This window comes from Arachis ipaensis, chromosome B1, assembly GCF_059453495.1.
Source record: "Arachis ipaensis isolate K30076 ecotype BB chromosome B1, ASM5945349v1, whole genome shotgun sequence".
Taxonomy (NCBI): Eukaryota; Viridiplantae; Streptophyta; class Magnoliopsida; order Fabales; family Fabaceae; genus Arachis; species Arachis ipaensis.
The window spans coordinates 145,619,862-145,729,866 of NC_142436.1; the positions used below are offsets into that span (position 1 = coordinate 145,619,862).

General features: G+C 35.8%; 11 protein-coding genes across 11 annotated transcripts; 5 read left to right on the plus strand and 6 right to left on the minus strand.

Annotated features, from left to right (window-relative positions):
- Positions 1-1,187: 1,187 nt before the first annotated feature.
- Positions 1,188-3,767, plus strand: LOC107638858 (putative polygalacturonase). Its single transcript, XM_016342261.3, has 6 exons — positions 1,188-1,345; positions 1,797-2,114; positions 2,206-2,326; positions 2,417-2,591; positions 2,687-2,757; positions 2,840-3,767. The coding sequence occupies exons 1-6, from the start codon at positions 1,340-1,342 to the stop codon at positions 3,526-3,528; spliced, it is 1,380 nt and encodes a 459-aa protein (XP_016197747.1). The 5' UTR covers positions 1,188-1,339; the 3' UTR covers positions 3,529-3,767.
- Positions 3,768-4,532: 765 nt separating this feature from the next.
- LOC107638869 (transducin family protein / WD-40 repeat family protein) lies at positions 4,533-9,765 on the plus strand. The gene is made up of 13 exons (XM_016342271.3): positions 4,533-4,767; positions 5,263-5,406; positions 5,500-5,615; positions 5,824-5,978; positions 6,458-6,546; positions 6,705-7,251; positions 7,518-7,676; positions 7,815-7,972; positions 8,140-8,219; positions 8,370-8,481; positions 8,810-8,884; positions 8,970-9,128; positions 9,428-9,765. The coding sequence occupies exons 1-12, from the start codon at positions 4,678-4,680 to the stop codon at positions 9,108-9,110; spliced, it is 1,866 nt and encodes a 621-aa protein (XP_016197757.1). The 5' UTR covers positions 4,533-4,677; the 3' UTR covers positions 9,111-9,128; positions 9,428-9,765.
- A 307-nt stretch (positions 9,766-10,072) lies between these two features.
- Positions 10,073-10,966, minus strand: LOC107614527 (uncharacterized). Its single transcript, XM_016316720.2, has one exon. The coding sequence runs from the start codon at positions 10,841-10,843 to the stop codon at positions 10,196-10,198; it is 648 nt and encodes a 215-aa protein (XP_016172206.1). The 5' UTR covers positions 10,844-10,966; the 3' UTR covers positions 10,073-10,195.
- Positions 10,967-11,264: 298 nt separating this feature from the next.
- Positions 11,265-12,555, minus strand: LOC107638893 (pathogenesis-related protein STH-2). The gene is made up of 2 exons (XM_016342296.3): positions 12,176-12,555; positions 11,265-11,837 (listed from the first exon to the last, which is right to left on the minus strand). The coding sequence occupies exons 1-2, from the start codon at positions 12,357-12,359 to the stop codon at positions 11,539-11,541; spliced, it is 483 nt and encodes a 160-aa protein (XP_016197782.1). The 5' UTR covers positions 12,360-12,555; the 3' UTR covers positions 11,265-11,538.
- A 5,925-nt stretch (positions 12,556-18,480) lies between these two features.
- LOC107638903 (pathogenesis-related protein 2) lies at positions 18,481-20,012 on the minus strand. Its single transcript, XM_088502072.1, has 2 exons — positions 19,655-20,012; positions 18,481-19,079 (listed from the first exon to the last, which is right to left on the minus strand). The coding sequence occupies exons 1-2, from the start codon at positions 19,830-19,832 to the stop codon at positions 18,784-18,786; spliced, it is 474 nt and encodes a 157-aa protein (XP_088358198.1). The 5' UTR covers positions 19,833-20,012; the 3' UTR covers positions 18,481-18,783.
- Positions 20,013-34,723: 14,711 nt separating this feature from the next.
- Positions 34,724-35,194, plus strand: LOC148578764 (uncharacterized). The gene has a single exon (XM_088503188.1). It carries the CDS (start codon positions 34,724-34,726, stop codon positions 35,192-35,194), a length of 471 nt encoding a protein of 156 aa, XP_088359314.1.
- A 7,220-nt stretch (positions 35,195-42,414) lies between these two features.
- On the plus strand, positions 42,415-43,059 carry LOC107614546 (uncharacterized). Its single transcript, XM_016316740.1, has one exon. The coding sequence runs from the start codon at positions 42,415-42,417 to the stop codon at positions 43,057-43,059; it is 645 nt and encodes a 214-aa protein (XP_016172226.1).
- An 8,629-nt stretch (positions 43,060-51,688) lies between these two features.
- On the minus strand, positions 51,689-52,669 carry LOC107638913 (pathogenesis-related protein 2-like). The gene is made up of 2 exons (XM_016342314.3): positions 52,436-52,669; positions 51,689-52,354 (listed from the first exon to the last, which is right to left on the minus strand). The coding sequence occupies exons 1-2, from the start codon at positions 52,611-52,613 to the stop codon at positions 52,059-52,061; spliced, it is 474 nt and encodes a 157-aa protein (XP_016197800.1). The 5' UTR covers positions 52,614-52,669; the 3' UTR covers positions 51,689-52,058.
- Positions 52,670-65,931: 13,262 nt separating this feature from the next.
- On the minus strand, positions 65,932-67,575 carry LOC107614603 (uncharacterized). Its single transcript, XM_016316751.2, has one exon. It carries the CDS (start codon positions 67,573-67,575, stop codon positions 65,932-65,934), a length of 1,644 nt encoding a protein of 547 aa, XP_016172237.2.
- Positions 67,576-72,343: 4,768 nt separating this feature from the next.
- On the minus strand, positions 72,344-73,390 carry LOC107638927 (pathogenesis-related protein 2). Its single transcript, XM_016342323.3, has 2 exons — positions 73,036-73,390; positions 72,344-72,839 (listed from the first exon to the last, which is right to left on the minus strand). Exons 1-2 carry the CDS (start codon positions 73,211-73,213, stop codon positions 72,544-72,546), a joined length of 474 nt encoding a protein of 157 aa, XP_016197809.1. The 5' UTR covers positions 73,214-73,390; the 3' UTR covers positions 72,344-72,543.
- A 3,329-nt stretch (positions 73,391-76,719) lies between these two features.
- Positions 76,720-78,431, plus strand: LOC148578765 (uncharacterized). Its single transcript, XM_088503189.1, has 4 exons — positions 76,720-77,074; positions 77,147-77,429; positions 77,645-77,984; positions 78,135-78,431. The coding sequence occupies exons 1-4, from the start codon at positions 76,720-76,722 to the stop codon at positions 78,429-78,431; spliced, it is 1,275 nt and encodes a 424-aa protein (XP_088359315.1).
- The last annotated feature ends 31,574 nt before the right edge of the window (positions 78,432-110,005 follow it).

A 110,005-nucleotide genomic window follows, 5' to 3' on the forward strand; every position in this document is an offset into this window, starting at 1 on the left:
AAAAAATTAATGAGTAAAGTATGTTTTTGTCTCCAACTTTTGGGTAAATTCTATTTGTATTTCTAACGTTTAAATCGTTTTATTTGTATCCCTAACGTTTGTAAAAGTAATTCAATGTTATCCTGCCATCAATTACACATCATGAGTACTTTAGTTTGAGTTTTAAAAATATATTCTTGAAGTTAGAATACAAATGTCTGGGATAGAATCGATGATTTACTTCGAAAAATAGCTCATCAAATGTTGAAACTAATTCTTACAACATTTACATAATTCACTTTTAGAAGGATATAATTGAATCTAAACACAAATAGTGGGTATAATATTAAAATCGAACACATTCAAGTGAGACCTAATTTGGAATGAATACATCCAAGCGAGAATAATTGAAAAATATAATCTGATTTGTTAATATAATTGATAGTAGGATAACATTGAGTCACTTTTATAAACGTTAAGGATACAAATAGGACGATTTAAACGTTAGATACACAAATAAGACTTACCCCAAACGTTCGGGATAAAAACGATACTTTACTCAAAATTAATTTATTGTTGATTGAAGTTTTATTTAAAAATTTGTTATTTACTAATAAATTATTACATCTTAATTCTTAAGTGGTCTCTTAAATTAATTGTATATACTAAAATAATTTTTAAAATTTTAATCATATTCATTAGATCCTATAAAATAAATTATATAAATCTTTAACGGCATAACAAGTGGCTTAACAGAAAAAAATGAACGAATTAACATAGTATATTTTTAATTTTTTATTTGTCTAAAAGAAGAAATTTTTACAATTAATATATTGCAAATTATTTTAATGCATGCAGTCAATATAAAACACTACTTTGACATTTAACTCAAATGTATTTATACGAAAATGTTATTGAAATATAAAAATTTTGTTCTTATATGATATTCTGCGTTTTTGACTTTATATATATGTATACATCTAACTGAATTTGGTATGTATTTATCAATGGAGATTTCTTACTCTGTATAGTCACAATTTCTTTTCCTCATTTGTATATTTTTTTTCACAGACATGCAAGGAAGAAAGAAATATAATCTGTCATGAAAATTTCTTACCATATCTACATAGATGTATGCGGGTACATTATTAATGCTTATAATATAATATAATAAATAAATAAAAATAAATATGCTCTAAATTGTCCTGTCTCTGCTTCTTGTTCTGCTGCTGCTGGTGTTGTTGCTGCTTCTTCTTCTTTTTCTTCTCTCTCTGCGCTCAAAGCTTATTTGTTATTTGTGTTGGTGCTTGGCCACTGTCTCTTCCTTTTGTCTCCTTTACTCCGCTTTGACCAACACAACATGCTAGTAAGTACGTTTCTATGCTTTCATTTATTTTGTTTTGTTTGTTTTGTATTCAGAATTGGTGTAGGATTTTTCCTCGTTTCAAGATTGAATCTTTGTTTGGATTGTTTAGGTAGAGTCAATGCATGTTTTGATTTCTTTTTTGTTTTTACATCAATATGAAACATCTAATTATACATGTCTTTGATTCTGTTTGGGTGTGTCCAATGGTAGTTGGTTGGTTCAGCTTCAATCAAAATCAATTTGATCCAATAAATTTGCAAACTTTATTTTTTCACTAGGCACTCTTTGATGTTCTTCTTTGCCTTGTAAATTTTGTTGAATCCCTTGATTCATATGGTTATGGATAAAGACATATATATGCATTGCCCTATGATTGTTGCCTTATTGGAGAAAATGAAAATTCTTAATCTAGGAGAAATTCAATGAATCTGTAATTGATATACTGTTTTAGGTGGCACTGGTGTTGCTGCTGGCATTGAGCAATGAAGTAAGAGTTAATGGTTATGGTGGTTCTGAGCAATGTGAATATAGTCAAGAACTAGCTCCAAGACCACACAGTGTCTCTATTTTGGAGTTTGGTGCTGTTGGGGATGGAAAGACACTGAATACCATTGCATTCCAGAATGCAATATTCTATCTCAAGTCATTCGCCGATAAGGGTGGCGCTCAGCTTTATGTACCGCCTGGACAATGGCTCACCGGAAGCTTCAACCTCACTAGCCATCTTACCCTCTTTCTAGAAAGAGGTGCTGTCATTATTGGATCTCAGGTATTTTTTCCCCTTTTGTGCTTCTTTGATTCCTCTATTTTCACTAACTTGTTAGAGATGACATGTTGCTATATGATTCATCTTTGTTTAGGATCCGTTTCATTGGGAAGTTATTGATCCTTTACCTTCTTATGGACGAGGAATCGAAGCTCCCGGCGGAAGATACCTTAGCTTGATAAATGGATACATGTTAAATGATGTGGTCATTACAGGTTTTTGTTTAGGATCTTTGTTTTCTTCTCAATTAATTGGTCTGTTTCTTTTCTCACTTAAGCTCTCATATATCTATGTTACATAATCAGGCAACAATGGCACCATAGATGGTGTTGGATCGATTTGGTGGCAATCCTTTACTTCTCATTCCTTGAACTATAGCCGACCTCATCTAATCGAATTAGTCGCATCTAACTCGGTGGTAGTTTCAAATATCACATTCCTGAATACCCCTGCATATGGCATCCACCCAGTTTATTGCAGGTAACATTTTATGCTCCTTCTAAAGCATTGAGTACATTGTTACTTACTGATCTGGTGTAATGTAATGTAATGTAATGTACTGTATTTTAATGCAGCAATGTACATATTCACAATATTTCAATATCAGCTCCTTCAGAATCCCCTTTCACTGTTGGCATAGTACCAGGTTTGAAACTTGTTATCATGCCTTAATCATGTGTTTCTTAATCAACTTGTCGTATAATGTGTTTTTCTATTTGTTTTTTCAGATTCTTCTGATAAAGTGTGTATAGAAGATTGTACAATTAGCATGGGGTTTGATGCAATTGCACTCAAAAGTGGCTGGGATGAGTATGGCATTGCCTATGGCAGGCCTACAAAAAATGTGCACATCAGAAGGGTGAATCTCCAATCTTCTTCCGGCTCTACTCTTGCGTTTGGCAGTGACATGTCCGGCGGCATTTCGAATGTCCTAGTGGAGCATGTTCATCTCTACAACTCAAAAACCGGCATTGTGTTCAGAACCACCAGGGGAAGAGGTGGTTACATGAAGGAGATAGTTATATCAGACATAGAAATGGAGAACATATACCGAGCGATCGCGGCCACAGGCCACTGTGGATCTCATCCTGATGACAAGTTTGATCCTAATGCTCTCCCACACTTGGATCAAATTATATTGAAGAACATGACTGGGACAAACATCACTATTGCTGGAACCTTTTCTGGACTAGAAGAATCTCCTTTTACTAACATATGCCTTTCAAATCTAAACTTCTCTCTCAATTCTATGTCTCCCTTTACATGGGAATGCTCAAATGTCTCTGGATTCTCTGAATCTGTTGTCCCAAAACCTTGTCTTGATCTTGAGACCCCTTCAGTTTCTTACACAGCATGTTCCTCCATGCTAAGCAATAGAGCAAAGGCAACAACACAAGCTTCATATTCTTCTGCTTGATGTCCATGAAAAAAAACAAAAGAGTGCCAAGACACATTCTTTCCAATAAGACGGTGGGGTTATTTGGTTCTTTCTTTTTCTTCTATTTTTTATCCTTAAATCTTCTCAATAAGACAAAATCTGAGAGAAAAAAAAAAATGAAACAACCAACATATTATTTGTACAGTTTAATTTATTTGATTCATAGTGTAATGAAATTTTGGTAGTTTATATAACTTCATTTGATAGTTTTCTTGTTACATTATATCACAGATTCTTCTAGATTTCTAGTCCATTTGTGATTACACTGCGAAAGAAAGTTAACTCCGAGCATCATATATTAAAACATGGTTATGAATGATAATTATATAACTTTCGAATGGTACATAGTTGTTGAGTACTTATAAATAAAACACAAGGAACTTGTACCTTATCCGAAAAAAAACACTATAAATAAAATAAAAAAGTCATAATCAAATAAAATAAAATGCTTTTTGTGACATTCTTTAACCTTTTTCCCCCTGCCAGTAGGTGTTTAGTCCCTATCATTTTAACGGAAAAATGTTCTTTTTTATTGAAAGTCAAAAGACATAAAAAAAAAAAAAAAAAACTAATAAGAAATAAACTCAGTAATCTACTAATCTTAGCTTTCTCTTTGGTGATCTTGTAATAAAACATAGGTTCAGAATACCAAAAAAAAAAAGGTTCAAAATGCTGTAATTTTATTTTAATTTTTACAATTTATTTTGGTAACTGTGATGGTTTTGGATTCTCATATTTTCTCTCAAATATTAATATTGAAGTAGAACATGAGACTATTCTAGAAAGTAAAACCACTTTTAAAAATCTTCAAAGCACCTAAGTTTAATTAAAACAAACAACTAATAGATACTTAAGGAGAATGGAGAAAACCATGTAATATTTCCTTTTGGGCTTGAAAACCCATCATCTTGGATCACAGATTGGGCCTTAAAGTAAGGCTTTAAAGCCCAATAATAAAAGAGTGGCCCATAACCCGAAGATCCAGTTTAGCCAACCCGACCTAGTTTGTTCGAGTTTCGGTTTCAGTTTTGGGTTTAGGCATAGCTCGCTCTGCTCCTCCTTCATTCTCTTCTCTCTGCTTTCGTGTTCCTTCTTCCCTGGGTTTTTGGGAGCTTCAACTCTTTGGTTATGGCTTCAACGGACATCAGAGACATTCTCACAGCTTTTAGTCCTTCTTTGGACTACTTCGCCATCAGCACCGGCGATGGCCGCGTTAAGGTTTCCATTCTTTTCATCTTCCTTATGCTTTTTTCATTCAGCTTCTAGTCATAGGTCACACCGTTGCTTCCTTTTTTCAGTTTATTCAACCATGAAATCAACTTTGTTTTGCTAATGATGCATGCTAACGTTTCTCTTTTGGCGGCTATTGTTTCCTGCTTAGCTAACAAAACATTCCATTAACTATATAGCTGAGTTTTCAGTTAGCTATCTTGACTTGTGAATTGTGATGATGGAGCAAGAAGTTGAATGTAGTTGCGAGCACTTCTTTAGCGTTCTCTTCACTTGCCTTATGGTGAATATGGTTTTTGTTGTCAAAATATAGGTTATAGGAAGGTTTATTCAGATTCAGTCATGCTGTTAGATAAATAGTGTGCTTTTATGTATGAGTGTGGATATTTTGCAGTGATTGAAGAAGCATATTTATTCATTAAAATAAATTTATTTGTTGGTTAATTTTGTTTTCTAAGACGTATCTGCAATTTCATTGTATAGATATGGGATACATTGAAGGGTCAGGTACAGACTGAGTTTGCAGATATGACATCAAATGACACAAGAAGTATATATGATAGATCCACGAATGGACATCTCTCAATAGACTATACGTGCATGAAGTGGTTGTCGTTGGAAAGAAAGGTAGATTGTTTTATTGGATGTACTTCTTTCCTTTTGTCTTTCTTTTATTTCTTTATTCAATAATATTCTCAATGGTACTGTGACATGTTGCAGAAAAAAAGAAAGCATGCATCCTCATTGTTAGTGCTTGGGACTGGTGGTGGTGATGTTTTAGCATTTGACGTGTCTGCTGGTCAATTGAATTGGAGAATTAGCAACTGTCATCCAGGGTATGATATGAGTTCTTTTGTAATTAACTATAACGTATGAGGAATCGATTCTCTGCAGTTATTGTATCCTGTAACTTCATAATAATTGTAACTATTGACTCTAAGATTAATGTTATTTCAGTGGCTGTGATGGTTTAAATCCATATTATTAGGAAAGAATTATTAATGCTTTTTTCTGTGTTTCTTGCTCCCTCAACTCTATTTGCAGAGGTGTGAGAGCCATTTCATCGTCAGCAAATGGATCATGTATCTATACTGCAGGGGCAGATGGGATGATATGTAGAATTGATTCCGTCACGGGAAACCTGTTGGAGAAATTTAAAGCTTCTACAAAGGCTGTATCCTGTATGACTATTTCCTCAGGTATGTCTCCTTCATAGATTTTGCAGAAATATTTTGACTTTTGTGGTAGGAATGCAGTCAATGCATCGGTGTTTGGATGCTAGCTGGTTAATCTGAAGTTGAGCTCTACACTTGACAAGTTGTATAACCTGAATGAGTTTCCTAGGAATTCTTTGAGCTTTGTCCCATTTTGATTGCCAGTAAAACATTCCAAATAGAAAGCACAAATTTCTTTATGTATGATTCATTGATTCAAATTTTAATAATTCGAGGCCATCCATTCAAGTTATGAGTTAATTTCTTTATGTATTATGATTCATTGCATTTTAGCTTCATATGCCTGATTGAGTGATTCTAAAGTATTAACACCATTGCATGAGCTGCAGTCAGTCAGGTGTTCAGCGAATTAGCTAAGATGACTTTGCAATTTCCAAGTATTATTATTTTATTTAAAAAAAAAAACATCTGATTTTGATACTTGGATTCTTTACTTCCATCAGATGGGAAGACTTTAGCTACTGCAGCATCACAATTGAAGATCTTTAACAGTTCTAATCACAAAAAGATTCAAAAGTTCTCTGGTCATCCTGTGAGTTTCACATAATTTTATCTTTGTTCATGTATATATATATATATATATATAGGTGGGTTGATACGTGTCCTAAAGACAGGAATGCATTTTTCCCCTATCATCTTTTTTTGCGATTTTGTCATTTGTATAACTATAATTTATTACTTAATTAATAGGGATCTGTTAGATGCTTGGTCTTCACTGAAGATGGCAAGTATATCCTTTCATCTGCCGTTGGTGAAAGATATGTTGCTCTGTGGAGGATAGATGGTGCCAGAAAACAGTCAGTTAGTTGTGTTCTTGCAATGGACCATCCTGCTGTCTTTCTTGATAGCAGGTGCATTGATAGCGGGGAACATGATGAGAACGGCATATGTGTTTTGGCCATCTCAGAAGTTGGTGTTTGTTATTTCTGGTTTGGAAATAGTATTGAAGAACTACGTAATGCCAAACCCACAAAAATATCATTATCTTCGGAAGATATATTCTCAAGAAAATACAAGGGTGCATTGCCAACAATATATGCTGCAAAGTTACAAGGCATACAGAAGCCTGCATCTGGGCATGTTTTTCTTGTTTCTGGGTTGCTTGTAAAACCATCATTTCAAAAACTTTTAGTGCATTCTGGTACAGATGTACAGTTGAATGTCTCCCATGATGGTATTCTTCTTCCAATGAGTCAATCTCTTGTTAAATCTAAGAAGCGGTCAGATGAACGAAGAGGTGAGATTTTCTGTGCCTTTGAGCTACTCTTTCTCATAAGCATTTTCTTATTTGATATTTTTTTTTTTCGGTCAAGGATTGATTGTCCCAATGAGTTATTAAGGGAAACCAAGAATTTTTCTATATATATATATATATATTAGGGTTTAACTTTCTGCTTGGTTTTGGTTATCATACTCTTGTTATTGAGCTTTATCATTATGCCTTAGTAATTCTCTTCTTGATCTTGGTGTATGTCTCTAACTGCTGGTGCAATGTTTTGACAGTAACTGCACTAGACCGTGCTAATGCAGAAGATGCCTTGCTTCCGATTCCTAAGGTTTTTTATTCTTCTGAGAAAGAGAAAGCATTCCAAGACTCTTCAGACAGAAATGCAACAGATGGTTTGTTTAGAATTAATAAAGCTGATTCTATCAAGAAACAAGGTACTTGTGTCAGTCTTTCATCCTGATGAAATATAACCATATAATGCATCGAATTATTAAGTAGATAACAAAGGAAGGGAAGCTACTTTTTCTGCTTGTTCTAATCTGTTATTCTGTTAACTTTACCACATGGTGTAGATGAAATGATCCAAGATGAGATCAATGCAGTTTGTATGGAGGACCAGCTGAGATCACTAGGGATACTTAAAAGTGAAAAAGAGTGTTCATCAAACCTTGAAAAATACTATCCATTATTGAAGGGTATTAATCTTGAAGCTGTTACTCCAACGAAAAAGGTTAGCTGTGAATTGGCATGATTGTCTTTTGGTATTATTCTTTAGTTTCATTGATTCAATTTTTATGATTTTTTTTATTTTATTGTCAAGAATTCTTGTTTTTCTGTTTTCTTTTTAAATTGTTGTATGTGTTTATGTGACTGAATTTGAGATCCACTCTCCATCAGATTAGAGCAACTGTTTTGTCAATGGAGCCAAGTGAAGCAGTCAAGCTACTTGAACCGTTACTGGCTGCTTGGCAGTCAAGGTCTGTTTTATTGCTCCGTCTTGAGTTGTCTGGGCAGTAAACAAACTTATAAGTTCATTTGTGATATCTTCAAGCAAATATTTCCTTTTCTGTACATGGCTATACTGATTCATTCAGTAATATTAACGTTTGTAAATCTGTACTCAACAGGTCATCTAGTGGAAAGTATGTTCTTCCCTGGATATATAACATATTAGTAAATCATGGTCGCAATTTCACTGCTGAAGAATTTGCAACATGTATGCTTGATTCCTTGTATAAGGTATTGTGGTTTGAAGTTTTTCATTTACATGCTTTGTCTCCACGGTCTCGACTTCATTTGTCAAACATTATTTATGAGATACTATAAAATTCAACTACACTTATACTACTTCTAATTTAGTTCTTGCGGCATGTTTCTTCCGCAACTTTTTGTATGATCTAAAATTACAGCAGGAATATGCACAATATTGCTGTGTAACTATTTTTTTCAACTTTGCTTCTTCTAGGCATTCTGATTTTCCAGTGGTTCATATTCAGATTAAGTAATTTAGCTTGATTGTGACAAACATACTGTTAGGAAAATTGAATTGACGTCTGCCACTTTTCAGATTACCAATTCTAGAGGGCCTACGTTTCAGTCTTTATTACAATTATCAGGTCGCCTGCAACTAATGACATCACAGGTTTGGTTGACATTTGCTTATAATTAATTTGGCTTTCTGGGGAATGTTATTTGTGGGCAGTAGCCTAATTCAGGCTTTCTTTCAGATTGACAAGGCATCTCAGACCGTAAGTCATCCAGTACATGATCTCCAAATGGATGAAAGTGGAGACGAGGATGAAGAGGATGAATATTTTCATGATGAAGGAGATGATGACTCTGAAATAAGCAGTGATGATGAAAGCTAGTCTTTCTTTTAATGAGAAGTAATTAAAAATTCTCCCGGGTTATTCATTGATTCTTACAAAAATTGGATAAGTAGATAAATGCAATTTGGTTATGACATAATGTATAAATTTGGTATACGCTACGCCTTTGCATTATAAAGTGCCAAAATATTTATTTGATCGCTTTTTTTAATTCCCTATTTTACATGTGTTTCATCCTAGAAAATTCGAGTCTCATGATGTACTGGATAGTAGATTGTAGTAGCTTTTTTTTATATGATATTTTGTATGCTCAGTGACTGGATTATATAATTAATTATTTATGTTCTACTTTACAGATTAGGAGTTACCAGCCTCTCTGCAGCGGAAAGAGGTTTAAAGGCATAACATGCTGGCTGGACCTGAGCCAACTTTTCCATGCACGACTTGTGGCCATATAGATAGTTGCTTTCTTGGAGAAAGAAATTTTGTTAGCATCTAGATTTGTTAAAAATGGTACCGTCTCATTATGTACTGACATTTTCACTGATAAGTTAAAATACAAGATAGCCAAGGAAAATCGTATCTTATAGGATTTTTGTCCTCGAGAGTAATAGCTTTGTATTCTTCATACATTTTTTGCATACTCATATTCTACTGCTATAAAATTTGTATAATTTAAATTCATTTCATGGCAGTTGGCGTGCGTAACATTGAATTTTTATTCATGGATTCTTCTTTCATTTGCATTTGTGGTGATTTAATTATTTAATATGGTATAAACATGCATTTTATGCACTGACATGGTGCTCTGCAATCTGATGATATGCAGACTCAAACAGAGAATGTAAACATAGTGTTAAAAGGATTTCGGGAAAAAGGGCTTGTTCCAGTTACAATCTACAGTGCCTTTTTCTTTAAAATAAAAGAACAAGAAAACCTCTTTCAGGAAAGGAATCCAGAATAACTTACGTAGGACCTGAGAAGCTAAGAATATAATAATTATTGTTCTCATTCCTTTCACCCCTAAGCTATTTCATTACTTCTTCCCTCATTCAATTTCCTTTCAAATTATCTTCTACCATGAAAACTTGCTCATCAAGACTTTAGAGAGCAATGACAAGAAACTATACTATACAACATGCATTCGGATTATCATCGCTGAACATGGATGTGATGATACCGTTTCCGCCGTAATTTTCTAGAAGATTGTAATGTGTGTGCACTGGTGGTGGCATGACATATTCATATTCACTGACAGAATGTGAAAGCATGTAAGAATCATAACTGTGTGTCACAAACACTGGACTAGAATTTACTCTGTTGAGGTAGTTTGGCAGATGGTGGTGAATCACATGAACCTCTCTTACATCTTTCCTTCCTGGGTATCTCTCCCACTGCTGGCTTGAATTGTTCTCTGTAGATGTGGGTGGCCATGGTGGTGTTGCTTCAGGCGGTGGTGGAGAGGCTTCTGGTGGCAGTTGTGTTGCATCGTCGACTGTTGCATGATTAGCTTTCGGCTTTGACTCTGTTGGTTGAGACGGAGGAGGGGACAGTTCGATATCAGCGCAGATGATGGCTTTCTTCCTTGTCTTCTTAATTGCATTGACAATAGTTTCTGGTTCTGCCCACCCAGTGATTGTTAGCTTTTGCTGATTGAAATCGATATGAAGATCATGTATACCAAGAATGCCTTTAAGAGCTTTCTTGATCTTCTGCACACATCCATTACAGTCCACTCGGACCTGTATCTGCGTGACGTGAGTTTTCTGCATTTTATGGATTAGCCACTCTTGCAAAGATTGCTTGCCATGGATCTCTGAAGTTGGAGAAATCAGAGATGTTTTTTGGTTTAAGGAAGTGGATTATGGATAAAGAATATGTGAATGGAATCTCTATTTGTACATGCCTTGCACACGGGCAAGGAATATGTAAAAGACTAGGAATGTCAGAAATGCAAGGAATTGTTTTTCTCAGGGGTAAAAATATGCAAGGAATTGATTAGAGGTTAAGCGCCAACAATTATGCTACATGTACACGAAAAATCAGCTACCAAATCAGTCACTCGTATAAAATATATATTGACATACAAAATATACATTGAAAATGTGTAAAACAATATATATATTTATACACAAATATATAGCGACTGAACTTTATCATAAGGAATATACAAGATTATTATTTAGCTTAAGATTAGGCAGAAATAACATCATCAAAGTATGATTAAAAATGTGATTCAAATCCTCAATTCTGTTACTACCAAAACCAAAGTACAAATATTCTGCAAAACCACAACCCTTTATGGCAATACATGCTAATGCCTTATTGAGTAGTTCAAATCTTTGCAACCATTCTAATTGTGGCTATGGATGCACACTATCAAATGTATAAAATAATTTGAATAACTTTGTATATCAAATCTATGACACATGTAACAATAATTGAATAATAATAACAATAATAGCAATTAAGCATAGACATTTGGATTCTCCTTCAGGTAAGACTCCACAACTTTGTAAATTCCAATTGTGCTTTCTCTTCCTTCCTTCACCTCTTCCTCTGTCACTTGATACTCACCCATGGTGTTGTAATTGCTACTCATTTTACAGAGGCAACCTCCATCATCAGTGGCCTCAAATCTCACCTCATAAGCAACAGACTCGAGCTTGTCGCCTAACGGATCGCCTTCGATCAGAGTGTATTTGCAAACCAAGTTCTCCTTGTCAAGCTCATCAATCCTGTGTTTCAGATATTTGAATGGACCAGCTGCATAACAACAATCATAAGAAAATATTACCACTAAGTTAGAGTAAATATAAAACAATTTTACACGTACATTCAATCAGGTCAGTAAATAACTACTTTCATATTGATATTGACAACAGTAAAAATTGATGTAATCGAACGATTATAAAAACGTTTTACATTATCAGTGCATTAAAATTAAACTCTAAAAGTTATAGTTATCCTATAGTTCCTTAGAACTAGCAACAGTGTTTGCCAATTGCAATCATTACACAACATAAATTATTAATTTCACTGATTATCAAAAATGCTACTTGTCCTTTAAAATTCAGATTGTCTATGTTTGATTGCTTAATTACCTTCACTGAAGTTAACTTGTTCAATGCTACCAGCTTCCCCGTTTCCTTGGATGAGGTTGACTTCTTTTACAAACTGTGGCAACAGCTTTGGAATCAAAGTTCTGGAGTCTATGATCAAAGCCTGGAACATACGTGATGGTGCAACAGAAGATGAATACTCCTGCTTAAAGGTTGTGACTCCCATGGTGAATTTTGTAGGATGTAGAAATCACAGAGAATCCAAGTTATGATTATGAAATGATGTACAACCTCAGGGACAAGCTTTGGTGTTTTATAGGTCCCCAATAAATGAATGAAGTTTCATAGAAATGACTCCTCTGATTAAATAAATATTTTATTTTGGAATTTAGCAATGATAAATATGACTTTTCTTATTTGATGACTTCCAATGCTAAAGGCTGCTGGGTATATATATATATATATATATTTTAAATTATTATTTATTAAAAAAGGATATATAATTATAAATAATTAAATTTTGGAAATTATAACCGACAACTACACAAAATCAAGAAAGAAGCGTATTATAATTCTTCTTATCTAACAAACTCAAAAAACACATATTTCCGTGTTTTGATATAACTATTACATATAATTGTGAAAATAAGTTGTTTACATACAACTTTTGTATATTTAAAAATGATGATTACTTATATGAAAATATTTTATGTAAAGATAATATTTAAGATGTGAATACGTGTTACATCAAATAATTTAATTAAAAATATTAAATTATCTAACGATTTACCTAGGTTATTTTTATATGAAAATATCTCTAGATAAATAGTTACATTTAGAAATAATAAGCATATTATTGAGACTAATGGTCCCAGAGAGGGATGACTATTGGTAGAATGTGATCATGTGGCTACTGGCTACCTTGGAGGCTCGCATGAGTTGCATTCATACATAAACAAATTGAATTCAAACTTCATTGTTCCGTTTTTTTTTTATTCGACAAACATTTTTTATCGTTACCTACCTCTACTGTGACTTTGAGAACCTGAGGTTATATATGACAAACTTGAAGCAGGTTTTCCCCCCCAATAATTAGGTAGGTATAAAGGTCATCAGGTACTTAATTAACGTTAGTTTTTTTTTTTTGTCATACACCCTAACTGACATATACTTTTTCTCTCTATGAATTTCATTTAACCACTTCTTAATCATAGCTAAAATTATTTAAACTTTGATACACTTCTAGCAAGACAGGCATAAATGCCACTAGACCAAGCCTTACAATATTGTTTCGTCAGTAGTTAAATCATCAATTCTTGGTATATAAAATATATAAATATTAACAAAAAAATTTTAAAAATGTTAACAATAATTTTTTTTGAATAATTTTAAAATTTGACAAACATATTCATCACCTCGTTGGCCTATATTTTCGATGAACATAATATTAAAGTAACTACTGAAATTAGATAATATAATTTACTCTATAAGTAAGTTATTGATAGGGGTGTTCGCGGTGCGGTTTGGTTCGGTTTTAAGGAAAAAAGTCATCCGATCCGAACGTTTAATTTATGTGCGGTGCGGTTTGGATTGGATGAAATTTTTTTGGAAATCCGATCCGATCCGATCCGATTACAAGCAGTTTGGATCGGTTTGGATTTGCGGTTTTTTAAATAAAAAAATTAAATACATATAACAAGTCTCAATATCAAATTTTAAATAATCAACAATGACATAACAAATTTTAACAATATCTTAAAAAGCTAACGATAACATAACAATAGAAATAAAATTATAGGTTAGTTAAAATAAATAAATAAATAATATTTTGAATATAAAATATTTATTAAATAATAATAATACATAATAATAGAAAAATGTATAACAAATTGAACATGTTATAAATATAATTGTAAATATAATAATAAAATAATAATATTATATCACATTGTGCGGTTTGGATTGGATTGGATCGGTTATGAAAAGTAGATCCGAAATCCGATCCAATCCAGCGATTTGCAAAAAATACAATCCAATCAAATCCGAATTAGTGCGGTTTTAATCGGTTTTCGGTTTGGATCGAATTGGATGAACGGTTTAATTTAGATCGGTTTAGATTTGAACACCCCTAATTATTGATGTGATATTTTAAATCAATTTAATCATCATCCAAGTTCAAAATTAAATTCCCAAATCAATATACTCTTATCTTAATTTCAGGATCTAGTGTTAAATTATATATGCATGTTATTTAATTTATTTTTAATATATTTTTTATATTTTAATATATATTTTATATTGATAATTAATATTTGATATATATGTACACTACCAGAAACAGTGGTAGTTTACCATGGGAAAATACTCACGAACAAGAAACAGTGATAAATCTCTATGATCGTTGTAATTACTTGCAACGTTTTGCTTTTTTGTGGCTAAATTATGCGAAAATTTTGCACGTTCTTGTTTGTCTGTGGCCAATTTGAACTGGACTCTCTCAATTACCACAGATCTAATGCTCACCGTGGCAAAGTCAAACGATGTCTACTTTCAAATTACGCGCTTTTAATGTTTCTTTCCATCCTTTTCAAAAATTTTATATGCAATTTCTACTTTTTTCCAAATTTAAACCTTAATAATAAATTTTAATTTTTAAGGGTGTAGACTTATCTAATTTGTTGATGATTTTTTTTTCTCTCCTTCTCAACCATTTTCAATTAATAAGATATGCATTAGTTGGAATAATATAAAAAGAATACATATTTATAATTCTAATTAATTGAGAATGAATGTTAAAAGTATAAAATTCATGATAAAAAAAAGTACATTTTTTTATCCCTAATTGACAATATATAATTTTTTTATATTTTTTATTAATTTAATAAAAAAAATCCAACATAAGTTAACTTAGGTTTATTTTTGAAATAGTTACAAAATTTTAATATTTTTTTCTCCGGCAATCTTTTTTTTATTTTTTTAAATGCGAGTCAAAATTCATAATCCTAATTAGTATGTACTGTCTTTGAAATATGCAAGTCAAATAAACGTTTATAATAACACAAGTAAAATTTTGGGTGAAAAAAAAACTTTCATGTAGCATCAAAGTAAATCTCACTCACCAGAAAATTGGAAGAATTCTCTTACAGGTTCAAATTATTGTTCAATTTCTCAGTATCCTTAGTAAATTCAGCATTGAGTAACCGAGGATGCATGAGTTGAAATAGTATAAAAAGAGTACATACTTATTGCTTTAATTAATTGAGAATGAATGTTAAAAGTATATATAAAATTCACGATAAAAAAGAGTACATTTTTTTGTCTCTAATTCACAATATGCATTAGTTTTCCTAATTTTTTTATTTTTTATTATCTTTTTATTAATTTAGTAAAAAAAATATCCAACATAAATTAAAAGTAGGTTTATTTTTGAAACAGTAATTAGTATGCACCGTCTTTGAAATATGGTATATATTATAATTGTATATTTTTTTCATTATAGTTAACTATTAATTTAAATTAAAAATCTTAATTACTTGACTGAAATAAATTTAAATGAACTTTTACAATAATACAAGTGAAATTTTGGGCGAAAAATTTAAAAGTAATTTTCACTTGGCACCAAAGTAAAGCCCACTCTAAAAAATCGGAAGAACTCCCTCACAGGTTTAGATTATTGTTCAGTTTCTCTGTATCCTTAATAAATTCAACGTTGAGTCGTCAAAGAAGGTCCCAAAATAGCGGAAATCAAGATTTTACAGACAATCCTGAATCACAAAGAAGATTAGAAGAAACCCTAAGCAGGCTATTTTTATATTTATCTAATATTCTCTCTTTGCTGGATCTTTACTTTTTTTTTTATTTAAAAGACTATTTTTTTTATCATTCACTAACTCTTCTCTAATATTCCTGTGTAGGAACTAGATCTGCGTGTATCATCAATGCTGCAATTTTGGCTCTTGTCGATGCTGGGATTTCCATGCATGTTTGTGTTTTCTTTTAAACTGTTAAACTTTTGATTTAGCTTTGTGGCTTTGTAATTATTGAAACTTGTATGAATATGGATAAATTTGAACTAGGTAGAAGACAATGCTGGAAGTCCTGATGCCAACGTTGAATAAAGTTGTACTTTTTCATGTTAATTCTTTTTTGGCATCATTTTGTTTTTTATATTTCTTTTTTGGCATCATTTTGTTCTTCATGGCCTATTAATTTCTTAGCTTGATTCCTGATCTCTATCTTTCTTAGCAAATTTTATTGGAGCACACAAAACAATTGGAGTATCGACAGGATGTATAATTCAGTGGATGAAGTTATATCTTTTGCATGTGGGTTATATGTGTAACAAGAAATGTAGAGATTAATAAATTCATTTTGTCTTGGTACTTTTAGGCTTTTAGTTTTTTTTGTATCATTTTAACAAAGTCTGATATTTATTTTGTAACAGTTATATTTGAATATTTTTTTAACATTAAACTCCCAGATATTTGCTTTTCAATACTAAGTATTAGTTAATTTCATATTTTTATACTATGGATAATACATATAGGAATGTTATTATTATTTTTTTTAATCATATCTGATAAAATTTTATATTAAGGAGCATTTTTATTATGATGTTTTTTTTAATTTAACTTTTATTGTTAGCCACGGAAAAAAGTGTGGCAAAAAAGTCCGGTCTAATCAATTTTGCCACGGGTAAAGTGTGGCAGAAACAATTATTTCGTTATGTATTTTTTCATTTTGCCACGGAAAAGAGCGTGTTTAAACGTACTAAAGTTGTGACTAACAAAATGTCTCCACGGGTATTAAGACTGTGGCTAATGGAGTAAAAAGCGGGGCTAATTAAAAACGCATCGCCCTCTTTAGTCACAAATGTTTATTTGTTGTCAAAGCATAATTGCCACAATTTTTTTAGAGTTTAGCCACGAATTTTTTCGTGCTAAATCCCTTATTTTTGGTAGTGGTAATATGGTTGTTTCAAAATATAGAATTGTATAGTTATATTTAATATCTTGATTTTAAGTAATACAATGAATATTAATGGAGCTTTTATTTTTTTATTTGAAAAAAAAAAAAAAGAGAGAAAAGTTTAATTTTCTCTCATCTCAATCCTTTTATGGTAATACAATTTAGATAGGATCTTTGGACTATAAATTATCAAGTGTTAAATACTTAAAATATATTGGTCAATTTTATCACGGATGTTATTTAGTATTTAATTTAATTTTTATAATCAATTTTAAATATTTAAAAATTATTTATTTTTATATTTTTAAATTAAATATTAATTTTTAATTATTTTTAATAAATTAGATATTATTTTTTAAATATCATAAGAATCACCAAATATATTGCCCAATGCGTTACGCAGCTGATCCTATTTAATATAAATTCTTCTATGCCATTAGTCTGATTCAAAACCAATGATCTCAAAGACTCAAACCGTGTGGGGCAGATGGATGAAAACCCCATCAATATTAAATGAAGAGTATATATATCCGGAAATGTTTGGTAACAAAAGAAAATTAGTCAAGAACAGTTATAATTTGTTTTATTTAATATTCATTAATTGTTGCGATAATTAATGAATGCTAAATAAGGCAAGTTCTGACTTTTTTTTTGTCTTCCTAGCATTATCCATATATATGATCCTCAGTCACCCAAAAAAAATGGATAATGTTAGATAGAAAAAAAAAACAGCTAAAACTTACCTTATTTAGTATTAATTAATTGTCACAACAATTAATAAATATTAAATAAGGTAAATTATGGCTGTTTTTTTCTGATTTTCTTTAGTTACCAAACATTTCCAAAAAAAAAATGATCGTCAAAATATAAGAATATATTTTATGCTTTTTTTTTAATTATCAATAATTTTTAAAATTTTTAATTTTTTTTAAAACTCTATTATAATACTATTTAAATGTGTCCTTAAGATACAAAATAATTTAATCTATATATAAATTGCGTTTACGTATTTTTGTATATATATGTAGAAACCTTGAATTTGGAGAAATTTTAGAGCTAAATTACTTATTTATGACCCTTTACCCTTAGTTATCAGTTAAGAGATTTTTTTTAAGCGTGACTTTAGTTTGGTCAAAATATGTCTGACATCTTTTGAATAAAAGATGCAACGCAAAAGCAAGAGCTTCATTCAGCTGAGATCAATTAAGATATATCCACCAAATTAAGAAAACCAACTATGAAATTGTTGAATTAGGTTAGATTAATTATATGAGATAAGATTGTTATTAGAGGTTAACTTCTCCCCTCTTAGAACTGATCTCAAACTTGACTAACATCACTTTTGAAATGAGTAAGACTCGAGAGCAAAACAATAATAATTATTCAAATTTCTTTTGTATTAAATTTTATTGATATGAAGCTCACACAAAGACAAAGCTGCAGCAGATAGAAGGCAACACTTATTACAGAGTAGAAAACCAATTACTTGAAGCACAAGCGCACACCACACAAACATGCCCAACAGAAAATGAAAATTCCCAACTAGTCTTCTCCGTGTGAAAATGACATATTGTTTAGTCAAACATGTGAAATTATTTAACTATTATTTTCACACGAAAAAAACTGTATAGAAATAATACTAAAAAGAAACTTGTGTATGAAGATTGAGCAAAGTATGTGTTCTAATATTGAGAAGGGTTGGCCAAGGCGTAACCCTCAATAGCCCTGAAGAGACCTTCACCCTTGGCCTTACCCTTCTTCAACTCTTCCTCATCTGGCTTTGCATCTCCTTTGGTGTGGTACTTGAGAGTAAGCTTCCCAATGGATCCTCCGTTGGGTCCTTCAACCAGCTTTGTCTCAAATGTTATCTTCTCCGCCGTGGGAGGCAGAGCCACTCCTCCAACAACGCTGTAGTTGTATGCATAGTTGGCCTCATCTATTGACTCCACCTTGTGCAAGATAAACTTGGTTTCTCCATCTGCATATATATCATCATTATTATTATTACAATTCACAACCCATATTTATTTCATGTACATACTTGTGTTTAGCTTTTAAAAGTTAAAAATATTTTTGAAAATATCTAAAAAAAAATTTTAAATTTAATTTATATTTATCAAAATTAAAAAGTATAATATAATTTTATTTAAATTTAATTTTTATATTAATATCTGTTATAATATTTTTAAATTTTAAAAATTATTTTATTAATATACTTGTTGTTTATATTTATTAAAAATTATTTTTAATTTAATTTTTAAATATAGAAATATACAATTTTTAAAAGTTAATTTTTATAAATTACAAACAACAACAAAGTCTTGTCCCACTAAATAGGGTCGGCTACATGAATCAAACGACGCCATTGTGCTCTGTTATGTATATGTCTACAGATAGACCGAGATCGTTTACATGGAGATCTTAATTTTTATAAATTATTTTAAAAAAATAAAAATTTAAAAAAGTCTATAAAACGAGTACTTTTATTAAAATGTTACTAGTACTTAAAACAAAAGAAAAGTGATCATTTTGACTGAATTAATAGTTACTGACCCTCGACAATGGTGAGTTTCTTGATGGTTCCAGGACCACCGTTTCCCTCAACGATTTCAACACTCTTGACGTCATCAATAATCTTAGGGGTGATGGTATCGGCATCCTTCAGAGCGTTGTAAAGCTTAGCAGGGGGCAGGGTGGAGGTGATTTCATCCTCAAAAGTGAAGACGCCCATGACTGAGTTAAGAAGCTAAGGGAAGGAATGAAAGGAATGAGAAGTAGATAGTAATAAGTGAGGTTAGATTTGTAGTGTGTGGTTGATGAGCAGAGGAGTGGCTTCTATTTATAGGCATATAATGGGGTCAAGGGAATTGCAGATGGAATGGTGTGTATGCGAATTATGAACGTGCTCACTGCTGACTTATTGTTAATAATTCATGCTTCATATAAATTAAAATATAAAATATATATTAAATATAAATTAAATAATATATATATAAATACATAGCAACCGATTTTAATAAGAAGAGTATTAGGAGCCAGCAAATTTTATAATTTGTAACCATCAATTAGCTATTATTGATGTTTTTAATGATGTGAGATTACTCATTTTTCTTTTGTTGGTTAAGTGCTAGCCAAATTTTAATGAGAAAGTTTAGGGGCAGCAACTTTTGTATTTTGTAGCCAACACTTAACCATAAAAAAAAGTGAGTAATATCCCACCATTAGATGTAATCTCACATAATTAAAAATACTATTGATAGTCAATTGATGGTTACAAACCATAAAAATGACTGACCCTTAACACTCCTCTTAATGAAAATATTGGTTCTCTAGACTTTTTCTTTAATATATAAATAGTATTTTTGTTGTTAATTTATTGTGTCTGCCATGTTGGGTATTTTTAATGTTATTTTTTATTTTTTTAGAGTTTGTTAATTTTTATTTTTATTTTTAATATTTTTGTTTTTAAAATCTTTAAAAAAAAATTTAGAAACAGAAAATAGTTATTATTTTTACCTAAAATAATTTAAAAATAAAAAATAAAAATATTAACCAAACATATCTTTAATTTTATTCTAAATACTATTCTACTCATCGGTCAGTGTCACCTTATACCAATTGTGAATTTTATATATATAAAATAGCTAAGCAGATAGATATATTAAAAACTAATTTTTCTTAACTAACAATTACTCAGCAATAAAAGAAAATATAAATAAGGATTAAGATTCGAATTGTTATTAATAAAAAAATGTTGATTGATAGTTGACTAAAAAAATTAATTTTTATAATATTTTTTTAGACACTATACATTATCATTAGAAGTAATTTAATATCAAGCATTATTTTATCCCATTTTCGAAGTTAAGATATTCGGGTGGAAGAATATTATTAGTGGAGACTAATTCAAGCTTTAAATTGTCAAATATTGCAATTGGAAGCAATCAAATTCAACAAAGTTAACATTAAATTGAACACATCACTTTCAAGTTTCAAATAAGGCGTTCTCCTCAGTCGTATTCAATGTTTACCCATATTTGATGCAATAAATAAAGGTGAGTTCTACAGTGTTTTTTACTACCATGTCTAAATTATCTAACTTGCTTTTAAAAATAAAAAATAAAATATTTAAAATAAAAAGTAAAATATTTAAAATTTATTAAATATTATCTATTTGACTTTTTTAATAAATTAGACACAATTTTAAAGACAACATAGAATTCAACATAAATAAATTACTACTGAAGTATATTGAACACACAACCAGAAACAAAATGAATGTAGACATGTAGTGGCATTTAAAGTGGATGAAAATTTCTAGACGCCCTTCTAGAACTCCCAATTTTTCATATTTTGTATATCGTTTTCTTTCTATGCATCGTATACTACACTCTTTTGTTTTTTCTTTAAAGTATAAAGCGTGCCTATCACTAGGAAGGAAAAAGAGAAAAAAAATTATAAACTTGACTTTAATATAAGAAAGAAAAAAAACATACACTTAAGTCTTAAGGTATTTAAAAGAAAAATATTATATTAAATCAATATATATATATCGTTTAAATATTTTTTATATATTTTTTAGGGCAAAAAACCATATTAAGCCACATGCAGAAAAGTTTAACCAAAATACGCCAAACAGAAATTTGTTTTAGCAATAAGCCAAGAGGCATTTTTATATAAATCGAACCAGCATGGTTCGAACTGTATTAACTAGTAATTCGAACCAACATGGTTCGAACTACTACTGAAAAAGTCTGAATAATTCGAACCAGATTGGTTCGAACCAAGAAAGCATGTAATTCGAACCTGGTTGGTTCGAATTATGGGGAGAGAGCTTGGTTGTAGTAATTCGAACCAGGCTGGTTCGAATTACATGCTTTCTTGGTTCGAACCAAACTGGTTCGAACCAAAGAGAGGTTGGTTGTAGTAATTCGAACCGGCTTGGTTCGAATTACATGTATGATGGTTCGAACCAGGTTAGTTCGAATTAGTAGGAATCAGAGCTCTATATAAACGCTGTAAACGTGAATTGCTCTCATTAGAGGACGTAACATGGCTAGTGAGGAGGAGAGTTTTGCTGTTTTGGTACACCACAAAGGATCCATCAAGAGGAAAACTCGGTCCGGAGTGAAGTTCACAGATAAGAATCCTCTCTATATTGTGGTGAATCGAACGACAAGCTATGATGACCTGGTTAGAGCTGTGCTGATGAAACTTGGCCTGGAAGGTGCGAAGCGGATTAAGAAGTTTTTCTATCGCATTCCAGTCACGATCCTGCACGATACGGTGAAGTATGATTGTCTGACGATTGGTAGTGATGAGGACCTCCAAGTCATGTTTCTTTGTCGGAGGCAGTTTCCGGAGGTCCGCACACCAGAGTTGCTGGCAAAGCTGGTTGATGTGGTATCCAGCTCAGGGGGTTCGAACCGGAATACCACCAATGTAGCCACGGCAGCTGGCTCCAGTTCGATGGCTGCTGTGGCCTCTTCCTCCGTACCAGTTTACGAGCCAGCGGCCCAACTTGTCGCCTCTCCGTCATTTGCTGTTGATTTGAATGACGGCGTCCGCGACGAGGTAGGATCCTTTGATGTTCTGGCAAACGCTTTACAGGGCGTTCCACCGGTTGGCGTCGGAGACGGAGAATTGGGTGATCCTGATGAGGACGACGTTGAGCCCGAAACGATTGAGGATGATAGCGGGGACGAGGTTCAAGCGGCTGGGCCTGCATTGGCTGGCGGTGGTTCTAGCTCTGGCACACAGCAGTATCCACCATATTTTTCTTCTCTGGACCTGGACGCCATGACGCATGAGGGTGCGCTAGGTCACCCTGTTGGATTCGGAGCTAGAGATGCGGAAGGAAATGCTGGTCTCACAGAGTTCCAGGTTGGTCAGCAATTCCAGGATAAAGATGAGGCCCTGTTAAGTGTGAAGACTTACAGCATCCGGCGAGGGGTACAGTACAAGGTGGTGGAGTCCGATCACCGCCGGTATGTGGGCAAGTGTTCGGAGTTCGGGAATGGGTGCACATGGTTGATTCGGCTCAGTCTCCGGAAGCGCAAGGGCATTTGGGAGGTCAAACGGTACAATGGCCCTCACACTTGCCTGGCCACATCCATATCAAGTGATCACAGAAGTTTGGATCATTCTGTGATTTCGGCGTTCATTATGCCAATGGTTAGGGCTGACGCATCGGTTAGCATAAAGGTGCTCCTGAACGCCACGGCAGCGCATTTTGGTTTTAGGCCGACTTACAGGAGGGTTTGGATGGCGAAGCAGAAGGCCGTTGGCCTCATCTACGGTGACTGGGATGAGTCATACAGCGAGATACCTAGGTGGGTGTTGGGTGTCCAGCTGACGATGCCTGGTTCTGTTGCGGTCCTTAGAACGAGCCCGGTTCTAGTTGGAGGACAGGTGGACGAGTCTCAAGCTTATTTCCACAGACTTTTCTGGACTTTCCCTCCATGCATCGAGGCATTCCGGCATTGCAAGCCGCTAGTCAGCATTGACGGCACACATCTATATGGTAAGTATGGGGGAACGTTGCTAATTGCGATTGCACAGGACGGGAACTCCAACATTCTACCTGTCGCATTCGCACTAGTAGAGGGTGAGAATGCGGAGTCGTGGACATTCTTTCTCTCGCACCTTCGGCAGCACGTGACCCCGCTTCCCGGTCTGCTGGTTATATCGGATAGGCACAACGGCATCAAGTCTGCGCTTGAGGCCCCGGACGGAGGTTGGTTACCACCTTCTGCGTACCGTGCATTCTGCATACGACACGTAGCGGCCAATTTCGCCCTTACCTTCAAGGGTAAAGACGCTAGGAGGCTTCTCGTGAATGCAGCGTACGCGAAGACTGAGGTTGAGTTTGATTACTGGTTTGATATATTGAGGTCTGAAGACCCGGCGATGTGTGAGTGGGCGAACCGTATTGATTACTCCTTGTGGACGCAGCATCGCGATGAGGGGAGGAGATTCGGTCACATGACGACGAATATCTCCGAGTGTGTAAACTCAATCCTCAAGGGTGTAAGAAATCTTCCTGTAGCATCCCTGGTGAAGGCAACATATGGTAGGCTGGCCGAACTCTTTGTTCGCAAGGGGCGAGAGGCTGAGGCCCAGATGGGCACCGGACAGCAGTTCAGTCAGCATTTGGTGAAGTGTATTGAGGCCAACTTGAAGACGGCCAGGTGCTTCACGGTGACGTTGTATGACCGTGATAACTCCGAGTTCACCGTAGCGGAGACCACTCCGACTGGTACTTTCTCATTGGGTACTTACCGAGTATCGCTTGCCTCCCGGACATGTGACTGCGGGTACTTTCAGGCTCTTCATTTCCCGTGTCAGCATGCACTTGCATGCTGTGCCTACGCACGTGTGAGCTGGAGCTCCTATGTTCATAGCGTCTATCAGATTAGCTCGGTGTTCAATGTCTATCGGATGGGATTCACACCTCCAATCCCGGAGGGCTTCTGGCCACCCTACGATGGACCCACGGTGATTCCGGACCCAAACAGAAGGCGTGCGAGAGAGGGGAGGCCTAGATCCACAAGGATACGGACGAATATGGATGAGGCAGATCCAAACAGGCCAAAACGGTGTGGCCTTTGTCGCCAACCCGGTCACACTAGGCGTAGGTGCCCACAGGTAGTAGGATCGTCTCAGACAGGGCGAAATTAGTTTCCATGATGTTATTGTTAGTGTTATTTACATTTAAGTTGTCTTGTTATATGCATTGCTTGAGCACGAATGTAACTTGTTGAGATTAATTCTTTGAACTTTGGTATTTGTGAGTAGTAATGAATATGTTGTCTTTCATTTGAAGTTATGCTACAGGAATCGTTGATTCTCATTTTAATAACTAAAGGAAAACGTTATACCTTATCATGTTTCATTTAATACAAATAGTCAACGTCCCGGAACACAAGTTACGAACAACATACATAAACACAGCACTACATAACAAGAAAACTACACCTAACTATCATACATGACTGAGATACATAAACACAGGCACCCGCTCACGTAACGGCCATCGACTGGCAAACCCAGCTGGTATGCCACGTCCTGGAGTGTGATCGTGCACTCTCCGAACGGCATATGAAAAGTGTGCGTCTCGGGACGCCATCTCTCAACGAATGCACTGACGAGCGCCTCGTCTAGCCGGAACCACCGGTCGTTCAGCCGTGCAAGATGGTATAGCCCTGCCATCTGCAAGTATGGAACGTATCTATCATCAAGACGCATGCCCTGCTGCCGCCTCATGCTCCTAATGCATCGCTCGGGCTGCGCATGAAAAGAACCCCATACTGAGATATATAACTACACAGGTTTTACAGTAAACCGGTTCACATATACCGGTTCACAGTAAACCGGTCTACGTAAACGGGTTTACATAAAACGGTTTCCATAAACAGGTTTACATTAACCATTTTTCTAAATTAAACAGCATAACATTACATGAAAGATAACTAACTGGAAAACAAACCCTAAACCACACAACTAAACCGCTAGCATATACCACAATTAACGAGACCCATTAACAAGAAACAAATTCAATAAACCGGCTTACTTAAACCACCTACCATTAAACAACTACCATAAACCACATAAAAAAACCGCTTGCGAAAACCGCTAACAAAAACCGCTAACATAAACCACCAACATAAACCACTACCAAAAACCACTGACTTAAACCACTAACAAAAACCACTACCCTAAACCACCACCCTAAACCACTTACATAAACCACTAACTTATACCGCTAGCTTAAACCACTATCATAAACCACCTACATAATCCCCTCACCTAAACCACCTACATAAACCACTAACATAAATTCCCGTCTAACCAAGATACAAAACCACTAAGGCACAACTAACGCTTGAATCAAAAAAAATTTCCGTACTAACCTCGTCGTTGATGACCCCGGCTATATGAGCGACTCCGTCCAACCGATATAACCGTGCCGGATCGTCCCCCATCAGCAGAGTAGTCCGTTCAGGTCTTTCTCGGAGAGAATCTGGGTCGTTTTCTCTGAGATTTTGTGGGGTAGGGGGGAGGGATAATGGTTCGAATGAGGGTGATTCGAACTCCTTATATAGTCGAATCACACATAATTCGAACCAGCCTGGTTCGAATTATGAAGGAGTGCATTAGGAGTAATTCGAACCAACCTGGTTCGAATTACATGGACTCGAATACAAAGCATAATTCGAACCACCCTGGTTCGAATTATGCATGAGAGAAGTTCGAACCTTATTGGTTCGAATTATGTGTTGGAGAAGTTCGAACCATCTTGGTTCGAATTATTCAAAAACGTGGAACACTAAATCGAACCATCTTGGTTCGAATTATGAAGGAGTGCAATTCGAACCAGCTTAGTTCGAATTGTATTAAAATACATTTTGGCTCATTGCTGAAACGAAATTGGATTTGGCGCATTTTGGTTATAAGTTTCTTGCTCTGGCTCAATATGGTTTTTTTGCCTATTTTTTATTTCAGCATATAATTTATACATATAACTAATCATTTGGTAGATAATTTTTATATATAAATAACATGGTCGATAAAAAAGATATTACAAAAGTAATTTCACTTAATTTCTCTTCTTGTAAATGAGATGTAACAAATTCTATGGTATGCTACCAACTTTTGTCGTTGCTCATAGCCTCATATACTATAGTTTCTTAATTCTTAGGTGTTTTTGGAGCAAATTTAATATTTGTTATATTCTTGTGTTGATGATCCTACTAAGGTATCTTTTGACTTCAAAGAAGTTAGGCTTATTCTTTTTTTTTTTTCTGGGTATGAAGTATACTTCAACTTCTAGAAAACACAAGAAGATGGGTATCTGTAAAAAAAAATATTTCAATATTCAAGTCAGTAATAAGATGATGAATATCTTCTTATGAGGTATAACAAAATAAAATTAATTAAGAACGTTCCTCCTGAAACATTCTGTTATTGATCTAGAAATGAATGATCATAATGAAGGCGATGAACCTTTCACCTGTTTCCGACTTATAGTATTGCTATATCAATACGGTGGGCTAATTAATTTTCAAGTTAAATTTAACTGCCACTAAAAAGTATATATTAACCATGGTTTAGGATATATTGGTATAGTAAATTAAGTTTCAAATAAATATTATGATATACCCGTTATGGATCGTCTATACGCTATAACTCTGACAAACATTACAAATCAGCGATTAATATTGATACCGCATTAATCGTAGTAGATTGCGAGAACCGAATCGGTCAATGAATTAATAAAATTATTGGCTTAATGATTTCAGTAGTCTAACCAAAATTTAATTGAAATTTAACTGGTTTAATTAAATATAAAATAAAAATATTAAAAATTTAATATATAATTTTAAATATTTAAATTAAATAATTTTTAAACTAATAAAATTTAAAATTTTATAATTTTACATAATTAAAAGTTCACAAACAACTTTAAACATAAAAATTTATAACTAAAAAAAAATCAAAATATACATAAATAACAAACATATAATGTTATACCACCAAAAAAAATATTAACAAACAATTTTTTAACTAATTAAGGTTAATATTTTGTTAACATTTTCAACCAATCCTTCTAAAGAATGCCTTTGGAATTTGTGAACAGCATTTTCTTATGGTTATTGATCACTTTGTGATTGTTTTTTTTTTTAACATAAATTAAATGACTATCAACAAAATTAACTCAAACAAATCAACTTAACAAAAAATATTTAAAAGAATCATTCAATTCAACCACTGCTTCAAAAAAATCAGCAACTCAAAATAAGCTAATATTTAGCAGAATCATTCAAATCAACTATTATTTTAAAAAATTAGCAACTCAAAAATCAACAACTCAAAAAATCAGTAAATTGAAGCAGCTCAAACAACTTTTAAGAACTATTTTAATTATAAATAACTTTTTAAATGTTAAGTGACACGTCAACCAATCATTTGGTGACACGTGACACTTAACATAACATGCCATCATGTCACGTGACACATCATTATCTAACTAACGGAAGGACTAATTTGACTTACGTTTTATCTTTCAAAGATTAATATAATTAAAATAATTATTTGAGGACTAATTTAAAAAATTAGTGATCTTTTAGAGACGAATTTGACTATTAATCCAAAAATATTTAGTAACAAAAAAATAATTAAAATAAAACAAGTTCTGATTTTTTTTTTAGGTTTAATTACTCTGTTGGTCCCTATAGTTTCACCAAATTTTTAATTAGGTCCCTATACTTTTTTTCCATTCAATTGGGTCCCTACACTGCTTTTAATTTTGTAATTACGTCCTTTTCATGTTAAAAATGTTAAAATTAACATAATATTTTTACCAGAATGCATGGGGTCAAAGATTTAATTAAGTTTTTAATTATAAATACCTTCAATTTGCGAATAAATATTCAGTTAACTCTAATATTTTTTACACTAGGAAGGACTTAATTACAAAATTATAGTAGTGTAGGGATCCAATTGAAAGGAAAAAAAGTATAGAGACCTAATTAAAAATTTGGTGAAACTATAGGGACCAACAGAGTAATTAAACCTTTTTTTTATCACCCTAACATTTCATTCTTAAAAATAATTCATGAATCACATATTAATTTGAGTGTTAGAATATCTTTTGCAATATTCATCCTCCTTCCTTATTCTTTAGCAACCAAAGTAGTATTACTCATTAAAGACCGAAAGACAATCATTTGGAGACAAACTATATCAAGATCATGTCATACAAGAACATACTATATTCCGATCCTAAAATCATTTTGTTTTTATTTCATCATTCTTTTATAAAAATATTAAATATTCATTCAAATTAATTAACTCTTTTTTTTTTTCCTTATGTATGTTCTTTTCTTACATATGCTCATTCTTTTTCTAAAAAAAGGGTAATTTGGTTTCATGCACAATTGTTACGAACCTTGAAATTTAAAGTAATTTAAAGATAATATCAATATATAATTTTTAATAATTTTAATAGTGTCATATATACATTAAAAGTTATTTACCAAATCAATCATATATATAAAAGACATGTTAAAATATAAAAATATATTAAAAATGAGTATAAAAATATATATATTTATATATAAATATATAATAATTAATTTAATAGTTAATTTTTTGTATGTATATAATATTTTATATTAATTTATTACAAAAAAATCAAATGGACAAATATTATTGTTCTAGAATATTTCTCTAACTCATTATTATTAAGAACCGAATTTAACAGTATGTAAAAAATCCAATTTTGATTATTATCTCAGATTCCAAGAATTCCATAAAAGATGTTACGAAGATTGTTACGGCCTGGCCCAAACCCTCTACTGGTTTGGGCCGACCCGAGCTTCACCCGATCCGGACGGTCGGAGGTAGGGCGCTCCATCGCCGACCCGGACACGCGTCCGTGACAGCTCACCCATGGCTGTGAAGGAAACGTCTCGGGAATAGTGGGCCTGCCTTCACAGGGTCCACCTCTGACAATATATAAGGGGAAGATTGGCTCTTCCTCCGAGGTACGTCACATATTACATCACTCTTTTCGCCTGCACATTTACTGACAAGAGCGTCGGAGTGTCTTTGCAGGTGGCACTCCCTCTTTACACGAAGAGCTCAGGACCTCGCACCCCTTGACCGGCAGTCCGCGACTTGACGAGCCCCTACCATCACCCCGGATTACAACCCGAACCGTTCGGCCACCGACTTACCGAACATTGGCGCCGTCTGTGGGGACTTGTCCATGGACTTCGTGCTGGTCGAAACGGAGACAGGCCACGAGGCCATACCCGGAGGCGATGCCGCCGAGACGGGAACCCGACAACATCCGAGATCACCCCCGAGGGATGCAACCCAAGCACATGAGAGACGCCCCTTTGGGGGACCGGAGATAACCACGCCAGAATAATGCAAGAACTACGCCATAGAATGCAAGACCTGGAGCGTCGGCTAGCAGATAGGGAACGCGACCAACACACCCCAGAGCAGAGCCACTCCCGCTCTCGCTCCAGGAGTCGCTCCAGACGCACGCCTAGCCCCCAAGCTGAATCCGAAAGCACCGGGGGGAGAGGGCGCGCGAGAAGACGTCGTGACCCCGTCATCTACGCCAGACGTGAGGGGCGGCGTACCGGGAACCGCGGAGATGAGGACACTCGTCGGGAATGCGACGAGGGAAGAACGACGGGAACACGGGGACCCGTAATAATGGGAGCGACCCCATTCCACCGCTCCATACTCGAAGCCCGGCTGCCAAAACATTTTGACAAGCCAACGGATATGAGGTATGATGGAACGCAAGACCCCCTGGAACACCTAACGGCCTTCGAGGCCAGGATGAACTTAGAAGGAGTGGGAGATGAGGTAAGGTGTCGCGCCTTCCCGGTCACCCTGGTGGGACCTGCAATACGGTGGTTCAACAACCTCCCGCAGGGCTCGGTGACCCAATTCTCCGACATCAGCCATGCCTTCCTGGCTCAGTTCACAACCAGGATCGCCAAAGCCAAGCACCCAATCAATTTGCTAGGGGTGACCCAAAGAGCCGGGGAGCCGACCAAAAAATACTTGGATCGTTTCAACGACGAGTGCTTGGAAATTGACGGGTTGACGGACTCGGTGGCGAATTTGTGTTTGACGAATGGGCTCCTGAATGAGGACTTCAGGAAGCACTTTACCACAAAGCCAGTCTGTACAATGCAAGAGATCCAGTGCGTGGCTAAGGAGTATATCAACGACGAGGAAGTCAGCCGGGTCGTGGCTGCCAATAAACGACAACCCCCCTACAACCAAACCCGGCACTACGATGGTGGAGAAAAACAGAAGAAACATGTCAGGGACGGCGGTCCGAGCAAGGCGCCAAAGCCATTTTCCCGAGTCGGGAAATTCACCAACTATACCCCCCTCACGGCTCCGATCACGGAAGTTTACCAACAGATAGCCGAGAAAGGGATACTATCGAGGCCCCGACCTCTGAAGGACAGGACGGGGGGAAACAAGAGCCTTTACTGCGAATATCACAAGGGATACGGGCACAAGACCCAAGACTGCTTCGATCTAAAGGATGCCCTGGAGCAAGCAATCAGGGATGGAAAGCTCGTCGACTTCTCCCACCTCATAAGGGAACCGAGGAGACGGAATCGGGATCAAGATAGCGAGGACAGGTCTCGGGCGACAAGACGACGTCAAGAACCCGAGGGGGACGACCACGGTCTCACGGTGGTGAACGTAATAACAGCGAGGGATTCCGCCCCGAGGTCAAAATTGGCGCAGAAAAAAGACGCCAAGATCATGGCGGTCTCCTCCTCACCCGCTAGAAGTTCCCGGGGACTCCCATCAATCTCTTTCGGCCCCGAGGACCAATGGTTCGATGAGGTACCGGAAAGTCCCCCCATGGTTATCACGGCCAGAGTCGGAATCGGACTCGTCAAACGGATCCTAGTGGACACGGGGGCGAACTCGAACATCATGTTTCGCAACGTCTTCGACGCCTTGGGACTGCGTGATATCGACCTGGCGACCCACCAGCACGGTGTGGTAGGGTTGGGTGATTACTTCATCAAGCCAGATGGGATCATCTCACTACCGACCTCCCTTGGAAAAGGACAGAGGCGAAGGACGGTAATGGCCGATTTTGTTGTCTTACGAGATTCCACTGCTTACAATATCATCCTGGGGAGAAAAACCATAAATGACCTTGGGGCAGCGATTAGCACAAAACTGCTCGTAATGAAGTTTGTTACTGATGACGGATCCGTAGGATCCATCAGAGGAGACTTGGAAACGGCAGTCGCTTGCGACCACGCCAGCCTCTCTCTTAGGAAAAAATCCAAAGAAGCATCCGGGGTTTTCCTTGCCGACCTGGATGCCAGGATAGATGACAAGCCCAGACCTGAGCCAGAAGGGGACTTGGAGAAATTTAGGGTCGGCGATGGGGACGAGAAGTTCACGTTCATAAACAGAAACCTCCCCCACGAATTAAAAGAACCTTTGATGGAGATGATCAGAGCCAATGCCGACCTCTTCGCCTGGACACCAGCCGATATGCCAGGGATAGATCCCCAGCTCATGTCACACCATCTGGCCGTCAAGCCGGAGGCCAAGCCAGTGGCTCAGAGGAGGAGAAAGATGTCACAGGAAAGGGCAGAGGAGGTGCCAGGCAGACGGCCAGCCTACTCGAAGCAGGGTTCATCCGAGAACTGGACTACTCGACTTAGCTGTCGAACGTGGTTTTGGTGAAAAAACACAGTGGGAGGTGGAGAATATGTGTAGACTATTCCGACCTCAACAAGGCATTCCTAAAGACTGCTATCCCCTACCCAACATTGACGCACTCGTCGACGCAGCGGCGGGGTACCAGTATCTGAGCTTCATGGACGCATACTCTGGGTACAATCAGATACCGATGCACCGACCTGACGAGGACAAAACGGCGTTCATAACGCCAGGAGGGATCTATTGTTACAAGGTGATGCCGTTTAGTCTGAAAAACACCGGCGCCACATACTGGAGACTGATAAACAAGATATTCAATGAGCTCATAGGCAAGACAGTAGAAGTCTACGTGGACGACATCCTCGCAAAAACTGCACGGCCTGACGATCTCCTGAGCGACTTGGGGAGCGTGTTCGCCTCCCTTCGACAACACGGCATGAGGCTCAACCCGCTCAAATGCGCCTTCGCAATGGAGGCCGAGAAGTTTCTGGGATTCATGATCACCCAAAGAGGAGTAGAGGCCAATCCTGAGAAGTTCCAAGTGATCCTCCAGATGAAGAGCCTGGGTTGCATCAAAGACGTCCAACGGCTGGCGGGAAGGCTGATGGCGTTATCCCACTTCCTCGGCGCATCGGCAGCGAAAGCCCTGCCCTTCTTCAATCTGATGAAAAAGGGGATAGCATTCGAATGGACCCCATCCTGTGAGGAAGCATTCAACCACTTCAAGGAAATCCTAGCAACGCCTCCGGTGCTCGGAAAGCCCAAGGCCGGAGAGCCACTCTACCTCTACCTAGCAGTAACAGAGGAAGCACTTGCAGCAGTGCTCGTAAGAGAAGAAGGGAAAGCTCAGCAACCGATTTACTTCGTAAGCAGGGCCCTACAAGGAGCAGAGCTGAGGTACAGCAAACTGGAAAAACTGGCGCTGACACTCCTAACCTCCTCTCGAAGGTTGAGGCAGTACTTCCAGAGTCACCGTGTAGTCGTCAGAACGGATCAAGCGATTCGCCAAGTACTCCAAAAACCTGATTTGGCCGGCAGGATGATGACCTGGGCCATCGAGCTCTCCCAATATGACTTGCAGTATGAGCCCCGGCATGCGATTAAGGCACAGGCAATGGCAGATTTCTTGGTGGAGGTGATCGGTGATCCCCCCGAGGAAAAGAGCACACGGTGGAGGCTCCACGTAGACGGGGCCTCCAACCAGACATCCGGGGGAGCCGGGGTCATCTTAGAAAGCCCGGCGGGGGTCATTTACGAGCAATCGACCAAGTTCGATTTTCCTGTGTCGAACAATCAAGCGGAATACGAAGCCCTCTTAGGTGGACTAACGTTAGCTCGGGAGGTCGGGGCAGCAAGGATGGAGGTATGCAGTGACTCACAAGTCGTCACCTCACAGGTAAACGGAAGCTATCAAGCCAGGGACCCCCTTCTACAAAAATATTTGGAAAAGGTGAGAGAATTGACAAGAGAGTTCCAAGAGGTCACGGTCCAACACGTTCCAAGAGAAAGGAACACACGGGCAGACCTCCTGTCCAAACTGGCAAGCACGAAGCCAGGAGCGGGTAACCGGTCTCTCATCCAGGGCATGGTGAAAGAACCAACCGTCGCCCTCCATTTGACGGAGTCAAGCCTCTCCTGGTTGGAACCCATCACGAACTTCCTGGAACTTGGAAAGTTACCTGACGATGAGAAGACGGCCAAAACATTGAGAAGGGAGGCAGCCAGATATGCAATCATACAAGGGCAACTGTTCAGAAAGGGGCTCAGCCAACCCCTGTTGAAGTGCTTACATCCCGACCAGACGGACTATGTAGTTAGAGAAGTCCACGAGGGATGCTGCGGCCACCACATCGGGGGCAAGGCCCTGGCGAGGAAGCTCATCCGAGCCGGATATTACTGGCCATCAATGATGAAAGACTCCAGGGAATTTGTTAGAAAGTGCGTAAAGTGTCAACAACACGCCAACTTCCACAAAGCGCCGGCCTCCGAGCTGAGCCTGCTGACGTCTACACGACCTTTCGCTCAATGGGGAGTTGACCTTTTAGGACCTTTCCCGGTTGGCCCAGGACAAGTCAAATATCTGATAGTCGCCATCGACTACTACACCAAGTGGATAGAAGCCGAGCCATTGGCCAGCATATCTTCTTCCAATTGCAGGAAGTTCATGTGGAGACAGGTGATAACCCGTTTCAGTATCCCGGAGGTCGTCATATCGGATAATGGGACGCAATTCACTGACAAGAAGTTCACGGAGTTTCTCACCGGCCTAGGGATAAAATAGAAATTCTCCTCGGTGGAACATCCCCAGACAAACGGGCAAGTGGAGGCCGCAAACAAAGTCGTCCTACTCGGCCTCAAGAAGCGCTTAGACAACAAAAAAGGCGCATGGGCCGAGGAACTCGCGTCGGTCCTCTGGTCCTACCGAACAACCGAACAAAGCTTTACGGGGGAACCCCTTTTCGCCTAACATACGGGGTCGACGCAGTGATACCCGTCGAAATCGGCGAACCGAGCCCACGGCTACTACTTGCAGGAGTAGACGAAGCGGTAGAAAAGGACCTGGTGGAAGAGACCAGAGAGATGGCCCACTTGTCAGAAACGGCATTAAAACAAAGAATAGCTCTACGCTACAACACTAAAGTCCTCAGGAGGGATTTTGAGAAAAGAGACCTCGTCCTACGACGCAACGACATCGGTTTACCGACTCTAGGAGAAGGAAAACTCGCGGCAAATTGGGAAGGCCCCTACAGAATCAAAGAAGTGCTCGGCAAAGGTGCCTACAAGCTGGAAAGACTCGATGGTAGGGAGATCCCGAGAACTTGGAACGCAGGTAACCTGAGGAGATTCTACTCGTAGCTTGGGCTTACCGACCAAGCGGCCTGATAAGCTGGGTAGAGTTTTGCCTTAATCAAATGATAATTCCCAATTATTTACTTTTATCAAATGCCCATTGTGTTCATAGACTTGTCTAGCTAACGACTAATTCTTACTTGTCCAAATTCTTCCATTTTTTATCTCCCGATGCGTAATTCACGAAATCGCACTCGTAAACGGCAACCCGGGACTGATCACCCCGGGAAGTCAACAGAACCATGGCCATATCAAGCGGCTTTGTAAATAAAACCACAACGGTTCTAATCGGGTTACCAACGCAAATGGCAAAACGGGCACAAGCAATAAGCCCGCCCCAAAAGGCGGTAACAAAAACAAAAACGCCAAACAAGATAAACAACAATAACGACAAGACGACCAAGCGACCAACTAAACATAAAGTAACAAGTTCACAACGAAATGTTCAACAAACCCACAACAACCCAAAGTTACAAGAAATCACTTTCTAGGCATATCGACAATCTTGCCGTCCTGGATCATCTTGAAGACACCAATAGCCGATGTGTCGAAATCAGGAGCCACGATCTTCACCTGGGCCTTCAGGGTGTCCTCAGTCATGGAGATCGCGTTCTTCCCTTGCTCTTTGGTTGCTTTCAGCTTCTTCCTGAGCTCCTCGACCTCGGCTTTAGCGGCTTTAACCGACGAAATGGCTTGGTCACGCTCCTGCTCCAAGACCGCCACCCGACCCTGAGCGGCATTCAGCTGGCTCTCCAGGGTCATCTCCCGCTCGGCTAAACGGGCCACCGTCTCGTCGGAAGCCTTCAATTTCTCCTCGGCAGATGTCGTTTTTTCCTCAGAAGCCTTGAGCTTCTCCCCCATCTCGGACAACTGGCTCTGGAGCAGCTCAACTTGCACCTTGAAATCATTGTTTGCCTTGCTAGAGGATTCGAGCTTCCTCCGGAGAGCCTGCATTCCCGACAACTCGAACTCAGCCTTTCGAGCTATCACGGCCCCCCGGAGTAAAGTCCGGTACATCCATCTCGCCTGTCCAGCCAGGTCGGTTCCATGAAAATGCTCCTCCGTCCCAGGGATCAGCTGCGAGTCAATAAACTTTGTAGCATCAAAATTTCTTTCCATAATGGTAAGAGTCCCTTCCGGGCTCGCAGACGCCCTCCGCCTCTTAGGGGTGTGGATGAGTTCCACATCATCATCTTCCTGATGGGTAGAGGACGAATGCCCGCCAACGACCACCTCGGGAAGGGGGGAAGCCTGCGCCCCTTCTGGGTTCTTATCCGACATACCGGTATACTGGGGAGAGGGCACAGCCTGATCCTCTTTCTCCCCGGAAGGCCCCTCCGACTTTTCGGCATCTTTCTTTTCAGCCTTCTCTTCATCACTGTCCTCGAAGAAGGTCTTCATCAAATTTTCAAGCCCCGTTACTGATGCAGACATCTCCACTACAGCAAACAGACAAACACATCAGTCGCTAGATCAGGTAAAACAAGCAATGATAAACAGTACAAGCACAAAACAAAACGACTCACGGATATAGCTCCTGGCGGCCTCCCGTTCACCCATAAGGAGATGGGGGTTCACAGGGTTCTTCCCAAAGAGAGCAAACAACACATAAGCTATCTTCTTATTTACAGGGGACATCCCTTTGTACGTAACCTTAATAAAAGAATTGGACCCCGCCCCAAAACTCTAATAAGTTGGGATGAGGCGCTCCCCCTCTAACGATAACCAAAAGGGATGGCGACCTTTAGCGGGGCGAACTTTAAAGAATTTGTCTTTGAACCCATGGTAAGAGTCCTCGAACAGACCAAATATCCTCCGTCCTTGGGCAGACCGGAAAGAAAGGAACCCTTTTCTCGCCTTCCCTTGTTTGGAGGGGTTGGTAAGGTTGAAGAAAAAGAGGAAGACATCCACTGACGCTGGCAGCTCGAGATACTCACAGACCATCTCGAAACAGCGGATAGAAGGCCAGCTGTTCGGATGGAGCTGCGACGACGACACGGATATCCGATTGAGGAGCGACATCTGAAAGTCAGAGAAGGGTAGGCGAACGCCGACCTGGGTGAACATGGCCTTGTAAAACCAGATCCAGTCGGCGACTCGGGGAGAACGGAGGTTGATTTCATACAACCGCTCGTTGGGGGCAGGAATGAAGGTCTCATAGTTGGTCTCCTCGTCTGTCCCCCCACATAAGTACCCGGCTTGCCGGAATTCCGTCAGCTCTTCCAGATCCATCTGGTTAGGCGAGTCCTTTATGTCTGAGGTCACCCAGGCGTAGGGGTCGTAGTTTGCACCCGAGGTAGAAGTCCGGGAGACGACGCGAGGCATACCTACAGTGGTGGTACCACTCCATTAGTCTATGAGGTCGGGAGCCCGGATAAAACCCAGAAACCATGTTTACCCCACTCAACAGTTAAGATCAAGCATGGCCAAAGCTACATCTATTCCACAAGTCATCTAAAAACCTACCCTGGAATGGTACCCCTCCCCTAACATATCTACCTAGCATCGAAAGGCTACATAACAACAGAATCCAAGCAAAACAGCAAGGACACTAAGCAGATACAGAAAACACGCAATAAACAGAGCAGAAAAGAGAGGAGCCGGAGGATTACCTGAATTTGTTGAAACTGGAGGAATGAGAGGAAAATGCTCAAAGAAAACTGCAACAACACGCTGGAATTCCCAAAGGAAGAGGGAGGAGACAGCAAAGGAATGGAAGAGACGAAAGCGTAAAAAGAGAAAAAAGTGGGAGGTTAACTATTTAAAACTGCCTCCCAGGAAGCGCGAAAGACTGAGGGCAAAATAATCTTTGCGCATGGGGTTTCCCAACCCATTATGAGCATTCAATGCTCAGCACGGAGAACGAAGCGATGAACGGTTACCTCAATAACCAAAAGACACGCGCGCAGGGGGGAACGTCCCCCCCCCCCCACGGGCGGCCGATCTGGCGACAACGTGTGGAGAAAGAAAAAATGTGCCGCGAATAGTCCTCACGACTACCACTGGCGCGTGGGGGCACTGTTACGGCCTGGCCCAAACCCTCTGCTGGTTTGGGCCGACCCGAGCTCCACCCGACCCGGACGGTCGGGGGTAGGACGCTCCATCGCCGACCCGGACACGCGTCCGTGACAGCTCACCCATGGCTGTGAAGGAAACGTCTCGGGAATAGTGGGCCTGCCTTCACAGGGCCCACCTCTGACAATATATAAGGGGAAGATTGGCTCTTCCCCCGAGGTACGTCACATATCACATCACCCTTTCCGCCTGCACATTTACTGACAAGAGCGTCGTAGTGTCTTTGCAGGTGGCACTCCCCCTTTACACGAAAAGCTCGGGACCTCGCACCCTTTGACCGGCAGTCCGCGACTTGACAAGCCCCTACCATCACCCCGGATTACAACCCGAACCGTTCGGCCACCGACTTACCGAACAAAGATAATAGTAATTTATATCATCAATTGATATAATACCTAATAATAATTCATTCTATGAGTTTAATAGTTATATTATAACCATTAATTACTTCTTAAAAGAGGATGTTATAATATCCTATATATGTGCTCAAGAAAATATGACTTACATATAATATCATAATAAAGTATCAAATAACTCATGAGAAGAGTAATTTATCTTTTTGGATGAACTAAATTTAAAAGATATTTCATAATTTTGAAATGACATAAAGAAAAAAGCTCAAAATATCACAATCTTATAATATATATGCATTATTTTAAATATGTGCACTTAAGTATGATCTCTAATTTAATACTTCTTGCAATCCAAGTTAATTATTTGAGCGTCAAAATCTTTGCAGATACACTCTATATTGAAAATGACGAATTCAAAATATTAAGAATTCGAAATAAAAGAATAATTATAACATATCATGTCTTTAATCTACTTTCTATAATTTTACTCATACAATTTTTAAGTTTAAAAGAATAAAAATACCACTTCTGAACAATTATATATAAATAAAGATGGTTGAAGTGATAAATAAAAAGTAACTGAAATAACCATATATACATTGAGTCACAAATAATAACTAATGCCAAGACTAGTAGATTTTTGGATTTGGCATTTTTTTTAATTCAACGTTTATGGACCACTTTAATTTAAGGTGAATGCTATGGTGCTTTTGAAATTGTGCCTAACTTACCAAAAAGACAAATAGATAATATTTAATAAATTTTAAATATTTTATTTTTTACTTTAAACATTTTATTTTTTACTTTTAAAAACAAATTAGACAATTTAAATACCATAATAAAAAACACCATAAAATTTACCTTAATTTAATATTTCAATTTAATAGAAAAAATATCAGAAAATTGATCGGATCATCATCATTGTTATTTGTACCTTTTATTAAGGTTACGAGTTTATGAGATTTTGAGATCCTAATTTTGATTGTGCTGACATCAAATTAAAAGAATAACTTACAAAGACATTCTCATATTTAAGTTAATAGTGTTTTTAGTGTAATTGTAGTGAATTATGTCATATCTCATGAGTTTTTCTTTTTTTTTTTTTGTACACTACTGTACCTCTCTGATGTAACCGTTAGGCATTTACGTACTACCTTAAATGTGTTTTGTTATGGACTACCAAGTCCAAACCAAGAAGTCGTCGGATCGGGGCACTGCCCCACTCAGGCCCAAACCTTCAGCGAAAGAGTTCCACGGGTTGGTCCCCCACACCCGACCCAAGGTCCGACCGACTTACCACCCAAAGCGTGCTATCGCTCGGGTCGGTGTCCTCAAAGTCAGTACCCGGCATCCCGACCCAAAGTCCGGGATGACCCGCTTACGTGGAAAGCGACAGCTCACAACTCCTCTATCAATGGGCTTGACCATAGATAGGCCCACCCAACATAGTATATAAGGGGAGAGGACAGCCCCTCCCCCCGAGGTACGTCACTTTCTTACCTAATACAGCCATCTTCTGGTACGAACTCTGATTTGGTCGTCGGAGTGTCCTTGCAGGTGGCCACCCCCTCGCTCCGTTCAGCCTCCAGCGTCAGCACACTTTGATTCTCGCTCTACGTCAGCTAGGGGTGTTCAGATCCAAACCACTCCAAAAAAATCGCAAAACCGGACCGATCCAAACCAAAAACCGAATTAAACCGTTCTATTTTAGATATTTTTTGGATTTTGGATTGGTTTTATTGCGGTTCGGTTCGGTTTGCGGTTTTATTCTGCAAAACCAAATCGAACCAAACCGAACCGCATATATTACAAATAATAATAATAATAATAATAATAATAATAATAATAATAATAATAATAATAATAATAATAATAATAATAATAATAATAATAATAATACCCTTACTTACCGTAGCACACTAGCGCCGCTTCCCCAAATGGCCAAATGTTTGAAACCCTACTCTAAAGAAAGAAACCCCTCTGCCCTCTCTCACTCTCTTAGTCTTCGTTCTTCACTCTCACCATCACAGCATCACTCACTCTTACCATCATAGCATCACTCACTCTCACTGACACACGCCGACTCCGTCCGCCGCTCCTTTTCTGAATGATGCCCTTCGTCGCCTCCTCTTCTTAGTGACGCCGCTGTTGCCTCCTCCCCTCGGTGGTGCCGCTGCTGCCTCTTCTTCAAGGTATATTTTTACTTGCTTTTGTTTATTTTGTTTTGTTCTGTTGTTTTAAGATTTTGTTTAATTTTAATTTTTATTTGTTAATCTGTGTTAAACTGTTGAAGTCTTCAAGGTATATTTTTACTTGCTTTTGTTTGTTTTGTTTTGTTATGTTATTTTAAGATTTTGTTTAATTTTAATTTTTATTGTTAATCTGTGTTAAACTGTGTTAAATTGTTCAAGCCTTCAAGATATATTTTTACTTGCTTTTGTTTGTTTTGTTTTGTTCTGTTGTTTTAAAATTTTGTTTAATTTTAATTTTTACTTGTTAAACTGTGTTAAACTGTTTAAGGTATATTTTGATTTGTGCAAAAAATTGATTTCGAGCCAATTCATTGCCAATTGACCTTGAGGAGTCTTTTGAAGAATTTGAAAAACTTGAGAAAGGTAATGTTCTTTAATATTATGTTTTATTTTATCTTCACATAGTGATTAACTTTACTATTTGATAATATGTTTAACTTACTAATATTTATTTTATTACATTTTATTGTAGAACTTGAGTCAATTCCTCAACTAATAGATGAAGAAGACTCTGGTGATGAATCTGATTAGTGATCAGTGCTTCAGCTTTCAGTTTGGAGTTTTTTAAGTTATGTTTTTATTAAGACTTTGCTATGTTATTTAATTGTGTTGTTGAGACTTGTTTAGTTGTTTTGATGCTGAAGAATTATTATTTTATCAAGACTTGTTGAATATGTTGGATTGTTGGACAATTGGACATGTTGGTTTATAATATTTTATGGAATTTTTGTTTTATTATTACATTGGATTGTGTTTTATTATTACGATGGATTGTTGGACAGGTTATATAACGTTATAAATCAAGTTATTATTTTGTATTTAAAAAACTGCGGATCCAAACCGATCCAAACCGCTTGTAATCGGATCGGATCGGAGCGGATTTTCAAAAAATGTTCATCCAATCCAAACCGCACCACACTTAAATTAAGCGTTCGGATCAGATGACTTTTTCCTTCAAAACCGAACCAAACCACACCGCGAACACCCCTAACGTCTGCCCGGAGTCTCTCCCTCTCTCCTACTAATCACCACCCGACTACTCGAGAACGCCAGGTAACGAACATTGGCGCCGTCTGTGGGGAACCCGACGCATACATGGAGCGACCCATCACTTCAGAAGAGCTCCGCGAGGGAGGCGGGGCCCGTTTGAGCAGGGCCAGTTCGACAACCCGCGCCGCCGACCAATCGAGATCCTCCATTCAACCTCACCAACAAATGTACACCAAGACCCCCGAAAGGCACCCCTTAGGGGGAACAGGAGCCGACAGCGCCAGGATAATGCAAGAACTCAGGCATAGAGTACAAAACCTTGAGCGGGAGGTGGCGGCGAGGGACCGATCCCACGAAGACGCCAGCCATTTACACGGCGACGTCAGCCGGTCCCGCACCCGCACCCGATCCCCCCCGAGTACACGACAGCGAAGGAAGAAGCCTAACAAGGCAAGAAGAGGTGCACACGCAAGAAACTTCCCAACCCACTCAAGGTAAGTTGATAAGCCGCAAGGAATCCCCAAAAAGGAAACCCAGGAGACAAGACCCCATCATCATGGGAGCCACTCCCTTTCACCCCTCAATCCTCAAGGTCCGGCTCCCGAGAAACTTCGACAAGCCGACGAACATGAGGTACGACGGGACCAAGGACCCCCAGGAACACATCACAGTTTCTGAAGCAAGAATGAACCTGGAGGGGGTAGACGACGCGGTCAGATGTCGGGCATTCCCCGTGAAGTTGGCCGGTCCAGCAATCCGATGGTTTAACATCCTCCTACAAGAGTCCATCACAGCTTTTGCAGATGTAGGACGAAGTTTTCTAGCTCGGTTCACGACACGCATAGCCAAGGCAAAGCACCCAATCAACTTACTGGGGGTTACCCAAAAACCCGGCGAACCGACCAGGAAGTTCCTAGACAGGTTCAACGACGAGTGTTTAGATATCGACGGCCTCACGGACTCAGTCACTAGTCTATGCCTAACAAACGGCCTGCTAAACGAAGACTTTAGGAAGCACCTCACAACCAAACTTGTATGGACCATGCAGAAAATTCAGAGCGTGGCCAAGGAATACATTAATGATGAAGAGGTCAGTCAGGTTGTAGCAGCCAATAAACAGCAGCTCCCTAGCTCGTCAGCTCGGCAGGCCCCTCACGTTGACAGGTACAAAGAAGCTCCCAGGGACGGCTCCCTAAACTAGCCACCCAAACAACCATGGGTAGGAAGGTTCACGAACTACACGCCACTTACGGCGCCCATAGTAGAAGTCTACCAATAAATTGAAGACAAAGGAATCATGTCCAGACCTAGGCCGTTGAAGGAGAGAACGGGAGGCAACAAGAACCTTTACTGTGATTATCACAAGGGGTTTGGCCACAAAACCCAAGACTGTTTCGACCTTAAAGATGTCCTGGAACAAGCCATCAGAGAAGGAAAGCTGAGCAAATTCTCCCGACTCATTAGAGAACCGAAGAGGCAGGAAAGGGAGCGCTCCGAGAAAGATCGGAGCCGGACTGTCAAACCAAGACAAGAACCCACGGGGGATGCCAGTAACCCCCTAACCTTCGTGGTCAACATAGTGGTTGGGCGCGACAGCCCCCCTAAATCCAAGTCGGCAGCCAAGAGGGACGCCCAAGTACTCTTCATCTCGGTAGATGGCCCCGCCCCCAATAAAAGGCATCCCACAATATCATTCGGCCCAGAAGATAAGTGGTTCAATGACCTCCCCGAAAACCCCCCATGGTAGTTACCGCGATGATCGGGACAGGACTAGTTAGGCGTATCCTTGTCGACACGGGAGCCGATTCTAACATCCTATTTAGAAATGTGTTTGATGCCATGGGGTTCAAGGAATCCGATCTAAAAAATCACTAACACGGAGTTATGTGACTAGGCGATAACTACATTAGACCCGACGGGACGATTTCCCTCCCAATCTGCCTAGGAACCAGTGACGCCAGAAAATCGGTTATGACAGACTTTGTAGTCCTTAGAGACTCCACTGCTTATAACATCATCCTAGGAAGAAAAACTATCAATGAATTCTCAGCTGTAATATGCACCGAGTTCCTAACAATGAAGTTCATAACGGACAAGGGAACAGTCGGTTCCATAAGGGAAGACCTAGAAACGGCAGTCGCCTGTGACAGCACCAGTCTCTCCTTAAGGAAAGAATCTAGGAAGGCATCCGGCGTGTTCCTGGCAGACCTGGACGTCAGGATGGAGGACAAGCCAAGACCTGAACCAAAAGGGGACATGGAAAAGTTCTAAATAGGGAAGTCGGCAGATCAGTTTACTTTCATAAATAGGAACCTACCCCATGAACTCAAGGGCCCCCTCATGGAAATCGTAAGGGCAAATGGCGACCTCTTCGCATGGACCCCATCAGACATGCCGGGATTGGATCCCGAGGTCATGTCCCACCGGTTAGCCATAAAGCCCGAGGCCAAACCGGTAGCCCAGCGGCGAAGGAAGATGTCGCAGGAAAGAGCCAAAGAAGTCGCTAAGCAAACAGCAGGACTACTAGAAGCAGGGTCCATCAAGGAACTCGAATACTCGACATGGCTGTCCAATGTTGTCCTAGTAAAAAAAGCCAGTGGAAAATGGAGGATATGCGTCGATTACTCCGACCTGAACAAGGCATGCCCAAAGGACTCCTTTCCCCTCCCCAACATTGACACCTTGGTTGACCCGGCGGCGGGATATCGTTTCCTCAGCTTTATGGATGCCTATTCCGGCTATAACCAGATCCCGATGCACCGACCTGACGAGGACAAAACGACATTCATAACACCAAGGGGCACCTACTGCTACAAAGTAATGCCCTTTCAGATTGAAGAACGCAGGAGCCACCTACCAAAGACTGATGCGCAAAGTCTTCCACGACCTCGTCGGCAAAACGGTAGAGGTGTACGTCGGTGACATCCTGGTAAAAATAGCAGAGCCGAGCAAACTAATAGACGACCTCCAGGCTGTCTTCAAGGCACTAAGGAAATTCAACATGAGACTTAACCCGCTTAAGTGCGCATTCACCTTGGAAGCATGGAAATTCCTAGGATTCATGATAACACAAAGGGGGGTAGAAGCTAACCCGGACAAATGCGAAGCCGTCCTCAAGATGACAAGCCATGGGTGTATCAAAGATGTGCAACGACTTACCGAAAAGCTCACGGCTCTGTCTCATTTTCTCGAAGCATCAGCAGAAAAGGCCATCCCATTCTTCAACCTAATGAAGAAGGGAATCACCTTTGAGTGGACCCCGGCATGCGAAGAAGCATTCAGCCATTTTAAGAAGATACTCTCGGAACCTCCCGTACTTAGCAAGCCTAGAGAGGGGGAGCCCCTATACTTGTACTTAGCCGTGACCACGCAAGCAATGGCGGCAGTCCTAGTCTGAGAAGAGGACAAAACTCAGCGCCCAATATACTTCATCAGTAAAGTACTCCAAGGGGTGAAAATGAGGTACACCAAATTGGAAAAGCTGGCCTACGCCCTACTAATCTCATCTAGAAGGCTAAAGCAATACTTCCAAGGGCATGTAATCATTCTGAGAACCGACCAAGCTATCCGACAGGTCCTACAGAAACCCGACCTAGCGGGAAGAATGATGGCATGGGCAATAGAACTGTCCCAATATGATTTGCAATACGGGCCAAGACAGGCAATCAAAGCCCAAGCCATGGCAGACTTCCTCGTAGAAGTCACAGGAGAGACTCCCGACACACCAAACACACGGTGAAAACTCCACGTTGTCGGAGCATCCAACCAAGCATTTGGAGGGGCCGGAATCATCCTCGAAAACTCGGCAGGAGTAGCCTATGAGCAATCCATCAAATTCGACTTCCCGGTCTCCAACAACCAGGCCGAGTATGAAGCCCTGATAGGAGGACTGATACTAGCCAAAGAAGTCGGAGCATCGAGAGTAGAAGTCAGTAGCGACTCCCAAATCGTCACCTCCCAAGTAAATGGTAACTACCAAGCCAGGGACGCACTACTGCAAAAATACTTGGAAAAGGTAAAAGAGTTATGCAAAATTTTCGAAGAGGTCACAATCCAGCACGTTCCCAAAGAAAGAAACGCCCAAGCCGACCTCCTTTCTAAGCTAGAAAGCACTAAACCTAGCACAGGGAACAGATCCCTAATCCCAGGGCTAGCAACGGAACCTGCAGTCGTCATGTGCACAACCCAGGTGCCGAACCCCCCCTCATGGATGGACCCAATCTCCCGATATCTGGAGCATGCAGAGACGCCCCTAGATGTGAAGAAAGCACAAGCTATCAAGAGGAAAGCCCCCAAATATACAATCATACAGGGGCAGTTGTACAAGCGAGGGCTCCACCAGCCCCTACTCAAATGTCTGCACCCCGACTAGACGGACTACGTCCTAAGAGAAGTCCATGAAGGATGTTGCGGTCACCACATCGGAGGAAGATCTTTAGCAAGAAATATCATCCAAGCAGGATATTACTGGCCTACGATGATGTTAGACACCCAGGAGTTTGTGAAAAAATGCAAAAGTGCCAAGAAAATACCAACTTCCACAAAGCACCTCCCGAGGAGCTCAGCCTAATGATGGCTCCCCGAATTTTTGCCCAATGGGGAGTTGATCTCTTGGGGCCACTCCCACCAGAGCCTGGGCAAGTGAAGTACCTGATAGTGGCCATTGACTATTACACCAAATGGGTGGAGGCAGAACCACTAGCTAGCATATCCGCGGCAAATTGCCAAAAGTTTATGTGGAAGCAGGTGGTCACTAGGTTCGGGATCCCGGAGACCGTCATATCGGACAACGGGACAAAATTCACTGACAAGAAGTTTAAAGGATTCCTAGAAGGACTAAAGATCAAACAGAGGTTCTCCTCGGTCGAGCACCCTCAAACCAACGGCCAGGTGGAAGCAGCTAACAAAGTCATCCTAAAAGGGTTAAAGAATCGGCTCGAAGGAAAGAAGGGCTCATGGGCAGACGAGCTAGCCTCAGTCTTGTGGTCATACAAGACCACCCCCAGTCATCCACCGGCGAAACCCCCTTCCGACTCACATACGGGATCGACGCAGTCATCCCAGTTGAAGTCGGGGAACCAAGCCCAATGATACTCCTCGGAGGTGGGAGTGAGGCAATCGAAAAGGATCTGGTCGAGAAACAAGGAAAATGGCACACCTAGTAGAAGCAGCGATAAAGCAAAGAATAGCCCTAAGGTACAATGGCAAAGTGCTAAAGAGAAGCCTAGGAGAAGGCGACTTGGTCTTACGACGTAACGACATAGGGCCTCCAACCCCAGGGGAAGGCAAGCTAGCTGCGAACTGGGAAGGTCCTTACAGAGTAAAAGAAGTCCTTGGCAAGGGAGGCTACAAGCTAGAAAGATTGGATGGAAACGAGGTGTCGAGAATATAGAACATGACAAACATCATTTTTCTCTTCTATTATCTTTCACTTAATTACGCATTACATCGTTTCCTTGTTTCAGACCATACGACAAGTTTTGCTTTTCGCAAATTCCAAATCGGAATAACAAGCAAAAGAAAAAGGCGAACGGTCGACCTAACGGAAACCCTGAACTGATCACCCCGGAAACCATAGGGACAAAAAAAAAACAAAAACGGCTCAAACAAGAAGCAAGAATAATAAATACCACAAAAACGGTAAACCAAAAGGCTGCGGCGGCCCGAGCAAACAAAACGGCAAAGGCAAAGCCACGATGGCCCGAATAAAACAAACAATTACTAAAATAGTTTAGAAATAAAAAGCAAAGTATCTGGTACAACCAAAAGGCACCTTATAATATGCCCCAGAACAAAAAGCAAATTACAAGATAAACCAAAAGAACATGGAAGTCAGGAAATATCCATCTAGCGCTTGAGGATGTCAACGATCTTCCCGCCCTCCACTGTCTTCATAGCACCAACTTGGGAGAGGTCGAGATCGGGAGCCAGAACGGCCACTTGGAGCTTAATCCTTTCCTTGGTCAGCTTAACAGCCTCATGGGCCCCCTTTGCAAGCTCTTTGTTCTATTTCTTCAGAACAGCCATCTCCTGGGTAGCAGCCTCTGCCGAGCTCTCTGTCAACTTTAGTTTCTCCTCCAACTCCTCAACCCTTTTCTTGGCAGCAGCGGTCTTACCACGGGAAGTGTTCAGATCCTTCATCAAAGCCATATCCTGATCCACCAGTCTGTTGATCTCCTTGGCATCCTCCTCAACCTTCCTCTCTTGCTCGGACAACTTTGTCTTCAGGAACTCCTCCCGAGATCGTGAATCCGTCAGATCTTTTTGGAAATTCTGAAGCTTTACTTCCATGGCATGATAATTGCCCAAAACAGGCTCCACCTTCTTGGCAATAGCAGCAGTACAGAGAAGACTGCGGTAGATCCACCTAGCTTGCCCGGAAAGATCGGTCTCATGGAAAAACTCCTCGATGCCGGGGAGCAACTGGGACTCAATAAAACCCCCAGCATCAAAGTTTTTCTCCATAACTGATAGCGCCTTCCCGGTATCCCGCTTCCTCTTCTTTGGCTTGCTCGTAACTTTCAGCTCGTCGTCAAAACCAAAATCCTCCTCCAAAGTCTCTGTCTCCACACCCTGGGACCCCGCAGTGTTCTCGGGAGGAACCACCTTCCCTAGATGAACCTGGTCAGTCCCACCCGCCTGACCACTGGACTCCCTGGTTTCTCCGTGCTCCTGACTCGCCATTGGAGTCACCGAAGAGTCGTCCTCACCCTCATCATCCCCCTTGATGAGGTTCATCAGATTAGCCAAAGTCTTCTTCCCACCAGCCATGGAAACTGCAAGCAAAGAAAAAGAAAGCAAATCTGTGAATAATAGAGGAATAAAGCATAAAAAGAGCAAAAAAAATGGAACTCACCAACATACGACCGACCGGCCTCCCGGTCCCCCATCACCATACAGGGATTAAGGTTCTTCTCACCAAAAATGGCCAACAGAATATCAGCAATATTGCGATCTTCCGGGCTTAGCCAATCATAAGATACTTTTATAAGGTAGTCGGATCCCGCCCCAAAGCTCCAGTAAGTCAGGATCCGCTAGCTCCCTTAGCCGTAAGCCAGAAAGGCTGATAACCTTCTACTGGCCCAACCTTAAAGAAGGTAGACTTAAAGCCGTAGTAAGAGTCCTCAAAAAGACCGAAGATCCTACGGTCTTGTTGGGACCTAAAGGACATATACCCCTTCTTAGCCTTCCCCTGGCTAGAAGGGTTCGTGAGTAAAAAAAGGTAGAGAAAGACATTCACAGAAATCAGTAACTCTAGATACTTTCAAACCATCTCGAAACAACGGATGGAGGCCCAGCTGTTCGGGTGAAGCTACGACGGAGCGACGGAGAAAGGCAAACGAAGCCCCAAGGTCGTGAACATGGGCTCGTAAACCCACAACCAATCAACAACTCGGGGGGAAGCTAAGTTCTTCTGACACACGCGCTCCCGGCCAATAGGAACATAAACTTGATAAAGCGCCTCCTCGGGACCCCCTCCACACAAGAGCCCTGACTAGCGCAGTTTCTGGAGTCCCTCCTTTGTAATCTTAGAAGGGCTATTCCTTACGTCGGAGGAGACCCAGGCATAGTGGTCGACAAAGTCGGCTAAAGGGCGCTGAGCCTGACTCGAAGAAGCAAGGCGCTCGGCCATACCTACAGTGGGGGCACCACTTAGTCAAGATGGGAAGTCAGAAACCCTCAAAACAGTAAAAGCAAAAAGAAAAAACTATGAATCACCCTCTAGCCCCCCTATACTAACCCAGAAACGCGAGCAAAAAACCCAAAAAAACCCAGTGGCACCCCTTCTAGAAGAAAAACAAACAAGAAATGCAGAAAACCAAGCATGCACAAACAAGAATGCACAAAAACTAAAGAGAAGCAACTAAAAGGGGAAAAAGCCATGAAAGCTTACCAGGAAAAGCAGAATGTGTAAAAAGCAGACAGAAAGAAAGATGGGGCACTAGGAGCAAGAACGATCGAAGCACATCAAGAAGCAAACGCAGGAGCAGGAGCAGCAACAGTACGAAAGAATAAAAAGATGAGGAAAAAGAAAAGTAAAGGGGGGAGGAGGTTACGAAATAAAAATAAGGAGAGAAAAGCGTAACCGCCGAGGAAGAGCGCCAAAAGGCAGAGGCATATTCGCCATTTCACCCAAAAATTTCAAATCAATGAAATGACGGGCATTTAATGCCCAGCGCCAAAACCAAGGAAGTAGCACAAAGGTCGAAGCGACCATGCGTGAGGAACACGAAACGCCACCAATGAGTTCCCGAAAAAGAAAGAAAATTTGCCGCCCTGGCGAATAAGACAAACGCGCCCAGCCACGAGCTCCAGACCTCAAGACTGGCGCGTTGGGGGCAACTGTTACGGACTGCCAAGTCCAAACCAAGAAGTCACCGGGTCGGGACACTGCCCCACCCAGGCCCAAACCTCCAGCGAAAGAGTTCCACGAGTCGGTCCCCCACACCCGACCCAGGGCCCGACCGACTTACCACCCAAAGCGTGCTATCGCTCGGGTCGGTGTCCTCAGGGTCAGTACCCGGCATCCCGACCCAAAGTTCGGGACGACCCGCTTACGTGGAAAGCGACAGCTCACAGCTCCTCTATCAATGGGCTTGACCATAGATAGGCCCACCCAACGTAGTATATAAGGGGAGAGGACAACCCTCCCCCCGAGGTACGTCACTTTCTTACCTAATACAGCCATCCTCTGATACGGACTCTGACTTGATCATCGGAGTGTCCTTGCAGGTGGCCACCCCCTCGCTCCGTTCAGCCTCCGGCGTCAGCACACTTTGATTCTCGCTCCACGTCAGTCCGGAGTCTCTCCCTCTCTCCTACTGATCACCACCCGACTACCCGAGAACACTAGGTAACGAACATGTTTTAATGCCATAATCTGATAACTTCCAGAAAGATAATGATTTTATTCTCTTTAATGACATATCCATTGATTATTAATGAGTCAGTTACTATTACTAGGGTCGACTGTGAGCAGATTATAATACATTAATAATACTACTTAAGGTTTATAGTTTATATATATTTTCGGGAGTATATAGTTAAATTAGTTATCGAAAGATCACGCATTCTCTAAACTAGTCTCTAAAATATTTTTTTAATCAAATTCGTTCTTCAAAGATTTTAAGTTAGTCATTTTAGTCCTTCCGTCACTTCTTTGCTAACGGTATCAAAATTTGTTGATATAGCATGTTAAATGATACGACAATATACACTTAATAGTCCTAATTGCGCGACTAATATGATAAGTTTATGAAATTAGATTAAATCCAAACCTAATTGAGGACCTCAATTTAGAATTGATTTGATATAATTTCATAAACTTATTATGCTAATAGTCAATTAAGACTCTTATGTGTATGTTGTAGTATCACTTAACATGTCACATTAACAAATTTTGGTGTCACAAATAAAAAAAATGACAAAAAGACTAACATAATTAATTTAAAATATTTAAAAGATGAATTTAATTAAAAAAAAATTTTAAAAACTAATTTAAAAGATAAATAATTTTTTAAAGACGAATTTAACCATTTACTCGTATTTTAGACAAAATTCACTATAATTAGTATGTATTCGAACGCTGCAGGATTCAACGACTCCTTGCAAGTTGGTTGTGTCACAAACGTTCCCATAAATTTGGTAAACACCAAATAACCTAACATTTAAGTGATTCACAAGAACTAAATCATTATATTAAAAAATTAGCCTAACAACTCCTTCATCCAATGGACAATAATCAAATACTGATTCGAAGGCCGAAAATAAATAAAAAGAAGAAAAAGAATTGAAAAGAAAAAATTCGCGAAGTAGCATTAACAAAGAAATTCAAAAAAAACGTATTAACTTTTTATATTGATGAAGTGGGATACAAAGACTCAAATTTTACTATGCGGTGCCACACAGGAAAGAAAGTAAAAGAAAATTAATAAAAGAAAATTAATAAAGGGGACACGCTTATTAGGTGAAAACTCAAGTGCAGTTGACTTTTCGTGAAATTGATACTTAAAAACCGTTAGATGATTTGACTGATTTGACTTGACTAAATTTTCATCTAACAGTTTCTCAGATATTAACTTCACGTGAAGTCGATTTCACCTGAGTTTTTACCTGCTTATTAGAAATGAAGCACACAAATTTGGTTGGTATAAGTAACATGCAACATTGAACAACATAGAATTGATGATGTTGTTGTAATCAATAGAGAGCAGGGTTGGCCAAAACGTAACCCTCAATAGCCTTGAAGAGAGCTTCACCCTTGGCCTTCCCCTTCTTCATGGCTTCCTCATCTGGCTTTGCATCTCCTTTCGAGTGGAACTTCACACTCAACTTCCCAATGGATCCTCCGTTGGGTCCTTCAACTAGCTTTGTCTCAAATGTTATCTTCTCCGCCGTAGGAGGCAGAGCCACTCCTCCAACAACGCTGTAGTTGTATGCATAGTTAGCCTCATCTATTGCCTCCACCTTGTGCAAGATAAACTTGGTTTCTCCATCTGCATATATATCATCATTATTATTATTACAATTCAGAACACATAATTATCACATATATACTATATATTATGTTTACTGACCCTCGACAATGGTGAGTTTCTTGATGGTTCCGGGACCACCGTTTCCCTCAACAATTTCAACACTCTTGACGTCATCAATAATCTTAGGGGTGATGGAGTCGGCATCCTTCATAGCATTGTAAAGCTTAGCAGGGGGGACGGTGGAGGTGATTTCATCCTCAAAAGTGAAGACGGCCATGATTGTTATAAATATGTTGATAATGAAGAAGAGAATGTAAAGTAATTTAAGAGTGAGTGTGTGGTTGATGAAGAAGAGAGGAGTAGTGGCTTGTATTTATAGGCACTGCCCCGTGGGATGTGGTGGTGTCATCAACAAACCACAATGTGAACATATCACAGCCTTTGTTGTTTCCTCCATTTCTTTTTATTTTTTTAAAGGTGTTCAGATGCAGTCGACTTTATGTGAAGTTGATATCTGAGAGTCGGATTTGACTGATTTGACTAAATTTTTATCTAACGACTCTCCGATATCAACTTGACGTTTCGACTTTACCTGAGTTTTCACATTTTTTAAAAGAACAAAAAATTGAATCGCTACCTGAATTTATTATTTTTTTATAATATTTTTAAGGGCAATTTACATAAATAAATTGTTTGCAAATTTACGCAATTACATTGTTTCAAATATGAAAACGCAAATACATTGTTTCATACATCTATAGAAACCTCTACTGCCAGTAGCGATTTACCAAAACACATAATCTACTATAGCCAGCAGCGGATTACATGCGAATGGAAAACACAGAAACCGCTAGAGGCTGTCGCGGTTTCTGTTTGTTGATGCTTGGCCATAAACCGCTATTGACAGTAGCGGTTTATGTGTATTAGGACACATACGTAAACTGCTGTCTGCTGGAGGCAGCAGCCATTTAGGTTGAGTATGAAAGCAAATAGTAAAACTAATATTTATCTAAAAAAATAATTACAAAATAAATAATTAATAGTATATACTATTTAAATAATATCATAAATAAAAAAATTTAATTTATCATTTCACAATATAATTTAAAAAATATAAATATGCATGTAATAAATTTTTTTATTTGTATTTATTATTAAAAATGAGATCAAATTATAAATAAAAAAATACAGTACTCAAAGTATTAAATTATATAAACTAAGACTAATTTTTTTTATTCTCATCTCTTTTAAAATTTATAAATAATAAAATAATTTATTTTTAGCCAAAAGTTCACTAAAGCATATATTTTTCTTTTTCAAAATCACTTCATTATCTTTTATTTATATCAACTATACAAAGGAGATTCGGAGAGTTTGGAACATGGGTTGTGTTCTTTGCTACTGATTTGCATTTGAGGTTCTAGCTAAATGAATTTTTTTATTTGTGCAACTTTGTTGTCTTATACCAACAAATAAAAACTATTTATATTTTATAATTGATTGATTGGATAAATAATAGTGATAGCATCATAATTTTGATGAATAAAATAAAAAATATAAATATGTATGTAATAATTTTTTATTTGTATTTATTATTAAAATAAGACTAAATAACAAATCAAAGAGTGAGTACTCAGAGTACTAAAATATATAAACTAAGACTAATTTTTTTTTATCTTCATCCCTTCTAAAATTCATAAATGATAAAATAATTTATTTTTAGTAAAAAATTCACTAAAACGTACATTTCTTTTCTTTAAAAATTACTTCATTTTTTATCTATCCATATATATTATATGATTGCAAAAAATATATACTCCTTTTCTTTCTCTCCATCTTCTTGTAATTTAATTTAGCATAAACAAACATTTTTCATAATTTCCATAAAAATAACATTTTTTACCATAATTTATAATTTTTTGGCATGTTCAATCATGAATAGTTTCATTTGGAATCATTTTAATTGTTTAAGAGATTTGTTGTTTTAATCTCTCTCTAGAATTTTCTCTCTCTAACCAACCTCAAAATCACTCCAAATGAGTAATTTGATAGGCAACCACTCTCTACATAAACCGCTATACACACGAACCCCTTATGCACATAAACCGTTACTGGCAGTAGCGCTTTATGACCAACTCCAATCAAACAGAAACCAACCGTGGCAGGCTACAGCGGTTTCCATGCTGCTACATTTTAACATAATTCGCGGCTGGCAGCATAAACCGTTACTGCCAGTAGCGGTTTCTATAGATACATGAAACAATGCATTTGCGTCTTTGTTTTGGAAACAATGCATTTGCGTAATTTTAAACGGGTAACAATTTATTTACGTAAGTTGTCCTATTTTTAATTATTATTTTAATATTTTTAATTTAATAATTTAATAATATATTTTTAAATGTTATTAACTAATTATTAATAAAATATAATAAATTCTGTAATCATCTAACATTTTATTTTTCTATTGCGTCAGTAGTTCTCATTAATCATACGTTATATTCAACGGCATGTCGTTAACATAAAGAAAGTAAAATAGAAAACTATTTAATCAAGTATATTTTCTTTTTTTGTAAATGAACAATAAAAAATGAAACTGTTAATCACTTAAACATATATGCATTTTGAATTGAAATACTTATTTCTCTTTAAGAAGAAACATATATTTTATTGGTTATTTGTTAAATTCGTTAGTAAAAGATATCGTATGTGCGTGATTTTGGTTTTTAAAAGATTAAATATTTTAAGTTGGTCCCAAAAAGTCATGGTTTTAAAAATGAAACCAAAATGAGTCTTTCAGCTCTATAAAAAAATATATTTGCATTAAATTATTGCTGAAAAATTAGTTAAATCGATTGCTAACCGGTGACCCGATTAAATCAGTACGATTCACACGGTTTAAAAAGTTGATTTTTTAGAAAAAAAATTAAGAAAAGTATGAGGAGCCAATGAAATATTTATACAATATATACAATGGAGATTTAGGGAGTATTAGAGATATAATCATTAATGCTACATTTTTCTATTAGTTGAAGCTTTTGGAATGAGTAGTATCATGACATAATATTAAAATGCTAAATCCAAAAGTTCAAGAGTTCGATCCTTAATAAATCTCAAAATCGGTTTAAGTTTTTTGGAAGATGTTTATTATCCCATAATCTTTTAGTAAACATTTTGATCATTAATTCATATTTTTTTATTTCATTAGTATTATACATCCTCATTTTTTATTGTTTAAAGCAAATTAAACCTCATTACTTTTTACATAAAAGAATAAACATATATGTATACACTAAAATTAGTTATTAAAATTAATCACTATATATATATATATAAAGAGAGTGTAATTTTATTATCATCATACAATAAAATTCTTAAAATTATAAATTAATTTATAAATTATTAAATAAATATTTTCGTTACAATGATAAACCATAATTAAATATTTTGTGTAAAATTCTCATTTAGATCTTTTTCAAGACATCGACGACTTCTTTTTTGAGTTTGTCAAACATTGCGATTTGGACGAATGTAAATTGAAAAAAGTTGTAAGATTATCCATAAGTCGTTCAACGAAAGTGTACTGTTTACTATTAGTATTAAATGGTTCAAAGAAATTTAATAATGCAGTGTATTGCGGGCACAAAAGTTTTTAGACGCCCTTCTAGACCCAAAATTTTAAATTAAACACCCCCATATCTAAAACCTATTCTTTAAGTTTAACAGGAGTACCATCCTCTAACTCAACCTGATTATTTAATTCAACTAGAATTGCAAAATTCTAAATTATATTGGATTTTAGCAAACGGTCAAAACCACAAAATTGAATTGGATCTTTAGATCATCAACTATTTAAAATTGATTTAATATAATCCAAATGAATAGTATTGAATAATTATTACTTTCGAAGAATATTATATATACTATTTTTATGTATATACTTATTTCATATATTTTTTATTCGTAGTATTAGCAATTATTAATATGAAGTAGAGAAGATAAAAGATTTTTTTATATTATAAGAAAGTAAAAATATTTACACAAAAACAAATATTATTTCACATGACTTTTATGGATATACTATATTTTTATCTATAATAAATTTAAGAATAAAACATATTTTTTATTTTAATTTTTTTTAAAATATTTTTAATGTTTAATTTATTTTATTTTTTTCTAGTATTTCAAATATATCTTTAAGGATTAACATCGTTAGTGAAAATACTAATGTGGTAATTATATATTGATGTGTTACTAACGCATGGCAACAATCCACGTATTAATGACATATCAACGGTCAACGGATGAATATCACGTCATATGTTGTTTAATTAATGAGTATAATTAAAATATATTAAAATTTTGATTTGGGATAAAATTGAAATCAACCATTAAAAATGAAATTAAGATAAAACATAAATGTTGAGAACAAAAATAGTATTTATTATTTATTTCGAAATGTTTGACTGAACTTGCAAAGATTGGGTTTGTAGTGGAAGAGATATAAGCTCTAGAAAAAGACTTCGTCTTGTAGTTAGGGGTGGAAAAAAGTCAGGCGGCCTGCCAGGGGCCTGCAGCTTGGCTTGTGTTTGGCCTGACCTGTTATAAAATAGGCACAGGCCCAGGCTCTTTTAAAAGCCTTAATACGTTAATAGGCCAGGACTAGACTCGCTAATTAGCCTTATTGGCCTGTCAGGCCTGCCTGGGCCTGTTAAAATATAATTAAATATATAAATAATTATTTATTATAATAAAATTATGAGATATTTTAAATCTATTATATTTTATTATAAATATTTTTGTATATTTTAAATACATTAAAAGTTTAAAATTTTTTTATAAATATTAAATATATGACATATTACATATAAATATTTTTATTAAAAAATAATTTTTTTAAATAATATTTTTATTTTTGTTAAAAAAAAAATATCAGGCCTTTTAACAGGCTTCAGGCCAGGCCAGGCTGAATAACAGGCCAGGCCTAGTACCTTATAAAGAGCCTATAACAGGCTGCAGGTCAGGCTCAGGCCAATTAACTGTATGACAGGCCAAGCCTGTTTCCACCCCTACTTGTAGTACCTATAAGAATTTCTGATGACAAAAATAATAGGTATTTCAATGGAGTATAGTGTGTGTTAAAACTGCACTTTAATTACCTGAGTTAGTGAAGTATTTATAGCGATACTAGTGTAAGTGATCACTTCATAATGGAATTTAAAGAAGTTTTAGAATTGTGAATTTTGAACAAGAGAGAGCAGAATACCAAAAAAAGAAAGAAAAGATTGAGAAGAGAAAAATAGAAGGCAGAAGCTAAAAATTAAGAAAAAAATAGAGAGAGAACAAATATACTTACACTTCTAAAGTTATAGCAGTAGCTTATATATATAAACAAGACAAAAATATGTATAACTGCCTTACACCAAGACTCACTCAAAACAGAATATACCTCCAAATAAAACCAAACTAACTGCTTATCTAATTCTGTTATGAATAAAGATTTATAATCTTTATCTTTTATCTCCTTTACACCCCCTCAAACTCGAGTATGGTCGAAGAGCAACTCGCAGTTTGATCCTCAATTTCTCAAAGGAAGTAGCAGATAAAGGCTTAGTAAGGATATGTGCAATCTACTCAGCACTTGGAATGTGCACAATATGTAGAGAGTTGTTCCTCAACTTATCTCTAATGAGCTAAACTTCAAGTTGAAAATGATTCGTCTTATCATGGAGCATTGGACTATGCATAAGGAGAACGATGCTCAGGTTATCATAGTGAATCATAGGAGGAGTCAGCAGAGAGACATCTAGTTCATGAAGAAGATTTCGCAGCCAGACCAATTCAGCTTCACAAGACGCCAAGCTCCTGAATTCTTCCTCTGTAGAACTCCTGCTTATAGTAGACTGCTTCCTAAAATAGACACAAAATTCAGATACTAACCTTCTATTATCAATGTCAGCACCCCAATCTGAGTTTGAAAACGCATAAAGCCTTATGTCAGCACACCTATGAAAGGCAAAGCCAAGTTCTTTCGTTCCTTGCAAGTATCTGAGGATCTTCTTTGTAACTTTTCAGTGAGGAAAAAGAGGAGCATGCATGAATTGACTGGTTTTGTTAACTGCAAATGGGAGATCCGATCGAGTGACGGTAAGATATTGCAAGGAACCAATCACAGTTCTAAATAATTTTGGATCTTCAAAAACTTCAGCACCTGAAGACAAAAGCTATAAAGAAGAAACCATTGGAGTTGGCATAGGAGAAGCCTCTCCCATGCCTACTTTGGATAATAAATCTGTTATATATTTCGTTTGAGACAAATATAAGACTCCATTACTTGTACGTTGGACTTCAACACCCAAGAAATAACTCAAAGTTCCTAAATTCTTCAATGAGAAAATCTGATCAAGTTGCTTAATCATAGAATTTACATGAGTAGAATTATCTCCAGTTACATCGACATAACACAAGATATGAATCAAAGAATCTATAATTCTTCGAATAAATAAAGAGGTATCAGAATTAGCACTTTTAAAACCAAACTGATTCAAGGTCTTACTTAACTTCTGAAACCATTCCCTTGGGGCTTGCTTTAAGCCATAAAGGGACTTGTTCAACCTACAAACATGAGTATCACTATGTTGTTCAAAACCAATAGGTTGGGACATGTAAATAATATGCTGTAAAATCCTATTTAAAAAAGTGTTGTTGAAATCAAATTGTCTAATGACCCAATTTCTAGAGAGAGTTATACTTAAAACTAGTCTAATGGTAGTAGGTCAGATAACTGGGCTAAAAATTTGTTCAAAATCAAATCCCTCTTGCTGATGAAATCCTTGAGCAACTAACCTAACTTTATACTTTTGAATAGACCTATCAGGTAGCCTTTTAATAGTGTAAACCCATCTGCAGCCAATAATTTTGGCATTCTGTGGTATAGAAACTAAATCTCAAGTTTTTGTTCTCATAAGAGCATTATACTCTTCAATCATAGCTCTATGTCAATGTGAAATACTAAGAGCAACCTCAGAAGTTTTTGGTATATAATCTGCATGAGAAGTACTGTTAACAGTAGCAGTATAGATCTTTGGTTTAGAATGTCCAATTTTAGACCTGGTAGCCATATGATGAATATTATGAGATTCTTTAATTTGACTTGACTTATTATGAGATTCTTTAATTGGATCGCATGGAGCTCTGGCTCCCATTTGCAATCATGATCCTAAAATCAGAAGAGTGCACAACGAGTAAGGAGATGAAAAACCAGAAAAAAATAGGAAGAAGACGTAAGGGAAGCAATTTAGGTTATAAAAAAAGGGACAATGACCAAATTGGAGCTAATCAAATTTTATGCCATATCATATAACCGTTACTGTATCCAGCATGGCAAGAATTGGCTACGTCACTGACGGCGTCAGTGCTTCGGTGATAGAAAAAGGGGGAAGGACTAACGTGGTGCATTTTTTCTAATCTAGAGGACAAATTTAGTGCAATTGGAATCTCAAGGACTAAATCAGTGCAACTCGCCAATCTTCGGGGCCAAAGTGGGGCTTAACTCTAACTAAGGGAGAAGAATTAGAATGCTGATTATTAAGGTTAGTATTAAAATCTTGATGATTGTTAGTATCAAAAGCATTGGAATTATGATTGGCAATGACAATATCATTTTGGAAAGCAGAACTAACAGCACAATTATCAATAGAAGTAGTAGCATTAGTATTATTTGGTAATAATGAAACAGGAACCATTGAAGGATAAATAGTTCTTAATACCTGATCATTACTGTCAGAAACCTGTGAAGAGTTCTCAGAAAAAGATTTGTGAAATAATTCAAGATATGGAAACTCAGATTCACTAAACTTTACATGCCTAGATACATAAATCCTGCCAGTAGAATCAAGATATTTGTAGCCTGTATAATTTATGGCATAGCCTAAATAAAACATTTGTGGGATCTAGATTCAAGTACTAGAATAAGGTCACAGCAATGAATAACAAGAACAGCAAAAAAATTTTAAAAAATTATAATCTGGTTTCTGATGTAATAAAATTTCATATGGTGATTTATTTGCCAAAACAGAAGTAGGTAATTTATTAATTAAATATGTTGAGGTAATAACAGCTTCATCCCAATAAATTAAAGATATAGACGCAGTGGATAGCATAGACAAACTCATTTCAATGAGATGTCTATGCTTCCTCTCTGCACAGCCATTTTGCTCAAGAACATAGGGATATGAAAAATGATGTGAAATGTCTTCTTGTGCTATGAAATTAGTAAAAGCAAGAGATTTGTATTCACCTTCATTATCAGATTGGAGTTTCTTAATTTTACAATTAGTAAGGTTCTTCATGAGATTTTTATATGGTTTAAAATCATATAACACCTGGGATTTGTTAACAAGCAAATAAATATAAGTACACCTACTAAATGCATCTATAAACGTCACATCGTATCGATAACCAAGATGAGAGACAACAGGGGCAGGGCCCAAACATCACTATAAACAAGTTGTAAAAGTGCATCATAAAATGTATTAGAATAAAGAAAAGGCAGTTTATGCATTTTAGTTTCAGCACAATTTTTACAGATCTTAGAAATTAAATCAAAACTGAAACTATTATAAGCTATATTACATTAATTGAGAACTAATTGAACTATTTTGGTGATAGAATGACCTAAGCGTTTGTGCCACGGATCAAAATTAGAACAAGAAATAGAAAAACATAAGAAGTATTAGGGGCTTATGAAGATTGAGGCATAGAAACATTCACAAACTGATAAAGACCTCCTTTTCTAAAACCTTGTAGAATAACTCTCTTGGTGAACTAACAACAAACAACACAATAAGCTGCATGAAATTTAAAATAAACAAAATTATCTTGATCAAATTTGGATACACTTATTAGGTTCTTAGTGATGTGTGGTGTATGTATGAGCTGTTGTAATGAAAATCATCGTTTAGAATTCAAAGAATACAAAAATGAACTATCAATATAAGATATAGAGATACTTGAACAATTGCCAACTTGAACCTGATCAGGCCCAATATACTCTGAGCAAGAAAGCATGTTAGATTGATTTGGAGTCACATGATGCAAAGCTCCTATATCTGGATACCATGCTGGATCAGATATGGTAGATGGTGCAGCAAGAAAGGCTTGTGGATTATGAAAAGATGGAGTTGGTGGTGGAGGAGTGGAAGATGTGGAATTACTTTGTGATGAAGAGGGGGATGCAGAGTGAAAACCATAAGTGTGTAGTCTGAATGATTGAGACTGAGAAGGGGGTGGAAGTTCTTGGTTAATTCGATGGAAGCAGTGCCAAGCAATGTGACCAAAACGGCCAATACTTGATACTGAGGTCTGGGAGAAGTATAGAAGGACATTACCCCTCTGGTTTGTCTTCCTCTTCCTCGTCTTTCTCTAACTCCACGATTGAAATTTGGAATGATGGAAATGAGGTTTGTGTGAGATTCGCTTGCATCACCAAATTCTCTGACTTTCGATACTTATCAAGTATTTCATCATCAGTTAGCAGCATAGTTTCAACCTCACAAAGACTAAATATTTCTGGTTTTGAATTGACAGTAGTCATAAGCATTTGATAATCCTCATTAAGTCTTTTAAAAATAGCTTTAACCTGTTTTTCTAGTTTGAGAGGCTTTTCCAAGGTTGCAAGAGAATCTGCAATGGTTTTAATTTTGGAAATATACTTTACTGTGAGATTGTGTATCTTGATATTCTAGATTTGTGCCTTCAATTGCTTGATCCTAAATTTTGTTGACTCCTCAAAATAAGACTCAATCTTGTGCCAAATTTAATAGCTATAGACACATCCAACTATTTTGGCTTTAAAATTGAGTCCATAGAAGCCAATAACCAGGAAATTAGGTTTTGGTCATCTTAGATCCATTGTGTCTATTGAGAAGATTCAATCCACGCAAGTTGATTTTCTGAGTTATCAAAACGTACAAGAATCTTTTCTTGATGCAGATGATCTTCCAATGCTTGTCCTCTAATAGCTGCTAAGGCTTGTTGCTCCCATGTCTTGTGGTTATTTTCTTCCAACTTATCTTGAATAGGATGAAAGGGCCTTTGATTGAAAATCTGAAATGGAATCTGATTAAAATTTGTATTGACAGCGTTTGGATCTGTGTTGCTAAAGATAGCAGAATTATCAGAAGGTGAGGCCATAGATCTTCAAAAAGCAATAAAAACTAGGCTCTAAATACCATAAAGAAATTTTAGAACGGTGAATTTTGAACGAGAAAGAGCAGAACACCAAAAAAAGAAAGAAAAGACAGAGAAGAGAAAAATAGAAGACAGAAGCTAAAATTGAACAAAATAGAAAGAGAACGAATACACGCACAAAAATTACAGTAGTAGCTTTTATATATATATATATATATATATATATATATATATATATATATATATATATATATATATATATATATATATATATATATATATATATATATATATATATATATATATATATATGCCCTGCACCAAGACTCACTTAAAATAGAATATATCACTAAATAAAACCAAACTAACTACTTTTCTAATTCTGTTATGAATAAAGATTTAGAATCTTTATCTTTTCTCTCCTTTATAAGATTTCTAGTTGCAAATAGTGCTGCGATTAAATAATTTTCTGCAGGAGATGATTTTGCTGGTGGATGGTTACTCCTTAAATGTGTAAGATACACAAGAATGAGAAGCTCCTAATTCGCTCTCTAAGTCGGATCAAGCATCGAATTGGATCCCAATCAAAATTTGATCGTATGTGGATGACATGTTGCCCTTTAGGCAAGGTCGAGTTGGATCCTTATTGGTTATTTTTTTTATGTCTTTTGTTTTATGACTAGACTTCTTCAACCATTTAGCTCGAATAGGAAAACATTCATTAAATGTTCTATAAATAAAAATTATATTAATAAGATCTTTAAAATGTATCATAATTATTATATTCACTTTAATATAATAATATTTTTTATTAAAAATTACTATAAGTATCACATATATTCTTAGAAAAATATATAAACTTTTTTGAAACGTATCACTTTTATTATATAAAAATAAATTGAATATCTTTATTTTATACAATAAAAATATATAATACTTAATTACTTACTATACTCAAATACTTTTAAAGGTATCTAAATTATTTTTATATAATAAAAATATACACTTCAAAAAATATTTTTTTATAATTTTATTAATATAATTTTTATTTAAAAAAATTAAACATTAATATTATTTTTATTCTGATCATTTACATCTTTTAAAATTCCCCTGAATCAGATTCTGCAACGTGATTATCCTTTTTGTATTATTATATAAATCGTTCCAGGGTGCAAAGGATTATATAAAACGTAAATCATCTCACCCTAGGACGATTAATGAATGAATTTGTGATGCAAAATAAGAGTAAATCGTGGCAGGGCTTCTTGGGTTAGTAGTTGAGCATAAATCGTCCCAGGGTAGTAGGTTTTACGAGTTAATGGGCTAAACCAAACTGGGCTGCCACGATTTATGTGTTTTTTCGGACCCTCAGGACCCTGGGACGATTTATGTGTTACTCTGTAACACTCAAAGGGCTGGGACGATTTATGGCCAAGTGATAACCCTAAGGACTCAAGCACGAGTCATCTTTGTTGTTGCTGCGGCGTAAAGGGTTGAGGGAGGTCTTGGAGCCACCATTGTTGACCGGAGAGAGTTTGGGTGGAGAAGTGTTTTTGGGTGTGGGACCAGCTAGTGGCGGAGGTGCAACTGGTGGTGGGCAGAGGCGTCTGAGTGGCACCGGAGGTGGTGGCAGCGGGCCGCAGGTGGTCGGCAGGAGGAGTTGAGGGATCTCTCCGGCGGTGGTAATGGCCGCGAACCAAGGAGATATGTACCGCCTGAACGGCGTTGCGCATGTTGCCGGATTTATCGATCAAGAGGTAATCTTATAAATTTTGTAATGGTTTTAAATTTTGGATGACATAGTATGTTGGATGATATTGTATAGGGTGAATATGCATCTTAGAATATTTTTTTATTAAGACGTTGCCGGATATCATGTATAGTGATTTAGTTAGTTTTTTGGTTTAGTATAAGACGATAGAAATCAGTGGTCTTATAAGATCATGGAATTCACTCATGATAGGGTGATGGTTCTTACGGTAGAATCCCATGGAATTTGCTGATTTTACTATAGACTTCGGACCGGCTCGAACCGGACCGAACCGAACCGGACAGGTTCGAACCGGACCGGAACAAAGCGGTTCGAGGGTTAAACCGGCCAATGGGATCCTGAACCGGGCCAGTCTGATGATATGACCGGATGAGAGAACGAACCGGTTCGGTGTGGTCATACCCCGAATGAAATGGTTTAAACTGATATCAGTTAGTAAGACCGGGTCGACCGAATCGGTTGAGTTTCAAATTTTTTTTAAAAATGTTGTAGAAATATTAATAGTGAAAATATGTATTTAAATTTTAGTTTTGAAAATTATTAATATGTTTTATTTTTTAAATATATAGGACGAGGTCAATCTGTTCAACCGGTGAATTTCCGGTTGAACCGTTAACCCGTTGAAATGATCGGTTCGGTTGTGACTTTTATGGTTCGTACATTGTATTGGTAATGTCGATTTGAACATGAGATGTTATTATGAACATATCCATTTTGATGGCATCTGTGAGTTGGATATTTGTCATGGCATAAGTTATTTTCTATGTGTGTGTGTATAAGTACCCGAAATAATGATGTGGTTATTCTTGCGTATTTTCAGCCTACACGATGCGTTAGGAGCGTGCATCGGCAACAGAAGATGATAGTGCATGATCGTATACTCCCGTACTTAGATCGTGCGAACCTATTACATGTTGCTCGGTTGAATGATTACTGGTTCAAGCTTGATGAGCCACTGATCAGTGCTTTTGTGGAGAGATGGCGTCCCGAAACACATACCTTCCACATGCCATTTGGGGAGTGTACCGTAACACTACAAGATGTGGCATACCAGTTTGGCCTTCCAATTGACGGTCATGCAGTAAGTGGGTGCCTCAGTGACTTCGAGCAGTTGATGGAGGGTGGCAAGCCTGCATGGGTGTGGTTTGGAGAGCTATTTGGTGAACTCCCACCGGAGGACTGCATCGATGACTTCACAGTTTCTTTTTCTTGGTTCCAGAACAAGTTTAGAGTTCTGCCCGCTCATGCGTCAGAGGAGACGGTACAGATCTATGCACGGGGTTATATCATGATGTTGTTGTCCACCGCGCTGTTCACGGATAAGTCTGGTGCCAGGGTACACTTACGGTGGCTCCCGTATGTTGCAGACCTCGATGGACTCGGCAAGTACAGCTGGGCTTCGGCCACCTTGTCTTGGTTGTACAGATGTCTTTGTAGGGTTGCGAATCGGAATGTAAAGAACCTCGCTGGACCGCTGTCACTACTACAGAGCTGGATATTTTGGCGTTTCCCGGCATTCAGGCCTAGAGGGTTTGATGCTATTCTCTGGCCGCTTGCTGCGAGGTATATGATTTTGATGTATAATCATTGTCATGCACATGTTTGTATCGTATTTTATAAGCTCACTTATGGATGCTCACTTGTATGACAGTGCGAAGTTAGACGCGATGTGTCGCACACAAAATGCCCGGTATGCCGACGGTGGGAGCCATCCACCGTCCTCTGCTAGCAAGGCAGCCTTGATGGCATTGTGCCGATCAGAGATGACTAAAATGCCTGGCTGAGGGGTGACATGCTGGCGGAGATTAGTGAGGAAAAACTTCCATGAATCCGTGTTTTCGCCTTCAACTAACCCGAAAGCCACTGGAAGAATGTTCGAGTTTCCATCTTGGGCAATAGCCATTAGCAGAGTGCCGCCATACTTCCCATACAAATGGGTCCCATCAATGGATATAAGTGGCTTGCAATACTTAAATGCCTCAATGCATAGAGGAAACGTCCAAAATAGTCGATGAAAGAAAACCGTTGACGCATCAACGGTATTACCTATCCTCACTGGCGAAGTACGCAAAAGCGCAATCGTACCTAGCATATACAACCGAACCCCCATGATCCACCGTGGTATGTGGTTATAAGACTCCTCCCAATCTCCATATATCTGCGCAATTGCCTTCTGCTTGCCCATCCAAACCTTCCTGTAGCTTGGCTTGAACCCAAACTTCGATGACACCGCATTCTGTAACACCTTAACCGACACCGATGCATCAGCCATCACCAATGATAAAATCGAGGCACATATGACATGGTAATCGAGCTGCCTGTGATCCATTGATATCTCCGTTGCTAGACACGTGTGTGGTCCATTGTACTTTCTAACTTCCCAGTAGCCTTTTCTCTGTCTCATAGTGACACGGATCAGCCAATTACAACCATTCCCGAACTGGACACACTTCCCATGATACTTCAACTGGTCGGACTCAAACACTTTATACTCGACTCCCCGCCGAATATTATAACTCTTTATTGTCAGTACAGCTTCCTCTTTTGTTTCAAACCTTTGCCCAACCTCAAACTCGTCCGTGCCAATCACGCTAGGCCGTTCTCCGTGAATCACCGGGTGATGCTGATCTAAGTTTGCGGCCGGGTTCATTGCTTCAAGGTTCAATGTGGTAAAGTGTCGAGGGTACTGCTGCGTTCCACTGCTACCATGGGTTTGAGCTCCCACGGCAACTGCGGTGTCCTCGTCAGCGTCGCTCTCGTCACCAATAATTGGTGGCTCCGAATCTGACCCATCATCACCTATAGCCTCCACAAACGGATCTCTCTCTCTTACCTCCATGAATACGGGTGCACCGTCCACTACAGGATCAGCTCCCATCGCAGCTGCAAGCTGGCCGAAGCTACGCCCATCATCCAAGTCATCACCCGAGACAGGCAAATCAGCAGCAAAAGATGGGGACAAAACAAGTGGAGTCGCCGGTTGCCTTGTTGGAACAGCGGTGGAAGTTCCTTCTATGATGCCAGTGGGCAGATTCGGAGCAGTCCCCCCGCTACTGCCCTCCACGTCAACCATTCTGACAAACAACTCCAGCGCGCCTAAGTCGAAAAATCTTGATTGACTATGAAATATAACTCGCATGTCGTCATCACCCAACATCGCGTACTTCCCAAACTTAACATAACCTGGCTTCAACGATATCGGAATACGAAAAAATAATTGCTTCACGCGCTTCTTGCCACAATTTCTAGCCTTCTCTAATAAACTACTGTGCAGATCCATCAACGTCGTCGACGGAGTAATAAACACACCTATCTGCTTTTTGCTAGAAAAAGTTACACCCTCACTTGTGTTTTCATCTATTTTTCCCCGGTGATGCACTAACAAAAAAATACTCTCTGCCATCTCTCACAACCTCAACATATGTTTTGTGTGGCTCGTTTGTTTGAAACTCGTTTATTTATAGAGTTTCTGGCTGCATAAATCGTGCTTGAGTCCTTAGGGTTATCACTTGGCCATAAATCGTCCCAGCCCTTTGAGTGTTACAGAGTAACACATAAATCGTCCCAGGGTCCTGAGGGTCCGAAAAAACACATAAATCGTGGCAGCCCAGTTTGGTTTAGCCCATTAACTCGTAAAACCTACTACCCTGGGACGATTTATGCTCAACTACTAACCCAAGAAGCCCTGCCACGATTTACTCTTATTTTGCATCACAAATTCATTCATTAATCGTCCTAGGGTGAGATGATTTACGTTTTATATAATCCTTTGCACCCTGGGACGATTTATATAATAATACAAAAAGGATAATCACGTTGCAGAATCTGATTTAGGGGAATTGGGTAATTTTAAAATGCATTTAATTTATTTAAGTAAAAAACCCATTCACTTATTATGGAATATGTTCATATTTTGACCTAAAGATTAAGGCTATGATCTAAAATGAATAGGTCATCTCAACTAAGCTCAAAGTTAAGAAGAGACTTTAACTAAAGCACAGATTAGTCTACCAACTTACTCAGGGTATAATTAAGGTTATATATTAAATAGTATTTTATCTTGTTAATTAGGCACTCTTTAGGTACTCTGGTGTATAATTGTATATAGATGATTAGATAGAGTATGTTTATTAGGGTTAGGATGTCTAATGTTTTGTATATATATAAATAATAGTATTGATAAAGGTAATGAAACTTTTCATCCCTCAACTTCCTTTTTCTCTCCTTTCAGAGCATGCCTATCATATGGTGCTTGATCCACTATTTTACCATTCAACTTTGCAGGTTTGAACAGAGTTTTTTCATGGTGCGGTGAGCGTGGAGCCTGCAACAAAGTGTGAATCTAATTTTCATTTAGATCCTTTTTGCAGTAGTGAAGCATCAAATAAATTGCTTAATTTGGACACTCTTTCTAATTTCAAAAATAATTCACTGACAAGATCAAGAGACTTGCATTCTAATGAAGAAATTCTTGTTTCTGGACCTCATGCACCTGCATCTAATTCTCATGCATCATCCTCTCCTAATTCTCACTCACTTGAACCTGTATTTCACGATTTTTCTTCTGGCCAACCTTCTAATTTTGAAGCAAATAATTTGAATCTGCTGCATCATTAAGTAATCCAAATAGCACATCTGATGCTAATGAACTTAGAAGATCATGTAGTCAAAGAAAACAGCCATCCTATTTGTAAGAGTATCATTGCATGCAGGTCAATGTTTCGGCTCAGCAATCTCCAACTTCCTTTGAAGTGAAGTATCCAATCTCTGACTATGTATCTTACAACACATTGTCAATAAGGCATAAATCTTTTTCAGCTGCTATATCCTCCACCACAAAACCAAGAAGTTATGAAGAGGCCATCCTCTATGATTGCTGGCGTAAGGTAATAAGTGCTGAATTGAAAGCTCTTGAGGAGAATAAAACATGGAAACTGACTTCTCTTCCTTTTGGAAAGAAGGCAATCAGTCGCAAATGGATTTTCAAGATAAGTTCAAACCCAATGGTGAGGTAGAACGCCACAAGGCAAGGCTCATTGTAAGAGGCTTCAATCAAACGGCAGGTTTTGACTACTTTGATACCTTTAGTCCAGTCATCAAACTCACTACTTTAATAATGCTTTTGGCTATTGCTGCTACTAAAGGATGGTATGTCCACCAGTTGGACGTCAATTCTGCTTTTTTTTCATGGAGATTTACCAGAAGAGGTGTATATGAAACCTCCATTAGGATTGGCAGTGCCAGCTGGTTCAGTTTGTAAGTTGGAAAAATCGTTATATGGCTTGAAACAGGCTAGTAGACAGTGGCATCAGAAGTTATGTTGTGTTCTCATTGAAGATGGATATACTCAATCAAAATCAGACAGTTGTTTGTTCACTAAACTATCTGATTCAGGCTTCACATGTATCCTTGTTTATGTGGACGACCTAGTTTTAGCAGGAGATAATTGAAAAGAAATTGCAAGGATTAAACAGCTCTTGGATAACAAATTTAAAATTAAGAATCTTGGCGAATTAAAATTTTTTCTTGGTTTGGAAATTGCGAGAAGTCAGCAGGGCACTGCTATATAGCAACGCAAATATACACTTGACTTGCTTGATGAGTTTGGGTTGATGAATGCAAAACCAGCCTCCATGCCAATAGATTATACAACTCATATATCTAAATCTTCAGGAACTCCTATTGATGATGTTGCACCTTATAGACGGCTAATTGGACGTTTAATTTACCTCACCAATACACGGCCGAATATATGCTTCGCAGTTGGCAAGCTCAGTCAGTTTTTAGATTGTGCCACAATAAAACATTTCCAAGCCGCTTTGCATGTACTTCGATATCTTAAAGGTGCTCCGGCCAAGGGAGTGTTATTTTCTACCTCCAACAATCTCACACTTACTGCTTTCTCTGATTCAGATTGGGGAGCTTGTCCAGACACTAGACTTTCAGTATCTGAATTTTGTTTCTTTCTTGGAAAGTCATTGATTTCTTGGCGAAATAAGAAGCAACAAATTGTCGCTCGTTCCTCGGCTGAAACTAAATATAGAGCCATGGCTCTTGCCACTTGGGAGGGAATGTGGCTCTCTTACTTGTTGAAAGACTTTAGAATACCTCTCTCTCGTCCTATTGTTATGTACTGTGACAATCAATCTGCTCTCCATTTCGCTGCTAATCCAGTCTTTCACGAAAGGACTAATCATATAGAGATTGACTGTCATACTATTCGTGATAGAGTTCAGGAAGGACTGATTAAGCTTCTTCCAGTTTTTTCAACAAATCAAATTGCTGATATCCTAACCAAGTCACTGTCACCTAAAAGTTTTTTTTCTTGTAATGACAAATTGGGTCTCATCAATTTTCATGTGCCCCAACTTGAGGGTAGATGTAATTAAGGTTATATATTAAATAGTATTTTATCTTGTTAATTAGATACTTCTTAGGTGCTCTAGTGTATATAGATGATTAGATAGAGTATGAACAGAATTTTGTCACAGGGCACAGGCCGACCGACGTGAAGAGCGAAGTCCCTGCTCTTCTCCGCCATTTCAGTTATCCACATGAGAATATTTACACAATATGGATTAAGCTTTTTATGCAATAAAAGAAGAAAGTATTTACTATTTACATATGAAGATTCAATTAATCATCATCTCATCTATAAATATATTATTAAATTTAGGTATTTTTTAATTTATTCTACACATAATTTATTTAAACTCTTATCTTAGGTATTAGAATTTTTTATAGGTATTTTTTATTTGATATTTTAAAATTGACGTGAAGTTATTTTAAATACTTTTGTCATTATCTCCAATTTCATTAGTCAATGCTCAAATCAGTTATAATTTATTTCAGGTACTACTTAAAAGTTAAAACAGGATCTTAATATCTTATCAATTATAACTTTTTTTTATGTGTAATCTTTTAAATAATAATGCAGAGCAAAAGCATAGCTTCAACCTAAGATCAACGATCTAAGATATATCCACCAAATTATGAAAACTAACTGAAATTGTTGAATTACATTAGGTTAGATGATATTGTCATTATTCTATATGTCGAATTATTTCTAAATTATAATTGAAAATTTTCAACAGATAAACTCAATTTACCAAAAACTACTTCCGAATGAGGTTATAAATTAAGCAATAGTATATATAATTTAACTTATGAGATATAATATTAAAGAATTAATTTTTTTAGTTGATATTAGTTATTATTTTAAGATTATTTTGTTTATTTTAAATTTTATATTCGAAATCATAAACCCTTAACCCTATATCATAAATTATAAATCCAAAAATGCAAAATTGATTAGTATTAGATAGCTAAAAATTTCAATACTTTTTCTTATTATTATTTATACTCACGCAATTAATTATGGTGGAAAAAAGTATAGCAAGGAGTTTAGAAGACCAACTTAAAATATTCCATTTCTGGCTAATATTTATTTTTTAGCCAACTTTTATAAATTTGCTCTAATAAATCATGAGAATGTCAAATTAAATTATGGCCTAATTCTTTTTTTTTTTGGTGAAGGCTAATAACAATAGCAAGTAGCAGTAACAGGAACAAGAGGATGGAATGAGAGAAGATGAAGAAAATGAACAACACAACAACAGTAGCAGCTTGCTTAATAATGATGGAAGTTGGAAGACCTCCAATTTCTTTGTGTTCTGACCCAACACTTTGGCTTTTGTATTTTTATTCCATTATGAACAAAAATCTCTTTCTTTAGGGAGGAAAAAAAAAAAGCTAGGATCATTTCTGTTCAATTCGCACAAGAACCATATGTGATATAAGCTCAATAATATAAATTCTATGCATTCCTCTGCAAACGAGGGAACTCTTAAGAGCTTTCTCAATCATGCTTAGGGTTCAACAAGCTTGTCAAAGTGTCTTAATGAGATCTATCGGTAACGTGGTTGAATTCATATACGACTCCGTCAACCAATAATGGACAATCGTATATAGTACGGAGGGCGAAAATAAATAAAAAGAAGAAAAAGAAATGAAAAGAAAAAATTAGCTAAGTAGCATTGACAAAGAAATTCAAAAAACCGTATTAACTTTTTATATTGATGAAGTGGGATACAAAAAGACTCGAATCTTACTATGCGGTGTCACACAGGAATGAAAGTAAAAGAAAATTAATAAAGGGGGCACGCTTATTAGAAATGAAGCACACAAATTTGGTTGGTACAAGAAACATGCAACATTGAAGGACACAGAATTGATGATGTTTTTGTAATCAATAGAGAGCAGGGTTGGCCAAAACGTAACCCTCAATAGCCTTGAAGAGAGCTTCACCCTTGGCCTTCCCCTTCTTCATGGCTTCCTCATCTGGCTTTGCATCTCCTTTCGAGTGGAACTTCACACTCAGCTTTCCAATGGATCCTCCGTTGGGTCCTTCAACCAGCTTTGTCTCAAATGTTATCTTCTCCGCCGTGGGAGGCAGAGCCACTCCTCCAACAACGCTGTAGTTGTATGCATAGTTAGCCTCATCTATTGCCTCCACCTTGTGCAAGATAAACTTGGTTTCTCCATCTGCATATATATCATCATTATTATTATTACAATTCACAATTATGATTATCTCATGGTGGAAACTCAGTTGCAGTCGACTTCATGTGAAGTTGATACCTGTGAGCCGTTACTCTCAGGTATCAACTTCACTTAAAATCGACTTCACCTGAGTTTTTACTTTATCTTATATATATATATATATAGTATGTTTACTGACCCTCGACAATGGTGAGTTTCTTGATGGTTCCAGGACCACCGTTTCCCTCAACGATTTCAACACTCTTGACGTCATCAATAATCTTAGGTGTGATGGAGTCGGCATCCTTCATAGCATTGTAAAGCTTGGCCGGAGGCACGGTGGAGGTGATTTCATCCTCGAATGTGAAGACAGCCATGATTGTTGAAGATAAAGAAGAGAATGTAAAGTAATTTAAGAGTGAGTGTGTGGTTGATGAAGAAGAGAGGAGCAGTGGCTTCTATTTATAGGCACTGCCCTGTGGGATGTGGTGGTGTCATCTCTTCTCTGCTCTTGTGTGCCCAAACAAACCACAATGTCAACATACCACAGCCTTTGTTGCTTCCTCCATTTCGCTACCAAAATTTATTATTTTTTATAATATTTTTAATTATTATTTTAATGTCTTTAATTTAACAATTTAATAATATATTTTTAATTTATATTTTTAAATATTATTAACTAATTATTAATAAAAAATAATAAATTCTGCTAACATTTTATTTTTCTATTACGTCAGTAATTCTCGTTAATCATACGTTATATTCAACGGCATGTAGTTAACATAAAGAAAGTAAAATAGAAAACTATTTAATCAAGTATATTTTCTTTTTTATAAATGAAAAATAAAAAATGAAACTGTTAATCACTTAAACATATATACATTTTGAATTGAAAAACTTATTTCTCTTTAAGAAGAAACATATATTTTATTGGTTATTTGTTAAAATCGTTAGTAAAAGATATCGTATGTGCGTGATTTTGGTTTTTAAAAGATTAAATATTTTAAGTTGGTCCCAAAAAGTCATGGTTTTAAAAATGAAACCAAAATGAGTCTTTTGACCAATTTAGCTCTATAAAAAATATATTTGCATTAAATTATTGCTGGAAAATTAGTTAAATCGATTGCTAACCGGGGAACCGATTAAATTAGTAACCATTCACACGGTTTAACAAGTTGATTTTTTAGAAAAAAAAAATTAACGAATCAAATTAATTAAATACTATTATCTAACTAACAAAATGAACAATTTAATTTTGTATATATATTAGGGCATAAATTTGAGACATATAATCTTTCAAAAACGAAATTAACGGATAATTTTTTAGTAAACATTTTGTCATTAATTCATATTTTATTTCATTAGTATTACATCCTCATTTTTCATTGTTTAAAGCAAATTAAACCTCATTACTTTCTACATAAAAAAAAATGAATATACGTGTAAAAATATTATTTATACACTAAAATTAATTATTAAAATTAATTAATATATAAAATTTAATTTATTTTTAATATATATTTTAATATATATTCTATACAAATAATTGGTTTCAATGAATACCTAACATAATTAATATACGAAGACAAGTTTAAATATATGATCCACATTTATAAAATAAATAGGTTATCCTTTCAATTCATTTTAATATAAACACAACAATTGACAAAATAACAAAAATAATAAGTTTGGATCTTAACTTATAGTAATTTCAATGTTTCAAAACCAATAATTAGTAGTGGTTTCGTTAGCTTTTTGTATATAATATATGCTCTAGTTTTAAATTTAATTGCTTATATATATATATATATATATATATATATATATATATATATATATATATATATAAAAGAGAGTGTCTAATTTTATTATCATCATACAATAAAATTCTTAACATTATAAATTTAATTTATAAATTATTAAATAAATCTTTTCGTTACAATGATAAACCACAATTAAATATTTTGTGTAAAATTCTCATTTAGATCTTTTCTACATTGACGACTTCTTTTTTGAGTTTGTCAAATATTGCGATTTGGACGAATGGAAATTGAAAAAAGTTATAAGATTATCCATAAGTCGTTCAACGAAAGTGTACTGTTTACTATTAGTATTAAATGGTTCAAAGAAATTTAATAATGCAGTGTATTGCGGGCACAAAAGTTTTCAGACGCCCTTCTAGACCCAAAATTTTAAATTAAACACCCCCATATCTAAAACCTATTCTTTAAGTTTAACAGGAGTACTATCCTCTAATTCAACCTGATTATTTAATTCAACTAGAATTGCAAAATTATTCTAAATTATATTGGATCTTAACAAAAGGTCAAAACCACAAAATTGAATTGGATCTTAGATCATCAAATATTTAAAATTGATTTAATATAATCCAAATGAATAGTATTGAATAACTACTTTCGAAGAATATATATATATAGATATATACTTCTTTCATATATTTTTTATTCGTAGTATTAGAAATTATTAATATGAAGTTGAGAAGATAAAAGATCATTACTTTTATGGATATATTATATTTTTATCTATAATAAATTTAAGGATAAAGTATATTTTTTATTTTAAATTTTTTTAAAAAAATTAAAAAAAAATTATTTTATTTTATTTTTTTCTAGCATTTCAAATATATTCGTAAGGATTAACATCTTTAGTGAAAATACTAATGTGTTAATTATATATTGATGTTGTCTAATTAATGAGTATAATTAAAATATATTAAAATTTTGATTCGGGATAAAATTGAAATCAATCATTAAAAATGAAATTAAGCTAAAACATAAATATTGAGAACAAAAATAGTATTTACTATTTATTCCGAAATGTTTGACTGAACTACTTGTAAAGATTGAGTTTGTAGTGGAAGAGATACAAGATCTAGAAAAAGACTTCGCCTTGTCGTACCTACAAGAATTTCTGATGACAAAATCAATAGGTATTTTAATGGAGAAGTCAAGAAGTTTTTTCCAATGGACATTGATCTGATATGTTTCTTTGACCCGAAGAAACTTTTTTTGGACTTGGGTTACCATGACTATAAGGCAATGTTTTGGTATGATCCGACTGCTACTGACCTGGAGTCTGGTCTTCACCCAGTTTATGGAGACAAAGAGATCAGAGATCTTCAAAAGAATAAAATGTTAAATGAGGACATTGATGAATTCTACATCTACTTTGACCATCCAATCATGGAAGATACAGAGTTTATTGATGATGATGGTGTTAGTGTTGAGGAGGTGGATGTGCAAGAGGCTAGTGTTGAGAATGATGGTGTTGACAATGATGCAGATGTTGAGAGTTCAGATAGTGATGATGGGTATGAGTCAACAGAAGATGCATTATACAAGCCCCACCTTCAGGATATGGTTTTTCGGATTCAAGTTCAAAGGAAGAGTCAGTTGGAGCTAGTAAGAAAGGAAAGAATAATGGGAAGAAGAAATCCAAAGTTAGTAAGTCTGTTAATGGGCCAGTTGGTAAGGGCAACGGCAAGCCAAAAAGGGCAGCCATTGGAAGAGAAGAGGTAGCTGGAGCATCTGTTTAGAGAAAGAGTCATGGTGGGCCTGGCAGGCCCAGTAAGAGTGATTATAGGCCTGCTGAAAAAGACAAAGTAGTTAATGGGCCTTCTAGTGGCAACAAAAACAATGCTACACCTGCTAGTGCCAATGAGGCTGCATCAAAGTCTAAAAAACCTACTACACTTGATGAAGAACTTGGTGTGGAGTTGTTACCTGAGTCAGACATTGAATTTGAGTATGAGTCTGAATAATTTTTGACCCTGGAAGACTCAAGTGATGATGGAGGAAATGGGTTTGATTGGCCTCAATTTAATCCAAGTGCAGAATTTGGGGAGGTCCAATTTCAGCTGAACATGGAGTTTGAGTCACTTGAACAATTTAAGCAGGCTCTGAAGGACTTTACCATATCAGAGGGTAGGAGGATATTTTATATGAAGAATGATAAGAGAAGGGTTAGAGCTGCTTGTATACATGGAGGCTTCATGCCTGGAAAAGAAGTGCAAAAAGCCAAGGCAAAGGCAAGAAAAGCAGCTAAGGAAAAGGCAAAGTTAGAGGCTGCTAAAGAAGCTAATGAAAGCGACAAAGCTAAAGGGGTGGTGGCAACGAATGAGGCTCTTCCTGAAGGTGAGAAAAACAATGAGGGAGCTACAACCAATGAGGTAGAAGCACAAGCTAATGCAGCAAACAATGAAAAATGTGGAAATGAAGGTGAGAAAAATGGTGAAACAGAGAAGCATGACTGTCCCTGACTTATATACTGTGCAAAGAACTCACGGTCAGGTGGATACCAAATAAAGACCTACAACCCCACTCACACCTGTGGAAGAGAGTTTGGCAGCAATATGGCAGATCAACATTGGGTAGCAAAGAAGCTAGAAAAAAGATTGTTGAGTCAACCACGGTTGACACATGCAGAGGCATGGGATCACATAAAGGTTGATTACAATGTGATACTCAGTGATAAAATGCTGTACAGAGGACTTTGGATGGCCAAGGAAAAGTATATTGGTAACGAGAAGGCGCAATATGGCAAGCTATGTGATTATCTGAATGAGATACACAGGTAAGAGGTTATTTCAAAGTGTAACATTTCCTGAGATTTCAATAATTTGATAACATGGACATATGAAGAATAATATTTTTTACATTTTATGTTAATTCTTGTTTGAGAAAAATAACTTGCTGTGATATCATAATACATTAGAATATTGTTAGTGATCTTAGTGAATTCTGGTTTAATATTGCCGTGATATCATACTAAGATATATGTTTACACAGGAGCAATGAAGGTTCATTTGCACTGTTGGCAGTGGAGCCTATACCTCAATATCCTCCATTATTTGATAAATTATATATTTGCTTAGACGCCTGTAAAAATGGGTTCAAGGTTGGATGTCGCCCCTTGATAGGTTTAGATGGATGCTTCCTGAAGGGTTTTTATGGGGGACAATTATTGTCAGCTATAGGACAAGACGCGAACAATCATTTTTATGTGATTGCGTATGCAGTAGTTGACAGTGAGACAAAGGCAAGTTGGAAATGGTTTCTGGAGTTGTTACAAGATAATTCTGGGCAATGCACTGCCGATGGTTGGAACTTCATCAGCGATCAACAGAATGTATCCCTAAATATGTCTTAGTGTTTGTTATGTTAACTAACTAAATGCATTGTATTCTTGATGGTTTAATGACTGTTAGCTATGTTTTTTATTATCATAACAAGCATTTTAATGCATATTATTTTCTGGTCTGTTTGAACTGTAATGCAGGGTCTTTTGCCAGCACTAAAGGAGGTTATGCCTAACGCCCATCACAGAAACTGTGTTAGGCACATTTGGAAGAATTTCACAAACAAATACAAGGATACACAACTTAAGAATGTGGTCTGGGCTTGTTCCAAAAGTTCAACCGTTGCAGAGTTTAATGATAACATGCAAAGGCTGAAGAGAATGAATGAGGACGCATGGGTTTACCTTGCAAAATTAGATCCAAGATGCTGGACTAAGTCAAAATTCAGCCACTACCCTAAGCTGGACAATATCACCAATAACATGACAGAGGTGTAGAATGCCAAGATAGTACACTATAGGGGAAAACCTATCCTCACAATGCTAGAGGAGCTCAGATGTTACATTATGTGAAGGATGGCACAACACAAAAAGGCCCTAATCATGTACACTGGTGTAGTTGCTCTTGTACAACAAAAAAGGATGGAAGCCATTATGAAGGACATTAAGCACTGGACTGCTCAATGGATTGGCGACGATGCTAGACATGTATTTGAGGTGCAAATGCACATGAAGAAGCTGGGGGTGCACTTAGGTAATAGCACATGTACATGTAACATGTGGCAACTTACAGGTATAACACTCCAACTTATGCATTTTTAGTTATTATTCTTACAAACTGTATATCTAATTGTTGTTTATAATCACTTATAGGAATTCCATGTGTGCATGCCATGGCTGCTATTGCTAAGAGGGGAGACAGAGCAGACACATATGTGTACAAGTGGCTGAAGATGGATGCCTTCAGAGCAACATATGGTCATTCCATTAGCCCCGTCAATAGTGAAGAGTATTGGGAGAAGTCTGGAGAAATAAGCTCAATCCCTCCCAAGATTAAGAGGCCAATAGGGCGTCCAGTAAAGAGAAGGAGACCAGACCCAGTAGAAGATGGACCAGAGGGTACTAAGGCAAAAAAGACCTTTCGAGTCACATGCGGAAAATGTGGAGATACTGGCCACAATGCTAAGACCTGCAAGGGAGCTCCTAAGGCTGGAACTAATCCTAAAGGAAAGGTCAAGGGAAAATCCAGGAAAAAGTCAACTACAACACAAGAAGAGGTTCAGGTTTCTCAATTGGCACTCGTAACTTAGGTATACATGAATGACACTTACCTTCTTCTGCTAAATGTGTTACATTATGCAGCTTGATATGTGTGATAACATGCTTAGGATTCAGGTTTTTGACATGAATTAGTTGTTGTGTTATAGAGACCAACTTAACATATAAATTTAGTAATTAGGGACTTGTTTGACTTATAGTAGCATTTCTAAAGGACCTATTTGACTTATAAAATACATCGTGAAGGGTTTAATAATAGTCCCTAATAAATTTTCTTACGTATGAGGTTACCCAGCCTGAGACACCAACAAATGCTACTATACCAGACGTTGGAATGAATGTGAATGCTGCAACTATAAGTATGCTTGATAATATGTTTCACTATTAATTCCTAAACATTACTTACTAATATCTTATTTTAGAATACTCATAATTGTTTACAATTCAATCAGGGAAGACAAACTCAGCCTCAGCAGCCTTTTAGACGTCCAAAGCAGACAATAATTAGGCCCAAGAGACAGAAAAGTGTGAGTGTTGAGACAATGACAGCTGCAAGTAGTGGCACAACCTTCAGAATGTTCAAATTCATTCCAACGCCCGGACTGAACCTCTCTAAGAAGAAATGATGCTTTGGAAGAAATTTATTGTGAAATGGACAAGATATTGTTTACTCTTTTTATTTTGAAGAAAATAGACCTCCACTTTTAATACCTTTTGTGCACCACTTTATATCAGTGTGTGTAGAAGGAAATAGACCTTTTTTATTTTGCTAACATTTTGATACAACTTATGTACATCCTCTATGTTGATGCTACTTTATGTTAACATTCTGATGCATGTTATTTGAATATTCTGGTTTGGATTATATACTATTTTTGGTTTAATCCACTTTGCCAAATTACTTTGCATACTCTGAATTCGATATAGACTAGCTTCAAGTTAGCATCATTATCAACTTCTAATATTCATTTAACTAAAATGAGTCATTCAAATACAATATTTTTCCAACAAAGATACAATGCCAATTGCTTAAATAACCACCACATAGATACAAAACAGAATCACAACTACAAGTGCACCTATTATTACACTACTAAACAACCTTAGAACACTGTCCTTCTTGAGTTTTGAACTATCTTCATTTCTCTTTATTAACATCTCCTTCAATTGTTTCACTTTCTCCTCTAAGCAATAATCTAAACCTGCACCAAATTCTTCACCCACGCATGTCTCTACAGAGGCCAATCTACGGCTTTCAACTACATCATCCACCAAATACCCAAAAATCTCATCAAACCATACAAAAAAAAAATCACAATATCCTTGCTTTTCCTGCAATCAGAATAACAGAACATAAATCATCACATTATTCTTAGTCCCCAGTTATCAAAACTACAGCACCACAAAAATCCACCACTCTAAAGTACCTTGAAGTGAGGACAGCCAAAGAACAGCCTATTCGGATTTTCTGCTGTGCGAGACCTGGATATTACGGCATATGTCCTGCACTTGCACTTAGGATGTTCTCCTCTTCTAAGTCGCCCCCTTTGGACGCCAGTCGAATTGCTGTCAACACTGAAGACATCATCCATAGTTCACCGACCACGTCTTCGACTTGCAACTGACGTGCTACCTCCACTCGCCATCATCTTCTTCGAAGCCAAAAACTCTCTCTCACATACTAACATACATGGGTTGGAGGCACACGGGGTAAAAAGTGAAGCCCTAATTTCATGTTCATCCCCTTTAAAACAGTGATGTGTTGTCTCTATTCACAATGCTGTCGTTTTAACACATTCATTTCATAAAGTTTGGGGATTAATCTGTCCCACTCAAAACGACGTCGTTTTGAAAAGGCCTTAAATGACGTTGTTTTGGCCACGTGTGCAGGGACCAACGTGTCCTGGAAGCCTTTAACCTGACATGTCACACTCATCACCTCCACATAGGAGAGAGAGTGTTCAGTTAACCAGCTAAACCTGGAGCAGGGACGTATATGGCACATATTTAACAATTTCGAAGACTGTGGACTTAGTTAATTTTCTTGGGGGACAAATCTGTCGTACGGACAAATCCTTGGGGACCTATTTGGAGTATTACTCTATTATTGTTATTGTTGGTTAATATTAGAAATACTATTATTATTATTATTATTATTATTATTATTATTATTGGAAGTTTAAAACGCAACCTACATTTTAATTTAGTTAATAATTAATTTTAATAATTAATTTTAATGTATATATTATCATAATCTTTTTTCATATGTAAAAAAATAGCCACAAAAAAAATAATGCATTGTGACAACCGTACTGTCCGTACATAAGGTACATAAATTCTCACGCATAACCATATCACGTTTCCACCACCACGCCACCATGCTGCAACTTTTTCATTTTGCTCAGGGACGATTATTCTACGCTGCATTTCCCTCTTCTTCTTTACTCTTCTTCCTCACCCTTCCCTCTCAACGTCGCTCAAGCTACATGTTGTGACCGTTGTTCTTCTTTACTCTTCTTCCTCACCCTCCCCTCTCATCGTCGTTCAAGCTGGTGGATTTTGTGACCACTGTTCTTCTCGCCGAGCTCCGTCCGGAATCACGTCCTTGAACTCATAAAAGATAATGTTCCAACTATTTCCTTTTTCAGCCGTAGAGAAGTCTCTCCCAAGTCCTCACTCTTCTAAGCACGAAAGGCAGCCTTTTTTTCATTTTCCCGTCTTCGTCGATCTCTGGTAAGCATACTCCCACAACATTTTTTTCTTTTTTGAAATATCTAGGCCTTTGTAGCATTTTTCAATAACTTTCAGTAATATTTTTTAAGTGCCAGATGTTGTATTTTGAAATGAATTCTCAACCAGATAACAGTCTTAGCGGGTCTTCTCACCAGGTAATAAGTTACTATATTTTGTTAAACAATAAAAAGTCATATGCTCTGTTAATATTTTTATAATGTAGGTGACCGTTCTTTATAGTACAATGCATAAATTTATTATTATTAAAATTTGATAATTTTATGAATGACTATATTTAAAAAAAAATAAAAAAAGTTTAGAAATTAAATTTTGTTTTGTATTTTTTTGTATTTTTTAAAAAATTTATTCAAATATTGGCACAAAACTTTATATTTAATAGATAAGTTTTTTTTTAATATGAATTTTTTTTATTATTTACAAAAAATATAATATTTATAAATTTTTTTTGTTATATTTTTAAATTATTTAAATATTATTTTATATTTTAAATATTATTTAAATATTATTTTTAATATATTTATTCAAATATTGTCACAAAAATTTATATTTAATAGATAAGTCATTTTCTAAATATGAAATTTTTTTTATTACTTACAAAAAAAATATAACATTTATAGATTCTTTTTGTTATATTTTTACATCATTTAAATATTATTTTATATTTTAAATTTTATTTTTAATATATTTATTCAAATATTATCACAAAAATTTATATTTAATAGATAAGTCATTTTTTAAATATAATTTTTTTTATTACTTACAAAAAATATAATATTTGTAGATTTTTTTGTTGTATTTTTAAATTATTTAAATATTATTTTATATTTTAAATATTATTTTTAACATTTATTCAAATATTGCCACAAAAATTTATATTTAATAGATAAGCCATTTTTTAAATATAAAATTTTTTTATTACTTACAAAAAATATAATATTTATATATTTTTTGTTATATTTTTAAATTATTTAAGTATTATTTTTAACATATTTATTCAAATATTACCACAAAAGTTTATATTTAATAGATAAATCATTTTCTAAATATTAAATTTTTTTATTTCTTACAAAAAATATAATATTTATAGATTCTTTTTGTTATATTTTTAAATTATTTAAATATTATTTTGTTGATAATATTTTTGAACGACTTTGTTTATAAATATTCGGGTAGATAATTTTTGTATCCACACCATAGTCATTCCCTAAATTATTAAATGTCTTTAGTGGTTAATATTAATTTGTTTCGAAAATAACAAACAGAATAATAATCGTTCTCTCCCTTTCTAAATTATTTGGAATAACACTTTTAGTTTTTCTTTTCAATTTTAGTTTTAATTTGTTATTATCTTTCTATATTTTAATTTAACTTGCAGAGCAGTCCATGAATCGTAATGTAACGTGTTATTTTTAGATCTCAAAAGGGTAAGATTAATTTTTTAAAAAACCTTAGTTGTATTAAATAATATAAAGGGAAAATTGTATATGTAACTTGAAATACTATATGTAGATTATAAAAAAGAAAAAAAAATATAAACATAATATAAAAAACTTCAATATTAATAGAAAAAATTCAAGCATATATCATTCATTATTGCAAGACCTCCAGTTATAATTATATCACTGAATAAAACATTACTAATTGATCATTGTAAAAATATTAAGCAATAAAAATGAGACTATACAAAAGAAGTTAGAAGCAGAAATAGGATGAATTTGATAATAATTAAAATAAGTTAGACATATGGTTTTCCAAAAAAAAAAAAAAAACTAACATTATATAACTAATGACATACTATATAATAGACAAATCATAATTTTTTTCAATAAATAAAAGACAGAGCAAAATTGAACTATTGGAGAGTTTACTTAGTGAAAGTAAAAAAAATTGAAAGCATCAAGTTATAAAAATTGGATAAACACCACAATCGATTAGTCTTTTTCGTAATAAATCAAACAACATGATTGACAAAAACAAGGCTCAAACTTTGCATAAAAAAAAAAGGATAAAAAACCTAAATGGAACATGTATCTAGCAAAGCAAAACATCATCACTTATTAGTTATTATTGCTTCCTAGTTTTGACATCACAAATTTTGGCATCATAGATTTAGAATATAACGAAAGTTCTACAATATGATGGAAAGAGATTTCATATCTCGGTCTCAGCTCCAATCAACTTATGATATTGCAATTAAAGAGTTAAAAAAAACACATGTCCAAACAATAAAGAGGTTCATCTATAAATAGGATTTGTGGTCTCGTCACAAATAATGTTTTAGCTTGAAACTTCAATTAAAATGGCAGTAAGCAAAGACAACTTATCTAGTGCCTGCAAAGCATGACCAAATTCATGAACATAATCGATATGATGATAGAAGTTCATATATATCTAGTATCCGCAAGTGATAAACTGAAATCAGGCAGCTACATAGATTTCAATTAGTTAATAGGAGGATCACAAAGGAAGATTATTTACATTAAACTTTTTTTCCAATCTCACCATTAGTAACACTTGTTTGATTAAAAACAAAAGAACATAGACATAAGGTACTTGTGTTCGAAGATTGGCAACTAAGCACTCACAAACTCAGAACAAACATAAAACAGAACAACAAAATATAGCAATAATAATAATATTCAATATTAAAATATAAAGTTTGAGTATGTGAAAAGATCAAATAGAAATCATGCATAGATAACCAGAACCCTTTATGTTCTTGTGAGGCTTAAAATCAGGGAACACAAGCTTCAATGCATTCATGACAGGAATTAAAAGTATACATACAATTTTGCATAACTTCCATTCTGAGTCATTTTCGATTTCACTTTTCAAAGTACCTCATCCTGCCTCGACTTTATTATTACTACCAACTAATCAAGTTGTAACTGTTTCATTCAAAATAAACAAACTCAGATTAAACAACTAATAATATATTATACAAATATGATTTGAATATAGTTATTCTAACCAAAAGAAAAAAGAAGTTTCTCTTGATCTTTTTTTTGGTTAACGCTCAAATTATGTAATTTCATACATACTCTATTGTTTTGCAAGAGATTGAGAGAAAGGATGAGTTTTGAGAAGAAAACAAAGGTGAAGCAAATACACACCCACTCTCTTTGACTCTTTGACCGATAAGAAAACTTATACTAAATTCTAAAATTTAATAAAACTAATCTATATAGTTGGTAGAACCTGTGAGTTTTGGGTATGCTGCACAAACAAAGAATCAAAATTTTAGTAAAATATTATTTTTGAAAAAACTAAAATCTGAGAAAATAGCATGTCATCTCTAAAAAAGTAAGCAGAAGGAAAAAAAACCTATAAAGTTTCCATTATTTTTAGGGAACTATAATTAGAATTCAAAACAATCAAACTAAGAAATAGGATAATGGAGATAAAAAGATTACATTGACAAATGATAATTTGGGGTATCTTTTCAATGAACACAATAAAAGAATGCCTTTTTTAGATCCTAATGAAAGGGAATGTTATTCTACTTTTTGGTTTGCATTTAAGGTTAAAAAATCCTAAAAAGGACTTATCAATCTCTCTACACGTTTATATATATGATCTCACAAATTCTAAATGAAACACTTTCTATCTATCCACGCACTTATTTTTTTATCTCTGATCTCTTCCAACGCCTAAATCAACAACAACCACCTGCCCCTATTCCTATTCATCAGTCATTCCAAACTCCTTACTACTAGCTTCTCCAATTCTTCGTCCTGAATCATCCTCCTTATTTGTTCAACCACCCGGTGTATGTTAACAACACACATTTCATTGTATTACATACCAAAATTATTTGCATTCTTTTATTTTCTTCAAGAAAGAAAAGCTCAACTTGAAGCAAACTATAAATAAATAAATGCAGGAAAAAAAGGAATTTTTACATCATGAAAAAGTTGTAACTAACACCTAAATATTTTTTTCTAACCATCTAATAAAATATAAATATTATATAAAAAAATTTATATAACTATTAGATTTGAGAAAGTTCCTATGGCTACTTACATATTCAAAGATGTTAGTGGGTACCAAACACTTAAAAATAAAGTCCAGCACTTTCCTATGCAAAAATTAACAAATATTATTAGTATGATATAACAAACTATAGAAAATAAGGTGAAAATAATTAGAAAATGGATACTTTTGGTAGAACGAAGGAGTAGGAAAATGATTATCCTTAACCTTACCGTTCCCATGAGAGCACCTTCATTCCCTGTTTCCATTTTTTTTACTATTTATCTGCACACGCGGATGAAAATCATTATTCTTTGTTTGTTTAATTTGTAAACTCCAATTTTGTTAGTGAGACGTTAGTTTTTTTTTTCTCCACAACGTGAAGAGGAGGAAGAGGTGGTGCTTGTGCTCATATAACTTCAGTAGCTTCAAGAAAGAAAATGAAATAAAAAAAGAAATAGATTAGTTTTTTTATATAGATTCTTGCTGTTACTTCTGAGCTCACGCACAGAGGAGGTAGAAAGCAGAAGGATCAATGGTGACTATGTGTCTCATTCCTCTTAGTTTCAGCTTCCCTTTCCAATTTTCTCTATGTATGACGCAATTTGAAATTGTTTGGAATGCTTGGAAATGAAAGTAATAATAGAGAGAGGAGTGAAACAGCTAAAAAGTTAAACCCTTAAGGCCTTAAATTTGATCAAACAAATGATAAGCAAAAATTTTCGCGCTCAATGCTTGGTATTAGTATTATTCTTTTAACTTTTATTTTAAATTAATAATTTTTTATATTTTAGATTATTATAACTTGGAGGTCACATGTTGTTCTATTTGAGATTGCTACAGTAACTTTTGGAGGGAATATTGTTACTTGGACTATTCAACTTTTATATTTTAAATAGATGTAAGGAAAATTTAATTTTTAAAAAAAAATTCTAAATTTTATAAAAATTAATGTCAGCACTAACTCTTCTTAGTTTGTTAGTATAGAAGACTAGTTTGGTCATATGTTATTTTAAAATACCAAAAATAAGAATAAAAACACCAAAAATAAGAATAAAAACTAAAACTATTATATTTATTTTTTTTCACTTAATTTACCTCAGGATGTCGAATCGCCATATCAGTCTTTTAAGTTGGCTACCTCAAACCCTCCACATGTACGTCTGTAAGACCCGGTTAATTAATGGCTAATTAACCCATAAATGAGAATTTATTCTAGAAAGCCAAAAATGTTATTTTTATGGCTAAATGTGATAGAGGAAATTGAGACGAGAATTTCGATACCAATTTTATAGAAATCGGACCAAGATTGGACCGAACGGGCCAAACCGGACCAACCGGACCCAAAGTGGGCCCTTGGCCCAACATAACTAAACCAAAACCCTAGTTTTCAGCACTCTCTCTCCTCACACAACACCAAAACACGCTGAAAAATTGAGATGGAAGGGGGAAGAACACTCTCTCAACTTCCTTCTCTCACTTGATCTTCAAACCACCATAACTTTTGATCTAGAGCTCTGATTGCCGCTCCGTTTGCGGCCACGTGTTCACCGCGGAGAGCTCTACAAAACCCATACAATCAATCTTGAGGTAAGCCACGTTTTACTGTTCGAAATTCCAGCCCTTGATTTCGAGTTTCATGAGCAAAAATATTGAGATTTTGGGTTCTTTGATGTTATAGGACCCAACTCTCTTGAAGGAGAAGGTTAATCTTGTCTCCTTGGACCTTGGGTGTGGTAAGATTCCCAACCCTAGTATAATTTGTTGTTCTATGATGTTTGGGTATTGAGATGTTGTGTATGGGTATGATGATTGTGGCTTAGGTTGTGTATATGTGAATATTGGAGCTTGATTGGTGATTTTGGAAAGCTTGGAAGAGGGTTTTGTGTGATAAAATCTGTTCTTGGAGGTGTTGATACCTTGAGAGCTTGTGGACAAGTGGTTTGGAAGTGCTCCGGTTGAGCTTGGGGAATCGGCTAAGGTATGGTTTTGGTTTCCCGTATCTAATATGTAATGTGGTAGGAAATACTTAGGCTAGAGGCCCTAAGATAGGCATTGAATTGTTGGTGTTATTGAATGGTTGAAATATATGATGTGTTCATATATGTGATTATGAATATTGATGCCTTGATTGTGTGAAATATGAGAAATGCATGTTGTGATATATGCTTGATGGATGATTGAGGTTGAATTGATGGGTGGTACCATGTTGATGGTGAGTATGATATTGATTATGTATAATGATGGTTAATTGGAAATGGTATTATTGGAAATTGGGATGAGGAAGGATGTATGACATGATATTGTGTTTGTCCTTTAGCCATTTGATTGAGAAGTGTTAAAATGGTTGGATGTGGTTTTGGAAACCTTGGTAAAGTGTCAATGTGTGAGTTGAGGATGGCTTGTTGTTGATTTTGGTACATTTTGAATGATTTCAAAGAGAAGGGTTGAAATTGGCATGTTTGATTGATTTTGAAAAGAGTTGAAAGTGGCTTGTTTTGAAAATGGCACCTTGTGGTTTTGTATGAAAACATGGTTTTTGGGCATACTTTGACGGGACATAACTTGGACTACGGATCTCTGATTTGTGCCAAATCTGTTTAGAAATGAAATTGGATCCGGGATGTCCATGCCGTTCGAAGAACGGGTGAAAAACGATTTAAAATGAGGAAGTTATGTCCGTCGGAAGATTGGGGTTTGAATTTGTAAATTCTGCAGCTTTTAACTTAGAAAAATTTTTAGCAGAATGACCCCTCGCGCGTAGGCGCACTTGGTGCGTACGCGCCGTTCTTCGAGAAAGCGCCATTCACGCGTGCGCGTACGCGTGGACCTGTTTTCATCCCAAAGTTGATTTTTGAGTTTTAAAAGCCAAATTTCATACTTCTAAGCCTCCGATCTCACCACTTATGTCTTAAATCATTATGATATGCCTAGCATGAGAAAAAGGGCCAGTGAATGTGGTAACTTGCGAGTGAAGCAAGGGAAAAATGAATGATCATTGAGGATCAAAGATGATTATGTGAGATGCGGAGAATGGCGGTGGAAGTGCTTGTTGTGCCATGGGCCGAAGGGCCGTAATTGTTAATGAATTGGCTGGTTATGGATTTAACCGTGAGCCGGATGGCTAGATTATTGCCGTGTTACGGCGGAGCCATGTTTATGGCCAAGTATAAATGCATATATGATGTTGATTGAATTGTGAAGGTTTGCACTTCCACCATTGGAGATGAGGGTTTCCCTAGGTAGTAGCAATGGCTAGCCACCATGTGCTCCAGGTTGAGACTCGAAGCTCTTTTGACCCTATGTCGTAAGTGTGGCCGAGCACTGTGAAAGGCCCGGATGAGCTCGCCCCCATAAATATTCACCAGTGATGGTGATGGATAAATATTCACCAGTGAGGGTGATGGATATGGATCATGATTATGATCAAGTTTATGATGAGTATAACTCGAGTTGGGGATGCACGACAGAGGGACAGTCCAATGGCTAGCTACCAGGACTTGTCGGGTTGGCTCTATAACCGACAGATGATATCATCAGCCACTAGGGACAGGCATGCATCATAAGCATACTACATGAATTGTTTGAGATTGCCTATTTGACTGCATATTACTTGCTAATTGCCTAAATGCCTTATTTGTTCCTATTTGTAAATCTCTTGTCTGATATAACTGTGTTTGCTATATTATACTCCTGCTGGTTGTTGGGAGGTCTGAAGGAAGTAGAAAGGGAAGTATTAGTTAGACTGAAGGATCTTTAGTTAGTTGCCGCTTACGGTTTAGCTTGTTTATAAGCTTTGATATTTTCTGGAGGAAGTTCTAGGATTGCCTTCGGCTTTCCTCTATTATTATGTATTATATATGTGGAAGCTGTTACCGTACTGGGGACCTCTGGTTCTCACCCATGCGGATTTTGTGGTTTTCAGATGCAGGACGCGAGGCTTCTCGTTGAGGCATGCTGGGGACTTCTGGATTAGCAAAGATCCTTTGTTCTCGAGACTCTGTTTTGGGTTATATATCTTGTTTAGATACTTTTATCTCCATTAAATAATACAAACTGTGATGACTCCTTCTAGAGGGGATTTTTGGAGAATAGGTTTTCTGTATTTGTGTCCCTTTGGGTTTCCTTTGGGGTTTCCTTATTTTATTATATGTATGTATTATTATGCTCGGACCGGTTATCTTCGCAGCCGGATTTTGAGTCTTGATATTCCCGTGCTTGACACTCTTTATATATATATAGTCTCCCATTAGCTTATCCTTTGCTCGTTACGTTATCGACCGGAGTGTTGCGTTTTCGAGTTACGGTTTTTGTTTACCCCTTTTTCTACAAGGCTCCTAGTTATAATCAATTATTCATACTACTATACGTACTAAATTTTTGTTTTAGAGGTCGTAATACCTTGCCATCTCTGAATTATGACTTAAGCATAAGACTCTGTATGGTAGGGTGTTACAACGTCAATCTTATATATTAAGTTACAATCAAATGTTCGATTCATTAGTTTTTCAATCAAATATTCGGTCCAGTTTTAATAACTATACTATAAGGCATGTTACCACAAATCTACAAGTGTAGATAATTTTTGGTATTCATACCATAGTCGCTCCTCAAAAGATATTAAATATTTTTAGTGGCAAATATTAATTTGTTTTGCAAATACCAAAAAGAATAGTAATGTCCGTCCCTTTCTAAATATTATAAAAGAAATCTGTTGTTAATACCTCTTCAGCTGAAATCTGCCTCATGAGATAACCATTATGAAGTGTATATATCAAAGTGACATTTAATTCATCTAAGTCCAAAATATAAAAGTGATTTGATTTATACAAGTCAGTCAAATTATATGTTATATTTTTATATTATTTTTTTAGGAAACAATAAGAAAAATAAGCAACCTATTCTGCATCTAATAACACTCTTTGACAGGAAGCACTTAAATTCATCATTCAACTACCCAAATGGATAGAAAAACTTAATAATTAACAATAGTAGCAGTACTAATAAGTAATAATAACAACAGTAACAAGAAAGAAATAAAGCATCAAGTGAAAATATTACAAATAATTGCCATAAAAAATTTATACTCATTCATCACATTCAACTTTCATCCAAGTTAAGAGTAACACATAACTTTACTATTGTTATGAGCCCCCTCAGCTATATATATAGATTCAGCATAATGTTATTCTTGCTTTTTCAATACTCAGAATAAATATATCAATGGGAGATTATAAAATTAAACAATCTAGAAGAAAAAAATTAATCTGAACAGAATTTGAAACCTTGTCAAAATTTCCAAGTATCTTAGTGGATCCTCTTGATGAAGTAAACACATCCTCAATACCAGCGAACTACAGCATCTTCGTTGGAATCCTCATACTCTATTGATATAAAACATTAGGCAAGAATAAAATACAAGGAGACATCTTCAATTATATATAAAAGTCATGAAACTTCAATGCCAACAAATCCGTATAAGGCATAACAAAGTCATAGTATCCCCTATTTTCAAATTTCAATTATAATTATACACAAATTTGATCCTCCTGAACCCTAAATTTGCAAAATTGCTCCCTGGAGATTGCGTGTATCATAGGTATAAAAATAAAAAACATGAAAAAGAAAGAAGAAAGATATACCATTCATGGCCTGAGTGATTGATTCGAAATCCACGAAAGTTTTTGGTTGCTCTGTTGCGAGAGCTCTGAATTAGAATGATCGCGCGATTTCACTGCAGAATGTGAAAAGAACAGAATAGATTAGGCTTCATACTCCTAAAAGAGGGGAAGAGAAGGGCGACGGCGATCGGCGAACGCGAACTGCAGTGTGGTGAAGGCTACGCTGTGATGATACTTTCTCATCTCTTCTCTTCTCATATCAAACGAGCGTGAATAATAATAGGGTGGAAGAAATAGGAAATAAATCTGTAAATGAGAAAGAGTGAGACATATAGACTCAGTATAGTGATTAGTGACGGTTAAAAATTTGATGCAAAAGTGTCACAGTATTATTAGATAGAGACTTATTTTAAGCGTGGTAAAATAAGTGTAGCTATATATTCAATTTGTTGTAAATACCAAAAATAAGAATAAGAACTAAAACTATTATATTTATTTTTTTTTTCATTTGATCTCAGGAACATGTAGCTACTTTTCATGACCATGACGATGCCGAATTGCCAAATCGCTTTCTTCAGTTGACTACCTCAAATCTTTCGCAGGTGTGTTAATATTTTTAGAATATTGGATCGGATTAGTTTAAGGTCTGATTTATCAGTTTTCCGGTCGAATGTTCAGTCCAATTTTAATAATTATGCTCTAAGATATGTCACCACAAATCTACAAGTTTAAATAATTTTTGGTATTCATACCATAGTCACTCCCTAAAAAATATTAAATATTTTTAGTGGCAAATATTAATTTGTTTTACAAATACCAAAGAGAATAGTAATCGTCCGTTACTTTCTAAATACTATAATAACATTTTTAATTTCTTTTTTCAATTTCGGTTTTAATTTGTTATTGCTTTCCTGTATTTTAAGTTAATTAGTTTGGTCATATTTATTTGAAAGTACCAAAAATATGAATAAGAACTAAAACTCTTATATTTTTTGTTTCATTTGATTTTAGCATCGAGTACTTGATTCATTTCCCGAGATAAATCCCTCTCTCCAGATCCAATATCTCAACTTCTCTAGAGGTGTGTTAATCTTTTGTAATATATTATAATTTCATAAATATTATAGTATAGATAAATATAAATTTATCAAATGATAAGAAATGATATCATGTTCTGTTAACACTTTAAGAATGTTGGACCTAATTAATTTAGAATTTGATTCACCGATTTTTTAATCGAACCGGTCGATACGGTATAGTTTTAATAACTATGTTCTACGCCAGTGCCACTACATAGTTTTTTTCCTTTCTAAATACTAAGGAGTATTATGTTTTTATTTTCAATTTTAGTTTTAATTTGTTATTGCTTTTCTAAGTCATGTTCTTTAAAAATTCTAATATTTTCAATTTTATTCTTAACGTTTTTAATTTGTGTCAAAATTACCTAGACGTTAACTTGACGTAAATTGTTAAGGATAAAATTGAAAATTTTTAATGATAGTTTTGACACAAATCGAAAATATTATAGGCAAAATTGAATGAATAAAAAATGCTAGATACAAAATTGAATAAAATTTTATGTTTGGAGTATTTTTTTAAAAAGATTGTAAATATTAGAGACAAAAAATATATTTTATCCTTAAAAATTAATGGTTCAAAATAAAAGATTAATAAACACATAGTTAACATATTTTTTTAGATATAATTAAGATATGACTCTTTTTAACATTACTATTTACATATTTCTAATTTATTTGTTATAAAAAATTATTATTTAATTACTAATTATTTGTTAACTCTATTTAATTTCAGGGACATGATGACAATGACCCACCCTTATCTCCTATCCCTCCTTTTATTAGGGTGAAAAAGAAATGTACTGGGTTATCTTTACTAGGTCTTTTATTTTGTTTTTTGTTTGGGATTTTAGTTTACATGATCGGGAAGTTTAAGGATAAGTCTAATAAGGGTAATTCTATAAAGAAGTTTGTGGTAATTGTGAATGCCATCTATTTCATAGTAGTTACTCTAAGTACAATAGGATATGGGAATATTACCCCTAGTTCTAAATCTGGTAAAATCGGAACTATGGTTTTAGCTCTTTTGTGTCCTGTGGTTTCTAATATTTCTTGAAAGCTACCTGAAATACATTCTTAGAAAATTAGAAACGTGCTTAGTTAAAAAATTAGAAGGAAGCATGTTAGATTGTTTGGTAGTTAACCATAAAATAGTTTATTGGGCAAAATTTTTCTTAGCGGTTCTTGCTGGCCCGTTTGTCTTTAGCATCGGAGCAGTCATAGTCCATCGTTCAGAGCGAATGAGTTGGTTAGATAGTTTTTACTTTTCTGTGATTTCCATAACAACAGTAGGTTATGGGGATTACTCTTTTAGAACACCAGTAGGAAAGTGTGTTGCATGTATTTGGTTTTTATTTAATTCTGTTATTTATAGTTTTGCAATTTTATTTCTGATTATTTGTATTCTTAGGCCAATTACTCCTCAAAACGAATGAATTGTATTTTGTGAATTGTAAAATGACAATGAATGAACTGTTTTCTTTTCTATATCTTTTTTCTTCTTTCTTCTTAATATATTTAATTAGTTTCAATCAAATTAAACCTTTTTATTCTAATTATAAAAAATTGGTAAAATTATAAAATGAGATATTAATTATTATTTTATTTATAATTTTTATCACTTTATTATCATTTAAATGCCGACTCCCCTTTACTTGTCCCTCTTTTAGAGGAAAAACTATACATATACTAGGAGAACCTAGTAATCTAATTGGGACAATGGTTGTTAATATGTAGATAAAGAAAAGATTAGGTTGGCCTAAATCATCATGTGTTATGCCACAGTTGCAGGGATAAGCTCAATCTTTCTTAAATCAATCAAAGCATGATATGCACAGTAGATTATTTATTATTAGTCGTTAGAAATATTGCTAATAATATTTGACAAGATGCTCCAAATTTCAAATCACTGATGAAGCCTACTACTACTAGTGTGTCGTTTCTAGATGTTTGGAGAGGGAAAAAAGAGGCTAAAAAAAGATAGGCAAAGGACTCTCTGTGCATATAACAAGTTACAAGACAATCTAATAATTACAACTTACGAATTTGTCAAAAATTGCAACTATTTTTTACTATGCAAATTAATAAGGTTGGAGAAAGAGGAATAAAGTTTGGAACCGAAAAGAGTGGATTGAAGGCATGGGGAACGGTTGGTGGTGGTAGTGTCAAGCCACCACCAGTGTGAAGGTTATTTCTTAGTCATTTCATCCATCACCTTCTTCACTCTTCTCTTGTTGCTTCTCAACAACAAAAACAAACATAAATATTATGGCAAAACAACAAAGAAGAACCTCGGTTTTCCTAAAAAAAAAACTGATACACAAGCATAACCATATGGGGACTGGAGACTTCTATGATATGGATAGTAAAAACAATCCACACATATGGATAGTATGTGTCAAGACTATCAACTACAGTTTTGCAACACGTGGCATTAGTGTCTTTTGACTTTTAGACCTTTTGCAGAAAGGATGTGCAGTAACGTAGAGGGTGGCAGTTGATGTGCAGAATGTATTGCACAATAGAGTTGATTAAAAGTGGGATTAAGTCTAATGATTTTTGTGTTTTTTTTATTGGTTCACCGTAAGTGCTCCCTTCTTTTGTGGATTCAGACCTAATGGTAGAAAATGCTTGATTTTGGGCATGGATTGAGATTTTTTTTTTTTTTTGTGGTTTTGTGAAAAATTGTTATCTTCTATTTGATCTCAGGAACATGTAGCTACTTTTCATGACCATGACGATGCCGAATTGCCAAATCGCTTTCTTCAGTTGGCTACCTCAAACCTTTCGCAGGTGTGTTAATTTTCTATATCATGTTCTGTTAATATTTTTAGAATATTGGATCGGATTAGTTTAAGGTCTGATTTATCAGTTTTCCGGTCGAATGTTCAGTCCAATTTTAATAATTATAGTCTAAGATATGTCACCACAAATCTACAAGTTTAAATAATTTTTGGTATTCATACCATAGTCACTTCCTAAAAAATATTAAATATTTTTAGTGGCAAATATTAATTTGTTTTGCAAATACCAAAGAGAATAGTAATCGTCCGTTACTTTCTAAATACTATAATAACATTTTTAATTTCTTTTTTCAATTTTGGTTTTAATTTGTTATTGCTTTCCTGTATTTTAAGTTAATTAGTTTGGTCATATTTATTTGAAAGTACCAAAAATATGAATAAGAACTAAAACTCTTATATTTTTTGTTTCATTTGATTTCAGCATCGATTACTTGATTCATTTTCCAAGATAAATCCCTCTCTCCAGATCCAATATCTCAACTTCTCTAGAGGTGTGTTAATCTTTTGTAATATATTATAATTTCATAAATATTATAGTATAGATAAATATAAATTTATCAAATGATAAGAAATGATATCATGTTCTGTTAACACTTTAAGAATCTTGGACCTAATTAATTTAGAATTTGATTCACCGATTTTTTAATCGAACCGGTCGATACGGTATAGTTTTAATAACTATGTTCTATGCCAGTGCCACTACATAGTTTTTTTCCTTTCTAAATACTAAGAAATATTATGTTTTTATTTTTAATTTTAGTTTTAATTTGTTATTGCTTTTCTAAGTCATGTTCTTTAAAAATTCTAATATTTTCAATTTTATTCTTAACGTTTTTAATTTGTGTCAAAATTACCTAGACGTTAACTTGACGTAAATTGTTAAGGATAAAATTGAAAATTTTTAATGATAGTTTTGACACAAATCGAAAATATTATAGGCAAAATTGAATGAATAAAAAATGCTAGATACAAAATTGAATAAAATTTTATGTTTGGAGTATTTTTTTAAAAAGATTGTAAATATTAGAGACAAAAAATATATTTTATCCTTAAAAATTAATGGTTCAAAATAAAAGATTAATAAACACATAGTTAACATATTTTTTTAGATATAATTAAGATATGACTCTTTTTAACATTACTATTTACATATTTCTAATTTATTTGTTATAAAAATTATTATTTAATTACTAATTATTTGTTAACTCTATTTAATTTCAGGGACATGATGACAGTGACCCACCCTTATCTCCTATCCCTCCTTTTATTAGGGTGAAAAAGAAATGTATTGGGTTACCTTTACTAGGTCTTTTATTCTGTTTTTTGTTTGAGATTTTAGTTTACATGATCGGGAAGTTTAAGGATAAGTCTAATAAGGGTAATTCTATAAAGAAGTTTGTGGTAATTGTGAATGCCATCTATTTCATAGTAGTTACTCTAAGTACAATAGGATATGGGAATATTACCCCTAGTTCTAAATCTGGTAAAATCGGAACTATGGTTTTAGCTCTTTTGTGTCCTGTGGTTTCTAATATTCTTGAAAGCTACCTGAAATACATTCTTAGAAAATTAGAAACGTGCTTAGTTAAAAAGTTAGAAGGAGGCATGTTAGATTGTTTGGTAGTTAACCATAAAATAGTTTATTGGGCAAAATTTTTCTTAGCGGTTCTTGCTGGCCCGTTTGTCTTTAGCATCGGAGCAGTCATAGTCCATCGTTCAGAGCAAATGAATTGGTTAGATAGTTTTTATTTTTCTGTGATTTCCATAACAACAGTAGGTTTTGGAGATTACTCTTTTAGAACGCTAGTAGGAAAGTGTGTTGCATGTATTTGGTTTTTATTTAGTTCTGTTATTTATAGTTTTGCAATTTTATTTCTGATTAATTGTATTCTTAGGCCAATTACTCCTCAAAATGAATGAATTGTATTTTGTGAATTGTAAAATGACAATGAATGAACTGTTTTCTTTTCTATATCTTTTTTCTTCTTTCTTCCTAATATATTTAATTAGTTTCAATCAAATTAAACCTTTTTATTCTAATTATAAAAGATTGGTAAAATTATAAAATGAGATATTAATTATTATTTTATTTATAATTTTTATCACTTTATTATCATTTAAATGCCGACTCCCCTTTACTTGTCCCTCTTTTAGAGGAAAAACTATACCTATACTAGGAGAACCTAGTAATCTAATTGGGACAATGGTTGTTAATATGTAGATAAAGGAAAGATTAGGTTGGCCTGAATCATCATGTGTTACGCAACAGTTGCAGGGATAAGCTCAATCTTTCTTAAATCAATCAAAGCATGATATGCACAGTAGATTATTTATTATTAGTCATTAGAAATATTGCTAATAATATTTGACAAGATACTCCAAATTTCAAATCACTGATGAAGCCTACTACTACTAGCGTGTCGTTTCTAGATGTTTGGAGGGGGAAAAAAGAGGCTAAAAAAGATAGGCAAAGGACTCTCTGTGCATATAACAAGTTACAAGACAATCTAATAATTACAACTTACGAATTTGTCAAAAATTACAACTATTTTTTACTATGCAAATTAATAAGGATGGAGAAAGAGGAATAAAGTTTGGAACCGAAAAGAGTGGATTGAAGCCATGGGGAACGGTTGGTGGTGGTAGTATCAAGCCACCACCAGTTTGAAGGTTGTTTCTTAGTCATTTCATCCATCACCTTCTTCACTCTTCTCTTGTTACTTCTTAACAACAATAACAAACATAAATATGATGGCAAAACAACAAAGAAGAACCTCGGTTTTCCTAAAAAAAAAAGTGATACACAAGCATAACCATATGGGGACTGGAGACTTCTATGATATGGATAGTAAAAACAATCCACACATATGGATAGTATGTGTCAAGACTATCAACTATAGTTTTGCAACACGTGGCATTAGTGTCTTTTGACTTTTAGACCTTTTGCAGAAAGGAGGTGCAGTAACGTAGAGGGTGGCAGTTGATGTACAGAATGTATTGCACAATAGAGTTGATTTAAAGTGGGATTAAGTCTAATGATTTTTGTGTTTTTTTTATTGGTTCACCGTAAGTGCTCCCTTCTTTTGTGGATTCAGACCTAATGGTAGAAAATGCTTGATTTTGGGCATGGATTGAGATTTTTTTTTTTTTGTGGTTTTGTGAAAAATTGTTATCTTCTATTTGATCTCAGGAACATGTAGCTACTTTTCATGACCATGACGATGCCGAATTGCCAAATCGCTTTCTTCAGTTGGCTACCTCAAACCTTTCGCAGGTGTGTTAATTTTCTATATCATGTTCTGTTAATATTTTTAGAATATTGGATCGGATTAGTTTAAGGTCTGATTTATCAGTTTTTTGGTCGAATGTTCAGTCCAATTTTAATAATTATGGTCTAAGATATGTCACCACAAATCTACAAGTTTAAATAATTTTTGGTATTCATACCATAGTCACTCCCTAAAAAATATTAAATATTTTTAGTGAAAAAATATTAATTTGTTTTGCAAATATCAAAGAGAATAGTAATCGTCCGTTACTTTCTAAATACTATAATAACATTTTTAATTTCTTTTTTCAATTTTGGTTTTAATTTGTTATTGCTTTCCTGTATTTTAAGTTAATTAGTTTGGTCATATTTATTTGAAAGTACCAAAAATATGAATAAGAACTAAAACTCATATTTTTTGTTTCATTTGATTTTAGCATCGAGTACTTGATTCATTTCCCGAGATAAATCCCTCTCTCTAGATCCAATATCTCAACTTCTCTAGAGGTGTGTTAATCTTTTGTAATATATTATAACTTCATAAATATTATAGTATAGATAAATATAAATTTATCAAATGATAAGAAATGATATCATGTTCTGTTAACACTTTAAGAATCTTGGACCTAATTAATTTAGAATTTGATTCACCGATTTTTTAATCGAACCGGTCGATACGGTATAGTTTTAATAACTATGTTCTATGCCAGTGCCACTACATAGTTTTTTTTCCTTTCTAAATACTAAGGAGTATTATGTTTTTATTTTCTATTTTAGTTTTAATTTGTTATTGCTTTTCTAAGTCATGTTCTTTAAAAATTCTAATATTTTCAATTTTATTCTTAACGTTTTTAATTTGTGTCAAAATTACCTAGACGTTAACTTGACGTAAATTGTTAAGGATAAAATTAAAAATTTTTAATGATAGTTTTGACACAAATCGAAAATATTATAGGCAAAATTGAATGAATAAAAAATGCTAGATACAAAATTGAATAAAATTTTATGTTTGGAGTATTTTTTTAAAAAGATTGTAAATATTAAAGACAAAAAATATATTTTATCCTTAAAAATTAATAGTTCAAAATAAAAGATTAATAAACACATAGTTAACATATTTTTTTAGATATAATTAAGATATGACTCTTTTTAACATTACTATTTACATATTTCTAATTTATTTGTTATAAAAAATTATTATTTAATTACTAATTATTTGTTAACTCTATTTAATTTCAGGGACATGATGACAATGACTCACCCTTATCTCCTATCCCTCCTTTTATTAGGGTGAAAAAGAAATGTACTGGGTTACCTTTACTAGGTCTTTTATTTTGTTTTTTGTTTGGGATTTTAGTTTACATGATCGGAAAGTTTAAGGATAAGTCTAATAAGGGTAATTCTATAAAGAAGTTTGTGGTAATTGTGAATGCCATCTATTTTATAGTAGTTACTCTAAGTACAATAGGATATGAGAATATTACCCCTAATTCTAAATCTAGTAAAATCAAAACTATGGTTTTAGCTCTTTTGTGTCCTGTGGTTTCTAATATTCTTGAAAGCTACCTGAAATACATTCTTAGAAAATTAGAAACGTGCTTAGTTAAAAAGTTAGAAGGAGGCATGTTAGATTGTTTGGTAGTTAACCATAAAATAGTTTATTGGGCAAAATTTTTCTTAGCGGTTCTTGCTGGCCCGTTTGTCTTTAGCATCGGAGCAGTCATAGTCCATCGTTCAGAGCGAATGAGTTGGTTAGATAGTTTTTACTTTTCTGTGATTTCCATAACAACAGTAGGTTTTGGGGATTACTCTTTTAGAACGCTAGTAGGAAAGTGTGTTGCATGTATTTGGTTTTTATTTAGTTCTGTTGTTTATAGTTTTGCAATTTTTTTCTGATTATTTGTATTCTTAGGCCAATTACTCCTCAAAACGAATGAATTGTATTTTGTGAATTGTAAAATGACAATGAATGAACTGTTTTCTTTTCTATATCTTTTTTCTTCTTTCTTCCTAATATATTTAATTAGTTTCAATCAAATTAAACCTTTTTATTCTAATTATAAAAAATTGGTAAAATTATAAAATGAGATATTAATTATTATTTTATTTATAATTTTTATCACTTTATTATCATTTAAATGCCGACTCCCCTTTACTTGTCCCTCTTTTAGAGGAAAAACTATACCTATACTAGGAGAACCTAGTAATCTAATTGGGACAATGGTTGTTAATATGTAGATAAAAGAAAGATTAGGTTGGCCTGAATCATCATGTGTTACGCCACAGTTGCAGGGATAAGCTCAATCTTTCTTAAATCAATCAAAGCATGATATGCACAGTAGATTATTTATTATTAGTCATTAGAAATATTGCTAATAATATTTGACAAGATACTCCAAATTTCAAATCACTGATAAAGCCTACTACTACTAGTGTGTCGTTTCTAGATGTTTGGAGGGGGAAAAAAGAGGCTAAAAAAAGATAGGCAAAGGACTCTCTGTGCATATAACAAGTTACAAGACAATCTAATAATTACAACTTACGAATTTGTCAAAAATTGTAACTATTTTTTACTATGCAAATTAATAAGGATGGAGAAAGAGGAATAAAGTTTGGAACCGAAAAGAGTGGATTGAAGCCATGGGGAACGGTTGGTGGTGGTAGTATCAAGCCACCACCAGTTTGAAGGTTGTTTCTTAGTCATTTCATCCATCACCTTCTTCACTCTTCTCTTGTTACTTCTCAACAACAATAACAAACATAAATATGATGGCAAAACAACAAAGAAGAACCTCGGTTTTCCTAAAAAAAAAAGTGATACACAAGCATAACCATATGGGGACTGGAGACTTCTATGATATGGATAGTAAAAACAATCCACACATATGGATAGTATGTGTCAAAACTATCAACTACAGTTTTGCAACACGTGGCATTAGTGTCTTTTGACTTTTAGACCTTTTGCAGAAAGGAGGTGCAGTAACGTAGAGGGTGGCAGTTGATGTACAGAATGTATTGCACAATAGAGTTGATTAAAAGTGGGATTAAGTCTAATGATTTTTGTGTTTTTTTTATTGGTTCACCGTAAGTGCTCCCTTCTTTTGTGGATTCAGACCTAATGGTAGAAAATGCTTGATTTTGGGCATGGATTGAGATTTTTTTTTTGTGGTTTTGTAAAAAATTGTTATCTTCTATTTGATCTCAGGAACATGTAGCTACTTTTCATGACCATGACGATGCCGAATTGCCAAATCGCTTTTTTCAGTTGGCTACCTCAAACCTTCCACAGGTGTGTTAATTTTCTATATCATGTTCTGTTAATATTTTTAGAATATTGGATCGGATTAGTTTAAGGTCTGATTTATCAGTTTTTTGGTCGAATGTTCAGTCCAATTTTAATAATTATGGTCTAAGATATGTCACCACAAATCTACAAGTTTAAATAATTTTTGGTATTCATACCATAGTCACTCCCTAAAAAATATTAAATATTTTTAGTGAAAAAATATTAATTTGTTTTGCAAATACCAAAGAGAATAGTAATCGTCCGTTACTTTCTAAATACTATAATAACATTTTCAATTTCTTTTTTCAATTTTGGTTTTAATTTGTTATTGCTTTCCTGTATTTTAAGTTAATTAGTTTGGTCATATTTATTTGAAAATACCAAAAATATGAATAAGAACTAAAACTCTTATATTTTTTGTTTCATTTGATTTTAGCATCGAGTACTTGATTCATTTTTCGAGATAAATCCCTCTCTCCAGATCCAATATCTCAACTTCTCTAGAGGTGTGTTAATCTTTTGTAATATATTATAATTTCATAAATATTATAGTATAGATAAATATAAATTTATCAAATGATAAGAAATGATATCATATTCTGTTAACACTTTAAGAATGTTGGACCTAATTAATTTAGAATTTGATTCACCGATTTTTTAATCGAACCGGTCGATACGGTATAGTTTTAATAACTATGTTCTACGCCAGTGCCACTACATAGTTTTTTTCCTTTCTAAATACTAAGGAGTATTATGTTTTTATTTTCAATTTTAGTTTTAATTTGTTATTGCTTTTCTAAGTCATGTTCTTTAAAAATTCTAATATTTTCAATTTTATTCTTAACGTTTTTAATTTGTGTCAAAATTACCTAGACGTTAACTTGACGTAAATTGTTAAGGATAAAATTGAAAATTTTTAATGATAGTTTTGACACAAATCAAAAATATTATAGGCAAAATTGAATGAATAAAAAATGCTAGATACAAAATTGAATAAAATTTTATGTTTGGAGTATTTTTTTAAAAAGATTGTAAATATTAAAGACAAAAAATATATTTTATCCTTAAAAATTAATAGTTCAAAATAAAAGATTAATAAACACATAGTTAACATATTTTTTTAGATATAATTAAGATATGACTCTTTTTAACATTACTATTTACATATTTTTAATTTATTTGTTATAAAAAAATTTTATTTAATTACTAATTATTTGTTAACTCTATTTAATTTCAGGGACATGATGACAATGACCCACCCTTATCTCCTATCCCTCCTTTTATTAGGGTGAAAAAGAAATGTACTGGGTTACCTTTACTAGGTCTTTTATTTTATTTTTTGTTTGGGATTTTAGTTTACATGATCGGAAAATTTAAGGATAAGTCTAATAAGGGTAATTCTATAAAGAAGTTTGTGGTAATTGTTAATGTCATCTATTTCATAGTAGTTACTCTAAGTACAATAGGATATGGGAAGATTACCCCTAGTTCTAAATCTGGTAAAATCGGAACTATGGTTTTAGCTCTTTTGTGTCCTGTGGTTTCTAATATTCTTGAAAGCTACTTGAAATACATTCTTAGAAAATTAGAAACGTACTTAGTTAAAAATTAGAAGGAGGCATGTTAGATTGTTTGGTAGTTAACCATAAAATAGTTTATTGGGCAAAATTTTTCTTAGCGGTTCTTGCTGGCCCATTTGTCTTTAGCATCGGAGCAGTCATAGTCCATTGTTCAGAGCGAATGAGTTGGTTAGATAGTTTTTACTTTTCTGTGATTTCCATAACAACAGTAGGTTATGGGGATTACTCTTTTAAAACGCCTGTAAGAAAGTGTGTTGCATGTATTTGGTTTTTATTTAATTCTGTTATTTATAGTTTTGCAATTTTATTTCTGATTATTTGTATTCTTAGGCCAATTACTCCTCAAAATGAATGAATTGTATTTTGTGAATTGTAAAATGACAATGAATGAACTATTTTCTTTTCTATATCTTTTTTTCTTCTTTCTTCCTAATATATTTAATTAGTTTAAATCAAATTAAACCTTTTTATTCTAATTATAAAAAATTGGTAAAATTATAAAATGAGATATTAATTATTATTTTATTTATAATTTTTATCACTTTATTATCATTTAAATGCCGACTCCCCTTTACTTGTCCCTCTTTTAGAGGAAAAACTATACCTATACTAGGAGAACCTAGTAATCTAATTGGGACAATGGTTGTTAATATGTAGATAAATGAAAGATTAGGTTGGTCTGAATCATCATGTGTTACGCCACAGTTGCAGGGATAAGCTCAATCTTTCTTAAATCAATCAAAGCATGATATGCACAGTAGATTATTTATTATTAGTCATTAGAAATATTACTAATAATATTTGACAAGATGCTCCAAATTTTAAATCACTGATGAAGCCTACTACTACTAGCGTGTCGTTTCTAGATGTTTGGAGGGAAAAAAAAGGCTAAAAAAAGATAGGCAAAGGACTCTCTGTGCATATAACAAGTTACAAGACAATCTAATAATTACAACTTACGAATTTGTCAAAAATTGCAATTATTTTTTACTATGCAAATTAATAAGGATGGAGAAAGAGGAATAAAGTTTGGAACCGAAAAGAGTGGATTGAAGGCATGGGGAACGGTTGGTGGTGGTAGTGTCAAGCCACCACCAGTGTGAAGGTTATTTCTTAGTCATTTCATCCATCACCTTCTTCACTCTTCTCTTGTTGCTTCTCAACAACAAAAACAAACATAAATATGATGGCAAAACAACAAAGAAGAACCTCGGTTTCCCTAAAAAAAAGTGATACACAAGCATAACCATATGGGGATTGGGGACTTCTATGATATGGATAGTAAAAACAATCCACACATATGAATAGTATGTGTCAAGACTATCAACTATAGTTTTGCAACACGTGGCATTAGTGTCTTTTGACTTTTAGACCTTTTGCAGAAAGGAGGTACAGTAACGTAGAGGGTGGCAGTTGATGTGCAGAATGTATTGCACAATAGAGTTGATTAAAAGTGGGATTAAGTCTAATGATTTTTGTGTTTTTTTTTTATTGGTTCACCGTAAGTGCTCCCTTCTTTTGTGGATTCAGACCTAATGGTAGAAAATGCTTGATTTTGGGCATGGATTGAGATTTTTTTTGTGGTTTTGTGAAAAATTGTTATCTTCTATTTTGGACTTGTGTTTGTCATAATCTATCATTAATATGTTGTAACGAATTGAGTTTGAATATTAATTTGTTGTGTTTTGTCATTTATAAGTACTCTTATAAAATACATACTTCCACAATAAAGTAAATATATTTTTCTTTTTGTAATATACTTGTGCAAAAATATTTTTTAGAAGAAGAAAAAATTATTAAACATATATTACCTGAGTTTTTATCATGAGTAATACTCAAAATAGGTCCCCAAGGATTTGCCCGTATGACAAATTTGTCCCTCAGGAAAATTAACTAAGTCCCCAGTCCCCGAAATTGTTAAATATGTGCCATATACGTCCCTGCTCCAGGTTTAGCCGGTTAGCTAAACACTCTCTCTCCTACATGGAGGTGATGAGTGTGACGTGTCAGGTTAAAGGCTTCCAGGACATGTTGGTCCCTGCACACGTGGCCAAAATGACGTCGTTTAAGGCCTTTTCAAAACGACGTCGTTTTGAGTGGGACAGATTAGTCCCCAAGCTTTATGAAATGAATGTGTTAAAACGGCAGCGTTGTTAATAGGGACAACACATCGCTGTTTTAAAGGGGATGAACATGAAATTAGGGCTTCACTTTTTACCCCCTGTGCCTCCAACCCATGTATGTTAGTATGTGAGAGAGATTTTTTGGCTTCGAAGAAGATGATGGCGAGTGGAGGCAGCATGTCAGTTGCAAGTCGGAGACGCAGTCAAAGAACTATGGATGATGTCTTCAGTGTTGACAGTGGTTTGACTGGCGTTGGTGCACGAAATTGTGATCATCAATAATGGCACCAAAGACTTGGAGCTCTTAAACGTGAATCACACTTTGTCACAATTCCGCACAACTAACCAGCAAGTGCACTGGGTCGTCCAAGTAATAAACCTTACGTGAGTAAGAGTCGATCCCACGGAGATTGTCGGCTTGAAGCAAGCTATGGTCATGTTGTAAATCTCAGTCAGGCAGATTCAAATGGTGATGGAGGATTGATAATTAAAAGATGAATAAAACATAAAATAAAGATAGAGATACTTATGTAATTCATTGGTGGATTTCAGATAAGCGTATGAAGATGCTTTGTTCCCCTTGAACCTCTGCTTTCCTATTGCCTTCTTCCAATCATTCATACTCCTTTCCATGGCAAGCTTTATGTTGGGCATCACCGTTGTCAATGGCTACATCCCGTCCTCTCAGTGAAAATGGTCCTGATGCTCTGTCACAACATCGGCTAATCAGCTGTCGATTCTCGATCATGTCGGAATAGGATCCATTGATCCTTTTGCGTCTGTCACACGCCCCACAATCACGAGTTTGAAGCTCGTCACAGTCATCCCTTCCCAGATCCTACTCGGAATACCACAGACAAGGTTTAGACTTTCCGGATCTCAGGAATGACTGCCATTAATTCTAGCCTATACCACGAAGGTTCCAATCTTAGATTAGAAACCCAAGAGATACACACTCAATCGAAGGTAGAACGGAGGTGGTTGTCAGGCACACGTTCATAGGTGAGAATGATGATGAGTGTCACGGATCATCACATTCATCAAGTTGAAGAACAAGTGATATCTTAGAGAAGAAGTAGGCGTGAATTGAATAGAAAAACAGTAGTAATTGCATTAATCCATGAGGAATAGCAGAGCTCCACACCTTAATCTATGGTGTGTAGAAACTCCACCGTTGAGAATACATAAGAACAAGGTCCAGGCATGGCCGTGAGGCCAGCCCCCAAACGTGTATAAGACTCTCAAAGATCAAAAGTATATCAAGTGTATGAAAAGTATGAGTAAAGGATGAAAATACAATAGCAAAGGGTCCTATTTATAGAAAACTAGTAGCCTAGGGTTACAGAAATAGGTAATTAATGCAGAAATCTTCTTCCGGGCCCACTTGGTATGTGCTTGGGCTGAGCATTGAAGCTTTCATGTGTAGAGAATTTTCTTGGAGTTAAACGCCAGCTTTTGTGCCAGTTTGGGCGTTTAACTCCAACTTTTGTGCCAGTTCCGAAGTTAAACGCCAGAATTCTTGAGCTGACTTGGAACGCCTATTTGGGCCATCAAATCTCGAGCAAAGTATGGACTATTATATACTGATGGAAAGCCCAGGATGTCTACTTTCCAACTCAATTGAGAGTGCACCAATTGGGCTTCTGTAGCTCTAGAAAATTCACTTTGAGTGCAGGAAGGTCAGAATCCAACAGCATCTGCAGTCCTTTTTCAGCCTCTGAATCAGATTTTTGCTCAGGTCCCTCAATTTCAGCCAGAAAATACCTGAAATCACAGAAAAACACACAAACTCATAGTAAAGTCCAGAAGAGTGATTTTTATTTAAAAACTAATAAAAACATAATAAAAACTAACTAAAATATACTAAAAACATACTAAAAACAATGTCAAAAAGCGTATAAATTATCCGCTCATCAGGCGTCCGAAGGGGGCGACTTAGAAAAGGAGAACATCCTAAGTGCAAGTGCAGGACATATGCCGTAATATCCAGGTCTCGCATAGCAGAAAACCCGAATAGGTTGTTCTTTGGATGTCCTCACTTCAAGGTACTTTAGAGTGGTGGATTTTTGTGGTGCTGTAGTTTTGATAATTGGGGACTAAAAATAATGTGATGATTTATGTTCTATTATTCTGATTGCAGGAAAAGCAAGGATATTGTGATTTTTTTGTATGGTTTGATGATATTTTTGGGTATTTGGTGGATGATGTAGTTGAAAGCTGTAGATTGGCCTCTGTGGAGACATGCATGGGTGAAGAATTTGGTGCAGGTTTGGATTAATGCTTGGAGGAGAAAGTGAAACAATTGGAGGAGATGTTAATAAAGAGGAATGAAGATTGTTCGAAACTCAAGAAGGACAGTGTTCTAAGGTTGTTTAGTAGTGTAATAATAGGTGCACTTGTAGTTGTGATTCTGTTTTGTATCTATGTGGTGGTTATTTAAGCAATTGGCATTGTATCTTTGTTGGAAAAATATTGTATTTGAATGACTCATTTTAGTTAAATGAATATTAGAAGTTGATAATGATACTAACTTGAAGCTAGTCTATATCGAATTCAGAGTATGCAAAGTAATTTGGCAAAGTGGATTAAACCAAAAATAGTATATAATCCAAACCAGAATATTCAAGTAACATGCATCAGAATGTTAACATAAAGTAGCATCAACATAGAGGATGTACATAAGTTGTATCAAAATGTTAGCAAAATAAAGAAGGTCTATTTCCTTCTACACACACTGATGTAAAGTGGTGCACAAAAGGTATTAAAAGTGGAGGTCTATTTTCTTCAAAATAACAAGAGTAAACAATATCTTGTCCATTTCACAATAAATTTCTTCCAAAGCATCATTTCTTCTTAGAGAGGTTCAGTCCGGGCGTTGGAATGAATTTGAACATTCTGGAGGTTGTGCCACTACTTGCAGCTGCCATTGTCTCAACACTCATACTTTACTGTCTCTTGGGTCTAATTATTGTCTGCTTTGGACGTCTAAAAGGCTGCTGAGGCTGAGTTTGTCTTCCCTGATTGAATTGTAAACAATTATGAGTATTCTAAAATAAGATATTAGTAAGTAATGTTTAGGAATTAATAGTGAAACATATTATCAAGCATACTTACAGTTGCATCATTCACATTCATCCCAACATCTGGTATAGTAGCATTTGTTGGTGCCTCAGGCTGGATAACCTCATACGTAAGCAAATTTATTAGGGACTATTATTAAACCCTTCACGATGTATTTTATAAGTCAAATAGGTCCTTTAGAAATGCTACTATAAGTCAAACAGGCCCCTAATTACTAAATTTATATGTCAAGTTGGTCTCTATAACACAACAATTAATTCATGTCAAAAACCTAAATCCTAAGCATGTTATCACACATATCAAGCTGCATAATGTAACACATTTAGCAGAAGAAGGTAAGTGTCATTCATGTATACCTGAGTTACGGGTGCCGATTGAGAAACATGAACCTCTTCTTGTGTTGTAGTTGACTTTTCCCTGGATTTTCCCTTGACCTTTCCTTTAGGATTAGTTCCAGCCTTAGGAGCTCCTTTGCAGGTCTTAGCATTGTGGCCAGTATCTCCACATTTTCCGCATGTGACTCGGAAGGTCTTTTTTGCCTTAGTACCCTCTGGTCTGTCTTCTACTGGATCTGGTCTCCTTCTCTTTACTGGACGCTCTATTGGCCTCTTAATCTTGGGAGGGATTGAGCTTATTTCTCCAGACTTCTCCCAATACTCTTCACTGTTGATAGCACTAATGGAATGACCATATGTTGCTCTGAAGGCATCCATCTTCAGCCACTTGTGCATATATGTGTCTGCTCTGTCTCCCCTCTTAGCAATAGCAGCCATGGCATGCACACATGGAATTCCTATAAGTGATTATAAACAACAATTATATATACAGTTTGTAAGAATAATAACTAAAAATGCATAAGTTGGAGTGTTATACCTGTAAGTTGCCACATGTTACATGTACATGTGCTATTACCTAAGTGCACCCCCAGCTTCTTCATGTGCATTTGCACCTCAAATACCTGTCTAGCATCGTCGCCAGTCCATTGAGCAGTTCAGTGCTTGGTGTCCTTCATAATGGCTTCCATCCTTTTTTGTTGTACAGGAGCAACTACACCAGTGTACATGCTTAGGGCCTTTTTGTGTTGTGTCATCCTTCGCATAATGTAACATCTGAGCTCCTCTAGCATTGTGAGGATAAGTTTTCCCCTATAGTGTACTATCTTGGCATTCCGCACCTTTGTCATATTATTGGTGATATTGTCCAGCTTAGGGTAGTGGCTGAATTTTGAC

What these genes read in the sequence shown, in the direction of transcription:
- LOC107638858 (XM_016342261.3), top strand. An exon ending in CTGTCATTATTGGATCTCAG is followed by an intron (nt 2,115 to 2,205) that starts GTATTTTTTCCC and finishes ATCTTTGTTTAG; the next exon opens with GATCCGTTTCATTGGGAAGT. An exon ending in CACTGTTGGCATAGTACCAG is followed by an intron (nt 2,758 to 2,839) that starts GTTTGAAACTTG and finishes TTGTTTTTTCAG; the next exon opens with ATTCTTCTGATAAAGTGTGT.
- LOC107638869 (XM_016342271.3), top strand. Translation starts at nt 4,678, where the DNA reads ATGGCTTCAACGGACATCAGAGACATTCTCACAGCTTTTAGTCCTTCT. An exon ending in CCGGCGATGGCCGCGTTAAG is followed by an intron (nt 4,768 to 5,262) that starts GTTTCCATTCTT and finishes TTCATTGTATAG; the next exon opens with ATATGGGATACATTGAAGGG. An exon ending in TGCAACTAATGACATCACAG is followed by an intron (nt 8,885 to 8,969) that starts GTTTGGTTGACA and finishes GCTTTCTTTCAG; the next exon opens with ATTGACAAGGCATCTCAGAC.
- LOC107614527 (XM_016316720.2), bottom strand. Translation starts at nt 10,843, where the DNA reads ATGCAGAAAACTCACGTCACGCAGATACAGGTCCGAGTGGACTGTAAT.
- LOC107638893 (XM_016342296.3), bottom strand. Translation starts at nt 12,359, where the DNA reads ATGGGAGTCACAACCTTTAAGCAGGAGTATTCATCTTCTGTTGCACCA. An exon ending in ACAAGTTAACTTCAGTGAAG is followed by an intron (nt 11,838 to 12,175) that starts GTAATTAAGCAA and finishes GTTGTTATGCAG; the next exon opens with CTGGTCCATTCAAATATCTG.
- LOC107638903 (XM_088502072.1), bottom strand. Translation starts at nt 19,832, where the DNA reads ATGGGCGTCTTCACTTTTGAGGATGAAATCACCTCCACCCTGCCCCCT. An exon ending in GAAACTCACCATTGTCGAGG is followed by an intron (nt 19,080 to 19,654) that starts GTCAGTAACTAT and finishes ATATATATGCAG; the next exon opens with ATGGAGAAACCAAGTTTATC.
- LOC148578764 (XM_088503188.1), top strand. Translation starts at nt 34,724, where the DNA reads ATGGGCCGAGGAACTCGCGTCGGTCCTCTGGTCCTACCGAACAACCGA.
- LOC107614546 (XM_016316740.1), top strand. Translation starts at nt 42,415, where the DNA reads ATGGGAGCCACTCCCTTTCACCCCTCAATCCTCAAGGTCCGGCTCCCG.
- LOC107638913 (XM_016342314.3), bottom strand. Translation starts at nt 52,613, where the DNA reads ATGGCCGTCTTCACTTTTGAGGATGAAATCACCTCCACCGTCCCCCCT. An exon ending in GAAACTCACCATTGTCGAGG is followed by an intron (nt 52,355 to 52,435) that starts GTCAGTAAACAT and finishes ATATATATGCAG; the next exon opens with ATGGAGAAACCAAGTTTATC.
- LOC107614603 (XM_016316751.2), bottom strand. Translation starts at nt 67,575, where the DNA reads ATGGATCTGCACAGTAGTTTATTAGAGAAGGCTAGAAATTGTGGCAAG.
- LOC107638927 (XM_016342323.3), bottom strand. Translation starts at nt 73,213, where the DNA reads ATGGCTGTCTTCACATTCGAGGATGAAATCACCTCCACCGTGCCTCCG. An exon ending in GAAACTCACCATTGTCGAGG is followed by an intron (nt 72,840 to 73,035) that starts GTCAGTAAACAT and finishes ATATATATGCAG; the next exon opens with ATGGAGAAACCAAGTTTATC.
- LOC148578765 (XM_088503189.1), top strand. Translation starts at nt 76,720, where the DNA reads ATGGAGTTTGAGTCACTTGAACAATTTAAGCAGGCTCTGAAGGACTTT. An exon ending in TGAAAAATGTGGAAATGAAG is followed by an intron (nt 77,075 to 77,146) that starts GTGAGAAAAATG and finishes ACTCACGGTCAG; the next exon opens with GTGGATACCAAATAAAGACC. An exon ending in TCATCAGCGATCAACAGAAT is followed by an intron (nt 77,985 to 78,134) that starts GTATCCCTAAAT and finishes ACTGTAATGCAG; the next exon opens with GGTCTTTTGCCAGCACTAAA.